The 144,179-nt window shown below is 40.3% G+C and overlaps 2 protein-coding genes across 3 annotated transcripts; one reads left to right on the top strand and one right to left on the bottom strand.

Annotated features, from left to right (window-relative positions):
- Positions 1 to 49,921: 49,921 nt before the first annotated feature.
- FAM234B (family with sequence similarity 234 member B) lies at positions 49,922 to 84,537 on the top strand. 2 transcript variants are annotated; one of them, XR_009631580.2, is made up of 14 exons: positions 49,922 to 50,211; positions 58,577 to 58,969; positions 61,938 to 62,036; positions 65,555 to 65,743; positions 67,048 to 67,178; positions 67,830 to 67,977; positions 70,754 to 70,895; positions 72,254 to 72,397; positions 75,346 to 75,430; positions 76,884 to 77,039; positions 77,590 to 77,692; positions 79,504 to 79,727; positions 81,044 to 84,070; positions 84,113 to 84,537. XR_009631580.2 is itself a non-coding variant. In XM_060777192.2 (13 exons), the coding sequence occupies exons 1-13, from the start codon at positions 50,175 to 50,177 to the stop codon at positions 81,047 to 81,049; spliced, it is 1,857 nt and encodes a 618-aa protein (XP_060633175.2). In that variant the 5' UTR covers positions 49,922 to 50,174; the 3' UTR covers positions 81,050 to 84,537. The 2 variants fall into 2 exon arrangements, 1 of the variants encoding a protein (XP_060633175.2); XM_060777192.2 differs by having other exon boundaries at positions 81,044 to 84,537.
- A 1,039-nt stretch (positions 84,538 to 85,576) lies between these two features.
- GSG1 (germ cell associated 1) lies at positions 85,577 to 103,125 on the bottom strand. Its single transcript, XM_060777193.2, has 6 exons — positions 102,856 to 103,125; positions 98,410 to 98,734; positions 94,606 to 94,653; positions 93,480 to 93,632; positions 92,398 to 92,509; positions 85,577 to 89,217 (listed from the first exon to the last, which is right to left on the bottom strand). Exons 2-6 carry the CDS (start codon positions 98,732 to 98,734, stop codon positions 88,878 to 88,880), a joined length of 978 nt encoding a protein of 325 aa, XP_060633176.2. The 5' UTR covers positions 102,856 to 103,125; the 3' UTR covers positions 85,577 to 88,877.
- Between the last annotated feature and the right edge of the window lie 41,054 nt (positions 103,126 to 144,179).

The raw sequence follows: 144,179 nt of genomic DNA on the forward strand, positions 1-144,179 counted from the left end.
AAAGAGTATAGAATCAGCATTCTTTTCTAAGGTATCTCTATTACATTTACTAAACCCTATAGTGCAAACAACACTTAGAAAAGAATGGTGATTCTATACTCTTTTCACAGTGGTCCTAATACTGGAAGACCTTCTTTGACATCAGAACAAAAGAACCAATGGCAACAATAAATACAATGACATCTTGGATTTAGATCAAGCCCTGTGATGTCACAAAAAATCAGGTAAAAGGTTAGGACATGAAAATAAAATCTGGGACATTCTTACAAGCAAAATTTTGAATCCATTAGTGCAGTGGTTCTCAACCTGGGGTCCCCAGATGTTTTGGCCTTCAACTCCCAGAAATCCTAACAGCTGGTAAACTAGCTGGGATTTCTGGGAATTGTAGGCCAAAACCCCTGGGGACCCATAGGTTGAGAACCACTCCATTAGAGGAATCAAGGCAATGACATCAAAAACGATAAGACAGACCAGAATGCCAGTCATCATAAGGAAAAGACTAACTCAATATATAAATGGGACTTCAACTTTTCTTTGTAATCAGAGTTCGGATGATGGCATATTTGCAGCCATAATAGTTTTGAGAATACAAGGTGCTGGTGAAGAAAGATGACTAGAACAGAGCTTGTCAACCATTTGACAAACTCTGTTCTGTCATCTTTGATAAAGGGCAAAGCATTTTGAAATTAGGAGCAGTAAGCTTTCTGTCAGCCCTCTCACAGAATGATAGAGTTGGAAGATATCCCATGGGCCATCCAGTCCAACTCCCTGCCAGGAAGCAGGAAAATCACATTCAAAGCACCCCCGACCAGGCCCGTAGCCAGGATTTCGTTTGGGGGGGGGGGTGAATTTTTTTCAGGGGGGGTTTCGGGGGGGGCTGAGTTTTGGGGGGGGGGCTGAGTCTGAGTGAAAGAGGGTCTAGCCTAGCAAACCTTTTGTATCATTACCCCAATACGCCCATGCATATGGGATATATTGAGTATGGTGATCAGATCATGATATGAATAAACATAACTGTTTAAATAATGCACCAGTAAGGCCTTTTTGTGAACCATCATGAGAATTTCGGGGGGGGGGGGGCTGAAGCCCCTCAAGCCCCCCCCGCTCCTGGCTACATGCCTGCCCCTGACAGATGGCCATCCAGCCTCTGTTTAAAAGCCTCAAAAGAAGGAGCCTCCACAACACTCTGGGGAGAGAGTCCCACTGCTCAACAGCTCTCACAGTTAGGAAATTCTTCCTAATGTTCAGGTGGAATCTCCTTTCCTGTAGTTTGAAGCCATTGTTCCACATCCTAGTCTCCAGGGCAGCAGAAAACAAGCTTGCTCTCTCCTCCCTATGACTTCCCCTCACATATTTATACATGGCCCTCATCATGTCTCCTCTCATCCTTTTCTTCTGCAGGCTAAACATGTCCAGCTCTTTAAACTGCTCCTCATAGGAAGTGTTCCCCAGACCCTTGATCATTTTAGTCACCCTCCTCTGGACACATCCCAGCTTGTCAACATCTCCTTCAATTGCGGGGCCCAGAATTGGACACAGGTGTGGTCTGACAAGGCAGAATAGAGGGGTAGCATGACTTCCCTGGATCTAGATACCATACTTCTACTTATGCAGGCCAAAATCCCATTGGCTTTTTAAGTTGCCGCATGACATTATTGGCTCATGTTTAGCTTGTTGTCCACAAGGACTCAAAGATCTCCATAACTGAACAACCAAAAATAATAGTCCTGTAATTATTTATTATTTATTTGTGTGGTGAGTGTTACTTGAATCACAGGGGAAGGAAACATGTTGCACACAAGTCATGTGCAGCGTCTTTTCTGTGATCTGCCAAGGCCCCATGCATTTTTGAAATGTAATTCTTTTCTCAGTTGAAACATTGCTTCAAAGGGCTCGTTGGAAACTCAAGAAGTGATATATTACTGATTTTTACTCTCCCAACACAGCCGCTCCCCCAGTCAGTGGTTTGAGTGTTGGACCAGGTTTCCAAGAGATTCAAATCCCTGTTCCACCATGGAAACTTATTGGGTGATCTTAGGGAAGTCATACTCTTAAGAGGAAAGCGGTGGCAAATTCCCTTTGCATAACTCTTGCTCAGAAAACTCTGAGAAAGAGGCAAGATACGAGGGTCATACAGTATATGTAGTCTTTTCTTTTTTCCACTTCTTTACCCCCAAATGTTTATTACTTTGACTAAGATTGTTAGTATTGAAACAAACAAACAATGTTTCCAATAAATAAATAATATATACATTTTCTTTTAGTCAGCCTTTTATTGTACTTCAAGAGCCTTGGCAATAGAAAAAAGCAGTATTTAATTCTTCTCAGAAAAGAAGCTAATTCATCTGCACTTGCCTCTGTGCATACACCCTATCCCACCTGACTGGTCGTCTCCTCCAACGGATGCTGCTGGGCCTCCGACTCCTTAAGGCTCTGTATCGGATGGGGAAAAGGATCCTACTTATGACATTCAGTCGTTCATTCAGTTCCACCAACCTCTTCTTTATTGAGTGTACTTGCTTCAGGAGATTGTCAACTGCCTTAGATACAGGCTGGAGGCTGTAAACAAAAAGGAGTCAGTACTGGGGAATGTATATTGTTGAGGAGAGATTTGTTATTTATGGGAATAAAACTACGTTTCACCTTCCTGATACCTAAACATCTCTCAGAATGACTTAGAGCACGTCAAGTTGATAATGAATATAATAATTTTAAAAATGGCAACCATATAATAAACACAAGTGCTGCCGATGAAACATGAGATAATACAACATGTGAGGCAAACACCTGCCAAAATAAAATCTTCCTCGTGTGGTGAAAAGTTGCCAAAGAGAGTACTAAGCTAGTCTCTTGGAGCAAGAATACAATGCTTTAAGTTTAGGTGTGGCTCCTGGGAAGGCAGTATTGCTTGTCCCAGAGATGGACATGTCACCTCCCAACTTGAGACAAATGACAAGGTGGTACCATCTGGGTAGGGATCTTTGCTGTGATTGTGAGGGGTGGCATTTGTTATTTTTGTTGATTTGCATCACCTTGCCTAAAGCCGTGGTTCTTAAACTGTGGACCACGAGGATGGAAATCTGGTCCATGAGCCACCTTTCTTTCTTTCTTTCTTTCTTTCTTTCTTTCTTATTTTATTTTCTCTTATCTTATCTTATTTTATTTTATTTTATTTTATTTTCACTCCTTTCTTGCTGCCTGCCACTCCTTCCTTGTCACTGGTTATAGCATATGTTCTGTATCAGAAACTAGATCTAATGTGGTCTATCCAATGCAATTTTCTGAATCAGCACCTCAAACCAAATCTAAAGTTGATCAAAAACTGATTTGTAAACCTTTTGGTACTAATGTTGGAGAGTGGTCCCTGGTTCAAAAAAGGTTGGGAACCGCTGACCTAAAGGCAGAGCTGGCCTTATCTTGAGAATCAGTCATGCCTTCATTAGATCTAAGACACAAGTGAAGCGTTCCTCATTCCCTTGTTAGGGCAGGGTCTAAAGCACATATGTCAAATTCAAAGCCCATGGGCTGAGTCTAATCCTCCATGTCATTTTATATGGCTTTCCAGATGCTAGACTCTGACTCCTGTATTCCTCTCCATTAGACATCATGACTAGAGCTGATGGGAGTTGCGATACAATAACATCTGGAATGCTGCTGTTTGTTCTGTTTAGTCAGGATAATGGGGTTTGTCAGGCATCATATCCAAGACTTGTGGATATGATGCCTGACTGTAAAATGCTCTTCAACCTTTCTTCAACCTCAGTGCCATTGGGTTGCAATTCCCATTATCCCCAGTCCACATGGTCAAAAGTGATGGAAGCTGTCATTCAGTAACATCTAGGGACCGAAACCGAATAAAAACTTGAGTACAAACAACTATGTAAATAAATTATAGTTGACTCCATGTATCCACAGATTCTCCATCCATGGATTCAATGGCTGTTTGAAGGCAACCATAAGGCTGATGTGGCCCTTGATGAAAATGAGCTTGACAACTCCATTCTAAAGCATAGTCTATTTACTTACTTGCTTACTTACTTACTTGCTTACAGCATTTGTATTCCGCCCTTTTCACCCTATAGGGAACTCAGGGTGGATTACAATGCACACATACATGGCAAACATTCAATGCCATTAGACATACAACATATATAGAGAGACACAGAGGCAATTTAACATTCCAGTTTTCCGTCTTAATGAGGGCATGCCCGATTCCGGCCACAGAAGGAGCTGCCACTTCACTATCCACTTGTAACACTGAGTCCTTGATGGAATACTTCATCATTCTTACGCATGATGCTGGAAGGTGTTATGGTGTCATCAATTAGTTAAATTAGCCTCCTTGCATAAAGCTGTACCTACATTTCCTACTTGACAGATGCAACTGTCTTTCAGGCTGCATAGGTCAACAGCAAGCTAGACTATTAATAGTCAGGAGCTCACTCTGATCCGGTCTGGCTTTGAACTCATGACCTCTTGGTCAGTAGTGATTTAATCCAGCTGGCTACTAACTAGCTGCACCACAGCCTGGTCCATAACCAATGTTCTTCTACCAATGTTTGAATTTGGATCCTGTGTGCCCCCTGCATGGTTTTTTGGAATCCTCAATTGTCAGGAGTAGAAGATGGTTCCTCTACCTGTCATCTTTAACAGTTTTTAAAAACTGAGATATACTTTTGATCACTTCTGCAATTTTTTTTAATTTGTAAGGCAATTCTGGACCTGATGTGCCCTGCAATTGGTCCTTGGAACAGTAAAAAATAAAAATAAAAATTTCCCCAGGATATTAGTAAGTGCCCATCCATCTTAGTGAGGGGTGTATGGTATGAGAGGAGGTTTTCCCCAGGTGTCTTGGATTTATGCAGTTGTGTGCTTTAAAGCTCACTACCAAGGTCATTTTGAATTGTTCCAAGAAGCAAATTGATAATCACTGCAGCTCTTACAGGATAGGGTATAAAATGATCATGGAGGTGAGTGCCCACCAGGATTCTCACTGGTTTGAAGATTTGAAGGATTACATTTTCAGGAAACCGTATTTTCAGGAAATTATTGGCTGACAGCAGATCTCAATCAGTGCCACAGTTTTGAGGAAGATAAAGCACCAGTGTGGTTCGAGGGTGCTAGTGGAAAGATGCTTCGGGCCATTTATGAGATTCTTGGTTAGCACTAATTTTTCCCCAGTGGTCCAACAAATCTCATTCCCACCTTATTCCTTTGATCTGTGTTACTTTAAAAATGAATACTGAGAAAAAACAGAATCACTTTCTCCCATGAAGGGTATACCACCTATAAAATGCCCTGAGCTGTAATATAGGCTTTGAAAATACAACATGCCAAAATATTTAATGCCAAAATGAAAGCCATATACTTGTATAGAAGAGTATCCAAAACTGAAATATGATTTACATTAACTGTTAGAAGGTTAAAATCCAAAGAGAATGGGAGTAAGGATTTATAGCGGTTTCGGTGTTCAGAATGCTTTATGGAGTACAAAGGGACCTGCCTTGATGAACTTATAATCCAGAACGCAGGACAGCAGAAACAGCGAAGGAAGGAGGAGGCAGTAAAGGGCAATGCAAGATAAAACAGAGAAAGGGCATGTTGTTAAAATTTAGGTGGACGGTAGAGGCTCAGTTAGAGGCAAGATTTGAAAAAAAAGTTTCTTTTTGCACAACCAGAATACCTCAACTGGTGCAAGAATTACCCCCCCCCCCCCTACTAGGCCTGGGTGATTTGTGAAACTCTAAATATTGTAGGATTGCAAGTCCCAATAGCCCTTATTAGTATAGCCAAATATGATGAGAGTTAGAAGTCAGCAATATTTGGAGGGCCTCAGGTTACATATGTGAATGCAGTGTTATGTCATGAGAATTATTGTTATATGGCTCATACAAATCATTTGTCACTGGGGGAGTCCCTGTGAGATAATTTCCATCCTACCTTTAGTTACAGACAGAAAAATTTAGGCCCATACAGAATAAGCAAGCATGTACTTTTGCTTTTGTCTATTACCTAGAGGCGTTTCAATCTTAAGTAGATTTCTGCCACTTCTTACCTCTGCTGACATTTTATGTATGCATTTTAACATGAAAGAGTGTGTTGGAGAGATAGGACCTTTCCACTGTAATCATCCTCTGTCTGAAATATCTGCCTGGTGTCTTGGAAGGATTGAACTTGAGTAAAAGGCCAATAATTATCTTGCTTTAAACCAGTGGTTCCCAACCTTTGGTCCTCCAGGTGTTTTTGACTTCAGGTCCCATGATTCCGAACAGCTGGTAAGCTGGCTGGGATTTCTGGGTGTTGAAGTCTAAAACACCTGGAAAACCAAAGGTTGGGAACCACAGCTTTAAACCATAGTTAAAAATGCTTTGGGGCATGAGAGCTCACAGGGACCGTGAAACACCTGAAATGATGGAAAGCATGACATCACACAAGGTTTTGTCATGCTTTGAATATAGTTGATAGGAAGCAACTGGTCACAAGTGTTAATGAAACAATTTTTTTTGAATGTTGGGAATTGCTCCCTTTTGCTATGATCTAAGAAGCATTTCAAGGGCATGCTTAGGTAGTAATTATAAGACAGGACTTTCTTGATGTTTCTGGGATTTCAAGTTTTCTACTGAAGGAGATGGGACCAAGTGGAAAGCATCAGGATGGCATTCCCTGTAATCAGTAATCTTTGCCATTTATTGCTGATGGTGTCTAACTTGTGTATTTTAGTTGTTTTCATGTCTTAACTGTACTCAATTTTATTTAAATGGTACTGTTATTAGCACTCTGAGTGCCATTTGTTTGACAGAATGGGGGAATGTGACTCTTGTAACAATAAACTAAACATAAACAATGGACAAAGGAGGCTCCTGAGCAGGCATTTTTTCCAAAAGGAAAAATAGAAATATTACAACAACATATTATAACATTATAATATTAAATTACATAAACTTCAATAAGAACCAATGTAAGATACTACACTTAGGCAGAAAAAAAATGAAAAGCAAAGATGGGTGGTGCTTGGCTCAACAAAAATCCATTTGAGAAAGATCTTGGAGTCTTCCTGGACAAGCTGAACATGAGCCAAGAGTGTGATGCAGCAGCTAAAAAAGCCAATGGGATTTTGGGCTGCATCCAAAGGAGTATAGTGTCTAGATCGAGGGAAATCGTGGTGCCTTTGTATTCTGTTTTGGTCAGACCTCCCCTGGAATACTGTGCCAAATTCTGGGCACCACAGTTTAAAAGAGATATTGACAAGCTGGAAGGTGTCCAGAGGAAGGCAACTAAAATGATCAAAGGTCTGGAGAACGTGCCCTATAAAGAACTGGGCATGTGAAACCTGCAGAAGAGAGGTTGAAAGGAGACATGATAGCCATGTATAAATATGTGAAAAGGTGTCATAAGGAAGAGGGAGCAGGTTTGTTTTCTGCTGCCCTTTAGACTAGGACTTGGAGCAATGGATGCAAATTACAGGAAAGGAGATTCCACCTGAACATTAGTAAAAACTTCCTGATCGTATGAGCTGTTCAACAGTGGAACTCTCTGCCTCGGAGTGCAGTGGAAACTCTTTCCTTGGAGGCTTTTAAACAGAGTCTGGATGACCTTGTGTCAGGAGTGCTTTGATTGTGCTTTTCCTGCATGGCAGGGGTCAGATTAGATGGCCCATGTGGTCTTTTCCAATTCTATGATTCTATGATTTATATTAATATAAATGTTATACACAAGCACACACGCACACACATGCTCTGACATGTTAAGAGTTCTCCCTCCTTCCCTTTCTTTCAAGTAGCCAATATATGACAAAGTTATAGTTTTAATAGCATAAGGCTACTATAGCATGGCCTTAGCCTCATGTTTACTCTGAAACATATTTCTTCTAGTTATGCACTGATATGGTGAAGTGTGATATTTACTACAGCTTTTAATACACTCATAAAGTAATTTTTTTTAAAAAAATCTACAATATTTTTTTAAAAAACTGCCTTGGCAAAACACAACTCTGACCATGGGGGTGTCTTGTGAAGTATTACGTCTGCAAGAAATGATGGATAGAAAATCCTCATTATCACAAGAGTATAGCAGCCAGATACTTAAGTGCAAATTACAATGAGTAAAAGTTCATTATGACAAATAATGCTCATTGAGCCAGCTCAGATGTTGATGAGATAATAAAGCATTCCAACACAGGAGTAGTAGTGATTCATGTAGCAATGCCAGAGTGCTAATGTGCTCAATTTATGTTATCTCAACAACTCTTACATCAAACATTGAGAACTTTATGTCCATGGCCAGATACAGTGGAAGAGGGCTGTTCAACTAGCCAAACAGTTTTTGCTCTAGATGTTTCACCTTAAGCCCTAATCTTGAACTTTCTCCACTCAAGATAGGAAAACACTCTTATCTCTGATTAGCAGCTGCAGAGATAAAAGACCTTTCCCCTGAAGAAAAGCTGAGCTATGTTTCCCTATGTATTCTCATATTTGTGTGAATGGGGTGGGAAAGAATACGGTGGCTGTGTGGTGGGTCCCAGGAAGTTTCCTGGATAGTAATCCAGCCCTTAGGATAGAAAAGCAGCCTTAGCCCTGCATCATAACAATCCTTTTGAGAGGTCTTTTCACATTACCCAGTTATGAATTGGCCATCTGCAGGGATGTTTGCCCAGGGGACACCCAGGAAGCTTCTCTCATGTCCCTGTATGGGAAGCTGGAGCTGACAGATGGGAGCTCACCTCATCTTGCAGTTTCAAACTACTGACCTTCAGGTCAGCAGTTCAGTGGGCACAAGGGTTTAACCCATTGCACCACCGCAGCTCCTTAGCACTATAATGTAATAATGTGAATGAACTCCACTATACGGTTCTGGAGAAATTCTCAGCCAGAGAGCTAAAGGGCTTCCTCAAACTGGACATCTCAAGATTTCATAGCAAACAGTTTTAGTGGCACCATAGCACTTTAACTATTTTGTGTTCAAGGGTACAGGGTGAATGGAAGGCTCAAAAGTGGGGATGGAAATGCAACCTAGATTTTAGACTTAACTTTAATGGATCTATCCAAGGTGCTGAATTCAATCCATCCAAGGTGCTGAATTATCTTCAAAATAGGTTTTGAAGATAGACCTTTTAAGATTTAATTCACTGCTCCATTGACTTCTAAGCCATCAGCTGTCCTTGGGGCAGCCTTGCCAGTCAACAATGCATGTTGGTTCTCATGAAGAGGAGCAAATTATTCAGTTAGATATTTAGGTTAATGTTATTATATTTTTAGTATTTTTAGTGTTGTGTTTTTAATGTTGAGGCACGAGGGAGAGGTGTTTGTGGGTCTGTCAGCTTCATAACATAGCTTTGAATCACCTTTGGGGAGATAAAGTGGAATAATAATAATAATAATAATCCAAAATAGTTTGGCTCACTTTTTGTGATGTGTAACTTTAATTGGGGGCTGCAGTTGGCACAATAGGCTAAACCCTTGTGCTGCTGAACTACTGACCTGAAGGTTGGCAATTTGAAGCCATCGGTCAGGGTTTGCTCCTGCTGTTCATCCTAGCTCCTGCCAACCTAGCAGTTCAAAAACATGCAAATGTGACTAGATCAATAGAAACTGCTTCAATGGGATGGTAATAAAGGCACCCATGCAGCAATGTGACCAGGAGGTGTCTACAGACAACAGGCTCCTCAGCTTGGAAATAGAAAATGAGCACCTCCCCTGGCCAGAGTTGCTCACTGCCTCCAGAAGCTGGAGATGAAAGGGGAAGCATTTACCTTTGTTCTGTGTATTTGTGTGTGATTGTTATTTCATTGTATTACAGGCATTGAATGTTTGCCTTTCTGAGTATGTTGTAATCCGCTCTGAGTCCCTTTGGGGAGATAGAGCAAAATATAAATAAAGTATTGTTTATTATTATTATTATTATTATTATTATTATTATTACTACTACTACTACTATTATTGATGTGTGTGCTCATGTGTACATTTGATGTTGTGATTCAGATGGCAAGATAGCTTGGGCCAGCTGGGAAATGATAGGATTATAAACCTCATTTTACTGAGATAGGCAGAGAGCATTAGCTTGCATAAAGTCACCAGTCTGCGGGGAAATTTGACCCAAATAATTTCTGGCACACAGCACTCTTTCAGTACCATCCTAGCTGTGTTTCCACAAAAGTAAACCTTGCTGATTTACTTCCATGTATAGTTCCCATGTGCTTTAAAACATATGCAAATATAATCAGCTCCTGACAACATTTTGAATGTGAAAGAAACAAACTTATGGTTTGTAATCTTCTGGAGACATATTAGTGCGGGCATTCATTATATATTTAGCACGACATTTCCTCCTATGTAAGCAACCCATTAGAAACTCCTCTACACTTAACCAGCACTTATGTTCAGCTTTGCACTCATTTAAGAGCATATTTTTTTCACATGGGAGTATTTCATGTTCACAGCCAATGCTATAAATGTTTTAGAATATAAACAAACAGGAAACATTTTGATAGTTTTCCATATTCAAATCTCTTTATTGTTTAGCAGAATATAGGCTAATTTTATGAAGTTCCTTTTTTGTAAGCAGGATAGATTTTTAAGGCCATTTTTGTCATTTCCCCTCATCACTCTTTGCCCTTGTACTCAAGCTAAGCAGCTCAATTTCTACTTTTCCCAGAATTTCTGGGCAGCTGCTTCTTTAGGGAAGATGAATTTGAATTATGAATGAGAATTTCATACTCTAAAACAGACATAAAGCCATCCTCCCAAATTGCCTAAGACAGCACAGCAAACAATAAGGACCTTTGGGAGATGCAGTCTATCCTTATTTGGAAGACTGCATCATTTCCTGTCTACTCTATAGAGATCTTTGTCTCCCAGAGTAGTACAACAACAGGGTCATACAGTTGAAGCTGGAAACAGCGGAAGGTTCAAGACAGAGGGAAGGAGGTAATTCTTCACCCTGTGCCTAATTAGGCTAGAGATTGCATAAATAGATGAGATACACAGACGGTGATCCATTTAAAAGTGATGCACCATGCAACTACTTCATTGTATCAGATGTACTGGTTTCCAGTTTGCAAGAGTGCAGTTAATGGCATTATGGCATATTATGACTTCTGAAGGCCTAACTGGCTTGAGAATAGGCTATGTGAAGAAATAAAAATGTCTTCTGTTGTTCCTTGCCATTGTATTGACTTCAACTTATAGTGACTGTGTGCATGAAAATTTCCAATGTCCCCTGTCATCAGCTCAAACCTTGCAACTCAGGGCCATGGCTTCCTTGACTCCACCAACCCATCTGTTGTGTGATATACTTCTTCTCCTACTGCCCCTGGGTTTACAATGCATTGTTATTTTCCCAATTAGTCACTTCATCCCATGCTAAAGCTAAAGTATGACAATCTCAGTTTAAATTTATTCATTTTTAATGTGAATATGGGCTACCTGTCATTCATTCAGCTATTGCACCTCATTCTTGACCAACACAACCTTTTGTGAGGCAGTTAGTGGCATTTCAGGAGAGCTACTTTTCTCTGGCCACACCTTGAAAATGGAGCAGAGCTTGAAAAAGGTTTTTTTTAAATACTGTGACCTAGCCAGCCTCTTTTTTAAATTTCTGATATGGAATATTCTCACCCAAATGTGATATCATACTTTCCTCATTCTCTATTCTGTTCGAAATCTTTCATTAAAGAAGTGCTCGATTGCATTGTCACTTAATTTAAATTTATTGGTAATTTCTTTTACTTCTTTGTGTTTTTGTCTTAATGCTGCTCTAGATTTGATAATTGATTATGGCTATCAACCATCATGATGACAGTGCAAATACAATGAAGATTATGGATCATCTTCTGATCTTGGAAGCTAAGCAGGGTCAGCTGTGGTTAGCTCTTGAATGAGGGACCACCAAGGAATGCCAGATACTATATTTCAGGGGAAGGCAACAATAAACTACCTTTGAATATTCCTTACCTAAGAACACTCTCTGAAATTCATGGGGTCACCATAAATCAGCAGATGATTTGAAGGCTTACATACACCTTTAATATCAGATGCAATATGCCTCTCAATACTATGGAAAATGAATTGAACATTATTTGCTCTTGCATTCACAGTCCGTTTATAGCTTTCCCACAGGCCTGGTTAGGCACTATGGTGATTGCTTCCTAACCTTGGTTTCTTGTGGTGTTAAAATACCAGAAGCAGATTGACTGACAGAAATTCTGAGAGCCAAAGTCCAAACTTATGGAGGAACAAAGTTGGTTTGGGTTTTTGTGTGTGTGTCAGGAGTGACTTGAGAAACTGCAAGTTGCTTCTGGTGTGAGAGAATTGACCATCTACAAGACATTGCCCAGGGAATGCCCAGATGTTTTTAACCATCCTGTGGGAGGCTCCTCTCATGTCTCCCTATGGGAAGCTGTCCCCGCATGAGGATTTGACAGACAGAAACTCATACTGCTCCCCAGATTCGAAACGCTAACCTTTTGGTCAGCAGTTCAGCCAGCATAAGGGTTTTACCCATTACAAACTTTGTGAGTCTGTGTACGATGGTAACAGAATGTAGGTCGAGGTAGGCCTTTGATCTGATCTGACGGGACTTTTCTTATCACTAAGAGTCTGAGATTTTGGCTCATGCAAATATCAAATTAAAGACATAATTTTTCTCCTTAAATTAAATATTAATCTTTCTAGTCACTCTGGAGGAGTTATCCTGCAATTATATTTTTTTTACATCATTGTGTATGAAATATTTCTGAGCTAGTCAAAACTGGTGTACTGTAGTTGAAATCAATATTTTGAAGTGAAAAACTACCAGTAAACTTAAATTGGAACTGAACTCCTATAAAAAGTGGTTTGACTCTTGATCAAATGGCATCATGATCAAATGGTCATTTTTTTTTTTTAAAAAGGGATTTCATGACAAATGTAATAGAATCCTGTGAGATAGATCTCTCTCTCTATATGTGTGTGTGTGTGTATACTCTATATGTATACTCTCTCTATATGTGTGTGTGAAGTTAGTAGATTCAACACAGACAACCGGTACATTTAACAAATGGTAAACATTATTGCCATTGATTTGTTGGAAATTAAAACACTGAAACTATACTTAGCAACCAGGACCAGTGTGTAGAGGTCACTGGCAGGGGCAAAGATTAGAAAAAAATAATTGTTCTTTGTATTTTGACATTTATCTTTTTTGATTCTATGTGCAGATTACGCCACTGGATCTGAAATAATGTCCCAATTTTACCTCCACTAGCTAGAATCAGCCAGCCAGCTGTAACTACAGCAGCTGTCTGAATAGACTTGCATACAGAAAAACCAGTTTAAGGGGCTTCTGTAACTAAGTTTAGAGGTTCTGTGTAATCTTTGAATTGATTTCCTAAAACAATAAACATAAGAGGTTTTCTTCCTTTATATAACTACTAGCTGTCCCCTGCCATGCGTTGCTGTGGCCATCTCTGTATATGTGTTTTGTGTTGTATATATGTGTATATTTATTTGTGTATATGTGTATTTATGTGGTTATGCACATGTGTTGTAATGTAATTTTTGTTTTTTTGGCTTTTAAAGTCTCTTCTGCTGTATTTTTTCAGTGTTTTTATGAGTGATGGTCACTCGTTGGCCTGATAGGTGTATTGTGTCCAAATTTGGTGTCAGTTTGACCAGTAGTTTTTGGGTTATGTTAATCACACAAGCTAATGGTTCTGGCCCAGCTTACTTGTCCAAATGCATCTGCCTCTACGTCCCATCTCGTAATCTAAGATCATCCGGGGAGGCCCTGCTCTCGTGCCCATCAACATCGCAAATGTGTCTGGCGGGGATGAGAGACAGGGCCTTCTCGACTGAGGCCCCCTTGCCTATGGAACGCACTTCCAAATGAGGTAAGGTTGGCTTCATCCCTCCTGGCTTTCAGGAAGAAATTAAAATTGTAGTTTTGGAACCAGGCTTTCGGACAGCAGACATAATTGGCACTTTGGTTGGACATTGACTGGAATAGTGACATGACTGATGATACTGTTTTTATTGTTTTATTAATGCTTTATGTACTGTTTTTAATTATTACTTTATGTATTTAATTTTGGTTGTATTATTGTAATTGTTATGTAGCCAAGTGTAAGCCGTCCTGAGTCCCCCTTCAGGGGTAGAGAAGAGATGGGGTAGAAATACTGGAAATAATAATAATATTACATTTTTATTTATATAGATAAATATTCAGAGTAGTTGCTTTTAGAGCACTGATACAGAACATTACCATTAATCCTAAATTCAGAGAATCTTAATACTAGAATCCTAACTACTCATTTCAGTTCCTCCTTGGAGCAGCAATGAGTCATCTGGAGCCAATGGGCTTTGCTGGCCATGAAACTAGAGAACATAACCAGTTTTTCCTTTCTGCCCAACTAATAAGTGAAGAACAACATATTACATGGAAAACAGCCAGGAAAGATAGGGAATATGCCTTTTACTCTTACCTGGAAAGTTCTGGTAGCAAGGCATTGGGGTGACTCAACAAAGAATACTTCAGTTGCCAGAAGATGCTGTTTCCCCAGGTCTCCAGCACACGGGTAATACTCTTTATGCCTTGAATATTGACCTTATCAGCTGTAATATCAGAAATAAAATGACCATAAGGGTTGCATTGAGACTTTCGGATGAACAAATTATTTATTAACTTGTTTTCTTTTCTGCTACCATAGCATCATAGAGTTGGAAAAGACCTCGTGAGCCATCCAGTTCAACCCACTGCCAAGAAGCAGGAAAATAGCATTCAAAGCACTCCCAAACACATGGCCATCCAACCTCTGTTTGACAGCCTCCAAAGAAGGAGCCTCTACCGCACTCTGGGGCAGAGAGTTCCACTGCTGAACAGCTCTCACAGTCAGAAGTTCTTCCTCATGTTCAGGTGGAATCTCCTTTCCTGCATTTGAAATCATTGTTCTGCATCCTAATACATTTTGTTTTTATGGATTAAAGCATTCTTTGTTTATAACCATGGTTGTGGGTAACTTGGAAAAAACACTTTTTGGATTACAGTTCTCAAAACCCCCCAGTCAATGTGCTAAGGTTGGCTGGGGGAGCCTGGGAGTGGTAGTCCAAAAATAATGTTTCTGTGTGGTGATTGTAGACATGTGGGTATTGAATAACATACAATTCAATAAGTTCAATGTCCTGAAAACAGTAGCTCTCTCCTCTTTTTCCTTTTTTTTAAAGGATCGGGTTTCCAGCACTCAGGGAAATGTAGAATATGCTGACCCTACACTCTTATAACACTTTGATACTACTGTAACTGCTTTAGTGCCTACAGGAAAACAGTGCTCAGCCTTTGGGAAATGGAGCAGATGGTGCAATAGAGGGTAAACAGTCCAGAATAGGTAGAGAGGTTGTATAGAATACAGTTCTCTGAGGCCAGATTATCTCTATCCAAAGGCGTTAAAAGAACAGGCAGAAGTAATCTCATAACTATTGACAATGATATGAGAATTGTTGGAGAGCAGAAAATGTCCCAGCAGATGAGAGGATGAGAAATGTTGTCCCCATCTTTAAAAAAATGAGGTGGGTGGGTGGGTAGGTGGGGGGGAAGAGAACACAAGCAATTATTGTCTAGTCAGCCTGACATCAATACCACAAAAGAGTTTAGAGCAGATCATGAAACGAATAGTGTAAGCACTTAGAAAGGAATGCCATGATCAATAAAAGTCAATATGGGTTCTCAAAAACAAGCAACGCTAGACTAATCTCTCTTTCTTTCTCGCATTCTCTCTTTTAGAGTAACAACCTTGGTATATGAAGGGAATGCTGTGGATGTATCACATTTAGATTTCAGTAAGGACATTGACAGGGTCTTGTGGAAGGCTTTCATGGCAGGAATCACTGGTTTGTTGTAGGTTTTTTGGGCTGTATGGCTACATTCTAGAAGCATTCTCTCCGTACGTTTTGCCTGTATCTATGGCGTATCCTCAGAGGTTATGAAGTTTTCAGGCAGTTCCACAACCTCTGATGATGCCTGCCATAGATGCAGTCAAAACATCAGGAGACAAGGCTCCTAGAACATGGTCATACAGCCTGAAAAACCTACAACAGCCCATTGACAAGGTCCTCCATTATATTCATCCAAACAAACTGCTAGTAAAATGACAGTGATACTTTTAGACAGGTTTGTAATTAGTTGATCGACCAATTCAAAGGGTGCTTACAAATGGCTTCCCATCATGGAGAGTACCACAGGATATTTCACCATACTACAAATCCCACAATTCCATAGGGTTGAGCTGTGTTTAAATTGGTATTAAACTGCTGTAATTATGCAGTGTGGCTATGTCTCTATGGAGGCTATGTTAGGAATCTCACTAATATTTTAGTTATACTGGGTGGAAAGAAGAACGACAGAATTTTCTTTTGTTAGCTGGACTTGGAAGAAAAAAAAATCCAGCCAAATAAATTAGCATACATATTTCATTACTGGTTTTTGCAGCTGCCTAAAAACCTTCTTGTAGCTACAAAAACCTTTGCAAAGAATTTTAAAATTGCTATTTTTCAGCTGCTATTTATATGGTACTAATGCTTATGTGGTTTGCTATCTTTCAAACCTGTTTCTGTTCATTGAGTCTTCCCCTGATATTTGATCCCCTCTCCAGCTGAGTTTTAACTATTTATTGGCATTTTTGTATCTACTGTTGTGATACTTTTGCATTGGCTGTTGTTTTTAGCTGCCTTGGGCATGTTTCATGGCATGGCGGAATATAAATATTTATAATAAATATAGCACAAATAGAGGGAGGTAAGCTGACATGAGGAGAACCAAGCATTTCTTAGGTTTTCTTAGGCAATTTTTCAAAGTCTAAGCAGAAGGATGTTATCTTTCGTCCTACAGTGCATTTTCCAACGCTAGGTCCTATCTCATCCTCACATAAGAGCCATGAAGTAGAGCTGCTTTGGTGAGATATGCTTGCTACAACGAATGACAGCTGTTTTGGGCTCAGTGCTTTTTAAAAAATGCAATAAAGTTCGAATGTGCTTATTTTCTGGAGATAAGAGTTCACATTCTTTAAAGAGTGCAAAGTGTACGTGTGTGTGTGTGTAGAATGACAGACTGAATATTGTTTGCCACTTCTTCAAAAATACTACATACGAATTCAAGACTTGAATGTCCCAAGATGGGAATGGGCAGCAACTGTTTAGCACCAGGGATGGGACCCTGGCAGATTTCCCAGACGTTGTTGAACAAAAAATTCCAGGAGCTTCAGTCCACAGGATAGGAATGCTGGGAGTTGGTATCTAACAACAATAACTCCAATTAAGTGATTCTTTTTATTCTCTGTTATGTATGAATAAAATTACATTCAGTGTCAGAAAGCTTGACTCCAAAATGCCAACAGAGATGCAAACATTATCAGGATAATGTAATAGAGAAGCTGAATGTCTGTTCCAGGGTCATAAGCCAAATACCAAAGTGTCCAAAGTACAAGGCTGAACTTAGTCCATAAGCCAAGGTCCAAAGGTAAGTACAGAGTCCAAAAAGCAAGAGTCTGAGGCTCCTTCCCCACAGCTGTATAAAATCCACATTGAATAGGATTATATGACAGTGTAGGCTCATAATTCAGTTCAAAGCAGATGTTATGGAGTATCTGCCTTGGTATTCTGAGTTATATGGCTGTTTGGAAGGGCCCCAAGTCTATCGTTACAACCAGAAACAAAGTGCCACCCTTGATCTTCCTTAAATCCTAAATTCACAAGTGTTACCTATTGCTGGGTCACTTCTCAGCTAATTTCAAGGTCTTGCACAGCTCAGAACTCTCTCTTTATAGGTCCATGAAAGCTGGAACAGTTAACTCTCTCTCAGCCTGCACAGAAGAACCAATTTGCACTTGTTTTGCAGGATGAGAAGTAGTAACTCCTTTCATGGGTGCTACTTCAAAGCTTTGCTGAGGGAGCTGCCAGGCACTGCTGGGCTCTAGCTCAACAGCTGAGTCTTCCAACAGCATCTCCTCATTCTTGCTTTCCAAGCTGTCCAACAACACCAATAAAATAAAGTACAAACCCTTGATTGGCACAATCATGCTCTACTAAGCAATGAGAAATGTATGCCTCAGTTCTGGAAAAAGAACTGTGATGTGCCTCAGCCACGCTCAAACACAGAGAGTTATTATCCAAGTCCAGAGGTCATACACAAAGAGTTCTTGAATTAATGCCTAAATCCACAATACGAGTGCTAGTAGTCAGTGCCAATGTTCTGAGGTCAAACAAGCTAGTAAGTACAAGACAAAATCCAAAATATTTAAGTCCAAATCCAGTCCAGGGTTCACAAAGGCAGTCGTAGAACAAATTCATGATAATACCATTAAACCGGATATTGCCTCCAGCAACAAAGACTATGAACTTGAGAGACTTTTATGCTAAGGCCACAGATGTCACTTGTGGATACTGTATTTCTCAGCTAACCAGGAAGACCTGTGTAATTGAGCTTGCTGTCTGTGAAATTGCACATGGGAAGCTTGTATGCCAGCTGTGCCCATACCTTGGGAAGTCTGACTTAATGGCCATGCTAGTCCACTCTCTGGTTACATTATTTATTTATTTATTTATTTATTTAAAACTTTTATATCCTGATCTTCTCTACCTCTGCAGAGGGACTCAGACCGGCTAACAGCAAAGCTTCAATGCTAGCACTGAAAATCTAAAACATAATACACAACATTAAGTTACCAATTACATTACATAAATTGCATAAAAGCTGTTCGCCAGGATAAAATCATGTCCAACATCCTGTATAGACTACTGCAACGTACTCTACATGAGGTTGCCTTTGAAGACTATTCGGAAGCTTCAAATGGTCCAGCTGGTGGCAACCAGGTAGTTAAGCAGAGCAACGCTCAGAGAGCATACAACTCCTCTGTTGTGCCAACTCCACTGGCTTCCAGTTTGCCACCGGGCACTATTCAAAGTGCTAGCTTTAGTCTATAAAGCCCTAAACAGTTCCGGCCCAGCTTACCTGTCTGAATGTATCTCTCCTTATGAACCAACTAGGAATTTAAGACCATCTGGGGAGGCCCTGCTCTTGATCCCATCTTCTTCACAGGCACGTCGGGTGGGAACGAGAGACACGGCCTTCTCAGTGGTGGCCCCTCGGCTGTGGAACTCCCTCCCTAGGGATATTAGATTAACCCCCTCCCTCCTGACCTTTCCATAAAAAGTAAAAACTTGGCTCTTTGAACAAGCCTTTGGAAATGCAGCGTAATAGATAAACATGGAACTATGAAAGAGTGAAACATGGAACGATGCTACTGGAAAATGAGATTAACAGGAAGACATTGGTGATTATATGTTTTAATGGTTTTTGTATAGATTTTATAATGTTGTTCTAAATGTTTTTAATTGTATACTGTGGACTCTTACGGCATCGAATTGCTGCTAATTTGTAAGCTGCCCTGAGTCACCTTCAGGCTGAGAAAGGCAGGATAGAAATGTAGCAAATAAATAAATAAATAAATGAGCAATTAACCCTTTAGCAGTCTGCCCTGAAGTGCTGGATTCTGTTGCTCTTCCTACTGGGACATGGTGGCTGCTACTGCTAAGGGTTCTTCTTCTGCAGCTACTACACTCTGCTATGCAGGCTACTGAAAGCTGTTAGTCTACAGCTCCAACCACTTGTCCTGCTGGGACATGGTGGCTGCTGCTAAAGGTTCTTCTTCTGCAGCTACTACACTCTGCTGTACAGGCTACTGAAAGCCGTTGGTCTATAAATCCAACTACTTGTCCTTGCTGTCACAGCTGACCAGGACAGATATCCCTGTTGGAAGAATTTCAACCTCGGGTATCAATCAAATGTGACCCATCATAGGAATAATGGAAGTTGCAATCTAGTACATCTGGAGAATGCGTAGTTGGGGGAAGTTGCCTTCAAGCAATTATTAACAATGTATTTATTGTGTCATATGAGACTTCTATCAGAAGAAGACTCATTCTTTGAAAGTCTGGATTCTAGAAGGAGAATAAATGCATAGAGTATCAAATATATTATTATGTATCATCATAGGAAAATAGACGTATACATGACAATACTCACCTCCTTCTCGGTAGTTCCATTCCTCAATCTGATTTAGAAACTCTTTCTGGCCACTGGCGACAGGCAGCAGGTAGCAAATGAGGAGAAATGGGAGAGCCCCTCTGATGGCTGTCATCAGAACGTTCATCTTCTTCTTGCTGCTGCAAGAAACACTTCTTGAAAATGTCTGAATTTTCATAATTTCAGAGCCAATTCAAGAGTGCCAAATTGCACTTACTATGACCTACACTAAGGTTATAACATTTTACAGAGCAGATGAGGAATCGCTTATCTAAATGCTTCTTATGGATATAATTCTTCACTAATTTGTTCTGAAAGGAAGCAAAGAGCAATTTCAGCAATTTCCTTATTTTGCAGTTTTCAAAGGCTATTTGTAATTCAAAACTTATTCATGCATAAAAAATTGCATGGGATTGGTTTGTATGGGAAACAGCATGTTCTGTGCAAAAACAGGTTGCATATTCTGCATCGAAAAAGCAGTTTTGTGCACACAGACTCATAGGATTCTAGAATTGGAAGAGATCACAAGGGCCATTCAGTCCAAACCCTTGCCATACAGGATAGCATAACCTTAGTAACATTTTTACATATTACTATGATTTTGCACATGGAAACATTATTTCCATGTGTGAATTTTACATAGAGTAAATCTGGAAACATAAAGTTTTTTCACAGTCCATGATTCTTCTCACCTTTTCAAACATTTTTGAACATTCTCCCAGTTCCTAATGCTTTCATTTTGCTGATAGAAAAATAAAAATCCAGCTTTGTTGTGCTAGTTTACCATGGACTGGGAAGTTAAAAAAAACAAAACCATTTGCTACGCTAGTTTACCATGGACTGGGAAGTTAAAAAAAATCTTAAAGAATCATTAAAAATTCTTTTTTTATATGGCGGCTACAACCATCCTCTCATGTCCTAGTTGGATTTGGAAGATTATGAACTGTGTAGCCTTAGGCCCACCACTTTCTCTCAGTCAAAATTATCTACATTGAACTGATCTAAAACAAATATGGATGAGAGGATATCATACAGTACTTGACGGGAAGAAATACAGGACAAATGTGGTAACTAATAATGAATACTGGAATCCACTTTTGAGTATAGTAAAATCAGCAAATATCTTAATGATAAATAAAGTTATGGCTCAATTCTGGGAGTTGCTGTTTTTACAAGGTCTTTATCTTTCTGCCAAAGTGTGCTAGTGCTTCACCAAAGTACAAATCCCAGGATTCCATAGCATGGAGCCATGACAGTTACAGTGATGTTGAATAGCATTCATTTGATAGTGTAGATCAGTGGTTCTCAACTTTCCCAATACTGCAACCCCTTAATACAGTTCCTCATGCTGTGGTGACCCCCAACCATAAAATTATTTTTGTTGCTACTTCATAACTGTAATTTTGCTACTGTCATGAATCGTAATATTAATCTGATGTATTTTCATTCACTGGACCCAATTTGGCATAAATAAACCCAAATGTGATTATTGGTGGGGTTGGGGAGATTGATTTTGTCATTTAGGAGTTGTAGTTGCTGGGATTTATAGTCCACCTACAAAGAACCCCTTGAATCCCACCAATGATAAAATTGGGCCAAACTTCCCACACAAACCCCCATGACCAACAATCAGTCTCACATTGTATGGGTGCTTTCCCCCCTGCCTTGAAAGGACTCACTGCCCCGAGCCTCCCTCCAGCCTTGCATACTCTCCCTTGCCCATGCATGTGCATCACACTGTCATGTGCTGAGCATGCCTGCTCTCCCCTCCTTGCTTGGAGTTTCAGAAACAGCCATCCTCTTGGCTGAGAGGCCAGTTGAGAGGCCGGCCAATCACAGAAGGAAAAGGGATTTTGGTGGGAGGATTCGCCATCTGTTTCCAAAAAGGAAGAGAAGGACAGGTGATCAGCCTTTTCTTCCAAAAGAATTCCCAACACCATCAGAAATATGTGTTTTCTGATGGTCTTTGGCGACCCCTCTGAAACCCCCCCATGACATCCCAGAGGTCCTGACCCACAGGTTGAGAAACACTGGTGTAGATGCACCCAGAGAGAGGGGCAGAGAGAGAAAGAGAGAGAGAGAGCTTTAAACAATTTCTCTCCCTTCCTGTGTACAACAAAAAGTGCCACTTGGAAGTTCTGTTTGCATTTCAAAGGAAACTTGTATTGGCATGCAGACAGTACCTTTAGGATCAGGACAGAAAGTGAAAGATTAACTTCCTGAATTCAGAATTTTTTCTTGGCTGCTGCATACACACACACACACACACACACAATGGGATGGCATTAACGTAAGTTAGTTTGACCCTATTTCAGCAGTTCTGATGAAATTAGATCTCACTGGATCAAGCTCATTAGAGAAGTAGATGTAATAATAGATGCTTGCTCCCTTAGTCTTCAACAATTCCATTCTGCAAAGGGCTACTTTGGCAGGAATAATGGCTGAAAATTGGAGGCAGATGGATTCTCCTTTAAATCAAATTTAACTTAATAAATACTTGTTTACAATATAAGTGCATTCACTGATTTTATTTTAAGAAATGTCGGAAGCAGAGAGAATGTTTATTGTTTAACCTTTTAAAACAGGAAGGTACAATTCATTTAATTCTGAAACAATTTAACTATAAAGTGGAAAGTGATGTTTTATTGATATAATATGCATTATTTATTAATATGTCATGGGGGAACTATTTATCTGTTCACTGGAATCTGATATATTGGATCAATCAATTTGTGAGTGTCTGTTGACTGAGAAAAAAACACACACACACCATACATTTGATTTACTGCTATGTGTGCGCGCGTATGTGTGTGTGAGAGAGCAAGCACGCTCATGCATGCTTTAAATGAAAAATAAAAAAAATCTGAGAAGTGCAACCATTTGAGGTAATTTTCCACTCAAAATCAATCCAGTGAAATTGTAGATGTGTTCAATAGCTATGGAATGTGGACGAATTTTAAGTACAGAACAAAAAAGTATTGGAGAGAAGTGTGAATGGAATAGAAATCTCAGTGGTAATTGCTTCACACTACAATGGCTTGTCCTTCTGCTCATCTTCGTAATGCCTTCCTCTTTTTTCTCTGGGCAGCCAAGCAGTATATGGCCCTTCCATTTCACCGTATTGCTGATTAAGAATAACTTTATGCCACAATAATGCTACTATACAATATTATGTTCACCGTTTGCCAACAAAAATACATAGACCCACATTTCAGGAAGCAGAAATTCCTTTTTTTTTGCCTTTTCAGTATGTACAGTAGTTGTTAGGAAATGTGACAGATCACAATAGATCTTTTGAGCAGAGTGATCAAATGCAAGGCAGAAGCTGAACAACAACCAACCGTTTGCTCCCCTTACAAACTCCTGTCTCTCATGCATAGGGTGTAGCAGAGAAACATGCTTAGTCTTTTTTGTAAAACGTATAAAAGTAGATTTTCTTACTCATGTAGGTGGGAGAAGGAAGAGGCGAGAAAAAGAAGAAGGGCTATGTATTGTCGAAGGCTTTCATGGCCGGAATCACTCAGTTCTTGTGGGTTTTTTCGGGCTATATGGCCATGTTCTAGAGGCATTTCTCCTGACGTTTCGCCTGCATCTATGGCAGGCTTCCTCAGAGGTCTGCTGGAGCTGGGAAAAAAGGGGTTTATATATCTGTGGACTGACCAGGGTGAGACAAAAGGCTTTTGTAAGTTGGGCTAGGTGTGAGTCTTTTCAACTGACCACCTTGATTAGCATACAATGGGCTGACTGTGCCTGGAGCAAACTCTTAATGAAAGGTGCTTAGAAGTCCCTGCCTGTTTTTCTCTCTGCTGTTTTAATTTTAGAATTTTTTAATACTGGTAGCCAGATTTTGTTCATTTTCATGGTTTCTTCCTTTCTGTTGAAATTGTCCACAGGGACTTCTAAGCACCTTTCATTAAGAGTTTGCTCCAGGCACAGTCCGCCCATTGTATGCTAATCAAGGTGGTCAGTTTGTGGACAATTTCAACAGAAAGGAAGAAACCATGAAAATGAACAAAATCTGGCTACCAGTATTAAAAAATTCTAAAATTAAAACAGCAGAGAGAAAAACAGGCAGGGACTTCTAAGCACCTTTCATTAAGAGTTTGCTCCAGGCACAGTCAGCCCATTGTATGCTAATCAAGGTGGTCAGTTGAAAAGACTCACACCTAGCCCAACTTACAAAAGCCTTTTGTCTCACCCTGGTCAGTCCACAGATATATAAACCCCTTTTTTCCCAGCTCCAGCAGACCTCTGAGGAAGCCTGCCATAGATGCAGGCGAAACGTCAGGAGAAATGCCTCTAGAACATGGCCATATAGCCCGAAAAAACCCACAAGAACTGAGAAGAAGGGCTGCAGGCAGGACCATAGCCAGGATTTTGATTCGGGGGGCGGGGCGGGGGGGGGGCGGGGGGGGGGGGCGGGGAGGGGCTGAGTTTGGTTCGGGGGGGAGGCTGAGTCTGAATGAAAGAGGGTCTACCCTAACAAACCTTTTGTATTGTTACCCCAATACCCCCATGCATATGGGATATATTGAGCATGGTGATCAGATCATGATATGAATAAACATAACAGTTTAAATAATGTACCAGTAAGGCTTTCTTGCGAACCACCCTGAGAATTTCGGGGGGGGGGGGGGCTGAAGCCCCCCAAGCCCCCGTCCCCCAAATTCTCAGGATGAAGAGGAGGAATCAAGGCAACTCAACTCCAAGATACCAAATTTTTCCTGGTCTCTTGAGGTGCATCTGCACTGAGGTGCATCCCCTGGCTACATGCCTGGCTGCAGGTTAGAATGATACAGACAGTGAGTGGTGTGGAAAACCAAACATAGAAAGTGACTCTTGATATGTGGGTGTCAGGGTTGCCAACACAAATAGTGTTTGGACAAGAAGGCAAAGCACCAACCACTTCCCCTTTTGTCAACGTGTCTAGTTATCTACTTTCCTTCAGTTCCACATTCTGCACCACCGCCCTAACTTTCTGTTATGCTGTAATAAGATTAAACGTGAATATACACTGTAGAACTGCACTTTAATTGTCCTGGCGCAATGCTGTGAAATTATGGGAGTTGAAGTTCTGTGAGACACCAGCACTATTTTGCAGCTAAATACCTTGTACAACTACAAATCCCATAATGCCATAGAACTGAGCCAGGACAATAAATGTAGTGTCAAACTGCATTTATATTACAGTGCAGATGCACCTCAAGAGACCAGGAAGAATTTGGTATTTTGGAGTTGAGTTGCCTTGATTCCTCTTCTTCATTCTGCTTGTTGAAATGGCTTCAAATTGGAGAGCTGGAGAACAGGGGATGTGGGACATTTCATTCCTTCCCTTCCCATGCTTTTCAAAGCCCACTTTTTGAATGTGGAATTAAATTATTCAGGTGCGGAACCATAATCAATTTGTTGGTTTTGATGATGCCACCAGACTCTGTTGTTTGGTGGAAATAGACTAACATGACTCCCCTTCTGGCAATTGCATCAGGCACAATTACTCTTCCTTTCTGTGGGATGTCAGTGGAGCCTGGAATCTCCTGTTTTTAGCAGTTTACAGAGGTTCCTTTGAATTATACATGTCCCCAAGGGATGCTAGGGCAAGCTGCAGGCTCACAGAGACTTCCTCCTTTCTACTCTCACCCCTATAACATTTCTTTTTTGTTTCAGGTAAAAGTCCTGTGAGGTATGATTGAAAGAGCTGGGCATGTTTAGCCTGGGGAAGAGAAGATGAAGGAGTGGGGCATGATAGCATCCGTCAAGTACTGGAAAGGCTGTCAAAAAGACAACAGAATTGATCCAGAGGGCAAGGCAAGAACCAATGGCAAGGGAGCTTGAAGAAATTTCCCAGCAATTTTGAGCTGTTTGAGAGCAGAGCAGACTTCTTCATGAGGTGGTAATTCTCATTCACTAGAGATATTTGAGCAGATGCTTGGCAGGCACCTGTCAGGGTGCTTGACACATTATCTCAGGGCTGCTCTGATGCACGTATACCGGATTGGCCCCAGAAGATTTTTATAACCTCCTCCTCTGTCTGCTGAGGAGGCAAGCGGGAGTCCAGACCACTCAGTAGTGCCTGGTTTGGTGCTATTGAAGGCCACTCTTAACAATCCCCTTTCCGTTCCTGATGTCATGGTGATCTTCAGGCATGACATGGGTCCTGTTGGTTGACTATCACCTTCAATGATGGCTGGGGCATCACTGCCGGTGATGGTCGATCGACAAGACCTGTATCACACCCAGAGGGGACAGTAAGTGCCATCCCATATCCCTGGATGCATGAGCCTAGGAAACGCAGGCTGGTGGTGTAAACAGTTGCAAATGATTCCTTCTCAGAAACAGACCAAGTGTTTACATAAGTAGAAGTCACAGGTTGCTCTGAATTCTGGGCCAGAATTCAGAGCATACCACAACTTTGGTTAATGCAGGTCAAGGTCAGTAAGGACTGCATCTTTAATCATAGAACCAGTGCTGAGCAGGGAAGTCCATTAAAAAATGTAATGCACCTAGGTTACTATGAATGTCAAGGCACTGTAATAAATAGTGTACAAACTACACATATCAGCTCTCTTTCATATTAACCTTGTAAAAGGGTGAAATTAATGAATATTATAGGACACAAGGCTGAACTGAGTCCTTAAAAACATGGCTGTTTCTTATTTTGGAGAGAACAGCCAGACCCCTTCTATACTGCCATATAATCCAGATTATCAAGGCAGATAATCCACATTATCTGCATTGAACTGGATTATATGAGTCTACACTGCCATAAAATCTAGTTCAAAGCAATTAATCTGGATTTTATATGACAATGTAGAAGGGGCCCTAGCTATTTGAAATAATCTCCACTTGAAGGGCTGTTCTGACAAAACCTCATTTAAAGATAGATAGATAGTAGGGCTGGGCGGTTTCGTTTCGTTAATTCGTAATTCGTTAAAAATTCATTATTTTTTTGTTAATGAAGCGATAACGAACCATTCTGGAGCAACTTAAAAATGAAAAAAAAATTTCAATTCATTTCGTAAATGCTTCGTATTTTGTTATGTATTCGTTTCGTTATTGGTTTGAGGTCGTTTCGTTATTATTTCTGCATATCTGGGGCAAGTTTTATAGTTGTTTTTTGTTTAATTAGTGAAAAAAAATTATAATATCACACCAACAGTCAACAACAGAGGGAGAGGGAAGCTTCAGAAGTTTTTTTAGCGTATTGCGCGATCGCTGCTGCCATTAACGAATCGATTCGTTATTGTTTCGTTATTGTTTTGTCATTTTTTTACCATTTACGAAATTTCGTAAATATCAAACTTTTTTTAAGGAAAATTTCGGAATTCTTTTAAATATCGAAACGCAAAAACCCCCAAAAAACAAATCGATTTTAGAAACAAATTTTTCCGTTGTTACCCAGGGCTAATAGATAGATATCAAGAGAAGGCGGTTCAGGAACCTTGAAATTGTCTGTCCACAGTTAATAACTAGACAGCTCAACTGGTCACGGTTTTCCCTTCACTCAGGTAAACAGAACTTTAATAAATATCTTCCTAAATGTGTGCATGCTCATTTATGTAAATCAGTGTCCACTTCTTGTTTTTTTTTTTGGGGGGGGGGGTATAGAAATTGGCACAAAAGGCTTGTTACCAAAGCTGGGAAACATTACACTTTTGGACTATAACTCCCTGACTCTTCTAGCCAGTGCCCATGTAAACTGGGATTCTGTGAGCTATGGTCCAAAAGACAAATTTCCTATTTTCATTTTGGGATTGGTTTACCCCAAGTTGCATTGCAGATAGTAATCTGATTAAATGAATACAAGAGGCTCTAAATTGTTCAGGAGCTGAATTAATTCTGCATTTTTCTAACCTGTGGGGTATCTTTTCTTGTTTTGACAAGGCCAACTACCAATGAACCAGGATTACTGGCAAGATAATTCATAAGATCTATAATGTTATTAGTTAAAATGGAAGGGTTTCTTGCTGCGACAATGAGAAAGTAAGAATTACAAATGGTTTGTGAAATAGAATTCCTGTGTCACCGCTTGGCCTTCTGGTAAACCCTGGAAAAACTAAATTACTTTTTTAATGAAGCATGGCATCCATCTCCTAAGAGTCTGGGAACAGTTCCAAGCCAGCCACTTTGCATTCTAAAGAATTTATAGGGAGTTGGCTCAAATATGAAGGTGAAAACATTTCAATATTTAATAAAACATAGTCCCCTTTCTTGTATTATATTTGTTCATATTGGCCAGGTTAATGCAACTATAATTAAAAGACGGGCACTTTGATTTGAGAATTGCAGCTGAGATCTATGCAACTTCTCAATCTGAATTGTTCACTTCCTTCACTTGCATGCCAGTGGTCTTTTTGGAAAGCCTTTTGAAAAATAACATTATCCCAGTACAACAGTGTGATTTAAAGTTGGTCTTGCACCATTGTAATGGGGAGCATTAAACATGTCTAACCCCAAACCAAATTCCCTCTGAATGACTGGTTCCAAGTGACTTTTTTATTGCTTACAACAGAAACATTGTGGAAGTGGTCAGGGAGATGAGAGATTTTCAGTGGGGAAAATCTCTTATCTCTAGTTGTGTGCTGTCTGAAGATAAAAGAGCATCCTCCCCTGGGAGAGAATGAGAAAGAGTTGGTGAGTCAGCTGGGGACAGCTTGTGAATTGTATCCCGGACACAGATTCCCCATCATACCTATAGGATATATATTGGGCAGTAATTCACAAAGATGCGAGGAGAGGAAAGGGAAGATTAAAATGAGACAATTCTCTCATTCATGAAGTCAATGGAAGTCAAATCACTGACCTGGGTTTAAGATTGATGCAAGCTTGAATCCATGCAAGAACCAAGTATGTAGCTAATACTAGTGCACACCATACACTACAGCCTGATAATTTTAATCTGTTTTGTCGGGCAAGAAATTTTAGATGAATTTCTCTATTCCCTCAAGGGACTTTGGCCTCTAAATTCTGGCTAGTACATCAAATCGGAAGCATGAAGAAATTCTCAATTTTTTCTTGAACATATCAAGGTACATCTAATTCTATTTGGCATTACTCCATTAACCACAGATAATATCTGGGGCAACAATATTGTACAAGATTTTTAAAAATCTGCTGTTATAAATGCTCACAATGTATGCTAGACCAAGGACCTTATCACATTAGGTGCCCTAACACGGGCAACAGTGGAGGGATTCACTGGGCACCCCAAGCCCCGCAACACCCACAATGCTGCCTGTTCCATCACATGGGGAAAATGTTGCTGACTGTCTTCACCCTGCGCTATCCCCGTTGCTGGAAATAAGAACATAGGTAACCTCCTGTGCTCACATTGCTCTTTTATAGGACACTTTCAGCAGAATTTGGGGATGGAGTCCTGCCACAGGTAGCTGTGCATCATTTGATGGGATCCAGCAGGGTCTGTCCACGAAATTCCTGTGTCACCGCTTGGCCTTGTGTGTGTCACTCATAACCACTTTTTGCCCAAGCAATTTTTACACAATCCTGGGTATGTATGTATATATGTGTGTGTGTGTGTGTGTGTGTATAGGTGTGTGTGTGTGTGTGTGTGTATAAAATCAAACATTTAGTGATAATAAAGGAGCATTTGCATGGCTTTAAAAAGTTTTGATTATTTCTTTTTATGAAGTACACATGAAGCATTTTCTGCAGAGTCCACTGTGAACACTGCATCTTGTTGATAACAGATTTACAACTGCCAATTTTTTCATGACCCCAACATTAAGCTAAGGAGACCACAGTTTAAGAAGCAGTTGCTAGACAAACAGGAAAAGATCAAAAGAAGCAACTTCTAAAAATAGAAATAAATACAAAGGCTGGATTTCTAAATATACTGATGAGGAAGCAAGTCCCAAAGTAAGATTTTTTTTCTTTACAAGCATGCATTGGATTCTGCTATTAATCTGCAAATGCACATTCGTGCAATCTATTTTCTAGCTCTCTTGTACTATTTTACTCATATGTGGCTCTCCCCCCCCTCCCCAACTTCACATTTTTGCTCTCTACAATCTGCTATTTTTTGAAGTATTAGTTGTAACATATTTCATGAGCAATAATATCTTCACTGACTTCTGCTATCAATTCTTATTAATAATTAATCATTTTCCTTTCCAAATAAACAGCTCTTCCTTTTAAAATTAATTCTGTCATGAAGACTTCAGATCGGCCATTCCCAGCAGAGAAGAGACCAAAGTCTGAAATATCAAAAGGCAGAAACTGCAGAGCAAATCTCTTCGGTCAAATATACCAAAGAGGCAAATGCCAGACAAATCCCCACTTCAGTGTAGTCCTAGTCCTATGAGGCTAGGTGGCTTTGATCTTTTTTCATTCGCAATATAAAAGACAGCAATAAATTCTCTCACATCTGGGGATCAAAAATGTGTCCTTCTTGATTGCAAGCTCTATAAAACATACACCTGTAAAACAAAACAAAAAAAATCAAACACAAATCCCAGATGTTGTATTTTCAAGGCCCTCTGAGACCAATCCCTCTACTCTCTTTTCTGTATATGATACTTTAAATTCCTGTTTTGTTTGATATGTAATCTCCTGATAGTGGTTTGGAAATAGTATTATTTATTAAAAATGCTATTCCACTGTGTCTAGCCACTCACAGTTTAATATTGGAAGAAACAATTGTTTTATTTGTGTTTGTCCTTCAGATACTGTGCTGATTTATGTATTTTATCTATCCATGAATATTTATAGACCACTTACAACCAAAGATTTCAAAGCAGTGTACAACTACCATAAAACATGCAATACAAAACAATATGTAAAAACAATATGCAATATTTACACTATTCATAAAATATATTCTGGACAACAGAGGAAAACTTCAGAAATTGGTCAGCCTTCATCAGGCTTCATCATGCACAATAGAGGGCCTCCTTGCAGCAACACCAGAGGCACTCCAAGTGGCCAGATACTGGTCAAAGGACATTTAATCAACTACCAAGCTTGCAAATTCTGTGTTTTGTCTGTCTGTTTGTTTGTTTTTGTTAAAAATGTAATACAAATGTCTGGTTGCTGATTACACGATAAATAAATAAATAAATAAATAAATAAATAAATATCAGGCTTCTATAAATAAGAATTGCTTGTACATCTATATAAATAAAAATGTAATGTTTGTTTGTGGGATTAACATAACTCAAAAACCACCAAATTTGGACACAATACACCTATCAGGCCAACGAGTGACCATCACTCATAAAAACACTGAAAAACATAGCGGAAGATGGCTAGTGTGTAATAAAGAGGGATAAGAGTTTCAAAGTGTTAAGTGGCATGAAGGGATGCAGCTATGGGAAAGGGGCAAAATTAGGGCACTGACACGCCCAAATAAGAATTCTGCACCACAAATTAAAGTTTTTTCAGTTCCCAAATTGATAGCATTGCATTAACTTAAAACTTCAGTAGGAAAATCTAGAAATAAAGTTTAGGCATCTGAAGCCAAATCCACAGGAAAAAACAGAATAAAATACTTATATGCAAGCACAATTCATAATATAGGCAATTGAGTGAAGCCAATGGATACCACCACTCCCCAATCCACTCAGTGTTCCCAATTGTTGATATCAATGTAATGTACATAGATTTTAGAAACATTGGCAGGTTCAAAGTGCTGCAGCGGGAATATTGATGGAGGCAGTTTATAGGAAGCATATACAGCAGTCTTGCTTATCAAATCTTCGCTCATCCAACGTTCTGTATTATCCAATGCAGTCTGCCTCCCGCCTGGATCCACAAATGTTTCAATACATTGCAATGTTTTGGTGCTAATTTTGTAAATACAGTAATTACTACCTAACTTTACCATGTATTGAACTGCTTTTTCTATCAATTTGTTGTAAAACATGATGTTTTGGTGTTTAATTTGTAAATTCATATCATAATTTGACATTTAATAGGCTTTCCCTTAATCCCTCCTGCTTATCCAACATTTTTGCTTATTCAATGTTCTGCTGACCTGTTTATGTTGGACAAGCGAGACTTTACTGTAACTCCCTTTCTGAAACTGCTTCATTGGTTACTGGTCCATTTCTGGACGCAATTCAAAGTGCTGGGTTGACCTATAAAGCCCTATATGGCACAGGTCCAGGCTTATTAAAAGCTTGTATCTCCCCATATGAGCCTGGTCCTTAGGAGAGGGCTTTCTCCCCACCCTACCACCCAGGCACAAAAAGTTGATTCATTTGTACTCTAGAGTACTCTACCCAAACAATTATCATCCGGTCAGCCTCATGTCGATACCAGGCAAGATTCTGGAAAAGATTGTTAAGGAAGTGGTCTGCAAACACTTGGAAACAAATGCAGTCATCACTAATAGTCAACATGGATTATTCAAAAACAAGTCATGCCAGACTAAACTGATCTCTTTTTTCGACAGAGTTACAAGCTGGGTAGATGCAGGGAATGCTATGGATGTAGCATATGTGGATTTCAGTAAGGCCTTCAACAAGATCCCCCATGATCTTCTGGCAAACAAACTAGCCAAATGTGAGCTAGGCAAAACTAAGGTTAGATGAATTTGTAATTGGTTATGTATTGAACCCAGAGGGTGCTCACCAATGCTTCCTCTTCATCCTGAAAAGAAGTGCCGCAGGGTTCCGTCCTGGGCCCGGTCCTATTCAACATCATTATTAACAACTTAGATGCAGGGTTAGAAGGCATGATCATCAAGTTTGCAGATGACACTAAATTGGGAGGGATAGCCAATACCCCAGAAGACAGGAGCAGAATTCAAAACGATCTGAACAGATTAGATAGATGGGCCAAAACTAACAAAATGAAGTTCAACAGTGACAAATGCAAGATACTCCACTTAGACAGAAAAAATGAAATGCAAAGATACAGGATGGGGGACCCCTGGCTCAGGAGCAGTACTTGTGAAAAAGAGCTTGGAGTCCTTGTGGACAACAAGTTAAATGTGAGCCAACAATGTGATGCGGCGGGAAAAAAAGTCAATGGGATTTTGGCCTGCATCTATAGGAGTATAGTGTCTAGATCCAGGGAAGTCATGCTACCCCTCTATTCTGCCTTGGCTAGACCACACCTGCAATACTGTGTCCTATTCTGGGAACCACAATTGATGGGAGATGTTGATAAGCTGGATGTGTCCAGAGGAGGATGTCTAAAATGATCAAGGGTCTGGAGAACAAGCCCTATGAGAAGCAGCTTAAAGACCTGGGCATGTTTACCCTGAAGAAGAGAAGGCTGAGAGGAGATGATAGCCATGTATAAATGTGAGAGGAAGCCACAGGGAGGAGGGAGGAAGCTTGTTTTCTGCTGCCCTGGAGACGAGGATGCGGAACAATGGCTTCAAACTACAAGAGAGGAGATTCCATCTGAACATTAGGAAGAACTTTCTGACTGTGAGAGCTGTTCAGCAGTGGAATTCTCAGTCCCGGAGTGTGGTGGAGACTCCTTCTTTGGAGCCTTCTAATCACAGGCTGGATGGCCATCTGTCGGGGTTGCTTTGAATGCAATATTCCTGCTTCTTGGCAGGGGGTTGGACTGGATGGCCCATGAGGTCTCTTCCAACTCTATGATTCTAGAGGGAAATAACAAATGGATTTAAGTGTTTGAGACCAGAATATTTTAAGGACTGCCTGCTTCCTACTGAAGTTTTCTTGTCTTGCTTGAAACATGAGGTATGGAAAACACAGGACAGAGCTTTCTCAACTGAAGTACAGAAAGATCTGAAAATATTCCCAACAGACTTTCATTAGTTTTTCTGTTTACGTTTTGTTAGGCAGCTGCAAAGAAGAAGAAAAAAGGATTTGGAGAAGGAGTAACCTTATGTAGCTGTTAAATTCTTGACTATTTTTCATTTTCTCTTGCTGGCTGTATCCTCCTTTGGATGGTAGTTATAATTAATTGTGTTAGGTGCTGTGGACCATCTGATACAGCCATGGCCAACTGGATAACCTCCAGATCTGATGTAGGACAACCCTCATCACTCCTGGTGCTGAGGGTGGATGTAGCCCAACCCTTCTGGAAGGAACTGTGAAAAGGCTGATAGGATAAGATACAAATGTTTTAAATACGTTTAAAAAGTGAGGTCTGTTCTCACACATAACTGCTAATCAGTGAGTAATCTGGATAATGTGATTTTATAGCTATAAGTGGTATTGTTTATGTTTTAATTGCTTTAAATCTCATTTAGATTTTTAATTAAATATTATTTAATTGTTGTTTTTTTAAAGGAATTGAAGTCTCCTTTGGGGTCAAGAAGGGTAAATATAGTAAATAAATTATAAATATAGTAAATAAATAAATAAACAAATAAATAAACAATGGTTGCAGCATCTGAAGTGCTACACTGGTTGTAGTATATGATGTACTAGGAGCCCCTGGTGGCGCAGTGGGTTAAACTCCTGTGCCGGCAAGACTGAAGACCGACAGTTCGCAGGTTTGAATCCGGGGAGAGCATGGATGAGCTTCCTCTATCAGCTCCAGCTCCTCATGCGGGGACATGAGAGAAGCCTCCCACAAGGATGGTAACACATCAAAAGCAACCGGGCATCCCCTAGGCAATGTCTTTGCAGATGGCCAATTCTCTCACACCAAAATTGACTTGAGTTTCTCAAGTCGCTCCTGACACAACAAGAAAACAAAACAAAAAACCCCCCAAAATCTGATGTACTACACCTTTGAAACTGAGAAATTCATTTCTCTTAGGCCCCATCTATGCTGTCATATAATACAGTTTGAAATAGCATTATATGGCCTGTGTAGACTCATACATTGTATTGTCAAAGGTTTTCATGGCCGGAATCACTGGGTTGTTGTAGGTTTTTCGGGGTATATGGCCATGTTCTATAAGCATTCTTTCCTGACCTCACAACCTCTGGGGATGCCTGCCATAGATGCAGGTGAAATGTCAGGAGAGAATGCTTCTAGAACATGGCCATACAGCCTGAAAAACCTATAACAACCCATAGACTCATACCACTGAGTTTATACCTAGCATACAATGCTGTTTCAAACTGTGTTACATGGCAATGCAGATGAGGCCTCAGTTTCAAAAGTCTGATAGCATACCTGAAACAGTCTAACATATATCTTTTGAATTCTGTGAGCAAGAAGTTTGATCTTCACCAACACCTCCCCCCCCCCCCCAATACAGTCAGATGTGAGCACCATGACTGACCCTTTACATTTTTTCAGCAAACCTGTGGTGAGTGTGAGTCCTAAAAGATCCCTGGGGAATTAGAGGTTATTCTGGTCCTACTAATTCGCTCCTAGCTCCTTTGCTCAAACACTTCAGTTCTTTTCTCTCTCACATGACAAAAGAAATCTGTGTTTAGACTTTCACACGTATATGCAATGCTGTTAGATCACCAGAATTCTATATTCTGTGGCAAATGAATATGCCAAGAGGTCAGTTTCCAGCCTCACATTCTTTCTCACTTTGTATTTTTTTTTTGTTTGATTTAATATTTTCTCCCCAAGGTACCCTTCATCTAATAAATTTTAGTCTGACATATGACAGATAAGCAAAGGCACAGCTAGAGATTTTGTATGCATCTGAATATAAAATGGGGAAATGCTCACCCCCTCAATTTTTGTACTTACTCTACAACAGGACACTTATATTTTCCTAATACATCGGCAAATATTCAAGGTTAATCTGTCCTGTTGCCAAATATGGCCTTCATTTCCATGAGGTTTTTACTTTCTGCCTCCTGATGAGAACATGGTGTACTTAAAACAAGAATATGAAGATGCAAGTTTGATTTTTATTTGCTTGTGAGGAAAGACAAAACACTGCTAGATCAGCATTGTGCATATCCATCTTTAGGTTGCCTGTTCATTTATGATGAATTCCATTGGGTTTCCTTTGGTAAGGAATACTCAAAGGTGGTTTGGTTTTGTCAGTTCCTTCCTCTGAAATAAAGGCTACAGAACCTGGTGTTCATTGATGGTCTCCTATACAAATACTAACCAACCCTGATCCAGGACTTCCAAGATGTGATGGAATCTGGTGTCTTCAGAGCTAGGAAATTATTTTTCAAAGTAGTTTACAGCAGTGAGAGTAACAAGACTTGAAGATATTTCATTGATGCTATAGTTACAATTTTTAAGAAACAACTCTTTACTTTCCATTGTACAAAGGAGTTTATCAAAGACTTTTCTGAAATCTAGATTAATAACATCCACAGCCATCATCTACTAAACTGGTGCCCTGATTAAAAAAAGAAAGAAAGATATAAGCTTAGTTTGGCAGGGTTTGTTCTTGGGAAATCCATGCTGACTCCTACTGATCACTGTGTTGTTCTCCTCAAAATACTTGGAAACAGACTTCTGTATAATCCATTTTAATATATTTTCCTGGTATCGAGGCCAGATTGACTAGTCTATAGTTCCCTGGATATTATGTTTTGCTTTTTCTGAAGAAAGAGACAATATCTGCTCATTTGTAATCCTCTGACACCTCATCCGCTCTCCAAGATTTCTCAGAAATGATGGCAAATGGCTCTGTATGTCAGCAAGTTCCTTCAGTACTCCGAGATGCAGTTCATCTGGTCCTGCAGTTTGAACGCATGCAGATTGACTGTGTGATTCCTGTCTAATTTCTTATTAGTCTTGATGTACAACCAGGGTACTTTTCCAAGGTCTCTGCTTATGCATGGGAGCATAGAGGGAGAAACTGAAGCAAAACAGATATTGAACAGCCCTGTCTTTCATTGCGATCTCTTTGCAATTTACTATCCTTGCTTAGCAATGGTCACACCATTTTCTTTGAATCTTGCTTGCCTAGGACATGACTTTGGAGGTGTCTATGGATAACACTGGCTCTTAGGCTTAGAAATGGAGATGAGCACCATCCCTCAGAGTCGGACACAACTAGACTTAATGCCAGGGGAAACCTTTACCTTTACTTGTGTAAGAGATGCTTACAACAAATCATGGGCTACACATCTATACTCTTTTTTGGTGATTTGTCCTCACATCATTCTTTTTATTTACTCTTTGAGAATACTGAACAACCACATTATCTTTTTAGATGTTTCTCAGTTTTTCTTCTTCCATGGAATTGTTTGTGGTTGTGAATTTAGTCGTTCTTTCTTCATGAAACCCCACCCATGCTGGATATCCTTTCTACGGACGATGGGATTCTTCCCAGTATTTCCTTGAGCTTGCTAAAATAAGCTTCCTTGAAATCTAAGATTTGCACGTTACTGTATTTGTCTTTGGCCTGCTTTTGGATAGATGCTTAAACTATCAGATTCAACCCTTGTCAAAAGCCTCAATCTCGAACTCCAACAGGAAAGTACTACAAATTTTGGTCAAGCCAATTAGTCCACCATAGAAACAGAACCCAAGGGAGAAAGTGGAAGGGGAAACCAATGTCCAGTCGAGAGTCAATTCCAAATACCAGAATTCTAAGCAATGAGACTGTGTTCACAAATCAAGAGCCGAAGTCCGGGAGCACTCCAAATTCCAAACCGTGCATAAGATTCAAGGGTCCAAGGTCCAGGAATTGATACAGAAGTTGGAAACAACTATCAGGCAACACACTGCAAACACTTAAATTCTGCTTTCACACCTGATTCCAATTGTTGGTCTTTTTCACAGCAAGCGGTGCTGATCTCTTCAGCTGAGTCCTTTCTCTCCTTAGTTCCACAAAGGAAGGCACACTTAACTCTTCCACAACCTACTCAACAGAAGCCTTTTGTGTTTGGCCAGAAGACTGAGTAGTTGTTACTTCTGTTCTGGCTGAAGGAGTTGCTGTTCCTGGCTAGGCTCTAGTTCAGGGGTCCTCAAACTAAGGTCCGGGGGTCTGGATATGGCCCTTCAAGGTCATTTACTTGATCCTCACTCCAGGTCAACCTAAGTCTGAACTGACTTGAACACGCACAACAACAACAATAACAACAATCCTATCTAATCAAACAAAAGCAGGACCACGTTTCCCATTGGCATGCTTTCACCAAAGACATTATTTCATGTCTTTGTGAGGCATAGGTCATCTGTAGGTAGTAGTCTTTCAGAAGCCAAATATCTCCCATTGACCGATTCTGTGTAGCCAGTTGTTTATCTATAGTATCTTTCTGTCCCTGTGTGCTGCTCTATCCTTCACTGGTAGAATTTGTGAGAACACCAGCTGTGCCTATAAATTCTTTACTTTCCTTACCAGAACATCATCCAAAGTGATCTGCTCAAAAGCGTTCTTTGCAGTGAATAAAAAGAAATGGGTGCTGTTCTGCATTCCTGATGTGCTTTAGCAACTTATCAGTAACATCCTGGATATGTGCACCATGAGAATAGCATGCTTCTTGATTCAAATTGTCAGACTGGCATACAGTTATATCAGTACTCTTGAGTAATGAATCCCTCCACACCAGCGTCTTTCTTTTCTTGCTGCTGCTGGCATTCTTGGGGCCCTTTCATGCTTCACAATAACAGGGCTATGACTCCATTTCAACTGCCATAGCCACATCTTATTGAGTCTTGGGACTTACAGTTTATGGATGAACATTTAGAATTCTCAGCTAGAGAGTTCTAGTGCCTTTCCATACTACAAGGAGTCTATAGGGTACAACCATCACAGACACAGTAAAATCATACTTCTATAACTGTGGTGTGATATGTCCTTTACAGGCCCGTAGCCAGGATTTCGATTCGGGGGGGGGGGGGAGGGGGGCTGAGTTTTTTTTTGGGGGGGGGGTGAGTCTGAGTGAGAGAGGGTCTACCCTAGCAAACCTTTTGTATCGTTACCCCAATACCCCCATGCATATGAGATATATTGAGTATGGTGATCAGATCATGATATGAATAAACATAACAGTTTAAATAATGCACCAGTAAGGCCTTTTCGCAAACCACCATGAGAAGTCCCTCAAGCCCCCCCCCCCCCCCCCCCCAGCTACATGCCTGGTCCTTTAAAATATTTGTTTGGTGTTTTAACCTTTTAGGTGTTATTATATTTTTATTCATCTCGTGAATAACTCACATAGCATAGGCTCCTGGGCAACGAAGACATGTAACAATTAAATGGCTAAAAATGGTTGAAGTTTGTTGGCTAACAGCCTCTACACAAGAACTTTACACACATATTTATTTAAAGAGTGAAAGAGAAAATGCATTCTTGTCATGCAGCTTGCTTTACGAAGGTAATTGAGATTTGATGGGAAATGCATTAGAATTAGCTCAGTTGCTAGATTTAATGAGGGCTTATGTGTTTGCACTCAAAATATGAAGTTAAGTGTGCACACAGTTTGCTTGGGAAATTGTAGCTTTTGGGCTTTCCAATAAAGCTAGAGGCAATTCTTTGTATCTTTCAACCTTTAAAAGATTTCCACAATTTAATCCATTGAATTTTGATGCAATAAAATTATATACTGAGTCCCCTGTTCCCTGATTATATAGCAATGCATGTAATTACTTTACATTCAATGATCATGGGATACAAAATGCATTTCAGGCTCCCTCCACGACTGAACTGCACGACTGAACTGCAGTTCCAACATACCCAAGAATGCCTCTGAATTCCATGAGGCATTCTTCTTCTGAGACATGCATAGGATTATGGAATTCTATGGGGCATGATTTTTTAAAAACATCATGAGTCTATTGAGCTCAAAGGGACTGATTTCTTAGAAGATACTCATAGGACTATCAATTGTCTTTAAAGATAAGAGGAAAATGGGTTACATGAAAGAACATATAGTTTCCTGATATATAGAAGAAGCAATAAGAGAGATTGGAGAGAGATTGACCTCTAAACTGAACTGCTGAAGCTTATTTTCTATAGAAAAACAGGCCCCATCTGGGGCAGCAAGTCGTCTTAGAACTAATTCAAGTGTTGCTACAGTGAGAAAAATATTCTGGCCTTTGTCCTGTAGACATGCTGCAGCAGAGGCTTATATTTACTTCATAATGTAGCAAGGCAGTCTATATCTTTCTGGGAATTGTACCTTCACAGTCAGAAAAAAACACAGAGGAAGCAAAAAAACAATCTAGCCACATTTGTGAAGAACTACACATATATTCAAGTTCAAAAACCTTTATCAGATATCTTCTCTGTCTTCTGCCCAGATTTTTCTTGCTGGTCTATTCATTTTCCATAATCTACGCAACAGATTTTTTTTGAAAAAGCTTAGATGCATCATGGAATGCCCATCACCTAAATATCCTTTGCCAAGGAAGGTGCAAATATTACCTGGACTCCACGGGTCAATCCTCCTGAAGTGAAATTCCCAGCAAATCTCTGTTGCTTCTCCTTCTCTGTCATGACCACCCTTCTGGACCTCAGCTTGTCATGAGTGACGTGTCTTACTCTTCTCTGTTGTGCCATATGTTTCCCCAAACTTTGCTTGCTCTTCCAGCTGCTCCTATCACCCTCCCACTCCATCCATTTAAGCCGAACATCTCCCCCCTCCATCGCCCTCAACAACACATGGGAGCCGTATGGAACTGCAAATGTCAGTCATTGACCCCAGAGTGCTGTTTAAAGCCGATTCTCCTGTTCAGCAGCACCTTCTGGTCCATGGCTCTTTGCCTGTCTAACCTCACAGTTCTTTGGCAGTTGCAACCATCATGCAATAGAGCCCCTCTCTTACTTTCCATCAATTTCCACTATACAGTTTTTCCTTTGGGGAAGACAGAATCACTAACTAGCTTGCTGTAGATTTGTTCCCCACATTGCTTCCACTGATTGCCAATTAATTCTCCACTGATTACTTCATCCCAGATACATCATGCCAGAACTATTTCTGTCGCAATAAACAAGGAGAATGAAGATTTTTGGCCCTCCTTCCTCCTTCTTTCAAAGTGCCTGGTCTGCCAACTTAAACACAAACAGACATAATCAATGGTTGCATAACACCCATAGTACTATGTATGCTTTCTCAGAAGCAAGTCCCACTGAGTTCCACAGGGTTTTCTCCCAAATCATGAGTATAGAGTTGCTGGCTAAAAGATTTCCAAAGAAATCCTAGATGTGACAGCCATTGTAGTGATCCAAATCTATGACATTCTTTCCCCGGTTTCAGTGGCAGCTGGATGATGGTGGTGAATCTGTACTAAAGTCTGTGGAAGCAACTTTAAAGCAACTATCTTTTTGTTTATCCAGACGTTTGACTGTTTGATAGCTATTTCAGAAGGTCTTTTAACAGGCTGTGCTATATGTTTACCATCATCAACAACATTTTTTAAATGTTGCCTTCTTCTGTGTTCTGTGTTTCTGTGAGAGAAAATGAGAGACAGCCAAATCTTGAGTTTCCATGGGTCATCTCTAGACAAGAGACAAGGGGACAAATTCTCCAGTTCTGGTGGGCTGAGCTCCAGGCAAGAAGAAAGGACTGTGTGCAAATCTCCAGCTCAGTCACAACATGAAAGACTTTATTTTGCCCCAACTTGTAATGACTCTATGTGTTTATATAGTTAGCTTCCTTCTTCTCTCCTAGTTGTTATGATGCCAGGGCTCATCTTCTGCTCTGAAGAAGCAGACAAACTAAATTAAAATTTCATTACCCCATGTCCTTACATATAGGAGAAAAGAATGTCATTTCTCTTCTTTCTCTCCAACCCTGCTGTTTTTGGCTAGATACTTCTCTTCTTCTTTGGCATCCTCTGGATACTTGCCATTATACTGAGATTTTCACTTGCAACTGTATTATAGAGAACTAATACATAGTGTATTGTGAAGTCATGGAACCTTTTCACGAGAGGCAAAATAGTCCTGTTTTGCTTCTTTTATTCGTGACTTGGACGGGGCCTGCCGAGTGCCATCACATGACACATGGCAGCCCTGCCCACATTCCTCCCAAAGTGGAGGGGAAGCACCGGGAGATGCTTCTTTCACCAACATGAGGAGGAAAATGTGTTTCTCTCCCCCTTTCTCCATATGATGGGGGGAAGGGTAGCGGAGAAACATGCATTGCCACCCTTTCTCCCATATAATTGAGATAGGGACAGGGTGCCATAAGTCACCCTGCATGCCTTCCCTTTTGCTGGTGACTGCTGATGAAATGGCACTGCCCGAAAGGGCCATATAAAGAGTACTTTAGTAGACCACAAATGGAGCATGAGCCAACAATGTAATGCAGCAGAGAAAAAGGTCAATTATTATTATTATTATTATTATTATTATTATTATTGCATCAGAAGGAGTATAGCATATAGATCAAGGGATCTTATGATACCCCTTTGTTTTGCTTTGGTCAGACCTCATCTGGAATTCCAATTCTGGGCACACAATTCAAGAGAAATATTGACTAACTGGAAGGTGTCCAGAAGAGGGTGACTAAAATGATCAAAGGTCTGGATACTATGCATCCCTATGGGGAGCGGCATAAAGTGGTATGTTTAGCCTGCAGAAGAGAAGGTTGAGAGGAGACATGTTCAAGTTTTTTGAAAGGCTGTCATAAGGAAGAGGGAGCACGTTTGTTTTCTGCTGCCCTGGAGATTAGACCTCAGAGAAATAGGTCCACCTGAACATTAGGAAGAACTTTCTGACTGTAAGAAGTGTTCAACAGTAGAACTCTCTGCCTTGGAGTGTGGTGGAAGGTCCTTCTTTGGAGGCTTTTAAATAGAGGCTTGATGGTCATCTGTCGGGAATGCTTTTAGTGCATGGCAGGGGGTTGGGCTGGATGGCCTGTGTGGTCTCTTCCAACTCTATGATTCTATGATAAAATCTATGCATATGTTGTCTGTAGCAAAATGCAGAATATTATGAACTAAAAAAAAAGTGAAGCATAGGATCAAAATCACATCAAAGTAGCTTCAAAAGCTATTATTAAGATGCAGTCTTACCATTCCTGAATTTGTTAGCAATTCAGGTTGTCAAGGCAAAGACTGAAGAGAAGCAAACAAATAATTTTAAAGAAAACCCAAATAACAATCTGGATCAAACGGATTTCTCACAGCTGTTTTCATTTCAAAGGGGCAAACACAGTGCAGTTGTCTTCATCATCATTCAGCGGAAAGAAAAGAACATAAATTCCTGGAAGCATCTTCAACTTTTGGAAACCGGATAAAGGCACTTAATGAAACAGCAGTGATGCAAAGCTTTGATCAACAAATCCTATCCTTTAAAGACTCATCTGTGTGGCACCAGAAAGTGTGAATTTTGAAGACATATCAGCTAAGAAGTATATTCTAAGAACTTGACCAAATAATCTTCTTGTAATATAGCAGTAGTGTTAAGGAGAATGTTCCATTATCCTGTGAGGAGTAGATATCTCAATGAACAGATGTGCTTGCATGTGTAGAGTCTGCAATATTAATGTGGTCGTTGTGATATTAGCTAATATGTCATGGCCAATGTGCTAAATGCACACAGCTCAACACAAATTAAACAACAAGAGGATGGACTCTCAGAAGATAATCTCTGTATCATTAATTTGCTGGCAAAAATGTCAATGATTTCAGCAGTGCAAAACATTTATACTGCCATTGCTCCAGATGGGCTAAAATGATCTGAAACATTCTTTATTGAATGTAGACAATGAGCCTTTGGGCTAAGGACTGATACTTTGTTTCATAATTATGGTTATTGTATTTAAAATGGCTGCTCTATGAAATACTTAGAATGTAATGTACTTAAGGAAATATGGTGTCTAAATGCATGAATTGTGACTATAACTCTAGGTACTTTGAGAGCCTACAATCTAGGGAGTTATGAGAATTACCAGTCAAGTAAATGGCATGCTGCAGCTATTCTGTGTCTCCTTGTCCACCTAGATTTATTCATTTTTTAAAAGTGGTATACCTTTAAAGCCAGCATAGACTAGGACTCTGGAAATTAGGGTTCAGAACTCTGTTCAGCCACAGAAGGCTGTGCAATGATGTTGGGCAAGCAGTGTTCTCTTAATCTCAGAGGACTGGTGGCACAGTGCATTAAACTCTTGTGCTGGCAGGACTGAAGACTGACACATTGAAGGTTTGAATCAGGAGAGTGCACAAATGAGCTCCCTCTGTCAGCTCCGGCTCCCCATGCGGGGACATGAGAGAAGCCTCCCACAAGGATGGTATAACATCAAAACATCTGGGTGTCCCTTGGGCAACGTCCTCAAAACATCTGGGTGTCCCGTGGGCAACGTCTTTTCAGGCAGCCAATTCTCTCACACTAGAAGTGACTTGCAGTTTCTCAAGTCACTCCTGAAATACACACACAAAAGAGGAAGGAAAACCTCCTTTGAATAAATTTTGCTGAGAAGGTCTTAGGTTGACCTTAGGGTTGACATAACTTGGAGAACAATTGAAGCTTAGATTAAAGTAAACAAAACCTAAAGGAAGGAATTCTGACTTCAGGCTTCTGCTTTCTCTGTGTTTGTACCACATTAACTATACTGTCTCCTGATCAGTATAGATTACTATGATTAGCACTAACTGTACAATTTTATTTGATACCAATGACACGTATAGTAACATATAACTAGGTCCAGTTCCCTGAGTTTACAACTCTGGTAGGGAGGACATTTGGGTGATGTTATTAGATCAGCATGATATTCATTTCTTGGTAAAAGTAAACAAAACCTACAGGAAGAAATTCTGACTTTAGGCTTCTTATTTCTTTGTGTTTGTACCATATTAACTACACTGTCTCCTGATCAGTAATCTCTTGATTACTATGATCAACACTAACTGTACAATTTTGTGTCTACTAAGAAGTCTCACTTAGTATAGTTAAATCAATGGTAGGAATCATGTGACCTTCCAGATGTTGTAGGTACTGACACTTCAAACAATCTCGCCAAAATTGCCAGTGGTGAGGAATTCTGGGAGCTGCAGTCCAATAAAATGTATAGAGCTTCATGATTCCCATTGTTGATATTGGCACTTAATTTCAATATTTTGTTGCTACTCAGCAACGTAATGTAATGTTTACAAGGAATATGAGCTTGCACATCAGCAATCCACATAGTATCTCTCAGAATTTAGCTTAATTGTAATTTTCCAAGGCCAGCAGATGTAGCATAGTGGTGGCTGGTGGCTCCTACAACATTTAGCCAATGAACTGACTCAGGGTATTAAGATAGCTTTAAGGAAGCCACTCAAGGTGCTGAATCTATTTTGGAGATATGGTTCAGTACCATGGATAGCCCTTTAAAAGTCTGGGCTCAACCTGGGGTTTCATCAACACTCCCCCTTTTCCTACCACCTTCCAAGAATTATTAGATTTTTCCCCCAAATAGGCACATTTGCCTCATGATATGTCCAAAGTATGACATCCTCAGTTTTGTTATCTTCACTTCTAGGAAGAATTCAGGCTTGATTTGCTCTAAGAACCTTTCAGATCCCCTCAAAACTCTTTCCCAGCCCCACATGTTAAATGAGTTGACCCCCCCCCCCAGCTTTTTTCACTGATTCCCAACCATACATAGAAGTCTACTGCCACATGTGATGAAATGGCCCCAACATTCAACTTTCATTTCCAACCTTTACTAGAACTGCATGCATATATCTTAGAAAATCTCTCCGATGTCAAATACAATCTGTACATCATCTTATAAACATTTCCTCCAAATCATTACTCAGAGTAATCTTCATCCACATCTCCCCATGTTCCAACTAAATTAGTGTACTTATATGTGTCCATTTAACCATATAGTCTTTCATTTCTTCTTCCTCCATTTCATATTTTAACAGAAAGTTATACATTTTAGCAATCATATGTCATCACTTAAGCACATTACATTTTCAAATACTGGTTTAAATGTTTCAAATCCAAATTTTAAAAAATCATTCTGTGATTTTAATCTTTGTTCTATATTTAATCTTTGTTCTGTTTTAATATATGTATTTTTATGGTTCTTTGTTTTACCAGTATGTATTTTATCTATGCTACACCTCACCTCAAGCCATGAAGAAAGGTGGGTGACTCTTCTTCTTCTTCTTCTTCTTCTTCTTCTTCTTCTTCTTATTATTATTATTATTATTATTATTTGAAATGCAATAGGATGAGTTCACAGCAGGCAAGAGCACTCTACTGGGTGTTGTATTGGATCACACGTCAGACACTTTCCAAGTGTCTAGGACTGTGTGATGTTTCGGTGAATAATGCGTGCAGATCCCAGTAAGGTGGCCTTCTGCAGCTGGTAAATAGTAATATTGTCAGCATCGACTATGTTTAAGTGCAGGCCAAGGTCTTTATGCACTGCACCCAGTGTGCCGATCACCACTGGGACCACCTTTACTAGCTTGTGCCAGAGTCCTTGCAGTTCGATCTTTAAATCCTCACATCGTGTCGGCTTTTCCAGTTGTTTCTCTTCAATCCTGCTGTCTCCTGGGATTGCAACATCAACAATCCATACTTTGTTTTTTAACACGATAGTGAGGTCAGGAGCATTGTGCTCCAAAATGATGTCATTCTGAATTCGGAAGTCCCAGAGTAGTTTGACGTGTTCATTTTCTGTAACTTTTTCAGGCTTGTGATCCCACCAGTTATTTGTCGCAGACAGATGGTATTTGTGGCACAAGTTCCAATGAATCATCCGAGCAACGATGTTATGCCTCTGCTTGTAGTCTGTCTACACGATCTTCTTGCAGCAGCTGAGGATGTGATCTATTGTTTCATCAGCTTCCTTGCAGAGTCTATATTTGGGATCTGTAGTCAACTTTTCAATTCTGGTTTTGATGGCATTTGTTCTAATGGCTTGTTCTTGGGCTGCCAGAATCAGATCCTCCATCTCCTTTTTCAAAATTCCATTTGTGAGCCACATCTATGTTCCCCCCCCCCCTTCCTCCAAACCACACAACAGAAGAGGGCAACTTGCTCCCTATGAGTGCATCTGTGGTTTTTTAAAGGTCTTTCCAATATTTAGGGTTACAGACATCCCATCACCTCATTTGGGCCTATGAAATAGTTCACTGTTCTTTCTTCTTCAGATGGATGAAAGATAAACCAAGGGTTTATCAAGGGCAGCCAGTAACTTCCAGTGAGCTCCAAACACAGAGGATTCAAACAATGCAACAAACACATTATCTTTCTTTTTGGCACAAGTGACACTATACCCCTTAAAAATCCAATTCTGGTCTGGGCCATAGTCTTGCCAACATTCACATGTTCACATAGGACAATTCAGGTAGGGTTAGCTTTGTTCTGCAGACTGCAAAACACTGCAGAACTGAAGCCAAGTCAACCTTTGGCTGCAAGTCAAAACTGCATCAAATAGTGAAGGATTAATGTTTACACGGTTGGGACAACAATACTAACGGTAATATTTGCAGCACATAAAAGGAAAAAAAGATGAGGATGACGAAGAAGGTGGTTAGTTGCCAAGAAGAGCAAACTCTTCCAAAAGGAAAGGGAGGAATGAACAGGAATGAACAGGCTCAGGAGGGACGGAAAAATACCCAGAGCCTATTGTAGATATCAAGGCAATATTTCTGTCACTGTGGGAAAATATTTTGGTTTTGGAGAGTTTGCTATTGTTTTCCTTTCCATGGATGTCAGTGGACTAGGACAATGAAATTGGAGAAGAAACGTGTAAATGGGGCAGACCTTGGAAAATTGCTTTTTAAAGTTTTAAACTACAACTCCATTGCTGTTATTTCATTATTGCAAGATGATTCTGGGAATTACAGTACAAAAGTAATGTTTACGAGGTCCAATTGAAAGACAATAACATCCATCCAATAATGCCTTTAATGTGGATCTGCAGTTTGTGTAATTACCATCTAGGCTTCAAAATGCCTATGTAGTCATCTTCACGGCAAAAACACTTTCTTTAAATCTGGCTTGAAACTGCCTTAAATGATCAGTGTAGATGGGCTCTAAGAAAACCTATGATGTTTAGGACCTATGAGCTCAACCAAGAGCCATTGACCAGAGCATATAAACTCATTCACATCTCAGCCTTTTACTAAATCTGTGTATGCTTTATTTTGATCTCAGAGATGTTTGAACAAATCAAACTAGTCAGAGTGGACATTTCCAAATCTGAATTCCATTTTGGCATCAAGATATAATGTTCCTTCTCCTGCCATCCAACGGAAAATCAATGCTGGTTTGAAACTTCATTAAATTGTCAATGTGGATGTGTCCACAGTTGCCATCTACTGTAAGTAGGTATGTTAATAGGTTTCAAATTATTTTAACTATTTATTTTAATAGTTTTATTGTTTAATTCTATTTTAGTGTTTGTATGTTTTTTAAGGTTTTAACTGTACTGTTTTTAGTGTTGTTAACTACTTTGACTCCCTTTGTAGAATGATAGAAAGCAGAACAGCAGACAACACACATTTTGGTGCCTAAAATATTAGCCTTACTTCTGGGTATATTTGACCTGTTGATTCCCAAAATGGCACTGGTTTTCCTCTATTACAGGTATAGGCAAACTCCGGCTGTTAGGAATTGTTGGAGTTGAAGTCCAAAACACCTGGAGGGCCAAAATTTGTCCATGCCTGCTCTATCAGCTCTAGTATGTGAACAGATGCTATACATCACCCATCACTCTGCTAGCCCATGAAGTATCTGGATATTTTAATGCAGTGCTTAAAGTAATCTTTTAAGCATATGAAACATTAAAAGTGTACTACACAAAAATCTAGTTATTTCTCAGATTTATGTTACAAACTTCCCATTATAAATTCATCCATATCTACAAAACTAGAGCTGATGCAGTCTATCCAATGCAATTTTCTGAATCATTGCCCCAAATAACCCCAGCAATAGGCCTAAAAACCAAAACACCTAGAAAAAATGTTTTTTGTTGTTGAGCTGTGTAGAAGTAATAATAATAATAATCATAGAATCATGGAGTTGGAAGAGACCTCCTGGGCCATCCAGTCCAACCCCCGCCAAGAAGCAGGAAAACTGCATTCAAAGCACCCCCAACAGATGGCCATCCAGCCTCTGCTTAAAAGCCTCCAAAAAAGCCTCACCACACTCTAGGGCAGAGAGTTCCACTTCTGAACAGTTCTCAAAAGGAAGTTCTTCCTCATGTTCAGATGGAATCTCCTTTCTTGTAGTTTGAAGCCATTGCTCTGTGTCCTAGTCTCCAGGACAGCAGAAAACAAGCTTGCTCCCTCCTCCCTATGACTTCCTCTCACATATTTATACATGGCTATTATGTCTCCAGGAGCCCCCGGTGGCGCAGTGGGTTAAAGCGCTGAGCTGCAGAGCTTGTTGACCAAAAGGTCGCAGGTTTGATTCCGGGGAGTGGCATGAGCTCCTGCTGTTAGCTCCAGCTTCTGCCAACCTAGCAGTTCGAAAACATGCAAATGTGAGTATTATTTATTATTTATTTATTTACTACATTTGTAAATAAATAAATAATAAATAATACTCACATTTGCATGTTTCGAACTGCTAGGTTGGCAGAAGCTGGAGCTAACAGCAGGAGCTCATGCCACTCCCCGGAATCAAACCTGAGTAGATCAATAGGTACCACTCCGGTGGGAAGGTAATGGCGCTCCATGCAGTCATGCAGGCCACATGACCTTGGAGGTGTCTATGGACAACGCTGGCTCTTCGGCTAAGAAATGGAGATGAGCACCACACCCTAGAGTCAGACATGACTGGACTTAATGTCAGGGGACAACCTTTACCTTATTATGTCTCGTCTCAGCCTTCTCTTGTTCCGGCTAAACCTGCCCAGCTCTTTGAACCACTCCTCATAGGGCTTGTTCTCCAGACCCTTAATAAATGCATTTATTATTGATTGATTTTTTTAATTTTAACAATACACAAAATAAATATTTTTATTATTTTATTTTATTTATTATTGATCAAAATATTTCGTTGGCCTCCTCTGGAGACATTCCAGCTTGTCATCAACACTTTGAGAATATATATAGAAAGAGCAACACTACTCAGCTCTCTCTCGGTTCATTCCCTCTCAAGAATCCTCTCCTGGCTTTATCCAGAGCTGTAAATTAATCCCACATTTCCCATTGTTTCCAGTAAGCATCCTTGCCTTTCTGTTTTGGAGGCAGGAATTTGGGAGAAGTGCCTTCGTTTCCAGGGGCGTCTTCCACTTGAGAGAAATGCAGAAAGGGAGGTGTGTCTCCCAGCGGGGGAGAATGGCCTAGACATCCTTCTCTCTCGGGCTGAGGAGGTACAAAGGCAGCTTCTTCTCCCAGTCTCCCCGCAGCACTACACTTCCCAGGAGGCAAAGGAGGCGGGCGCATGCGCGTTGAGCAGCTCCACTATGGCCACGGTGCTGTCCCGGGCGCTGAAGCTGCCAGGTAAGGAAGGGGCCTGGGACGCCGTGGGAGGCGGGCGAGGGGGGAGCCGAGCCGCGTGGTTGCCGCCGTGAGCTTTTGGGCTGGATGGGATTGGATGCGTACATGACAGATAGCGGGGTGTGTGGACTGACTCCCCTCTCTCTCCGCCAACATCCGGGTCCCGGCAGGTGCTCCTCATCCCTGGCCGCGAAGGCGCAGAGATGCTGCTGCTGTTTGTCAAAGCGGATGTCGAGGCGGAGAGGGATGGGAGGGGGGAGGGGTTGTCATGGCAACGGAGCCTTGCCCCCAGTGCTTCCTGGGAAGGGAAGGGGCCAAACATCTGTGAGGGGGAGGGAGAGAAAGTTGCCTCTTCAGGGTAGAAGGGAGGCAGTTTGTGGCACCACTTTACCAGCTGTGGAGTCCTGGGAGGAGTAGTTTTGTAAGGTCTTTAGCCATGTTGTACCCAGGATGCCATAGCAGTTGAAAGTGGTGTCAGACTTCATTCATTCCCCAGTGTAGATGCATCCAGGGAGGGCCTGTGCTTTGTTTTTTTGCTGTTCTGGAATCTCTTCCCTGAACTATGTTACTCTAAGTCAGGCATGGGCCAACTTGGGCCCTCCAGGTATTTTGGACTTCAACTAACACAATTCCTACCAGCCTCATGCCCTTTCCTTTTCCACCTCAGCCCTCTGGGTGTTTTGGACTTCAACTCCCACAATTCCTAACAGCTTTAGGCCCTTTCCTTTTCCCCTCAGTCCTCCGGGTGTTTTGGACTTCAACTCCCACAATTCCTAACAGCTTTAGGCCCTTTCCTTTTCCCCTCAGTCCTCCGGGTGTTTTGGACTTCAACTCCCACAATTCCTAACAGCTTTAGGCCCTTTCCTTTTCCCCTCAGTCCTCTGGGTGTTTTGGACTTCAACTCCCACAATTCCTAACAGCTTTAGGCCCTTTCCTTTTCCCCTCAGCCCTCTGGGTGTTTTGGACTTCAACTCCCACAATTCCTAACAGCTTTAGGCCCTTTCCTTTTCCCCTCAGCCCTCCGGGTGTTTTGGACTTCAACTCCCACAATTCCTAACAGCCTCAGGCCCCTTCCTTTTCTCCCTCAACCATTTGGGCTGAGGGATTGTGGGAGTCAAAGTCCAAAACACCTGGAGGGCCCAAGTTTGCTCATGCCTGCTTTAAGTGGATAAGAATATGATAGAGTATTCATGTATTTCAATATATGCATTTTATAGAAATAAGTTTTAATATATGCATTTTTTGAATGTATTGTATGGTTATGATGTATTTTAACTCTGTGGTGCCCTGCCTCTAGCCATAAGGAGAAGCGGGTAACAAATTATTATTATTATTATTATTATTATTATTAGTAGTAGTAGTAGTAGTAGTATACCTATCCAATGTATTCTATTTTTGAAGTTTTAACAAAGTGAAGTATTCCTTCATTGTTGAAATGCTTGGGACCAGAAGTTTTTTTGATCTCACCCTCACAGATTTTGGAATGCAGGCAATCCCTGAGTTACAAACATCTACCTTACAAATGACTCACAGTTAAGAACAGGGCTGAGACAACATGAAGTGAGAGAAATCTATCCCTCGGAAGGGAAAGTCATTCTCGAAAGATTTGTCATAGGGAAAAGGTGTTTCCACTGAAGCTTTATCACCAATCCTTGTTTTCACAACAAGCCATTTTTTTTTTCAAAATCCTGTTCTCAGAGAGACAGAAAGTAAAGTGAAAACTTCTGAACAAGAGCACAGACAGCAAAAGAAACATCACAGGGGTGTTAACTCTTCCCTATACTATTCAAAGTGTTCTCTCTCTCTCTCTCTCTGGCTGGAGTTATACTTCAAAAATGTACCTGTTCTAACTTACATACAAATTCAGCTTAGAAACACACATAACTTGGGGATTGCCTGTATTCTATCTCTGTAATTTTTTTTACAAACATGAGAAGTTAAGATGAATTATACCTCTCTTATCTGATCTGAGGTGCAAGTCAAGTATTCCTTCCTCTGAAATGTTCTTGGAATATTTGTATTTGCAAACATGTACAAGACACCTTTGAGGTGGGACTCCAGTTTAAACACAAAATTCATTTATGTTTCATATACTTCTACATGTAGCCTGAAGACTGTTTTATTCACAAGGTTTTAAAAATAATTTTGAACGTGAAACAAAGTTTGTGCACATTGAACCATCAGAAAGCAAAGGTGTTGCTATCTTAGCCAGTTTTGGAGTTTTTTCAGAATTTGGTATTTTATGAAAGATTCCCCAAAATAAATTGTGACAAGATTTCTTTTTGTTCTTAGGATTTGTAAAGTTATGACTCAAATACATATGTAATACATAGGGTTTGTTTCCATTCTCAGTATGTACTAAAATGGTACTATCCCTCTGTTCTGTTTAAATTTTTTTAAAAAGTTTTTGGAATTGATATTACCCCATTCTGTTTTATCTAGTTTAGTTTAGCTTTTCTATCATGTTTCGTACAATAAATATCTTGTGCTTAAATAGTTTGTGACGGTCTAATAAAGATTGATTGGTTGATTTATTTGATGGGAGAAACTTGAGGACAGGATTGCAACTGGAAAAGGGACATATGTCTTTGTGGTGCATTTACTCCATGAAATTAATGCAGTTTGATGCCAGTTTAACTGCTGTGGCTATGCAATCATAAGAGTTGTAGTTTTACAAGGCCTCTTGCCTTCTGTTCCAAAGAGTCCTGGTGTTTCACCAGACTAGAATTCTCAGGATTCTATAGTATTGAGCCATGGTAGTTAAAGTGTAAAACTGCATTCATTTTACAGTGTAGATCCACCCTGTGTGTGTGTGTGGTCTTCAATCGTCTGGTCCATATTTGAGGAAAAGTCAAAGACACACTATCCGACAATTGTCAACATTGAGGATATGAGAAGTTCACCTAAGGAATTACTTGCTGCCAAAGCATATACACATAATTCAGCCTCAACCCTGGTGTCAGCATAGTGTAGTGGTACCTTCTTCCTCTTCTAAACTCCTGGAGCTTTCTCTGTAATTAAGTAATTGTTATTTTAAGCCTTTCACAGTTGAGTCAAAGAGCTCATCAAGCTATGTAGCAAGGTTAATTAATAAGACATTCCTTCTCACATCTTGGCATATGTTGGCCTGTATTTTCTGGTGCTCTAGTCACTCCACTTAACCTGTTTGTCATCTTATGCATTTTAATTGGTGCAAAGGTTGAAACCCTGCATACAGAAGTAGAGACAATGGTTTGAAGTTAATCAAGTGGCAAGTTTGTTAATTCTTTTTCAAGTAAAGGGAGAGCAAAGGATTCTCACAGAAACACAGTATTATCTGTCATCTGAGCCAGAGTTTCTTAAAATCTTTTCCACTTTCCTTTCTTCTCAAGAAATTTTGACATGACCCCAGGTATATAGGTATATAAAATAGGTATAAAATCAAACATTTACTGATAGTAAATCAGTGTTTGCAATGCTTGCTACACGCTGGTTTTTCTTGTTATGAAGTACAGCTGAAGCATCTTACAGAGTCTATTGGAAACACTGGATATTGTTGCTGACAGATTTGTATAAATGGGCCCAAATTTTTATGACCCCAACATTGAACTAAGGGGAGACCATTTGGGGTCAGGACCCAACGTTGAAGAAGCAGTGATCTAAGCCTCCTGAAAATGATGGTTTTAGCAAAAAAGTTGCATGTGCCTCCAATTTCAGTGCATATATTGTACAAAAATCTAGATAAGAAATAGGTATTTTTAAGTGATTTTTTTTACTGTATTCCAAAATACAGTAATTTTTGATAAAGTATTACAGAGACATGATAACAGTTCATGGTGCAACTGATTTGGGGTTCTTTTCAAACTCAGAAGGAAAAAAATACAGTAAAACAGACAGATGGTCATTACCAGCTGGTAAGATAAAATTGCACTTAAGAATGTGACTTTATGGGATTTTTTTTAACATTTAGATCTTAAATTTGGTGATGGTTAGAAATAGGATTCTAGCTCTGGGAGGTGTCGTTTGTAAGGCAAGGATGAAAACTGAACTTAGAATTGAAACAAACAAACAAATGGTTTATAGAAATTATAAAAATCTACTTAAAGCAGCTGTTCTTCCATTTACCGTACAGGCTTATTCATTAATGAAAGAGTTATGTGTGTGTGTGTGTTTAAAATGTTTAAAACCCAAAGTGTTCTCTTCTTCTTATAACCTCAGGTAAGATAGCATGTACTGAAAAGAGAAAGACTTTTGTGAACACTTATTTTGCTTACTACAGCTTAAGTTGAAGGTTTGTGGAAGCTGTCATACAGAAATCAAGACCTTAATGCAGGATATAAAAGAAAGAATGCTTGCATTTCCTTTTAAACTCTATGTCTTTTAATCCTTTTTAAAGTAGTAAGCCTAAGGACAGAACATGTTTCTTGTTAGTAATTTTATAAGCTGCTGTAGAAGCCTTTTTTTGCTGGCTTCTATAATAATTTGTTATTGTTCCTATTAACAATAATTTGTTAATAGAACGATAACAGTATCAACTATTATTATTCATTTCATTTTATATTCAGGGGGCCCTACATCATACAGTTACAGGTGTGATAACACTTCCCTATGCAATCCAAAGCGTGTGTGTGTGTGTGTGTGTGTATGTATATATGGCTGGAGTTACACTTAAAATTGTATCTGTTCTGACTTACATACAAACTCAATTTAAGAACAAACCTACAGAACATGTCTTGCTTGTAACATGGGGACTGCCTGGATTTGGCTAACATGAAAGGGTTCTAAAGTGACTTGAACTGCCTGCTAAGGTGAGAAGCCTAGATCTTGTTCTCAGTATCGATTAGAGTAGACCAAGTGAATTATAATAAATACTGATTTACCAAATGTCCATTGATTTGGTGCACTTACTCTAGTTGAGACTAACAGATTTAATCTGGAATCTTGCATGCCTTTCAAACAAAAATAAAAAAGCAAGGAAAGGGTTCATTGTCGGAGATCAGGATGATGTAGAATGATGATCCATCAGGAGAAAGGGATCTATTGTTTCAACATTTTGCTTTTTCAGTTTTTTCTATCTTGTCCTTGACTTTGCTGCAGAGTAGCTACCAGGTCTTCACAAGGTTAAAAACTATAATAATTAACTGCTTGTCTGGTAGACAAGCACAGTACCCATTGCTTCAATTCATTTAATAACATCCACATACCTGATCATTATAGGAAATGGAGTACAAACATCAGCTTAGGCTATAACATAGGTGTTAGGTTTCAGGGTGTCCCAAGAAACCTATTTTTTTTCTACAGCAAAATAACAGCCCCGTTCTGGAAACTAGTTTATCCTGTAGCCTCTGTAATCAAGTGTTACTCCCAGTTGTCTTCTCCTTCCCTCTTTAAATAATTTCTATGTTCACATCTTTCTTTTTAAATTTCCAGCCAAATGGGTTCCCTTCCTTTGCCCATAGATTAAAAATACACACATGTGCTTGCATGCAAACTACCCTTTCCCCCTCCAGCGTAGACAAGAAATACCTTTAATCCCATCTGTCTTTCTCAAGGGAAAAATAGCATCCCCACTTTTATAGAAATTGGTCACTGATTAAGGTGTGGTCTATCCATGCAGAAGGATGAGATTGTAAAATATTGAACTGGAAGAATGGCATGTAGTACTTCAAACACATGATTACATTTTTAAAACAAAATAGTCTTGAAGGAAAACTTTTTTGTGGAGTTGCTTGGATTAGAACGTTTCCTTGATGTGATACGTTTGAAATTTCGCTACTTCCAAGAACAACTTTTTAACAAATGAAATTCCAGAAAACAGAACACTTTTCTCCTTTACCTATTGTTAGTGCTTAGAACTTGGCTACCTCACTTCTGTTATGGTGTATATAATGGCACACATAAGACTAACCCAGAGACCATTAAAGCAAGCACGGCTCTAATTTGGATGAAAAAGAGCTGCTGGAAGCATGAAGAGAATACCGTTAAGATTGGAGGTTAGGAAATTTACTTTTCTAGAAAACAGCTCTCAGAATCCCCCTGGGTTAGAAGTAATTTTCCAGGCACTGAATTAAAGCAACTGTACCAAAATGGTAAATCAGAAATTGGGAACCTGTGATGTACTCTTTCTGGCTTGCCCAGTCTGTTGGCTTTTTTGCTTGCTGACTTGTTTTTCAGATCAGCAGCAACTCTTTTCTCTGCTGCTTAACCAATTCACAAGAAACAGCTTAGAAGTGGGGAAACTGTGGAAGGGCACAATGCCAATGCAAGAAAAGATTACTATTTTCACATCATCAGCTAATGGCATTTCTTCAGGATAGTGGAAAAGAGGGCTTCCTTTTCTCTGGGCTGTGGAAGTAAAAATGCAGGAATGGAGAAAGCTGCATTGCCATATCAGTCTTATTTATTTATTTATTTACCTTACTTATATACCGCTGTTCTCAGCCCGAAGGCGACTCACAGCGGTTCACAACAAATACGAACAGCAAAAATTCAGTGCTACAGTATAAAAATAGTTAACAACCTAACACATTACACAATTAATAAACAGTTACTACAATACCCATTCACTTCTGAACCTTGTTCTCCTCATTTCTTAGCTCTGTTCCATGATAAGCTGAACAGCTGGGTTGAAGAGGAGGGCTTTAGAAAGACAGTAAATGGAAGGATGAGAAGTAGGACCGGACAATGAAGGTGACAAGGGACAGACAAAATGGGGTGATGGGTAGTGGGAATCATAGAGTTGGAAGAGACCACAAAGGGCATTCATCCAGTCCAACCTCCTGCCATCTACATAGGAGATTCCACCACACTCCAAGGTAGCCTATTCCAAGGTAGCCTATTCCACTGTCGAACAGAGGAAATTATTCTTAATGTTTAGGTGGAATCTCTTTTACTGCATTTGAACACATTCGTCATTGTCCTAGTCTCTAGAGCTGCAGAAAACAAGTTTGATCCCTCCTTAATGTGACATCCTTTCACATTTTTAAACATTGCTGTCATGTCCCCTCTCAGCTTTCTCTTCTCCAAACTAAGTATACCCAGTTCCCTAAACTGTTCCTTATAAGTCTTGGCTTCAAGACCTTTGGCTATTTTGGCCATCCTGGGCACGTTGTAGGTTGTCAATATTTTTCTTTAATTGTGTCCATTTTGAAAGACAATGACAAGTATGTCCAAATGAGGGTTGAATGCATAGTCATGCTATGTGACAAGGTAAATGTGTGGGCTTATCCTTAAAAACAACATCCCCATCCCCATTGTAACTGTTTGTTACTAGAGCACAGAAGAGTTACTTTCTTAGATTGCAAATCCCAGAATTCCCTAGCCAGCTAGGCCAGTGAGTCCTCTGGTTATTAATAATGGGGACTGGATCCTTTCTTCACTTTGAGAAAACATGTATAAAGGCAGATCTGAGTGTTTGATTGGTGCTAATATCTAGAATATTCTTAAATACGAGTAGCTATGTATTGGTAGGGATTGTTGACAGTTTTTAGTCAATGGCTAAGATGGACAGAAAGAATGCTGGTGTTACTCAGAACTACAAATCCTAAGATTCCATAACGTTGAGACCTGGCCGTTAAAGTGGCGTCAAACTATAGTAATTCCATAGTGTAGGGACACTTTTATGTTTCAGTATGAATTAGTTGTGCACCTACTTCATGGAAAGCCCTTTTAATTATACAGGCAGTCTCCGAGTTACAAACATCCGACTTACAAATGGCTTATAGTTACAAACGGGCAAGACAACAGGAAGTGAGATCAAATCAACCCCTCTGAAGGGAAATTCACTCCTATAAGAGTTATCACAGGAAAAAGGTGTCTCCACTAAAGCTTTGTCACCAGTCCTTGTTTCCACAAAATCCCCAAAATTTTAAAGTCCAATTGTAACAGGGACAGAAAGTGAGGTGAAATCTTCCGAACAGTGGCACAGACAGCAAAACACAAGTTGCAGGAGTGTCAACCCTTCCCTAAGATATCCGAATTTTTAAAAAAAATGTTTTAGTTAAACTTAAAAATATACCTGTTCCATCTTACATACACATTCAACTTAAGGAAAAAAAAACCTACAGACTGCCTGTACATTTTGAATGCTTTGGACTGTAATTACAAGAATGATTGAATGGGACTTGAGTGAGTTACACAATTTTTATTTTTCCTAAGGAAAATTAAAGTTCTTCCTGTTCCTCCTGCTGCACTGCATTTTTAGTGTCCCCCCTCCCCAATTTTGTTCTGATTTCTTATTGTTCTCCTCCCATGGGTATGTCAATCTCCAAAAAAGGGATTTCACTTTCATTCAGATTGTTTTTAAGGGCCCTGAGTCTGCAAATGGTTCTTTAGCACACCCTATCACATCAGTGAGCAACTGGTTATTTCTCCCCATCTCTCTTTCTAGGCAAGAAGAGCCCAGATCTTGGGGAATATGATCCTCTCACCCAGGCTGACAGTGATGAAAGCGAAGATGACCTGGTGCTCAACTTGCAGAAGAATGGTGGGGTCAAAAATGGGAAGAGTTCCCTGGGGGAAGTGCAGGATGTGGACTCAGATGTGGAAGTTGGGATGACAAAGCAGCACCTGTCGGAGGGTACGGCAGAGGAATACCCCAGTGAGGCCAGCAATAACCTGGAGCTGAAGACGGCGAACTCCTTGATGCCTTACTTCCGCACGGCCATCTTTTTGCTCACGGTGGTGATCTCTATGATACTCGTGTTGGTGTGTGCCTTCCTTATTCCTTGTCCTGCGAGAGACTTGCATAACACTTGGGTCCGTAACTTGGGTCAGGAGGCAGGTAAGGAAATACCCGAAAGGGCAACCACTGTCTTGGTCTGGAGAATGTACTTTTTTATAAAGAAATCTTTAAATATTATACATAACCATAATTACCATGCTTTTTTCCTTTTTCATTCCCTTCTCCCTCCCCACACCCACCCCTCCCCCCTGTTGACAACGTAATCTTTTTGTTTCCTGTTACATGGCCTTCTTTCCATTCTATCCTATTTTTTCTTCCACCTCCTACTATCCCATAGCAAGTTTGGTTGTTAACCATTCCGGCTGGTGAATGCTGTGTGTTGGCAGTTAAAATGGTGTCAACTGCATTAATTCTACAGTGTAGAGAAGTGGTTCTCAACCTTCTTAATGCTGCGACCCCTTAATACAATTCTTCATGTTGTGGTAACTTCTAACCATAAAATTATTTTTGTTACTACTTCATAACTGTAATTTTGCTACTGTTATGGATTGTAATGCAAATGTCTGATATGCAGGATGTACGAGGGTGGGTCAAAACGTTTTGCCTCCTGTGTCATAAAAACATTATGGATGAACATATAACAGCAGAAGTTGCTCTAGACCAGTGGTTCTCAACCTGGGGTCCCCAGATGTTTTTGGCCTTCAACTCCCAGAAATCCCAACAGCTGGTAAACTGGCTGGGATTTCTGAGAGTTGTAGGCCAAAAATATCTGGGGACCCCAGGTTGAGAACCACTGCTCTAGAACCGTCCTCTACACAGAACTACCTTTCAGCATAGTCACCATCAATTTGTACACATTTGCACCATCGCTTAACCCAGGCATCCAAACCATTTTGGAAAAATTCAGGATTTTGCTTCATGACCCATGATTGTAAATCTGTTTTAACATTATTCAGTGTCAGACTACACAGAGAAGCTAGAGGTCATCTGAAAGACAACCTACATGGTTTCAGATTCAATGACTTGAATGATGTTAAAGGAAGAGAAGAGATCTTTGGCCTTCTCTGCCAAAGGGGTTCCTAAGGCCATCAGAAATATGTGTTTTCGGATGGTCTCTGGTGACCCCTCACGACCCACCCAGGGGTCCTGACCACCAGGTTGAGAAACATTGGCGTAGAGCAAGCCCCAGATGTAGTTAAAGAAATAGCTACAACTATAGCAAGGTTTAAGATCTGAGACATAAGTATGGTTTTCATACTTTCCTCTTCCTTCTTTTTTTCACACGACTCTGTTCCTGAAGTTTATATTGCTTCTAATCTTAAAATGCATAAAATTACTTTGTTTGTGCGCTATCAACTGTATCTATTTAACAGCAACATTTCATTTCAATATAAGAAAACTGAAGCCACATCCAATTGTGCCAAACCAACAATAGATTCCTACAAACTTCTTACACAGAATTAACTTGAAGTTCAATAGAATTTGAAATGTATGCAAGTTGTGATCTGCACAGTTCCCCCCCCCCCCCCTTTCTGAATAATAAAAATGTGAGGTAAATCCAGGGTTAAAATTTCTATTCAGACGGAGATCAGCCTGTTTAAATAGTTAGATAACTAATGAGAATGTGCTTATCTTTTGGAAGTAATTGACCCACACGTGGGAAGGACCTGCACGTGGAAACTTGATTAAATCAAATGACTTGAATAGAAATACTCCAGTTGATGAGTTAAACTGCTGAATTAAGTTTCTTTAAGTCAATCCACTCTCCTAGGAGATTAAACGGTTATCCAATTTTGTATCTTATGTTCTTTCACTACCAAAAGAAAATTCGGATTTTACTTGTTCCTCTGTAGTTAGTAATATCATTTTTATATGCCATTTTCTCCCCTAACAATGATACCACGTTTCTTTCTGAATTCCCTCATCCCCCCACCCCTACTTTAGAACCATACCAAAATGGCAAAATTGATTTTTTAACAACATCTTCCTATTTCTTATTTCATGTTTAAGAGGATTTGGTTTTGCAGACAAAAGGTCTCTGGGTCAGGCCCCTTCCACACAGCTGGATAAAATCCCATTTTGGAATATATGGCCGTGTGGACTCAGATAACCCAGTTTAAAGCAGATATTGTGGGATTTTCTGCCTTGATATTCTGGGTTATAGGGCTGTGTGGAAGGGCCTTTGGTCCACAGCATCTCCAGGGGCCCTTCCACACAGCCCTATATCCCAGAATATCAAGGCAGAAATTTCCACAATATCTGCTTTGAACTGGGTTATCTGCTTTGAACTGGGTCTGCACTCAGATAATGTGGGATTTTCTGCCTTGATATTCTGGGATATAGGGCTGTGTGAAAGGGCCCCCAGTAGGGCTGGGAAGGAATCCTTCCTGAAATCTGAGAAAGCTGTTGACCAAGCATAAGATACATGGGGTACCGTAAAAACAGCAGCTCTGTAAAACAGTCTTGTTTTAGAATGGATAGTTAAGGAGTGAAATCAAGGATATCTTGGAAACATACAATCCTTGAAATGTCTTCTGTGGCCAAAATCCACATGCTTTTTTATAGGCTTCTAAATTAAGGTATTAAGGTTTCGGCGAGAATATCATGTTTTCCACCCTCATGTAGAAATTCGTTGGGTGTAATGGAAGTCTAAATACACTACACAGGTCAACAGTTTTCTTTCTTTTTAGGCCTGTTTCTGGGATTATTTTGGCAGTGATTCAGAACATTGCATTGGATATATCATATCAGCTCTAGTTTCTTACATATAGTTATGATTTTCTATGGATGAGTAGATGGCAACTGGTATATGGCATATATTATATCAATCAAAAACTAGAACTGATAGAGAAACCCAGTGCCATTTTTGGAATCAGCAAGTCAGATATCTCCAGAAACAGGGCTAACATTTGAGCCACCAAAATGTGTGTTGGCCAATGCTGTCTGAGGGATTCTGGGAGATGCAACTTAATGTTTCCATGATCAGATTTTTAGATAATTTGAGAAAGATTTTGGATAGCTGAGAAACAATTTCTAGGAGAATAACCAATCTTCTTTTATTTTTCAGGTGGGGTGCTGTTTCCACCTGAACTTTTTGATGTCAATGGTGATGGTCTTCCTGATATCCTGCTCTCTTTTACAGCTCTGAAAAATGCCAGTGTGCTGGGTAAGAATATAGATCCTTAGAGCTAACCCTCAAACTAATGATATGAGATTTCTTTGTATTGTTGGCATGTGCCTTCAAAATGACTCTGACTTATAGTGAACCAATCAGAAGGTTTTGTTAATAATATTTATTCAGAGGAGATTAGCTATTGGCTTCCTCTTACTGAGAGAGTATGAAACTGGGTTTCCCAGTTTCCATGACAGAAGAGGGTTTTGAACCCTGGTCTCCTGGAAAATTAGTTTAATACTCAAACCATTATGCTGGCGCTCTTTCTCTGTTTACTGTCAGACATTTCCTCTGAACACAGTTATATGCTTTTATTCTACAATACTGACTTCTTTCATTGGTCGATGCTGATCATAGATATATTTGTTAGCCTGAATATTTGTCGTTGTTCTTGGGTGCCTTCAAGTCATATAGTGACCCCCAAGTGAACTGATCATGGAGTTTCCTGGGCTGGATTTATTCAGAGGTGGTTTATCATATTCTTCCCCTGGATACTATTACAGCTGGCTCATGTCCATGGGATTCTGCGCTCTCAGTTTCAAAATGTATTTTTTAATTCAAAATGTGAAGCTTGAGTTTGCCATTTTATGTAAGAGACGTCATTTTATTATGCCATTTCATATAGTGGAACTTGAGCATCTCTGCTGTTGCATTTTTTTTACATTTTGTTACTTTTTTACATTCTGTTACATTTAAAAATTATATTGTGTGTGTATTACATTTTTTGAAACTACTTTACCTTCTCGCTCCTACAGTATCATTTGAGTCCAAGAATGTATGCCAAGACCATAGGACAAGGCACAAGGCACACATCCCATACCATTTATAATCCTTTATAAGGATTGTTTTAATGAACCATCATTAAGACAATCCTTATAAAGTTGACATCCTTCTCATTGTGCTTATTTTATGATAATTTAGAAACTTTTTAATTATAATTCAGCAGTTCTTTTTTGGAGCACTGTAATGAAAACAAAAGATTGTAACAAGTGTGATACAGGAAGTTTTGGACGGCCATAGAAATCCACTTCAGACATTTCCTTTACATAACGTATACTAAATTTCCCCATTGTGTTTTGCTTCGTCACTGATTTTACCTCACATTTAAAAAGGAAGCCAACATGCATACAGCTATGTATGCACACCCTCTCATTTCAGACCTTATTCCAAATGTGTGAAGGTCAAGAATAGAGGGCTGTATAGGAACAAAATGCCTTGAGGGTAGTACTTTCTGCCTCACTTCATGCCATCTCTAAACATGGAGAAGATGAATGAAAGAAGACAAATTAGATGCTTTTCAAGTGTAATCCCTACACAGCATAGCTATTGGTTGAGTTGTACCTCAATATACTTGGAGCCTGTCAGGATGGCAAACGTGGGTATAAAGCACCACCATATCCAAAGAGAAGATGTAGTTATTTGTGCATTTCTGATCAAATAAACCTTTACCTCTAGATTGAATGTGGGTAGACATGGCAAATTTGTCAGAAAATTGGTCAAAGAATATCCAGGTCACTAATTTAGGCCAAAGAATTGTTATACCCAAAGCATTTTGGGAGTCTGAAAAAGTAACTTTTCTTAGCTCTGGAGGAGACATTTGTGCTTCCGTTTAGAGTTTGTCATGCCCTCATTGGTAAGAAAACCTCAACCTCTGTCAGGGACTGTTAAGCTCTATTTTATTTATGTGATTAATCCATTTAATAAATATTTAAACATTCATAAACCATACTGTTCATCTCAGGAAAACTCAGCGAAGCAGCAGAGGGGAAAGAGTGGCAACAAATCTCTTCGATTGATGTGGTAAAAGATTTTGAGGAGGGCCTGTTCCCTTGGGCCTCTGCTGCCAGCCTGAGGATGAATAAGCTTGTTTTCTTAATTATCTGATCATTGGCACAGTAGTTACAAGCTGTGAAAAACATCACTAAAGCTTGTAACTTAGCTTTACATTTGGAGACCTGGAAATGTTTGAGTTCTGTTCAAATTGATGTCTTGTCTTGTTCTTTCTTTTTCTGTCCCCCCCCCCCCTTCTCTCTCTTTCTCTCTCTCTTTCTTTCTTTCCTTCCTTCTACTGCTGTCATTCCTCAGTCAGTGAGACCCTCACAAGGTTATATAAGATATCCATTTCTATTAAGTTTCATATTAGGCTTTCTTGGTTGCTACACTAAGCTTTGAAAATCCTTCCTGAGGGAGACTAGTAGGTTTTTATTGTCTTCCTGTTGAGAGTGAAAAACTTTTAAAAATTAGCATAAGATAAAAGCCTTGGGCAACTTACTTCACTTATTCCATAAGGAACTTTTATAAATAGTATGTGTGTGGTCTGTGTTCCCTTTTATTGTGTGTCTTTAAAGTGCGTGTATGTTATAAAGTGCGTGTATGTCATTTCTGTTTTAGTCATTATAGTTGTACTGTTTAATTCTAAGCTCCCTCAAGCCAATTTGTTGGGAAAGGCAGGATATAAGTACAATTATTTTATCTATTTAGTTTATTCCTCGCCTTTCTCCCTTTGGAGACGCAAGGTGGCTAACAACCACACAGTTTGGTCACAGTTTAAAACAAACCAAATACAATTCAAAAATTAATACTACTGTGTGGATTTAGGTTAAGATACAGTTAAAATATAATGAATATAATTCAAATTGCGTTTAAAACTCACAATATCCCCCAGAATCCCACATAGAGTGCATTGCAGTAGTCCAACCAGGATGTAACCAAGGCATGTACCACCATGGCTAGGTCCGACTTTTCCAAGAACAGGCGCAGTTGGTGCACTAGCTTTAATTGTGCAAAAAGAGCTCCTTCAAGTTAAATCCAGGAATACCCCCAAACTGAAATTTACATTTTCAAGAGAAGAGTAACCCCATCTAACAAAGGCTGAATCTCTATTCCCAGATCTGTCTTTCAAGTGACCAGGAGTACCTCTGTCTTGTCTGGATTAAGTTTCAGTTTGTTTTCCCACATCCAGTTCATTACAACTACCAGGCACTGGTTTAGCACAGGAAACACTTCCTAGGAATTAGGTAGAAAGGAGTAGTAAAGTTGGATGTGATCTGTATATAGCGCCACACTCCAAAACTCCAGATGACGCCTCCCAACAGATGACGCCTCCCAACAGTTTCATGTAGATGATAAATAGCATGGGAGATTAACAAATAAATGTCGTTGACGACCTAATAGATGTGTTTAATTTTGTAGTTTAGGGCTGTAATGCTCTGCACAAGGATAGTGAGTCTGACATGAAATGGGGACTATTTGGGGGGAAGCTTCCATAGACAGAGGCTTTATGGATGCCAGTGTGAACAAATGCATGCCACAATGTACATTTGAGATTCTTTGCATCTTGATTATCTCTTTTGTGTCTCAATTAAGGGATATAAAGTAATAGTAATAATAATGATGATGATAATAATTTGTTAACCTTGTCAAAAATATGGTGATTGCAAAATTCAGTGGTATGTTCCTGTCAGAATGCAAAACAGTTTGACAACCTTGTGCATGTATTTATGTGTCCTCAGGTGTATCTAAACCATGGGTAACCGTGATGGCCCTTTCGGGCATGAATGGCAGCACCCTGTGGTCCAGTCATGTGAAAGAGGAGATTCGAAGTGTGCAATGTAAGGGCTTGAACCTTATGTCCTCAACAGAGCCTGTCTGCCTCATTACTGGGACCTCTAAATTCCTCAGCCTTCTGAGTGCCTCCTCAGGTCTGTACACAACAAATGTGGGTGCATAATTAGCTGGGAAATAAGTAGACCAACCGAACTGTCAAAAGCATAACACTTGTGGTTGAATAATGTTCTCCTCTTGCCTTCAGATTCTTTAGGCCATATTCCTATACACTGAAGCGGTCAAAGTGCAGTCCACTGCTTTCCAGAGCTGTTTTTCAGCCCTCGACTTTTCCAGATTTACTGATTTCACCTTGGCCAAAAATAAACTACCTCTTCTGGGAGGTTCCACACATGGCAATTCACATTTTAACATTATTGCAGTCCCTTGCAAACAAAAAAAAAATCCACTTCTTCCAAAGCAGAAGTGGATTCCTGGTCACTTCCTTTGTTATTGTATTACCCTTCTTGCAAGTTCATGAAGCCCTCAGAAGTACCACAAGCAGAAATTGCCCCCTCAACCTATTATAGTTTTCTATATCTGCTATATATACACCCATGTCTTAGAAATTTTCATTTTTGGATTACACTTCTCAGAATATCTCTCTATAGCAAAGCTGGGCTTGGGAAGGTCTAGAACGTGCAATGTAAGAAAAAAAAACCCTTTACATATTTGTCTGGAAGGAGTCTCATTGAACTCAGAGGACTGTTACAATTACAATTCTATATAGATTCATAAAATCATAGAGTTGGAAGAGACCACATGGGCCACCCCATCCAACCTCCTGCTGTGTTGGAGGAGCACAATCAAAGCACCCCCAACAGATGACCATCCAGCTTCTATTTGAAAGCCTCCAAAGAAGAAGACTCCACCACACTCCAAGGCATATAATTCCACTGCTGAATATGGTCAGGAAGTTCTTTTTAATGTTCAGGTGGAATCTCCTTTCCTGTAATTTGAACCCAATTCTCTGAGTCCTAAGCTTTTATTGTGCTTTTTCTGCATGGCAGCGGATTGGACTTGATGACCCATGTGGTCTCTTCCAACTCTATGTTTCCCAGCTGGAAGAGGAAGAAGGATCAAAAAAATAGCAGCTGGTAAGGGGGTATGCATGGTAGGGGCATAGTAGTGTATGGTTGAATATGTTGGAGACTCATATTTATGTGAACCAAAAATACCCCCAGTCATTTACAGAGTGATGTGCATCCTTTCTGCATTGTGTCTTATTCCAGTCTGAGTATGGTAAGCTTGACCTGTTCCTCACTAAGGATCTTAGAAACCAGTGAATTACTTCTCTGCTCCTACTTCCATTTACCTTCATAAGGTTCTCATTAACCTCCTTTGTATACTCTCTGGTTCTGCCTTCTGCTTGCATTGAGGTCATTTGATTTCTTCCTTGCAGGAAAACCAATTTGGACCCTTGACTCATCCCACCTGCCCAGTGGAACCTTGGCAGCTCCAGCTGTTTCTGTACCTGACATAGATGGAGACAGGGTCAATGATTTGGTGGTCCTGGCTATTGGAGAAACTCAGGTATGACCCCTAGTCCCATATGTGAAGTAGCAAGAAGGATAGTCTGATGTGAACAAATCAGCCTTCCTTAACCTGGTGCTTTTTAAATGTGTTGGACTCCAGTGTCTATCCCTCTGGGGCACTATGTTAGGGAAGGGTGGTGAAGTGTGTGATGTGTGCATAATCAACTGCCTGCTACATGTGTGCCTTCCCTGCCAACCTTATTTCTCAGACTTTGGAAATTTTTGAATCAGGAACTCATCAACCATTTGCTGTAGAGGTGGAATGTCCTGGTTCTGAAATGTCTGGTGTTTGATTCTAAAATGTCCCCCAAAGAAGGCCTTAAGAGTATTCACAGATAATGTAATTTTCTACTAATAAACCAACCCTTAAAAAAAAGGACATACATGTATTTATTGGTTCATTGAATTTATATCCCGCTGGTCTGCCAATAATGGATTCCAAGCAGCTTTCTCTTAAGATGATATGGCACATCTTAAGGCAACGCATTTTTTGTTTCTTTTGTAGATTTTATTTGGTTTTCCCTGGTTTCTGCTTTGTTTGTCTAATGAGAGCAGTTCCTGGTGTTAGAATTATGGAACAAAAATTCTTCTTGAATATACAGACTCATCCATGCAATGCTATATATTTTATGTCTCCTTTTTTCTGTAGCCAGACTTATGTTTCATCTTGGTGTCTGGTAAAACCGGAAACCCTGTGGGAGGGCCAGTGAAATACAGCATTAATGGAAATGGAAAGTTGATTGGCCCTCAGGCTCACGTTACTGGCCATGGAGCGATCTACATCTTGTTTGGTTTCGGTAAGATTCTCTGTTATTTCTAATGAATCTCTTGGAGTCACCTTGACATTAGAAAAAGAGCTGGGATTCATCACATTGTACACTTCTGTGATGGGGTTTGGGAATCCAGCACCACTAGTTTGGGGGTGGTGAAAATGAAATACTGTGTGGGTAGCTAATGAACCATTTGGAAAGGAAATAATAGCTAAGGTGAAACTGAATCAATAAGAAGACAGAAGAACATAAGCCTAAGTATAGAAAGAAGATGAGACAAAGAGCACCGGAGACAGCGAGCACTGGACAAGTTGTTGTTGTTGTTGCTGTTGTTGCTGTAGCTCTTGCTGTTGTTGTTGTTATGTTTATTTATATCCCACTTTCTTTCTCTATATAGAGACTCCATATAGAGAGTATTATAATATAAATTCAAATACACAAATATTAAAACAGTATTAAGCATCCTCAGTATTAAAAATAGTTCAGGTCAAAACCATAAAAGCACACAAAACCACAGCACTCCCCAACTAGATCTCAAACACTTTCATCTTTAAAAGCCTATCTGAATAGAAAGGTTTTAGCCTGCCCCTGGAAGGATAGCAGGAAGGGGGGCCATTCTGACTCCTTGGGCAGGGAGTTCCAGAGTCGAGGGGTAGACACCGAGATGGCCCACTCTCTCTGAGCTTGAGATGGAGATGAAGGGCCTCTCCTGCAAATTTCAGGGTTCTGGGCAGGTTTGTACAAGGGGATGCGGTTGGCTAAATAGCCTGGACCTGAACCTGAAACGTCAAAGGCTTTAAAAGTCATAACTTGCACTTTGTATTGTGCCCAGAAACAGAACGGCAGCCAGTGGAGCTGCTTCAACAGGGGGTCGTCTGCTTCCTGCAGCCAGCCCAAGTTAGCAACCTGGCTGGAGCTCTTGGGACCAGCTGAAGTTTCCGAGCACTCTTCAGAGGCAGCCCCACATAGAGTGTGCTACAATAATCCAGATGGGATAAAACTAAGGCATGTACCACCATGTCCAGATCTGGATTCCCAAGGAATGGGCAAAGTTGGTGCACAAGTTTTAATTGTGCAAAGGCCCTCCTGGTTACTTCTGACACCTGGGCCTCCAGGTTCAGAGAAAAGTCCAAGAGGACCCCCTAACTGTGACTTCAGGGGGAGTGTGACCCCATCCAGCATAGGCTGGATCCCTATTCTCTGATCTGTCTTCCGACTGACCAGGAGTACCTTTGCCTTGTCTGGATTAAGTTTCAGTTTGTTTGCCCTCATATAGTCCATTACAGATGACAGATACTGGTTTAGGATTAGGACAGCTTTCTTGGCTTTAGGTGGAAAGGAGTAGTAGAGTTGGGTGTCATCTGCATATAGGTGGCACTTAACTCCAAAACTCTGGATGACTTCTCCTAGCGGTTTTATGTATATGTTGAACAGCTTGGGGGACAAAATAGAACCCTGAGGAATCACACAGGACAATGGCCAAGGGTTCAAAGAGGAGGCCCTTAGCACTACCTTTTGGGTACAGCCCCCCTGCAAGGGCCAGAGCCACTGTAAGACAGAGCCTCCCAGTCCTATCCCAGCGAGATGACCCAGAAGGATACCATGATCAATGGTATCAAAAGCCTCTGAGAGATCCAGGAGAACCAACAGGGACAGCCCTCCCCCGTCTAGCTCTTTGTGGAGGTCATCCACCAAGACAGCCAAAGCTGTCTCTGTTCCATAGCGAGGCCTGAAACCAGATTGAAATGGATCTAGATAATCTGTATCATCCAGAAATCTTGAGTGACCACCAGTTGTAAACTGGGAGTTGTTGATGAGGGAATTGAGTTGATCGGTAACATTTGTTGCAAACATTGGAATGCAGAGAATCAAAATTTAAATTACGTTGGAAGGCTATTGTAAATCTCACATACAAGACACTTGAAAAGATGCTCAGCACAGTTTTCTATATGGTGTCTGATCTTTCTCCACAATCTATTTTTGTGCAGAATGCATGACCCTCCCCCGATTGCTCAGAAAGGCAATAGTTCATGTTTCCCACTCATTACTCTTGTGCTTAGGGTGTGTTTACAGTATAAGGTTTGTCACATTTACTGAATTTTTGTGTAATGTGATCAGTGGCATTCATCTCTGCAGCACTTTATGATCCTGTTTGAAGCTGAGTTTTATTCTCCCTCTGTTCTCCTGTCTCCTGTTCTTAAAAGTGGTATTTATTCAATGCTGTATAGTGTACTTTTCCAGTAAGATTTCTTCATTCTTTTCCATTGTCCAGTTCTGGGCAGCTCTCCCTTCTTCTTCTATACCCATAGCACTAAATAAATAAATAAAAATATTTAGCTTATTTTTGTTGTCCTTTTTAGGCCTTTTGTGTATAGGATATAATTCCATATAATTGAGCTTTTAAAGGAGAAAGCAGCAACACAGATAATCCCATTTTGAAAGTGCTAGAATGCATTTGGGTCATGCTATGACTTCAAGTGTAGAAATAGTACATATGTTGCTAAGTATATGTTCAGATTTTGCAATTTACTTTGAGAAGAGCTTGAAGAGTGACCACTTGAACAGGTTCTTTATGATCATGGAAGCTGTGGAATCCACTGGGAAAAAAGCAAGCAGGATTATCACAGATTAGTGAGAAAAGTGTGGCTATAAACCTTCACTTATTTATGCAGAAGAAGCAGAGTAGCTGGAATGAACCTATAGCAATGTTTATGGTTCTTTTGTTTGTCACTCTCTTCCTATATCACATCTGTTTTGTAGATATGTACAATATTGTTAGTCTTTGTTTCTTTATGTCACCTAGGTAATGTTCAAGCAGTTGCCTTGCGTGATATTTTTGCTCAAGCTAGAAACCGCGACAGCTTCCCACTAGTGCTGCAACGAGAAGAGTCTGAATGGGAAAAGCGCCGCTCTGTCAATTTGTCAGAACTTATTGACATTTACAGGTGGGATACTGTTTCCCTTCTATAGTGAAATATATTGACTCTGGGGCCAATGAAATACATTGAGTATGGAGATTATGACAGGTTCTTTATGTAGTTATATACCTGTCAAGAGTGTTTACTTTTCAGGGAAAATATATAGTATCTTCCCTGAAAATTAAGAGATTGAGTGTGATGGCTTATGACTATATCTTTTCTAATGGTTGTAATTCTAATGGTCACAATTCAAAGTTAAGGAGTATTTCTTGTGTTACCTCACAACCCCTTGAACTTGTCTATTTCTGTAATTCAGCGCAGAACATTTGATTGTAGAATTCTTCAGACCTCTTTTCTATGTCACTCTCTGGGAAATCTTTTCTAAAATGAGACTGGCGCTCCTTTGTTAGTTTTTTTTTGTGTGTTCTATTATTGTTTAGTTGTACTGTGGGCAAACTAACTGAGGTCTGCATTGTTTGGGTTAGATACTTGACAAAGCTTCAAATTGTTTGTGTACTACATAAATAATAGTTACTATCAGGTTTTTTTTTTCTTTCACAATGAATTGATTTTCCCCCTAAACACAAAAGCTCCTGCGTATTGAGTTGTGCACACTGTCTAAGAAATACTGTGTGATGCTCTGACAGTGTGAATATAACAGCCCTATATAAGAACTACTGTTTGAACTGCAACTATTAGAAAAGAATATTTGAATATGGAATTCAGGACAATTATGTGAAGCATAAATTAAAAATCTAAGAAATATAACAAGATAATAAAATCATCAGAAATTTAGCAGGAAGACAGATTTTTCTAGAGCTCTCTGGCAGTGTAATATGAGGACAGACTTCAAGAAGAGCTGTTTCTCAAGAAGGATATTTGAAATACATTCTGAGAAACAGTGCCAATCTCATTGCAATTACTTTAGTTTTTTCAAATGTTCTGAATGAGGACTCCCACTGCCATATTTGCTTTGAATGTTGCTCAGGGCACACTTTGATTATTAGTCCAAGAGCTCATTTATCCAAACAAAATATTCAGTGTGTCATTTCCTATTTATCTTTAGCTGTGGCTAAAGTGAATTTTACTTAGTCAGCTGTCCAGAGATCTTCAAATAAAGGGCAAAGATATAAATATTAATATGTTAACAAATCAAATTAAATAACATTTCATTTAAGAATGTGCATGGAGACAGTTAGATGTGGCATTTGTTGCAACTGGTTTTATCTTAGCTGGGAAGTGCCCTAAAATGAGGTTATTGCAGAACCTGGAAAAGCTGTTGGTTTGGGGTTTGGTAGTTTTATTCAGAAAAACAACTTTTCCAAACTGAGTAATTGATGATAGCACTACAACATTGTCTTCCATTTACTCTCTGCCTCCTCCAGTGGTGGTGTTGAGTTTCTGCAGGCTGTAAAGTCTCCAGAGGGCAACTGCAGTGACCTCCTTATCACTACTGATCGTGGTTTGACCTTACTGAGGGGACAGGACTTGGAGCCTCGTTGGACGCTGAAACAGCAAGACATTGACAGGTGAAAAGCTTTTGCTTTTGTTTCTGATTCTATCTGCTTCTTCTGTATGCTCACATTTACCAGAGAATTACAATCAAGGATGTTCTCTTTCCCACTCCTTGACAGTTCAACTGTTCTGCTGCTGTGGAACAATATCCCCTTAAATTTGGGTTAGTCCCCGATGTTGGGTGGGAATAGAGCTTTGAAGTTACATATTACTTTTGAGGTAATGGAAGCTCAATACCATTTTATTACATGAGTAGCCATGCAGTCCTCCAGGTATTGTTGGACTGGAATTCCCAGCATTTCTCAGCTTTGGCTGTGATGGCAAGGACTGCAAGAACTTGTAGTTGTAGTACATCTGGAGGGCCACGGTAGCATAGTGGTTTAAACCGCTAGCTGCAGGAAATCTGCTGATGGGAAGCTTGGCAGTTCGAAGCTGCAAGTCAGGGTGAGCTCCTGACTTTCAGCTCTAGCTTCTGTCAACCTAGCTGTTTGGAAGCATGCAATGCGAGTAGATCAATAGGTACTGCCTATTGGGCACCCCATGCAGATATGCAGACATGCCGGCAATACAGTCAGAAATGTCTATGGACAACAGGTTCATCAGCATGGAAAAATGGAACAAGAGCACCGGAGTTAAGCATTGCCTCCAGACACGGGAGATGGGAAAAAGGGGATGGCCTTTACCTTTGTCTGTGTTGTATGTCGTTGTTCACTGTGTATAAAAGGCATTGAATGTTTGCCTCATGTGTATATTGTAATCCATTCTGAGTCCCTCTGGGGAGATAAAATGAAATATAAATTAAGTGGGTTGTTGTAGGTTTTTTCGGGCTATATGGCCATGTTCTAGAGGCATTCTCTCCTGATGTTTCACTTGCATCTATGGCAAGCTTCCTCAGAGGTAGTGAGGACCTCACTACCTCTGAGGATGCTTGCCATAGATCAGTGGTTCTTAACCTGGGGTCCCCAGATGTTTTTGGCCTACAACTCCCAGAAATCCCAGCCAGTTTACCAGCTGTTGGATTTCTGGGAGTTGAAGGCCAAAAACATCTGGGGACCCCAGGTTGAGAACCACTGCCATAGATGCAAGCGAAACGTCAGGAGAGAATGCCTCTAGAACATGGCCATATAGCCCAAAAAAAACCTACGACAACCCAGTGATTCCGGCCATGAAAGCCTTCGACAATACAAAAATTAAGTGTATTATTATTATTATTATTATTATTATTATTATTATTACTATGTGATTCTCACCTGAAGTAGTGTAGTACCCTATAACTTCATTACCTTTTTTTCTTTTGGTTTAACAAAAACATCATTTGGGATAGAGATCATTTGTTACTGAAAGATAGATATTGCAAATACAGAAAGAGCCATTATATGTTAATGGGATGGGCCATGAAATCTAGGTATTAGAATTCATTGTTCTGGCAGTGTTTGGAAATGTCACTCAAATTTCACAAGGTCAAACTGCCAGTGCTTATGCTTCTTCAGTCTGCCTTCAGAGCAGATTTTAGAAGAATGGTGGCTTGCAGGAGGGAGGTCAAACCAGTCCCACTAGCGGAAGCTTATCTATTCCAGGGAAGAGCGCTATTGGATTCAGTGAAAGCTTGGTTAAGTTTTTATGGGGATTTAAAACTCCTAAAATCCACCAGCCAGCATAGGAGATCCAGAACATTTTTCAGTCATGGTTTCATGCACACAGAACAAGGGAAGGTTTAAAAGATGGGGATTCTGAGATAGCCCCACCTCTGCTTTTAATATTTGCAGGGGTCGTGCCCCAGCAATCCATGATTTCAGCTTCTGTGTGAAGGATCTCTCTGAACTTAGCCACAGATAGAATTTTTCCACTTGTGTTAAAGGTGATGAATGAATATTTTATTTCAGTCAATGACCAGCCTTACTGAACGTGAAGTGAAAGTTCTGTTTCATGTTCGGTCTGTTTCAACTGTATTGAATCACCAGGCTGTAAATATTTGCCCAATTAAACACAGTTGCTCTTTACCTGGATTAGACCACTGCACGTATGCATCTCAAATCTGCTGCGGAGGAGCTCCTCAACAACAACAAACAACTATAACATGTCAGTGTTGCCTCAAAACCACACAGATCAGCCCTGCTCTTTACTGCCGATAGATACCCCGTGAATGAATATATATTTCAAATGTTTCAAGGAATCCTACTGACATACTGATGGGCATGTAAAGCACTTGTCCACAAAAGGGGAAACTCTGGTGGGGCCAGCAGAAAAGCCTTTTCAGTGGAAAGCAACTTAACTGAAGTACATGTATGATGAACCAGCCTAACGTCTCATTATGAACAGTGTCAGGCTTACAGTGGTTTGCCGGTCCAGGACTAGGGATCAAAGTCTCATTCAGCCAAGGAGCTCATTGAGTGTTCTTGGGCCTCTCATTTCTATCATCGGACCTGCTTCATGAGCCTGTTTTGAGGATAAAGCCAAGGGGAAGGTCAAAAGTACCAGTTTAACAGCTAGCAATATGTCTGTGCACAAATCACATGCTTATGTGAGATTTACCAGTATATTGTCAGGGATACTGGTGCATTTTTAAAGATGTAAAGAATGTCATGATTGCTAATAAAACAGAGGCACACTAAAAATGACAGCAGTAAAACGTCGTGCTTTGTGGTGAGGAACCAATTGTATCCACATAATTTTCTCTCATTGTACGGATTGTAGAATCTTTGTTTTGGAGCGCTGTGCTCCATTTTCTCTTTCCCTTCCCTGGATGCATCCACAAATGATCTTTGCTTGTGCCAGGATAGTAGACTTGATGGATGAGCCGCCTGATCTCTTTTGGCAAAGCCTGGCCTTGCAGGAATGCAGATAAATTCTAGTGAAAGGAAGGTTACAGCTGAGGCTGTGGACATGTTTATTTAAGATGCCTTCCTTGTCTCGCCTTCATTCTCATAGTTGCTTAATTCATTTTTCCTCCTTTTTTTTGCAGCCAGCCTTCTCCAGGCTACTTCAGCAATGATCAAACCCTGGACTTTATGGTTCAGGCACAGAGTGCAGGCAACATCACCAAAAAGGTACATTTATTATCTTGTGAGCAGAACAATCGACTGTGTATTGATTTTAAAGCAATTCTAACTAGAGAGAGTGTATCTTGTTGCCAAGTTAATGTGTATCATAGCTTCCATTCAGCATGGCCAGTATATAATGATAGTAGAAGTTGTAATTCAAAAATTTTAGAGGACCATTATGCTCCACCCTGCAGCATAATGGTAATCACATTTTATCAGCAGCTGCAACTGCTTATATTTCTTCTCAAACCTTGTCTAGAGTTAACAAGGATGATATTGAATTTATCTACATTTAATGTGCACATTTCAAAAACGCAATTAAGCAATTGGTGTTGGAGGGGCAGGGGCTGATAATTATTAAGATCCCACCACAAATAAGAAGGGAGATTTATCCTTTTCATCTCTGATTGATTATACTCGATTCTTTGTAGCTGCTGCTGGCATTGAGAGGAAAGCTCATTTTGGCACCACAGAGAGATTTCTGCCCATCCCAGAGATCACGCCTAGAGAAGAGATTTTCTTTGGTCACTCCTCATCCCTGCCCTGTAGTTGCTATTTCCATTTTAATGTGCATGTTTAAAGGCATATTTGCATATTACATGATGGCCAGTTTGGTATTCAGTTGTTACTCAAGTTGCTGAATTTTTGACTGTGCTACTTTATAGGTACAGGCAAGCACTCCCTGTATTTTTGGATGCATCTCTCAGCACATAATAAATAAGTACATCAAAGAGACATTGAGAGGAACTTGATACAGCCGACACCAAGCTGGTTTATTTGATACATGCATAGAAGTATTTAACTTATGTCCTTCCTGAATTCTGAAGCACTTCAGCACTCAGTCACCTTACACAGTGGAGCCCCTGGTGGTGCAATGGGTTAAACCCTTGTGCTGGCAAGACTGCTGATCGAAAGGTCAGTGGTTCAAATCTGGGGAATGGGGTGAGCTCCCATCTGTCAGCCCCAGCTTTCCATGTGGTGACATGAGAGAAGCCGCCCACAGCATAGTAAAACATCCAAGCGTCCTCTGGGCAATGTCCTTCCAGATGGCCAATTCTCTCACACCAGAAGCAACTGCGCTCCTGACACACACAAAAAACAATACAAAACAAAAAAAACCCCCAACCTTACATTGTGTACTATATAAAATGAATCACAATGTGAAAAGAAGTGAATTTCTCTGGGAAAAATCATAATTAAGGAGTGAAAAGGGTAGCTATCTCCTGAAGTTTGCCGTACAACCAGCAGCTGCTAATCAAACCTAAGATGCCCCCTGTCCTTGGAGAAGTTGCTTTCTGGGGTTATAGTGTCCAGAACTCACCATTGGCCATACTGGATTCTGGGAGCTTTAATCCAAAACAGCAGCTTTTCAAGTTCCAACACCTTTGGAATGCCCCCTGCCCCATCTTTTTTCATAGCACCTAATTGTTATTCTCACTCTGGACTTATCTGCTTTTAGCTGCTGGTAGTGGATGGTAAATCAGGCCTCCCAGTCTGGAACTATGAGCTGCCCTGTCACATGAAAAAATCAGATACCCTCTCAGTGATGACTTTGGACAAGAAATCTGTCTTTCTCTTCTGGGCCAATGAGAAGCAGTCCATCCTGAAAAGCTTGGTAAGTGAGAGTCCATGTCTTTGGTTGACAAGGAAGTTTTTTTCTGGCATTACACTTCAAGACAACAAAGGAGTGGTTCAAGCTTCACTGGATGCTTTGTTCTGGGTTTGGTGGTGTGTTTGTTTTGGGTTCCTTTTTTTTTTTTTTGCTACAACAGACTAACACAGTTGCCTCACTGAGAGATAAAAATTGTTTGATCACATAACATAAATGTTAGTGGTTAAGAACAGATTTAATTCAGTTTATTAAAATTCAGTTTTTACCATTAGGAGATTCCTTCTCATTGTGTTATAGGTTGTATTCAAACAAAGTTGGTCACATTTTTCATGTTAAACATGTACTTGGAAGTTAAAGTAGTCATGATGTCTGGGAGACTTTATGAATAATCAAAAAATAACATTTTTTCCAAGCTCTTAAATGACTTAATAACTTAATTTCAATAATTTCAGTGAGATTATAAATCCAATGTAGATTGGGTCCAAATATTTTGTAAATACTAAAAAAAATGTGAAGGAAATGGATAAGTCATTCATTGTTGTTATTGTTGTAGGAACCTAGCCCAAGAGTACACCATCTTTATCTTCTCCATCCCACTTTTCCTTCACTCCTCTTGGACCTGAGTAATACAACAGGCACAGTGACAGCTTCTTCCAGTAAGTATGAGGTGGTGTGGAGGGGAGAACCCTCCCCCCCCCCCCCAAATTCAAATATATATGTGAAGGTTCCCTGATCTATTCTGGGCAGTGGTTGGTTGGTTCTGGACTGCTTTCTAAGTTGTTTGGTGCTTAGGCTGCTGGATTGTTAATTGTTTATCTTTCATCTTCTAGATAAAGCCTGGCCAAAGGTCAAATAAACTCTGGTTCTCAATCTTTTGCCCTCCATATGTTTTGGACCAATTCCCAGTATCTTCAGTTAGCATAGCTAGATTCTGGGAGCTGAAGCCAAAACGTCTGGAGGATGATGGATATAAGAGAGTGCACACACACACAAAAATAGCTTACAGAATGTTTCACTTTCTTAAAAGGAAGATAGAGGATTATGCAGTGAGCATGTTAAAGAATGGATAGCAACCTATCATGCTGGTGTGGTCCAATAGTTTATGTTGTTGTCTTAAAACTGAGAATACATCTGGTGTGAGCTGTTGCTATCTGCTCATGCTGTGACTACTTTGCAGTGCAAAAGCAATGGAAGAGAAACAGGGATGGGTTGTACTAAATTGTGGGAAAAGTCACCTGACACTAAGCAGCTTGCATTGTATGAAGGAGAGGGGAACACAATAATACAATGTAGATTCCTCAGTGTGAGTTGGAAAAGGCCACCCTTAACCCTCAGTTGAGGAGGTGGCTTTTAGGAGGTGAAAACTTGGCAGGAAGGCAGAAGAACTACTGGGAGGATCTGAAATTGCCTACTAGCTTTCCCCAGCAGAATGTTTTCAGGCAAAGGGAGTGAGGCAAATCTTGGAGCTATATGACTGCCAGTGGCTCAGATCTAGTCTTTTGTGACTATCTGTCTTTGAAGTAGAAATGTTTTTGTCCATGGCCCCCTTGAGCTGTCTACACTCCTATTTCTTGCATACAGAGCTGCAGTGGCATGGAGAATTAAGATAATTATGCCTGACACACAATTATGCTGGCATGAACCCAGCACAAAAGATCTTTTGACCTTACAGGAAATGGGCCTTGTCAGGTCCCTGACATTTTCAAGACAGCTTAGAAAATCTGCTTTTTCTTGGTCTGATTAGAGTTGACCCATTGAGTCAGTTGCTGAATGACGTCATCACTTTTGGAAATCCATTGCTTTAGTAGCTTTAATCTAATGGACTACAGCTTTCCGAATCCCCCTGGCCACTAGCCATGTTGGATGGTGGATTCTGGTAGTTGCTCAAAAATAACTTTTCCCGACTTCAGCTTTCAATGACAAGGGCTAGTGAAAGTGGAATGAACCTGCAAGAAATAAAATTAAGCCGTTGGGAGTGCTGTTTTGCTTTCCCTTTGCACGTTTTCAGTCACACTGCACAACCCAGGGTTCAAGGCTGTGAAAAGTCTCAAGGTGTTCAAGTTATGCTTTTTGAGGCAGCTTGAATGATTCTTAAGAAATCTTTTTTTGTTGGTGCACATATGTTTTATATGTAAATCTTATTTGCAACTCGTTGGTTTATTGTTGTTGCAAACTATGCCAAGGTTTTCAAATTCAAAGTTATTTGTTGTAGTATTGTTTTGTTCTTGTGTGTAGCAGTATTTGCCAAAGTTAGAAATGCTGCTGCGACTGCAGTTCTGCAGAGCATTTGTATTCATTGCAGAGTTCCAGGCCGCTGAGCACTGTGCCTCGATTTTATCTGTAACTTGAAAGCCAAGCCCTTGCACAGTTAGAAACAGCCAATGGGAGTTAGCTTGACTGCCAGATCTGAATGCGGCAAATTATTTACTGCTCACCCATATTTTCTTTCCTTCTTTGTGCCTGCTAGTTGGAATCAATGATCTTCAAAAAGATGCATTTTATATCACGGTGACAACAAGCATCACCTCCGAACACCAACCGGGCTTTCTGTCAGTCAGCAAACTGCGCCTGAGGTGGGCTTTGATGACTCAGAGTCGAGAGGTACCGCTCAAGGACACAGATCCCAAAATCAGTCGTGGGGAATTGAGGCGGTTTCTTTCTAGGATCAAATTCACTGATTTTGCTCACAAGGTGAGATAGCTAAAACAGTCTTTGGGATAATGACTAATGTGCATCCAAGGCAAAGGGTCGCTGATAGGGCAACCCCTTTCTGCAGAGAATGCCAATAGACATTTTATTTGCCTGACCTTTTTGAAGGTCAAGTAAATTACAAAAGCAAAGAGAAATGGCAAAAGTACATGGAAGCAGGCAGGTGGGTAGGTAGTCTTGCTCTTTCTTTGTTTACACTGGTTCATTTGCACTCTGGGGAGACGTTTAAGACACATCCTTATTCAAGTCACTTCAGCATAGAGCTAGATGGCATGTTCCTTTCTACCAAATATGAGACAGTGTCCTCAACCGATTCCTTTTCTGTGGGGTTGTGTGAACATGTTCATTCCATGAACTACAGATTCAATTCCAAAGAGATCCAATTTACTGGCCTGGCGAGTACACACATGGTGATTCACTCTTTTGCAATGGACCATCTATTGAGATCATTTTTTTAAAATGAAGGCATTGTACAAATCAGCAGTGCCAAATGGAGATACTTTTCTACTTTTTAAAAATTCATTTGACTTACAGGTAGACTGAAGGTTCAAATTGTGACTATTGCTGTTGATTGACATGGTGAAGCTAGTGCTAGAAAGAATATGAAATGGGTTACCTAACATCAGGAAATCACACCAGGAAGAATAAAAGTGCAATCTTCTCCTGGTACTTGAATGTCCCAAACTGATGAAAAGGAACTTGCAGAGAAAAAACATCCACAAACCCCTGTTTTCTGTACAGAAAATGTTTTTACTGTGCAGAAAATAAGGGTGTGTAGAGGAGGAGGTATTAAAAAATCTGGGCATTTTCCCCCCCACAAAGTAATTCCTCTGCAACATTTCAGGATATGGGCATACAAGGAGAATACTGTGGATAAAGACTCATTTTCTCCTGCAACAAGGTGAAAGCCACTCTAATTATTTGTCCCTACTTGCAAAGATGAAATAGTCAAGGATTTACATATCTAGCACCTTCTGGCTTACATCTGGGTTTAGGGACCCAATGAATTCTTGATACAGTGAGATTTTGGAATTCCCTATGGTTTAACAAGGGCCCACCCAGGTTCAGAGTCTATATGCATTATTTCCATTTAACCATACCTGACTGTCATTGCATGTATTTTTTAAAATGTGAGTTGGATCTGCCACAAAAATTAGAGCATGATCAGCCCATCATCCTTCCTGACATACTATTGATGTTGTGGCTTGAGCCCTGCCTATGATAGAGTCTCTTGTCTGAGGCCTGCAAAAGCCCCTTGTACCTGACTTTCTTTTCCCCCTGCTTTTCTTTTCCACAAGTTCTAGCCATGGAACTCCTCAGGTTTTTGGAGCAATGGGACAAAAATGTGGTTCGCAATATCAGCAAGCCATGCTGCTCGGCAGACTTCCTGATGCATTCAGCCAATCAATAATGGAGACTGGAAGCCCAGCTGCCAATAGCTGCACAATGCTGGAAAGGCTGTACTAGCGATCCTCAGGCATACCGATCTGGAAGGAATGCTGCTCGATCCCTTTGTTGCTATTCCCTGTCTGTGTAATTCCTTTCAGGTATGAAGATGTAAATTTATGCAAAGATGATGGCATATCTGTATGTATATTGTATTTTTAAGTTATAAAATAATTCAGGAAGCTCAAATTTGTATTTTAGGGAAAAATCTGCATTTTGCTTTTCTTCCTATTGTATTCTTAGCTTTTGCGTTCCTTCGTCTCTTTGATCTTCTTTGTGTTAGGGTCACTATTGTGCCCCATTCTGTTCTTCTCCCCACCCTCACCTTTTCTCACTCAAGGTCAAATAGTATTATATGTTCAGTACCGAATGCATTGTATATGCTCCCCCATAAATTCAGATCTAGATGGATTTGATGCTGTGTTGTCTCAAATCTGCCCCTCTTCCAATCATGTTGGAACCAGCTGCCCTGTGGGTTGCTATAATTTTGGTTATTCAGCATATTTCGAAGCATTCATTGCAATGTTTTTTTGTATTGGCAGGGAGCGTCTGAAAATGCCTTGCTACATTTTGGTGCAATACAACTGTAGGTGGTGTTGCCACTTTGCAGACTTCTATGGTGACCATAATGATTCATAACTCATACCTAACTCTGCCTCTGACAAAAGCAAGAAATAGATGGAAACCAGGGCACTGGCCCATTTCCTTAGGTGATGATTCCTAGTTACAGGGTAGCCTATGTAAAGCGGTTTTCTCCAAACAGGTGGTCCCCAGATATGTTGATTAAGGCTCCCATCATTCCTGTCCAGAGGGTATCTACAACGAAATTTTTGTAGTGTTTGCATTTTAAGCCTGTTAAACAACTTTATTTTTCATTACTGGGTCAACTAAATTGTGTTGACTCCTTCCCTGTGTTTGTGGAGCACACCCCATGTCCTGATTTCAAGTATGATCTGAAATGGCATTAGATTCAGCACCATGAGAGAGAGGCAGCCAGTCAGAAAGGAAAGTGTTGCCCTTCTCCCTCTATTGCAGATCCTTGTGGCTCTCACCTCCTTGCCATTTCCCTTCTCTGTTGATAACATTTTATTTTCACCCCAATGCCTTCTTCTGAGAGATGTTTCTCCAGAAAAGGGTTTGTGAGAGGAGTGGCTTTTGTGCAACAGACATGGTCCATTATCGTCTGCCCAGTGCTGTGCTCCAAGGAAGACATTTGAGCCTTTGTGTAAAACTGCACTAGTCTTTTTCCTGTTGTGGTATTTGCAGCATCAGGGAGGTAGCCAGCCCCTTTCTCCAAATTGAGGTACTTGGGATTATCTAGAAGGATTACCCAGCCATAGCAGCTGTTCCAGAGGCTGTGCTGGCTATATCTCAGCTGCAGCATCTGCTATTAATGGAAAGTAGTTCTTGAGGCTTTCCAGCAAAATAGTGGGTATTGAGGGGTGATCTTTTTGGGGGTTGGGAGATTTTCCTCCTCTTTCACTCTGCTTTAAGTGTAAGATTCACCTCATGGGAGAACCAACCCTATTTCTTTGATGTGAAAAAAGACTGGCAATGGCATTTGGGGAATGCATAAAGATTCAGCTCCTTCATGAATCCACGCTCCATTGTACAGTTTCCATTTTTCCCCAGTAGTTCCTGCCAACTGGTACTTAAGATACCTATATTGGAGGCCATTAACAAATCTTGAGGTTTTAAATTTCAGAATATCATTATGTGCTTAGTGGAACGTCTTCCTTTTGTCTTTGTTCAGTTTCCCATGACAGTATGTATGACAGAAGGAGAAAAACTTCTATCCGTGGCTAGGCTTATATACTTCAGGTTGTTGTAGGTTTTTCAGGCTATATGGCCATGTTCTAGAAGCATTCTCTCCTGACCTTTCACCTGCATCTATGGCAGGCATCCTCAGAGGTTGTGAGGTCAGACCTCACAACCTCGAGGATGCCTGCCATAGATGCAGGCGAAATATCAGAGAATGCTTCTAGAACATGGCCATATAGCCCAAAAAACCTACAACAACCTAGTGATTCCGGTCATGAAAGCCTTCGACAATACATTTATATACTCCCCCCCCCCTAAAGTCCTAAATGTAATCTTTCATTATAGGACAGTTGCTCCAGCTTTTTCATCAGTTGTTTTCGTTCATGTATTTTTTGTAGGTTTTCTGTATGATACGCTTTTTGAGATGTGTTTACCCATACAATGGTTGCTCTGTAGATTTATATAAAAACATTCCAGTCTTGGAAATGCATTTATGATTCCTTTCCCAGTCAACCCTATTGTGTACTTTTCACGCCTATTATACCTTGGATCAAATTCTTCATTGGAAGACAACCCTAAGATCTCATTTTGTACAGGGTTAGTCAAAATGCATAGGCCAATAAGCCATTCAATTGAATGGCTTATTGGCCTATGCGTTTTGACTAACCCTGTATTTCAGATTGCATCTATACAAGGCCCAGTTAGAACTTTTTGCCTCCATGTGTATCTTTGCACTTCCTCACGTTATAATGTGTACATAATTTATACTTTATATTGTAAAGTTTACATTGAGGTACAGATTCTGATTCACCCATTTGTATGAAATTCTGTTGGAATTAATTGTAAAACCCTGCTTTTTAAAACCCTTCTGAATATTTTGTTGTTACCTGAAACTTGGTTATCATGCTGCTCATTCCTAATTAGTAATTACAGATAATTTATTAACTAATCTAATTCCAATCCCTGATTCTTGGCTGGTGGTATTTCACTTTTCATAACTCCATGTGAAGATTGTCCATTGATTCCTTTCCATATACTGGTGTTAGATCAAGGCCACAATAAGAGGGATATTTGTCCATTGAAATAATCATTTGTATATACATTGGTTTCTTGTAAATGTCTGTTCATCACAATAATTCTTTAACCAGTCCTTGATGTAGGACCTGGTCATTTTTATTCTTGAACCCTTGGAGAGTTTGTATATATGAGAGGAAAGTTTAGGTAAGCAGTTCTGTAAATACTAGCAAAACAAACAGCACTTGTCTTCCCCCAAAATGCCCTAGACCTGGCCTGCATTCATAAAGATATTAGGTAAAGGCATATTAATTTGTTTAAGGTTTCCTCAGGAGGAAGGGACTCCGAGGTTACACAACCATGGCTGGCAGTTCTGTCACTTACCTGAAATGTCAGGATGTGCCCAGAGGGTCTCTTCCTGCAATTGATATATTTGATTTATATTGTTTGGTGACAGTGAACCCTCCACAATGTGAATCTTTTCCACATTCTGTGTGCACTTTAAGAGCTTGTCTGTATTTTGTTTGAATGTGAACCCTACAGGTGCAAATAAATACCATGCATATTAGCACTCTTTGGTGTGTGACTCATTTTTTTCTAGCTCATCCAAGCAAATTGTGAGAGATATTTTGGACAAGAAGAGAGGAAAATTGATATCCCATGCAGTCTTGAAGTTGTAAAGCAAGAGTAGAAATGATGCAGTTCTGCATGATCTGGAATTTCCATTGTGAGGGGTTTGGCCTCCAATTCAGTGGAAAGTGGCTGGGGACAGGGCTGGCAATGGGGGAGCCAATTTTCTGGCAGTGGCATACAACACCTTCACATGGACACCACCAGAACAGAATTATATCAGAATATCTTTAAGGGGGGAAACTGAGATATGATCTAGTGAATGAATGGGAATCACACAGAGTAGACCTCCCCTACACCCTTTGGTTTAGTGGGGAACTGCTCTGTGTATTTATTCTAAGTTTAAATGGATGGAGGCCCCAGTGGTGCAGCGGGTTAAACTGCTGAACTTGCTGACCGAAAGGCCAGTGGTTCAAATCCAGGGAGCAGAGTGAGCTCTCGCTGTTAGCTCTAGCTTCTGCCAATCTAGCAGTTGAAAAACATGCACTTGTGAGTAGATCAATAGGTACCACTCTGACAGGAAGGTAATAGTGCTCCATACAGTCATACTGGCCACATGATGTTGGCGGTGTCTATGGACAATGTCGGCTCTTCAGCTTAGAAATGGAGTTGATCACCCCCCAGAGTCGGACATGACTAGACTTAATGTCATGGGGAAACCTTTTCTTAACTGGACATTTTAGATTAATGCATACTATTAAATCCCAGTATTTGGAGAGGCACTACACCATCCAGGCTGAAATTCAAATGCCCTGTTCCTAAACTGCAAATACTAGGATTCCATAGGGTATTGCCATGCCAGTTAAAAGTGGAATCATGGTGCTATAATTGCACAGTGTGAAAGGGCCCTGCAATAAGTATACGATTGCTTTACATTTTCTTCTCAGTGTCAAACTCTAGATCTCAGAAAACCTATGAAACTATAAGATAAATCAAGATCCATTCAGCAGAGCATACAAACTCATTCACAAGCCTCAGTCTTTTATTAAATGTGTGTATGCTTTATTCAGGTCCCATTGATGTTTGAACAAATCAAAGTAGTCAAAGTGAACATTTCCGAATCGGAAGCAGGAATGCCTATTTAATTCCATTTTGGCATCTTTCTTCCCTCCCATCTAATATATTTCTCTGATGAAGAAAACCCAATAGCAACTCTGATCAATTCACCTCCTATGCACATTATAATCTTTGCATCATGTGAAGTGACTTCACTCTGTTCTATGCTTTTTAATATCTACCATTTCTGCGATGCAGTGGGGATTTGTTAGAGCTGTTTAGCGGGTCAAACCAAATACTTTTAGCCCTTGTTGTCTGATATAGTATATATAAGTTTAAATTAAATAGCTAGCTCTGGATAAGGTTGGGACCATGGCATATGATGGGGAGATGGAAGGTTAAACCTATCAAATTGAATAATTATGGGCTACCCCGCCTCTATTTATAATAGGAGGAAAGCTTTTGAGATGCTATCAGTCTGTATATACAATATTGAATTAAATAGCACAGTGATCTGATTCAGTGGCTGTATTTGCAGAAAACCAGAGTGCTTGGCTTCTCTTGGTTTACTGGCACACACAGCATTTTCACTCCTACTTCACACAAAATGTCTAAATAAATATCACAGAAAATGATTTGTGTGATAGTTGAACCTGAACTCCTGGTTTGTTGTTTCCAACATACCAGGGTCATAAAACGAGAATAAATCAGAGCATCTTGCTGGGCTAGAAATTCTGGATTCTGCATAGTCTTTAACTCACATAAATCAGATGCAGTGTGGCTCACACAAATGCATGTTGGCAGTAGCTCTGTTCATTTCCCTAGGCCTTGGTAATGGTCACTTCTGTTGCATTCTCCAAAGCATGGGGACTCATTCCGCAGGTCTCGTGGTTAGGAGTTATTGGTCACAAGATGAAAGAGCCCTCTGCATCAATGTCCTCAAGCTCTTGGATGTTCTAAAAATCTTTCAATCTTTTAAGCAATTTCTATGACAAAGTTTTTCAAATAGTTTCAGACAACACCACTGTGATCCTCTACCTGAACACACACGGAGGTGTCTGATTAGATTCCCCCACCTTGCAATAAAGTTGTGGGATTGGTGCATCCTATGTGACCTTCATCCACTTTTCAGGAGAGCAGATGCTCTAACAGATGCTTTGAGCTGAGCACTTGTGTGCTGTCATGACTGAAATTGGGCTGTTTCAGAATTGGGCTGCACTGACCATCAACCTGTTTGTGTAACTTCAGAACAAGCAATGCGAAATCTTCTGTTCATGAACCCACAGAGATGGGCTCTCATGGCAATAATAACAAAGATTCAACAGGACAAGTCCAGATATATCCTGTGTGGTTGCCCAGGCAGTTTCGTTTCAGCATCTTTCCAGAAGTCAGTATCATAAGCTTCCACTGCATCCAGATCTATTAACTATCCACAACAGCAGTGGGCATCCAGATCTTCAACAATTAAGCCCAAGACTTGGAAGATCTTTCTCTGATTCCTTTGTCTAAGGCCCCATCTACACTGCCTTGTATTCGAGGATCTGATCCCAGATTAACTAATTTAAACTGGATTATATGAATCTCCCAGATAATCTGGAATAAGAAGTTAATCTAGAATCAGAACCTGGGATATAGGGGCAGTTTGGAAGGGGCCTGAATCAGTTATTGCTGCAGCTCAGAAGACATCAACTCAGTGCTCATACATTACAAATGGCAAAAGTGTCCCGAATTCCTTGTTCTTAAAGAGGTCTCTCCAAATGAAGTGGCTATTGCCCATGCTTTGGACTTTTTGGTCTTCTTGTTCAGAGGTTTGTCCTTTTCCTTTATCATGGGAGCTATGTTTTCAATCCCTTGACAAATCCTCCCACTTCTTGAATCCACTGGTCAAGACATTCTTGAAAGGTTATAAAAATTTGTCCTTTTGAGCTAGGCCCAGGCACCCACTGGAGCTTAGAACTGGTTTTTTTCTTGACAGTCCAGGAAATTCCTGGAATCCATGGCCTAAGATTGCTTACCTGGAAAACAGTCTTTCTAGTGGCAGTTATCTCTACCAAATGAGCCATTCTCAGAGGATGAACCAACCTTATATTTGCTTCCATAAGATAATGTAATCATGAGACCAGATACTTCAATTTTGCGAAAAGCTGTATCTGCCTACTATCCAAGTCAGGGCATTATTCTTTCAGAATCCTACTGCTGGCTTGGTGAGTTCTGTACATTGCCTAGATGGAAGCAGAACATTGGTTTTTTACACTGATTGTACTTCTTCAATTTGTCAGTCCCAAAGAGTCTTCCTATGTTACTCATCTACAAAGAAGGGGTTGCCTGTTTCTACACAACTCCTTTGCAGTTGAGTTGCTGGAAGTATTCATCTGGCTTATGATCTAGCAAACAAATAGCCACCTGCCCAAGGAAGAAGCTGCTCAACCCAAGCTGTTACTGCATATACTGCATTTCTGGAAGGGGTTCCTCCATGTGACATCTATAGAGCTGCTATCTGGTCTAGATTCACTATATCTCATTATAAACTGGGCTTAAGGTCCCAGATATTGATTGTATATGGGAGGCAGGTCTCTTTTTCTGTGTGACATGATATTCCTACCTCTATAGTGAGTAGCTGTGTGTTTCGTGGAAAAGAAGGACAAGTTGATTTCCTGTGACTAATTCTTCAAGTGATCATCTATTAAGTCACACAGTATCACCTCCATCCTCTCAACCTGTCCTGTCTTCTCCTTATATCTTTGGCTTTTGCTTTTGTGGCTATGGAACTGAAGGTTTTAGACAGGAAGTGCACTAGTATGACATGCAGGTGAGGGGACAGAAACCACCAAAAGCACTTGTGTAATATCTCTAGAAAGATCTGAATGATGCACTTCTCTGGTGAACCAAATGTGTGAGTTCACAGACAAGCACTAAAAAAAACAAAACAATTACAGGTAAGAAACCTGTCCTCCCTTGGCAACAACAAACCAGGAGCACACACGTTGATGTCACCTAGAGCTTTCAATTTTCATGTGCTTTGCCCACTTGAATGAAGTATAGGGTGAAGTTAGATGAATTCTCAGTAAATGTCACGAATCCTGGGCATTTTGTTATTTACAAAGAATAAAGCAATTTCCTGTGTTCTTATGACCATATATAACAATGGAAGTGACTGGATGACTTCTGCCAACTCCAATTCTCTGGCTGAGTAAACAGAAAAAGCCAGGACTTCATGGGTCGCAATTTTTTTGATTTAGAAATCTGTTTCTTTTCCACTGTCCTGGTGGGCTTTTCCTGTCAGTCCTAACATGGATCTTCTTGAACTGACTTTGCAAGGACCTCATTCAGCTCCAAGTCAGGTTCCCTCTGTAGCACCTTCTGCTGCAGTTCGGAGTAAAAATCAACACCCTCAGAAATAGAGTGGAGAGATTTTTCTCGCTGCTGGTAGAAGCTACTACTTTGTTCTCTGTGGTGTTGGTATTGAGGTGGCATGAAGCACTGGCGGGGTTGAGACTGGTCTGTTGGGAAGGTCCCTTCACAGGCTTTCTCAAGGTTGCGCTTGAACGCCAGCACTGTCTTGGTATATGAGTTCAGGGTTGTAACTGCAGAAGCCATGCAACAAGTAAAGGAAGCCCAGGCCATGCTGAAAAAGAAAGGCATGGAGAATAAGAGTGAGAGAAGTGTCTCCTCACTTCTAGCAATGGAGATGGAATTTCTCACTGTCTGTCCAAATATGAAATGTTTCCCACCTTTACAGCACATTTTGGGAGGATGAAAGAGGCAGTGTGACATGAGGGGTGGAATAGAGGAGGCAAAGTGCAGCCCTAGGACTGTGTGCAGCCCTTTTCCCAACTCATGTTGTGCCCCCACTCCATTTCTTTTGCTAGACTGCCATTTTAATGGCCAAAAATAAAGACGAATTACCTCTCCCAGAAACTTGCAAGCAGGGGAATTCGTATTTTAGATCCACACTCTTTAGCATAAATAATACCTTTTTTTCACACTTTGCAAAATAAGTAATACTTTTTTTTCACAAACAACCACTTCTGGGTTAGTGTGCAAGTGTGTTGTATGTGTGTTTTCCTCTCTTAGCAGCCAATGCAATCTGGAGAGAGATCCGGTGTAGAAACTGGTCCATGAACCCATCTTCTGTTTATTTGGGACTACATTCAAATCCCTTCTTAACTGTGAAATTCACTGGGTGATTTAGGGCCAGTCATTATTATTTAACTCAGTGTAACAGACACAATTGTTAGGAGAGGGGTAAAGGGTGTGTACAGCTCTCAGTCACTTGATTGGAAATGTTTATGTAACTGTACTGACATCAATAAATATATAGAGCAGGGGTCCCCAAACTAAGGCCCAAGGGCCGGATGCAGCCCTCCAAGGTCATTTACACACCCTCACCATAAACTTTAGACTTAGGGTCACCCTAAGTCAAAAACAGGGGTCCTCAAACATTTTAAACAGAGGGCCAGGTCACAGTCCCTCAAACTGTTGGAGGGCTGGATTATAATTTGAAGAAAACATGAATGAATTCCTATGGACACTGCACATATCTTATTTGTAGTGCAAAAAACAATAATTAAAATATGTTGTTCAGGCTTGGCCCCATGTAACCGGCTCCTAGTCCCCATCAGGGAGATGGTGGCGGGGTATAAATAAAGTTTATTATTATTATTATTATTAAAATGAATAACAATTTTAACAAATATAAACTTATTAGTATTTCAATGGGATGTGTGGGGCTGCTTTTGGCTGATGAAATAGGGTTGTTGTTGTCGTTGTGTGCTTTTAAGGCATTTCAGACTTACGTTGACCCTGAGCAAGGGCTGGGTAAATGACCTTTGAGGGCCATATCCGGCCCCCAAGCCTTAGTTTGAGGAACCCTGGTCTAAAAGGACTTGAAGGCACACAAGAAAAACCATCCTAATTAACTTGACTATCTCATCAGCCAAATGCACTTCTTCTTTTGGCTCTTGCCTTAGCTGTTATCATTAGCATCATTCGAACATGCTAAAGCACTCCCTCCCCAGGAAGATTAGGCTAGCACCCTCACTGTCTACTTTCTGTAAAGAGTTAAAGACATGGATGTTCCACTGTGCTGTTGAGTAGTCAATTGCTTAGATAGCTGGCTCCAGCTAGGACCCTAAGTCTGGTCCTCGCACTTTACTATTCCGCCTATCTTTACTGCTGCCATATGATCCATGCACTTTACTATTTAGCCCTATTCTTTAAGTTATTATTGCACCAGTCCACCCACCCATGATAAACTGACTTTTGTTATTGGTTTTGGATTTTAATGCCTCTTTTATATTGTTACAATGTTGTAGTTTTACTTTGTTTTACACTGTTGTTACATATTTTAATGTGTTACATTTTAACTGTCTTGATCGGGCTTGACCCCATGTAAGCCACCCTGAGTCCCTTTGGGGAGATGGAGGCGGGGTACAAAAATAAAGTTATTATTATTATTATTATTATTATTATTATTATTATTAGGGTGCAGAAATATTATACTAGTTCTGCTATAAAAAATATCACATATTCTCCTTCACCATCCCTTTCTGTTTTCATGCCATGTGTTTCAAGTCTCCAAGTTGGCAGGCTGGGTCCATATTTCAAAACTATATGAATTCCATTCCTGGAGTCTTTGTGGACAAGAAATAGGACAAAAAAAAAACTTTACTTATATGTATGTATAAGAAGCCTGGGGGTTGAATCCCATTAAGTGCTGGGAGAAAGGTAGCATGTGGTACAAATGAAACCAATACAAACCCAGAGCATAAGAAAAATTTCCCATGGAAATATAAAATGCTACCATTGTAGCAAATTCTACCTCGGTGTACGAGTTTTGTGTATCCCTAATTTTCAGCTGCTATTTAACCATCTTCCAGCTTTGAGAAAATAATGCAAAACAAACCATGCAAGTAAATCCACAAATTAACCATGACCCCAAGGCATTAAGCAAATTGCCAGTCCTGGCTGCTAGCCCTGAAGTGCATAGATACAGAATCAAATGGAAAGCCTCAGGGTTTTTGTCCCTAACAGGATCATAAAGGACAAGGATGAGTCACCAGGAGAATGACAGTAAACACAGGAGCACTGTAGGCCAGCATCTTTAAATTGAAGACTTGTAAGCAAAGAAGGGTATTCTAGAGGGGCATGAAGTCATACAACAAGACTTGTAAATGAGGTTTCTTGAATTCAGGTGACCAAGGGGAGATTTACAAATATAAGCATTGTCTCTAGATGTGAAGCAAGTTCAGTATGCAAGGATTTATAGGATTCTAAAATCCCTATCCATCACTGTATTGGGGATTTTGTGAAATGCAGTTTTAAAAAGGTACACCCACACAGATACACTCGAATATATTGACCTGAGAATATATATACGGGGATGTTGTGAATGTAAAATGCTCTGTCACTGTGATCTCACTTTGAGAAAGAAAATTGTAATTATGGGTGGTAGATTATATATTCAAAGTCCCATGTTTGATTTCTGTTAAGGCTGGCCTTAACACTGGGCACAGTAAGGCTTTAGGCAGTAGATGCTCTTGGAGGAGAAGAGGGCTGTGTGTCAGTGCTGAAGTAAAACTCAACTGTCAGTCCAATTGGCACATGGAAAGGGAGGAGGCATAATCCTCATAAAACCAAGTGACTTGAATCTGTGATGAACCCTACCACCTCTAGCTAATGGATCACTTAGGTACAGGGCCTGGGTTGGGGAGTTGTACTCCAAAAACAACATTTCCTAAGCCCAAGGTCAGCATTTTAAGAGCAATACTATAAACATATTTTCATAAAGAAATATAGCGCATACTAGAAAGCCCATCCATAGTCCCACGAATGTGGTCTCCAGTCTTCCGGTCCCAGGTTAACAGTTGCCTGGAAAACTTGACTGTACATCATGTGAGCCACCATCCCAAGGAGGCCTACAATGAGAGCAAAGGGGGGAAATGTCATCTACTCCAAGCCACAGGTTAGAAGGGAGAGACATTGCATATTTCTCCTTCCCTGCTCCCTCTTCTTGTGGAAGTCTTTTCCAGCTTTGAAGATTTGTGAAATGCTTTTGTGACTTGAAGCTCACTGGGTCATTCTAGTTTCCCCTTGGTTCTCTTGTCATATTTCCTATTTCCTCTCTTTTGTTTTCTTTGCATTGTTTTGCTTTTTTCTATCATGGTTGCCTTAAAAATCATATGCTAATTGTATGTATTATTGCAAACTTAGGAATTAATTGTGAGTGTATTTGTCTTAAATAATAATAATAATAATAATAATAATAATAACTTTATTTTTAAACCCCACCAACCATCTCCCCCAAGGGGACTTAGGGCAGCTTACAAAGGGACAAGCCCAAAAATTACAGATAAAAACAGAGACACAATTAAAATCAATGAATAAAATAATAAAACAAACACAGTCATAACAACATCATAAAAACAATATGGCTGAGATAAAGGAAACATAGCTGAATTCAGTCACCTGTTGACTTATGGCAACTCCATGGATTTCATAAGGTTTTGCTTAATCAAATTACTCAGAGATAGTTTTGCCGGTTGATTCTTCTTAAATATAACCTAAAGCTCTTGGCATTCATTGTTGATCTCTCATTCTCAAGTATTAATCAGAGCTGAACTGGCTTAGTTTCCAAGGCCAGACATGATCTGGTGTCTTTAGGTATTTAGGCTCCAGAAATTAATTACCAAACTTGAAATGCGTCTCAGTACTTAAGAAAACTGTAACAAGGTGACCTATGGACATAGGTCAGCTTCTTATAGTTCTTTCCTTACTTGAAGGGCCTGGAAAGCCCTTCAGGTAAGGAAACCCCTGGGCATCCCTTGAAGTTAATGTCTGTTAAGTGGCATAGGACCCATGGTCATTCAATGCATCCAAAGCTCTTACCTGACAATACAGAGGAGACGGCAGCAAAGGCGTTGAGTTTCATTCCACAAACTGGGTTTCCAGTGTATAACATGTCCAGAAGCAGAAGGATGAAGCTAATCACCAGTAAGCATATGTACACTATCTCTGATCCAAGAGACAGCCAAAGGATGCCTGTTGCACAAATCAGTCAAAGTTACAACACAGAACAGAAATCTCTTATCTTCTTCCTATTCTCACTAAACAAGAGGTGAGAAATTAAATTACTGTAGACTTGCTGAAATGGCATACATGTGTCTGACAGATGCCCAGCAGTATCCTCAGATTTGGCAGCCCTGAGGGCAGCAAAACCAGGATGCTTAATAGTGAGGCCCCAAGTTGTCTGCCAAATGTGAGTGCTATGCTGTTTTTCCCTTCATGAAACACACAATGCACACCATACAACTGTCCCAATCTGGCAGGAAATGTTCCAAGTAATCCTCTGTTGTCCCACTTGGCCACGTGTATCTCACTTTTCAGCTGTGGAATGTTGTGTTTATATGAAAGAAAGCAGGCCTGTTCTAGTTCATAGTGAACATTCCCATATCCCCCCCCCCCCCCCCCCGAGCAATGTTAAGTGACTGTTAAGGAGAAGCTTTTAAATTCAGGTTAACCATCATTTTGGTATCCCAAAAGGTTTTTATCAGTCTCCCATAAGATATGCTGTGTCCTGCTAATAGAAATTGCTCAGTATTTACCTGGCCTTGGAAACTGGTCTGGGAATTTTAATAACCCCAATTACAAAATATACTTCCATCAGCATGATTTGTGTGGGGAAGGAAATTGGAATTCTTTTTCCCAGATGAAATCAACCAATCAACTATAATACAAACATGTACCATGAAAGAGAACAGTACAGCACAGAGCCAGCTCACCATCATTAGGCAAAGGAAGGAGGTTGCCTCTGGGGACAAACATACAACACCCACAATCCCAAACCTCCTTCACATATGTTTTCAGCTCCTGGACATAGAGTGAGAGGGGTGCCATTTTGTTCTTCATTTCCATGCCCTTCTACAGCAGCCCACAGTACTTTATACATGGTGTGGTTTTGCTGGAAAATTGTGCTCATTCCTAAAGCAAGTCAAACACAAGCTCTAACTTTTACCTCTTTCTGCTGGAGGGGAAAGTTCAATGAAACTGCGACACTTGTCATCTGAAAGAAATAAAGAAAGAAAGAATATGCAAGACAGACACATAAATTACCTCCCAACAAAAGATTCCCCCAGGCAGTAAGAAGCCAGACCTTGAAATTGCTAGGCTATTCATTGCTAATCAAGGTGGCCAATTACACCTACCTCAAACAGACAAAAGCTCTTTCTCCCACCCTGGACATTCCACAGTTATATAAACCCAATTTTCCTAGTTTCCAACAGATCCCTCAACCACTGAGGATGCCTGCCATAGATTCAGGCAAAATGCTTCTGGAACATGGCCATACAGCCCAAAAAACCTACAACAACCCAGGCACATACATGTTTGAATGTATTATTGTTGAAATTCTAATTAATCTGCCTCATTTGTCAGAAACAGCACCAATAAATCCCCTACCATCTCACTTTTCATTTGATTCTAAAATGTCCCTGTTCATCTCTCCTCCTGTTGTCTTCATGGCTAGAAACAGACCTTGAAGTGCAAACTCCGTATGCATTCAGTTGATTCAGCAGGGGGCAGAGGAGATGGTAACCTCTTGCCCTTTTCTGTACACTCAGTCAAAAGCAAGCAGCTACATCTACTCATAACTTGGTTTTACTTCATTAATAAAGTTTCCCGTATTAGTCATATGCTGATGTTGTTCAGTCACATGCATCTGTTTTGAATTTATGAAGTATGGGAGGGTATGCCATACAGCATATGCAGTGTTGATGACTGCCAAGCTTATTTATGATTTTCTATTCACTGATAAACAAGTACCCACTCTGTTCCAAAGACTTCCTTAATTATGTTGTCTTTTAGGCTTCTGGTTTTGCAGATTATATTCTCAAGACACAGGTTTGTTTGCTAAAGTTAGTGTGTCCTCTCTACTTGAATATCAGGGTTTTTCTCTCTCTCTCTGCCTGCAACACTAATCTCTCTGAATCCCTATGCATCATTCCATTTAGTTCTTTGGCACTCAGAATTCCTACCAATTCAGCAACAACTGCACAGCCCTATGCACTACTTCATGGGTGATTGGATAAAGCTGACCCTGCTGACTAATATCTTGATCTTATGCCTATTAGGGGAATATACATTGTGTCGATTGCAATGGAACTGCTTTCAGATTACTGCTATATCATAGTAGGATTGTATAAGCCAATCTCTTCTTGATATATTATAGACATTTCATTATGGGTGCCAGAGGCTAAGGAATGCTTCATAGCCTTTGGTTCCATCCTATACTGACAAACAAAACAAAACAAAACAAAACAAAACAAAACATCATCACATGAAATCATTCCATGGTGATCCATGTTTTGGTCACACCCCAAATAGATTACTGCAATGCCCTCTATGTGGGGTTACCTTTGAAGACTGTTTGGAAGCTTCAAATGGTCCAATGGACAGCAGCCACATTGATCACCGGAGCAGCATACAGGGAGCATACAATCCTCCTGTTACGTCAGCTCCACTGGCTGCCAGTCTGCTACCGAGCACAATTCAAAGTCCTGGCTTTAGCCTATAAAGCCCTAACTGGTTCTGGCCCAACTTACCTGTCCAAACGTATCTCCTCCTATGAACCACCTCAGAGATTAAGATCATCTGGAGAGGCCCTGCTCTCGGTCCCACCCTCTTTTCAGGCATGACTGGTGGGGTTGAGAGACAGGACCTCTTCAGTGGTGGCTCGGCTGTGGAACTCCCTTCCCAGTGATATTAGAGCAGCTCTCTCCCTTCTGGTCTTCATAAAAAAGTGAAAACCTGGCTCTGGAATCAAGCCTTTGGAGATTAACTAAAGGGCAATAATAGCTATGGAATTATGTGCAATTACTTTTGGAACGGCCCTGGATTATGATTGTGAATGGCATGATTTTTAATAGTGATTGTAATTTTTATATGTTTTTAATGTGCATTTATTTTAAATGTTAAATCTTTAACTTAATGTATTTTAACTGTTTGTTGTTCAAAGGCATTGAATAGTTGCCATATGTAAAGCCACTTTGAGTCCCCTTCGGGGTAGAGAAAGGTGGGATATAGAGTAAATAAAATAAAATTCATTAGAAAAAAGCTGAGTTTGAAAAAAGTTCTTCTTTGGATCATGGCCTCTAAAATCTTCCATTTTAGCCTTTCTGAGTTCACATTTGGCAGAGTTTGCCAAATACAGATAGAACGCAAATAGCTAATCCAGTGACTTCTAAAAGGCAGTCCTAACAGTACCTTTATGAGACTGAATTCCAACATATACTTTAATTCTTATTGTTAGCTAAGCCCATGCTAGTTATCATCTGGAGTGGCCAGAAAATATCAGGACTAGCTAGGAATGCAGTTCTTTGGTAATCTCATTCTTAATGAATGCACTGTGTAAATCCAATAATTTTCTTCTTTTTTATGAGAAAGTCTTTGAAAATCGTGCAAGGCATATTCTGTCCCAAATTTGCACATTTGTTTTGTGCAGAAAGCAGTATTTTTCTGCAGGGGAACAGCAACATTTATAGCATAGAAAATATTTCTGTACCAGAATATTATCTGTATGAAATAGCATTTTGTATGCAGAAAGCATCCCTTTCCCCCCACAGAGGATCATATTGTTAAGGAGAAGCACTCTATGATTCTATGTTTTTATGTTGTATATTCCTGCAGGGCAAGAGGTTGTACCAAATGCCCTTCCAAATTTGTGATTTTACTATTGATTCATGTTTACCTTGTAGGTTACTAAGATTTAGTAAGTTACTTGTGTCCCCTGAAAGCATTCTGTTGACCTTGGCTGAAACCTTCAGATTATCTCAGTTGGAAAGTTGAAACAACAAGGGGCACATCTACACTGACCATTTCATATAGTTAAACATACAAGGCACATTGAATGCATGCTACAGTGTGCTTCAAGCCCTTTAAATCAAGATAAGCAAAGTCAGGGGATACTCCTAAATAAAGCTCTTAATGCACATCTGTGCACTTCAAAATGAACCACATTGCATGGTGAAAGTGACTCTGGAAAATATGAATTGCTAAGCACCTGCTGATCTGCACAGGCACATTCTGCTGGGGAAATTGTAAAAAGCCCCACACTTTCTGCAGCTCTCAAGCCACAGACACTGTCAGCCTAGAACCAGTTTGAGGCCAGCCTCTGCAGTGTTGCAGGTACCATCTAGCATCCAAACCAGTTCTAGGACTTGCAATGAAATCATCTGCACAGTGAAACCTCTATGCTGGTTTTACCACAGATTAAATGGCTAGTGTAGATGTGCCCAAGGTGTCCTCTCTGTTTATCTGAGATTAATTGCAATTATCTCCCATACTACTTTGACTAGAATTGCCTTTCTCAGAAGCCATTCCACTTGGTCACTATGCACCTCATGTTGTCATTACCTTTTATATAGTGTTTCTCTTAGATGATAAAACATTGGTTACAACAAATTGTCAGAGTGCTCAAATAGAGAGGCTGTACATAAAAATGGGTTGTCTGGCTAAAATGGGAAACTTTAAAGTCTCAATCCTCTGCCATTTTAAGGCCTATCTGCATGAAACCTACCTCAGTTGTAGACCCCATTTACAACTGCAAGCCTGCCAAGTTTCAAAACAATTTACCAATCTAATGATGTTTAAGAATTATTTTAAGTTTTAAACATAATATTTTTTAAAATAAGAAAAACTGCAAAAGAAGATTCTGGGAATTGTACTTGCAGGTTGTGTCCATTCTCAGCCAATCATAGCATGGACACCATCAGACATTTTATCGGCTGAGATACACACAGAGAGTATTGTCTGGAGATCTTACCTGAGCCTTCTATGTTCTCTTCACATGAAAGCCATAATCCTGTGTGAAAGTAACGGAAGGCAAACCGATCATCACCTGTCTCCCAGCTATAGTGCACCACATCCTGAGGCAGAAATGATACGTTGCCAGCCAAGACTTCAGGAGGCATGGGGACACCAATGCACTTGGTGGTCTTTGTCTTCCCACATAAAGGTTTGGGAACCTTCTGGGTTCCAACGCACCAATAGCTACCCAGTAAGGCTGTAGTAGACAGGCTAAGGGCGAGCAAGTTCAGTAGCACAGCCAAGAAAGCACGGCGCCAAGGGAGGATTTTCTGAAGCTCCATCTGCAAGATAGAAATAGGCAGGTATCAGAAATATGCTCCCATGTTGCCCTTCACTACTGATGGTAATTGGGAGAGATTCCCTCAGAACCAGGGCAAGTTAAGGAGGAAACGTATATGTGAAACAGAGCTGGGGAAAGCTTTTGACCTACAGGTTTGGAGGACTTTAGTTTTTTAGAAGAAGAGTATTAAAGAAAGTTCAATGTTTCACTCATTTGAAACTATAGTTAGCAAAAATAATATAGAGAGTACAGTATAACAATTATACTGTATACTACAATGTATATAATACAATGTATTCTATATAATATGTGAGAGGAAGCCACAGGGAGGAGGGAGCAAGCTGTTTTCTACTTCCTTGGAGACTAGGACGCGGAACTTCAAACTACAGGAAAGGAGATTCCATCTGAACATGAGGAAAAACTTCCTGACTGTGAGATCCCTTCAGCAGTGGAACTCTCTGCCCCGGAGTGTGGTGGAGGCTCCTTCTTTGGAAGCTTTTAAACAGAGGCTGGATGGCCATCTGTCAGTGGTGATTTGAATGCAATATTCCTGTTTCTTGGCAGGGGGTTGGACTGGATGGCCCATGAGGTCTCTTCCAACTCTTTGATTCTATGATTCTAATAAGAGGTAATCCAGAAAGAGAGACTTTGGCATTTGGAAGGCAAGAGACTTGGAAGGTCTCTTGCCTTCTAAGTCTTGGAATGTCTTGCTTCAGTTTTGAGGTGAAATGAAATTTATATTTAAAATACAAACAAGTCTTTTAGAGCAACATATATACTATCCCCTTGACCAAACACAAGCTGGCACATGTGATGTTTCAAAGATGGAAGAAGGGGTATATACAAGCCTTGCCGTTGAATGCCCCTGCTCATACTGGTTTCAGCCTCCCTGTTTCTGAGCTTGTCTTGTGGAGCAGCAAATTCTGCAAGGAGTTTCTACTTCTATTTTCTTGAATGCAAGAATTCCTGCTTTGTTTCGGAACTCAAATAAAGCAAGTTTATAGATTGCATGAAGCAGCATTGCTCAAATTCAGATAAATGTGAGTAGCACATCTAAAGGGATTTCGAGATAAAAGGGGACTGTTGGGAGTTGAATCAACCCTGTGGAGTAGGCAAAGTTACTCCACAGGTAGTAACTCCAAAGGTAGTAACTCCAAAGTTTACCTAGTGGGCTTTCTATCATTATCATTATCTCAAAGGCTGGATGTGCATATGTTGGAGGTAGTTTGACTGTGCCTTTCCTGCCTGGCAGAAGAGGGTTGGACTAGATGGGCCCTGGGGTCTTCCAGTGAAATAGTACTGGTAAGATTATGTTGATTAAAATTTCTTATAAATGAATAAATGTGCAAATCTTTCTGAAACTTGTAGCAATGATGCCCTGGTTATATTGTATCACTGAAAATCAAAATTCAAGGAGATAGCTTTAGCAGTTTTTTTAAAAAAATGTTGCTCATAAAAACTTTTTTTAAAATTCCAAAAATCAGGGAATGTTTGAAATGTTCTGATATTTTTTTGGGGGGGGGGGGCAGTGGTAAATGTGTTCTACAATTGTAGAACACACCCCATGGCTCTAAAAATGAGGGGGGAAAGGAGCTCCAGAAACTTCCCCACTTGCACAATTACATAATAATAAAAAATAACATTTTCGTTACATCATTATAGTTACAATATGGAGCCCTTATAATATTTTAGAAACATTTTAGAAATGATTTGCTGTATCCTAATTTAGTAATAAACATTGAAACTTTTTTTCATTGACTGCACAGGCCTAGCATGTACACACTCATATACATGTGTATACACATACACACAGAGAAAGCTCCCCCCCCCTCCAAAACATCTTGGCTGGGAGAATAAACAAAGAGAGCAATATTCATGGATGATGGTGGAAACAATGAAGCAGTTGTGTAGCCCTAAGTCAGAAGATGCAATCATGGAATGTTTCAAAATACCACAGGAACCACCTATGGTGGTTAGGCCCTAAAAGACTATGTTCCATGACAAAGAAAGAGATTTCACAAGATGGAAGGCTTGTACTTGTTTCAGGCATAACCCCCGCTCCCGCTCCCCCCCCCCCGCCCTGTTCCCTGCAATCTAATTCTCTTCTTCTTAAGAGATTGACAGTTTCTGTCCTGTATTATCTGTTTGACTCTTCCTGTTAGTAATGTTGGTGCTGAATAGGCACAAACAGCACAATGCTCCCATTATGTGATCTCAGCCTAATTCTAGTCTGTCTCCTTCACAATTCCTCTGTCATCTTAAGTAAGACTGGGAACTCCTTGAAGCCAAAGTTTTGTCAAACACCATATGCATTGATTTTACTGAACACATTTGACTCACTAAGAATTTTTAAAGAAGTATTTTTCCTTCCAAGCAAAAGATGAGATTGCTATTTGAATGCACAGCTAATGATTTTCAACTTTTACAGGTCTACAAACAGAGTTTGCAGATCTACATAGAAAAAAGAACAGTGACTCCAGCCCAACTTTTTCTTCATGTGCAACTTGATATTACTTTAATATTAATTCTTGGTCACTCATAGAAAAAGTTGTCACTGCAGATGAGAATGCACAGATATGCCAAATTCTTTAACCATTCAATTCAATGGAGCTCATTACTGGGCTTCTGTTTTCCAAAACTGGAACAAGACCCCTGATTTTTAATTTTTGCTTGCTTGCTTGCTTCCTCCCTCCCTTCCTTGACAGTCTCTGTATACCCAGAATATCTTCAAAGGAAAAGGAATGGCCTCTGCACCTGCAGCAATTGCCCACTATGGCATCACAGGTTGGAAAAGCATGATTCAAATAGGATTGTTTTGGATCGCATCATAAGATGCCACTGCTCTCTTTTAGTTTATTCCCCAGCTTCTCACACTCAGTTGTGCCTCCTTTTTCTCTCTTCAGTGTTTTCTTCCTTTAGGCTCCTTTCTTTTTAAAAGAGCCCTTTTTCACTTCTGCAAAAATTATGCCTAGGGTATGAAATATTTAAACAAATAATGCCCTCAGATACAGAGAAACATATCTCCAGAAAATGTGCTCAAGATTTAATTCATTATAAATAAAGGGGGAGAGAGCCTACCTTCTATCCCAAAAGGGGAGAGGCTGCTTTTAGTATATAGATATACTTTTTTTAAAGCCATAAGCATATGCACACTTTGATTTTGTCATTTGGGAGTTGTAGTTGCTGAGATTTAGAGTTCATCTACAATCAAAGAGCATTCTGAATTTCAGCAACGATGGAAATGAACCAAACTTGGTACACAGAACTTTCACGACCAACAGAAAATACTGGAAGGGTTTGGTGGGCACTGACCTTGAATTTTGGAGTTGTAATTCACTTACACCCAGAGAGCACTTTGAGCTGAAACAATGATGGATCTGGATCAAACTTGGCACAAATACTCAATATGTTCAAATGTGAACATTGGTGGAGTTTGGGGAAAATAGACTTTGAATTTGGGAGTTGTGGTTGCTGGGGTTTAGAGTTCATCTACAATCAAAGAGCATTCATTGGGCCAAACTTTCCACACAGAACCCCCATGACCAACAGAAAATACTATGTTTTCTAATGGTCTTTGGTGACTCCTCTGACACTCCTTGCGACCCCCCTCCAGGGGTCTTGACCCCCAGATTGAGAAACACTGCCTTAGTGGTCTCTTCCAATTCTATAATTTTATCATTCTAATTCATTTCTGGATGAAGGCAGAGATTTTACAAGAGAACCAAACATGACACTATGTCCTATTTGTTGATGTTTCTTGCAAGAGCAATAAAGCATTCCACCCAAGTGTTATCTGCAAATTACTCTTTCATCCTTTTGTACAAGAACATTATTCCAGAATCAGTACAATTTACTGGGTTGCATAATAAAAGACAGAATGAACGTATAGGAAGACAAGAAGGAGACCCCTCACTTCCTTCAGCCAAGAGTATAGTTATGGAGTGGTGGTGTTAAAATTAAGGCATTGCTCCCAAATAAGAATTTTGAACTATGCAAATGAAATTTCCAGCATTGCAATGGTTGAAATCTGTGTTTGAAATCATTCAAACATAGAATTCTTCCATTTTCTGCAATTACAGAATTATAATCATTTTCCGAAATAACACCAAGAGTACCAATTACCTTTTTGGAGGTTTCTACAGTTGCTTCTGTTTAATCTGCATGCTGCATTGAATGTGGGACTCTTCACTTTTCCCCATCTTCCAGCTCTGGTGCCTGATAAGTAAACACATCGCCTATCTCCCTTCCTTCTCCCAGTTCCCCCCTGCCTCAACTTCCCCACCCCAGGCCTTTCAAGCTCCTCTGTGATTATTATTAAATGCTGTCCATCTAGCCAGCAGCTGTTTTTTGTGGGAAATGGGCATTTTATAATCCACAATGCAATCACAGCACAGCTGTTCCAGCAGATTAAAGAGGGAAAGATTGGTGTTGCAGGCTCGGATTAAGGATAAGAAGTGACCTCCATTCATGTGGGGAAGGGCAGGGAAGGATATTTCAGGGAAAACAGAGAAGGAGTCTGCAGTCATTCATATACAGTGGCAATTCAGCTGGTGACAGCTTCAGTATCAGCTGGTAGGTCCTAGTCCTTAAGCAAAGGGTTCACAGTGTAAAAGCAATGGCAGCTACGTTTTGTATATGTGAGCTGATTTTCTATATGTGAGCTGATAGTGCCCACAAGGCAATATGCAATAAAATAATAATTTATAAACCGAATAAAAAAATCATTCTTTAACAATCGGTTCTAAAAGCAAAAGGCTTGACAGTTTTGACTGCTCAATTGAAGGGAGTTCTGCAATCAAGGTTATTGTTGTTGTTATTGTGGTGTGCCTTCAAGTCATGCCTGACTTCTTCAGGATTCCTTCAGGATAGGAGGTTGTCTTTGCATCCCTCTGAGGCTGAGAGCGAATGATGCCTAACATTACACAGTGGGTTTCCATGACCCAACCCCGTTTGAGGCTACTATGTCAGATTTACCCATCTGGGGGTTCTCTTGGATTCAGCACTGTCACTTAATGCTCAGGTGACAGTGGTGGCCAGGAGGGCCTTTGCACAGTTAAAACTAGTGCGCCAGTTGCAACCAAGTTGTTAAGTCTGACTTGGCCATGGTGATCCACGCCTTGGTTACATCCAGATTGGACTACTGCAATGCACTATACATGGGACTGTCTTTGAAGATGGCCCAGCATTTCCAACTAGTACAACGGGCAGCAGCCAGGCTCCTAACTGGAGCTAATTATAGGGCACGCACAACACCCCTATTAAAACAGCTTCACTGGCTGCCGATTAGTTGCTGGGCCCAATTCAAGGTGCAGGTTATGAACTATAAAGCCCTATATGGTTCAGGCCCCGCCTATCTCCGCGATCTCATCTCTCCCTATGAACCAGCATGAAATCTAAGATAATAATAATATTAAAATAATAATAAAACTTTATTTATATACTGCTCCATCTCCCCGAGGGGACTCAAGAGCGGTTCCCAAGTAACATCACAAAACATACAGAGTAAAAATAACATAACCATAAGATTAACAAACAAAATATAAGCTCTACTGGGGATGCCCTCCTCTCACTCCCACCACCGTCTCAAGCATGGTTGGTGGGGATGAGGGAGAGGGCTTTCTTGGTGGTGGCCCCTCGCCTCTGGAATGCCCTCCCTAGGGAACTAAGACTGGTCCCATCTCTTTTCAGAAGGACTTGAAGACCTGATGGTTTTATCAGTCCTTTGATAAGGACTAGTCTCAGGCCCGATGCCCCTGGCCTCTAGCTAAGGCCCAACCAGCACCTTGTCCATTCCCACTCGTTCCTCCTCCACACCTTCCTCTTCAAAATTGCCAGAAGGCCCTGTAAAAAGTAACCCCAGGCTCTAACCTGGCTAGAAATCAGGTCCACTCCTGGCACTTTACTCATTCCTTTGACCTTCATTACTTCCATAGGAACCCTGATCAGCCCTTTCAACCTGTCCTGGCCCACATATAAGTGGGGTGTTTGCACAATGGTTTATGAAATTGGTTTGTTTTTAATGCATAGGATTTTGTTAACAGGTTATGTTTATATCTTAATGACCACTCTGTATGTTTCATGTTTGTCTGTGGAAACCGCCCTGAGTCCCCTAGGGGAGATAGAATATAAATAAAGTATTATTATTATTATTATTATTATTATTATTATTATTATCTTAACTTTTCAGCAACTTCTATTCTACAATTCTCTTGCCTCAAACACTGAATTTGAGCCAGTGGAATGGGTACTATTATCTGTCTAACTTCCAATGTCCCCTTCTCAAAATCTTCCTTTTTATTTCTTTCCAGAAAACAAATTTAACGAAACAGACAGAACTACTACACAGTGCATTTAGAGTGGCACTGCGAGTTCTCCCCTGGGAAGGATCCAACGTTTCCTTCTGAGCAAAGGCAAGCTACATCCCGTGACTGTGCAAACAAATCAATTGACTGTAGGGATTTGGGATTTCTGGATGTCATTGTTCTAAAATTATTATTATTTTTTTAAATCCCTGATATGAGGATTGCGGAAAGTTCATGAATTATGGATCAGAAAACACAGAAACTGTGCCCAATTGTTGGTTGCAGAGCTTGTTTCGTGTTAGATTACCTAGGATCAAAATGTCCTTTAGGTGCACTTCATAAGTTGCATAACAGCCTAACTGGAACAGGCAGCATTTTTTTTATAATTTGCTCACTCGAGGGTAGATTAATTCACTGGGCTCCTGAGGGATGAGAGCAGCTTATTGGTTTCCCTAAAATGTTGCCACCCCATCTCTAGCTTTATCTTTATCCCTGTCTATCACTGTATGTTCAGTATGGTCAGGAATCCTGCTTTATTAAGAGGGCTTGCCCTGCCATTAGGCAAAATGAAGTGATCACTTAAGACTTCAGATGATGGATGTGAGCAATAGAATATTTCCAGATTTCCCCCTCAACTGCTCTCTTTGTCAAAAGATAAACTTGCTCAGGTCTCACAACCTTTCCTGGATAGTCTACGTAGCCTGCTGCCTTATGTACAGTGATCTACACTGACCCACTGTCAGTAGTGAAGAAGTAGTCCACTTGGCATATATATATATGTAGGTGGAGAGATTAAAACCAGGGACCCAACTTGTCCTTTGCTTCAGTTAATAAAATGTTATGGACTTAGGGCCTTATCACATGCCCTGAGCCATTTTGCTAGCAAGCATGGGGGAAGTGTCACCCAACTGGGGCAGAAGTGTGCTGCCTCAATTGGAGTCAGCACAAAACGGGAACATTTCTTTCTTTTTAAATATATATATAACCATAATTATCATTTTTTCTTTTTCATTCCCTTCTCCCTACCCACTCCCACCTCCCCTTCCCAGTTCACAAGTTAATCCTTTAGTTTCCCATTACCTGAGCCAGGCCCATAGCCAGGATTTTGTTTCGGGGAGGGGGGTTGAGTTTGTTTCGGGGGGGGGGGGGTGAGTCTGAGTGAAAGAGGGTCTACCCTAGCAAACCTTTTGTATCGTTACCCCAATACCCCCATGCATATGGGATATATTGAGCATGGTGATCAGATCATGATATGAATAAACATAACAGTTTAAATAATGTATCAGTAAGGCCTTCTCGCGGATCACCATGAGAATTTCGGGGGGGGGGGTGAAGCCCCCCCCCCCCCCCCCCCGGCTACATGCCTGACCTGAACCTTCTTTCCATTCTATCCAATTTTTCTTCCAGCTTTCATCATCTGGTTTAACAATCCAAAACACAGGAGCATTTCTGTGTTGGACGCATCCACGCTGGTTGGGGGTGGTGTTGGGGGCAGGGCCTCCACCAGAAGTTGAAGGACATCATGCTATGGACTGCATTTCCCTCTGTCCCTCAACTGGCTGGCAAGCATCCTAGGATGCTTAAACTGGTAAGTGTGATGAGGTCCTATGAATTGCCACATCAGGAGTATTTCAAGCCTTTGGTTTTCCAGTCAAAAATTGATGTCTAGGGACACCCCCTTGTTGATATCAGGTGAACCTGGTGATAAACTATGACACATTAAGCACCAGGAACAGTGGTTCAGAATATGTAATTTAAATAATTAAAATAAATAAAAATATAAGAAAATATTTCTTGGGTTGGAAATAAAAATGTCCAAATTCTGCACTGAATAGAAAACACACACACACACACACCTTTTAACATCTTCGCATGCAATGCTTTTAAAAACACATCGGACTTACAGTTCCACCAAATGATATTTTCAAGATTTACTTCAGAAGAAAAACATCTGCTTGAAAGCAGCTTGTAGCAACTTTGGATGTCTATTAGAGACAGAAGATAACAACGAGAGCAATTTTGTTCCTTGGAAATCATCCTATGTTTCCTGGAGGTGGAATTCTGTTTAAAATGGCATTTTTACTATGAATTCATGAAAACTCCAAAAGCAGCCTTGTGGGCTGGCATCTAAATTCAGAGTGGGAACAGTAGTGTTTCACCTGGCTGTTATCTAATTGTGCTCCAATGTATGTAAGCAGAAGTCATTTTTCCATCCTTCATTTCTCTCCCTGTTTGGATAAACCAACAGCAAATGTCCCATCCCGTAGTATATTTACATGCTAGTGTATCACATGCCAGTGTATCTGAGAGAGAGAGGGGAGCAATGGAGGACCTCCTTTGAATACATCTTGCCAAGAAACCCCTTTGAGACGGTCACCCTAAACCAGACAGCTCTAAGGCTCAACACAACAATAAAAACAACTTCATGCTCAAATATTTTTCTATTTATATGTATTTTTTTGCTGTTTCCTATCCCAAACAGCTTGTGGCTCTGACTGTAATAGGAGCAAAAATCAACCCCTGGACATCAAAGCTGGCAGAGCTCTTCAGAGCTCCTCAAGCAGTTCTCCTTTTCAGCTGTATTCAGTGCTTTCTGCAGTGGTTTGATAGGGTTTCTTCGGTATCCCTAGGAAAAGGGGAAACAAATACTTCATAACCGTGGAAGTCGTAAGAGCAAATAGAAAAAGGTACATAGTGGCTGAAAAACTCTAAACAGATGTGCAGCCCTATCCAGGCACTGTTTTCTCTATGCATCTGATGAAATACCTGTTGCCTCCAACTTATGGCTTTTCCTTTTTTTGCCCGATTGAGTGAAAATATGCCTCCCGAATGGTTCTTTGACTCATTGGCTTCTGCAAGAAGCATCTCTTCCAGGGCAATGAAGATCAAGAGCGCCCGACCTCTCAAAGCCAGCGACAGACTGCAAATGACAGATTTTGTTTTGTTTTCCGTTTGCTTGAGCCCTAAGTAATTCCACTCAGATTGTAACCTTTATTTAGCTCTTTAACTCTTCCTGGGCAGCAACCTTGTGATGTGCATTACTAGCTTGTAACTACATTTTATTAGGAAATGCTCTAGGGTTTTAAAGATTTGATAGGATGAAAGATATCAAATCGCTTCAGAGATTTTGAGATAGGAAATGACTTTAATGGGTAGTAGAAAAGCCTAGAGCTTATTAGCCAAAGGCACATTTTATCACAAGAACTTTATGTGACTGCTACATACATTGCTGGTCCAATTCCAAGCACAATTCAAAGTGCTGGTTTTGACTCATAAAGCCCTATACATTTCCGGCCCAGCGTACCTGTCCAAACATATCTCCCTCTACGTCCCACCGCGGGGTTTAAGCTCTTCTGGGGAGGCCCTGCTCTCGGCCCCGCCTCTGGAGGGGATGAGGGACAGGGCCTTCTCGGTGATGGCCCTTCACCTGTGGAACTCTCTCCCCAGCAAAATCAGGTCAACTACATCCCTCCTCTACTTCAGGAGGAAATTGAAAATGTGGTTGTGGGACCAGGCTTTCGAGTAGCACACAGATAATGACAATAATGATAATGCTATGGAAAATGCACTATGGATAGGCTTCCAGTTGTGTTGTGTTTGCAGAATTCAATTTTAGATAAAGCTAGATAGCCAGTATTATTGTAAATGGCTTTTTAATTTTAAACTAATTTTAATCTAATTTAATGTAGCATTCATATGTAATTACTATATGTATTATCTTGTTTGTTGGGGCATTGAATTGTGCCAGCTGTAAGCCACCCTTTGGGGGTTGAGAAGGGCGGGGTACAAATGTTTGAAATAAATAAAATAATACATTGCAGTAGACTCAATACTAGAGACAGTTATGTTGGATTGCGCCATAAGAAACCTAGAGTACATTCCTTAGCAGATGGATTTATGCTCCTTGACATGCATACCACAAATTTCAAAGGTAGGCAAACTGACTTTGAAACCCTAAATGCTGCACATTTTGAGAAAGGCACTCCAACATTAAAAGAAATAGTGATTATGGTGTATAAATATTCAGATTAGATGGAATGCTGAAACCAGATTTTGGGCCCGTATCCTTTTAAGTGCTGTGTGAAAGTGAAAGTTTGAAAGAGAAAGTCACCCACTCCTTACTTTCCCTTTGTTAGGAAGCATTTCACAGAAGCAAAACCTGAACACTTCTATAGCAGTGTTTCTCAACCTGGGGGTTGGGGGTCTGTTTTGTTCAAAAATTGATAATTTAGTCACCCTCATCAGATGTGATCGATTCCTTCAATTTCTACAGCAATCACCCACTTCATTTGCCGTCACAAATGAAGTGGGGAAGTGTAGCCTTCACCCATATTGTTTATTTTTTAAAAAAGAGCACTTTGCAATTGTGACACACACACAACTTTAATTTTAAAATTCCAAGTCTGCAAAAAAGAAAAATATTTATATGGAAAACTGGAAGAAATTCGAAATTGTGCAGTTCTGAGAAAGAATAATTTAAAAATTCCTATCAAGGTCCAAGAGAGAGAACAAGAGGAAAATCAGGCATAATTAAAGACTGCCAACATAAATGGCCACACTTTCACATCAGAATACGGATCAAACACAGTGATAGTTCCCATCCCACCATTACATAGCCGTTTTCACCATTTCTATGCAAATGGAGAGCACTAAAGTTACTTGCTCCCCAACTCCAACCTCCCCTCTCATTTCTAAACACAACAAAGTCCCACAGGCAACCAACAGAAATACTCCTGCATCATTTGATGGCTTCTGTGAGAGTCCGTCTTTAAAATGCCTCTTAGTTGTTTAGAAATTCGGGAAAGTCAGATGATGATGATGATACTTTATTTATATTCCGTCCTTCTCCCTGAGGGGACGCGGAGCATAATACAGTATATAAACAGCATATAAACAAACACAGACTAAAATTTAATACCTTGTTACAGTGAAATAAAATGAGACACTTATACACAGACAAAGACCAAGGTTTCTCCTTTCATTTCTGGCTCTGGAGGCGGTGCTTGTCTCCTGCTCTGTGGAGAGGTGCTTTTCTCCTTTTCTAAGCCAAGACACCATTGTCCATAGACACTTCCTGGTCGTCTGGCCTGCATGACAGCTTGGAGCATATTTTTGCCTTTTCCCGCCAAAGCAATACCTATTGATCTCCTCACATTTGCATGTTTTCGAACTTCTAGGTTGGCAGGAACTAGGACTAATAGTGGGAGCTCACCTCATCCTGTGGATTCAAACTGCCAACCTTCAGCAGTTCACCAGTACAAGGGTTTAACCCATTGCACCAATGCAGCCCCATTGATATTCCTGGTCCCATAAATGCAAAGAAAATGAAGTATACGTATTTTGCACTTACTATTAAAAATAACCGCAAAGAATGATTGTGCCAGTTTACTTTTTTCATATTCTCACATGATGCATCTTCATTCTGGGGGCTTTTTATGCAATAACAAAGGATTCTCTATCATTACTTTGTGTAAGCTGCTCAGTGAGCCAATTTCTTTTGCTAAAATGCAGGATTAAATGCAATAGATAAATAACTGGGGGAGGAGGCAGTCAACTGCTGCAGAATTAATTGCCTTGTGACATCTTAAATACAAACAAATTTTATTTTAGATAAAATTTCTTGGACTGCAGCCCTCTTGCTCAGATGTAGCCAATCTAAGTGGGCTGCAGTAGAAGTAACTGCATGCCAAAATATAAAAAGTCATCTTTAAGTTCTATGAGATTCTTTGTTGTGTAAATAATAATAATAATAATAATAATAATAATAATAATAATAATGGCGACAGCAGGATTGAAGAGAAACAACTGGAAAAGCTGACACAATATGAGGATTTAAAGGTCGAACTGCAAAGACTCTGGCACAAACCAGTCAAGGTGGTCCCAGTGGTGATCGGCACAATGGGTGCAGTGCCTAAAGATCTTGGCCTGCACTTAATCACAATCAGCACTGACAAAATTACCATTTGTCATCTGCAAAAGGCCACCTTACTGGGATTTGCACGCATTATTCGCTGATACATCACACAGTCCTAGACACTTGGGAAGTGTCCAACATGTGATCCAATACAACAGCCAGCAGAGTGATCTTGTTTGCTGTGGACTCATCTTGTGTTTCAAATAATAATAATAGCAATAATAATTTATTATATTTACTGACACAAGCCAGTAAAGGTGGTCCCAGTGGTGATCAGCACACTGTGTGAAGTGCCTAAAGACCTTAGCCTGCACTTAAAAACAATTGGCGCTGACAAAATTACCATCTGTCAGCTCCAAAAGGCCACCCTACTTGGACCTGCATGCATTATTTGCTGATACGTCACACAATCCTAGACACTTGAGAAGTGTTCTACGTGTGATCAGTACAAAAGCCAACATAATGATCTTGTTTGCTGTGTACCAATCTTATTATGTATCAAATAACAACAACAACAACAAGAACTTTATTTATATCCCACTACCATCTCCCAAATAGACATGGGCGGCTTACAAAACAGCACATATTGGTGCAATAAAACACATAAAATATAAGTAAAATATATCAACAGTAGTAACAGCACAATATCAAAGCATAAACAACGCTTACAAAATATAAAATCCAACTCAAATTAGATAAAATGTTCAACAAAAACAGCATGATAGTAATTACTCTGCTTGCACAAACCATGGTTTTTATTCCTTTCATATACTAATTCCATGAACACATGCCCATCTGAGTTTGAAAAACATGGATGATCTATGCCATGATGGTATGAGATAGATAGCTAGAATAACCTTCATAGGAATGTCAATTCCACCAATTTTGAGATCCTCCTTGAAAGCTCTAAAATACATTGTTGGCATTGTTATGTTTATTTGTTGGCCTCACATTTATTTATATCTTTATTTGTACTCATTCTCACTATATTTTCTCACTTGACCCCCCCCCCCCCCCCCATTTATGAGATAGATGGCTGGTGAGTGGTATACTTTTCTCTTGTGTAGAAAACAAAAGAATAGGAAACTAATTTTCTGTAGAGAAAACATTTTTGGATGCAAAAAAGCTCCCCCTGAGTCCACAAAATAATTCATCTGCAACACTTCAGGACATCTAATATAAGAAGACAAGTGTACAAAACCCTTTCCTCAACCTATGCCAAAGTAACTTCTTATACTACCAGGGGAAATAGTTATTTCTAAGCACAGCAGTTTAGAATTTCTCTGTGTTGCCTTAATGTCACAGTCCGTGAGTTTTGATATTGCTACTCTCATCCAAACAATTTCTGTAGCCCTAAGGAGAATCCAAAAACTGTTGAGGCTATATTGTCTTAGAACAGTTTTAGCAGTTTTAGTCTCCTATGGGAATGGGTTTTTTGTAAAGTGGATGGGTCTTGCCAGTTCTTGGTGAAACCAACCCCAAATGTCTGAATTACGACACAGATTTTTTTTTCATGTCAAGAGCAACTTGAGAAACTGCAAGTCGCTTCTAGTGTGAGAGAATTGGTTCTCTGCAAGGATGTTGCCCAGAGGGCACCCAGATGGGGTTTTTTTTATGTTTTACCATCCTTGCGGGAGGCTTCTCTCATGGAGAACTGGAGCTGACAGAGGGAGCTCATTCACACTCTCCCCGTATTTGAACCTCTGACCTGTCAGTCTTCAGTCCTGACAACTCAAGGGTTTAACCCATTGCACCACCAGGAGCTCCTACAACACAGATAGTTCATAGCAACATGTTGTTTCTGGAGAGGAAAGCACTCATATTCCTTCCTGCTGCTTTATGAATTGCAACTCATAGAGGAGTCCAAATGGGTGTATATGGAGAAGGTTTGATATAATTTCTGCTAAAAAAAAAGATTCTGGGGATTTGACTTTGCAAATTATTGTTTTACTATGCCACTAATCACATAACCTGAATGCCTCGGTATAATAAGATATGATCAATTTCCATATCTTCTGGGATAGCTCAGTTGGTTTCAGTCTCATATACAGACAGATTTCAAGGGATACCACAGGCTAACATTGCTTTAATAGTCATTCCTTCCCCAATGGAAACCTTAGGAACCTCAGCATTTTGAGAGGATCAGTGTTTTGATCTGTCAGTCCTTTTATTATGAAATGACTTCTGGTGTGGTGTGTCATGAAAGGACAGACCATTGATGTTTGGTAGGTATTTGTTTCACCTTTACTTCCAGGGCTAGAAAAAAATGCTTATGGATGATGGTGCTAGTAGTGGTAATGATTACCCTCACATGTCAAAGCAGCTTGCCTGGCTTATTTGGATGGATAGGAGATACTATTTACTGCTTTGCCTTAGGCAGCAAATTGTATTTGTCCCATTCCTGAAACTTTGACAAAAATATTTACCCCCAAATAAACTACCATCTCAGGTTGTTTTGTGTAATGAAGACACAGTCATCATTAATTAGTATACAATAACACAAAAGTAAGATGTGCTGAGAACGTTCTCTTGTTGATCTTCTCATGCTCAAGGCCCTATTCCCTCCCATCTTCCTCTAAGAGTGTTGGCAATGAAGACAAGATAAGTAGGAGGCACTCAACAGTGGATCCTGGTTGGCATGAGAACAGTGGTGTAGCTAGTATGCAAGAATACCTCTATTTTTAACTGCAAAATATTAGAAAGTCTATAGCTTTTGCATTTTCCTTTCTAGTGTTGTAAGCATGTCTGTTGATGGGTCTATTGGATATCCCTTGTTCTGGTGGGACAGAGATTCTCCTTTCCATTACTTCCCTTTTCATTCAAACACATATGTTTGATAACAGGACATGCTATGTGAGAACGTCAGTAGGAAGTTTCCAGTTTTCCTGTATCGGGGGGAAAGTCTCAAAGTAGATTTGAGCCTGTGTGTCCATGTGTGTGCAAAGTAAGTTGTTGCTGCCCATTACAAATTGTGCCAGGGAAACTGCAGGGGAATGTGTAGTTCTTGTTTATTCATTCAGTCCCTTCCGACTCTTTGTGACCTCATGAACCAGCCCACGCCAGAGCTCCCTGTCGGCCGTCACCACTCCCAGCTCCTTCAGAGTCAAGCCAATCACTTCAAGGATACTATCCATCCATCTTGCCCTTGGTCGGCCCCTCTTCCTTTTTCCTTCCATTTTCCCCAGCATCATTGTCTTCTCTAAGCTTTCCTGTCTTCTCATGATGTGGCCAAAGTACTTCATCTTTGCCTCTACTATCCTTCCTTACAACGAGCAGTCAGGCTTTATTTCCTGAATTATGGACTGGATGAATCTTCTCTCAGTCCATGGCACTCTCAGAACTTTCCTCCAGCACCACAGTTCAAAAGCATCTATCTTGCTTTACTCAGCCTTCCCTATGGTCCAGCTCTCACATCTGTAGGTTACTATGGGGAATACCATTGCTTTAACTATGCGGATCTTTGTTGCCAGTGTGATGTCTCTACTCTTCACTATTTTATCGAGATTGGTCATTGCTCTCCTCCCAATAAGTAAACGTCTCCTGATTTCCTGGCTACAGTCTGCATCTGCAGTAATCTTTGCACCTAGAAATACAAAGTCTGTCACTGCCTCCTCATTTGCCAGTTATCACTCAGTCTTGTTGCCACAATCTTGGTTTTTTTTAATGTTTAACTGCAACCCAGCTTTGCACTTTCTTCTTTCACCTTGGTTGGAAGGCTTCTCAGCTCCTCCTCGCTTTTGGCCATCAAAATGGTTGTTAATGTTTCTTCCAGCAATTGTAACTTCAGCCTTGGATTTGTCAAGCCTCACACATCACATGATGTGTTCTGCATACAAGTTGAATAGGTTGGGTGAGAGTATACAACCCTGCCATACGCCTTTCTCAATCTTGATCCAGTTTGTTGTTCCATGGTCAGTTCTTACTGTTGCTACTTGGTCCTTATACAGATTCCTCAGGAGAGAGACAAGGTGATTTGATATCCCCATACCTCCAAGAACTTGCCACAATTTATTATGGTCCACACAATAAAAGGCTTTAGAATAGTCCATAAAACAGAAATAGATGTTTTTCTGAAACTCCTTGCCTTTCTCCATTATCCAGCAGATATTGGCAATTGGTCTCTTGTTCCTTTGCCTTTTCTAAACCCAGCTTGTTTAGAGTATGCACAGGGGAAAGGAAAATGATGGCATTGAACCCCTCATAAGAATTTCCCTTTCATGAGAGTTTTCTTCTCTATCCAAATTCCTATCATTGCAGAGTGTAAGACACTGAAAGTTGTTCACAGCCAGAACTCTTATATAATAATAGTAATACATTTCATTTATATTCCACTTTATCTCCCCGAAGGGACTCAGAGCGGATTACAATACACATATGAGTCAAACATTCAATACCTTTTTCACACAATGAACAAAGGTAAAAGCCATCCCCCTTTTTTCCATCTCCAGTGTCTGGTCAGCAGATTTTCTGAAATTAGCGGTTTAATCCGCTGTGCCACTGTGGCCCCTTTAGGCTGTGTTTCTTAGGTCACTTTGCCTGTCTCTTTTCTTTGGGTGCATAATCAATATTTCTGAATATTCAACTGAAGTTGTAAATTAACTGAAATACTAGAAATTTGGGGGTGAAATGAACATTTAGTGGGGGACTGAATTCTTATTTGAGGGATAAAACCTCATCCCCCACGAATAGTAATGCTGGTTGTTTGTGACAGCAATCAAATCAAGAACAGAATGTGAAACACTTTTCTTTTTGGATGGAGATGGGATATGTTTGAAATGCTGGAACGTTGTTTAAGGCTGGATTACAGTTTGCAGATTTCCCCAGAACATTGATTAGGGAATTTGGGGAACTGTATGTGCATATTCTGCGCTTGTTCCTGCATCACAGTCACGGCTTCCTTGTCTGGAGCATCATCAGTGTGACACCTGCTACAGCTTCCCATGCATTTTCTACAGAAATAGTAATAGCTGGGAACCTATGTTTGCACACCTTGTCCTGACATATGGAATGAACACGTGAAGAGAAGACAGCCAGACTTAGGACATTCTAGAGATCCCACAGGAAGGGAGGGTCTGATCACACTAAATGTGGCAAGAATGACGAGAGTTTATCTCGCCCACTCCCTTTCCATTTCCACTTACCCAGAACATGCTTCTCCACAGCCTGCACTTCTGTTGCTGGGGCAACACTATTGCCACACAGCTCTTGTTTTGGAAACTTTGCTGAAGGCAAGACTGAATGGGCCTGGAACATCATGCCTCCAATCCTTTATCCGGTTACAAAATACCAAATATTAAGAGAGCACATTCCCCCTGGCCATACCCTGCAGATAGTCAGATCATTGTGTCATCACCCATGTATAGTGTACCTGAAGAATGAAAAACATGTAGCTGTTATTATTATTATTTTTTTGCATGAGATGTACTAGCGTTTAAACTGATAGGCGTGGCTACTTATAAATGTCCTTACATCTCAGGACCTGTCTCAGCCCTTTGGCCCTCCTCAGGGTGGAGCAGAAGAATCTCAGGATGAATTGTTGTCTTGAAAAAAATCCTCATTTTTTTACTGTGTCTTTTTAATTTGAATGACAAACTCTATGGAGTCCCTAGTGGTGCAACGGGTTAAATAGCTGAGCTGCTGAACTTGCTGATGGAAAGGTTGGTGGTTCAAATCCAGGGAGCAGGGTGAGCTCCTGCTATTAGCCCCAGCTTCTGCCAACCTAGCAGTTTGAAAACATTCAAATGTGAGTAGATCAATAGGTATCACTCAGGTGGAAAGGTAGCAGTGCTCCATGCAGTCATGCCAACCTCATGACCTTGGAAGTGTTTACAGACAACGCCAGCTCTTCGGCTTAGAAATAGAGATGTGCACCAACCCTCAAAGTCGGATGTAACTACACTTAATGTCAGGGGAAAACCTTTGCCTTTACCTACTCTGTGCAACTCTGAAGTTGATGCTTCATGTATTATGTTCAATTGCATTATTACAGGTTTCCCCATGTACCACCAAACTTTTAAGATCACCAGGACATACCCCCTTTGACTTCAAAGGAGGTCATCTCTGCTCAAGGGCTAACTTTGGATGAATGAGCCTTAGCACAAATAAATCCTCAGTGGAAATACTTCTCATACCACATGCTATTAGAACAGAAAGATATGAACTGGAAGAATATTAACAGGGAAAGTGTGGAGGTGTTGTGTCAGAAATGTCTAAGGTGAGATGAACAATTCTGATGGAGACTGAGTTATTGATATTGCTGTTTTCATATATGTGTCCAAGAGTACCACATACTGTCTATCACATTGTACTATGGGTGGAGTGGAGGTTATCACAGTAATTCTTTGCATTATTGATGAAATGATGGATCTTGTGTTTGCCTCAAAGATTGTTGTGAGGGTTGCTTTTAAAAATATTGTTCTAATTAATATTAATAATAATATTAATAATCTTTAATTTTCCCTAAGGGACTCGGGGCGGAGCACAGAAGCACTCCACGTGCCACATGAAGAGAACAATACATAGGTATAAATACAATGATATAAGTATAATAACAGTACATAAAAAGCTCATTAATAAAATTAATAAAAATTGAAAATTATAAAATTTCTAAAATGCAGTGGGATCTGCCAGCTGGCTATCTGTCGTAACATAAAAACTCAACCTTTTTCCTATGTAGAGACAAATTCTTGAAGTGAAAAATTGAGGTATTTTGCCACCATTTTCTGACCTGAGTGTTTGTATCAAAATAAAATGCTTGTGCCAATGCCTTATTTATTTATGTATTTATTTATTTGCCTTATTTATACCCTGCCTGTCTCTACCCCAAAGGGGACTCAAAGCGGCTTCCATATGGCAATTATTCAATGCCTTAAACACATACAAACATTAAGCTTAAAATCAATTGAATTAAAATTACTACATATTAAACAATTAAAAATTACATTAAATATTAAAATCACGCCATCCCAAAATCTTAGTCTAAGGTCATTCTGTAGTCATTGCACATATTCCAATTATATTATTGCACTGCGCTATTCTCCGAAAGCCTGATCCCAGAGCCTTCCTATAGAATAAAGGTGAAGTGAAGGGCGATACAGTCCAAATGTGTGAGTCATGTACAAAGTCTTGCTGACATTAGATATTCTATCTTAGAAGGATACATAATTTTCTGATTAATGTAGTCTGTTCAACAAAGGTAAGATAACAGCTGACTGCAAATACACCCAGAAAAAGCCTCCTCTAATTGTTCTTCATTGAAATATTAATAGTAATAATACCACTAGCTATTCAAACACTTAAAATGACATTCATCTTAAGAAACAAGATGCTCTGTCTCTTTTAATATCAGTGATGACAAGTATATCATCCATTTTCCATAAAGTAGGACCGGGTGGATGGAACAATGGTTTAATTTTTTATGTCTAAGTCAATTGTTCTTGTTTTATTTTATTTCAATTCTCAGTTCTTTAGTTGTGTGTTTGTTGTTTTTACTCAGGCCTGTAGCCAGGGGGGGGGGGGGGTGTTAGGGGTTCAACCCCCCCCCCCCCCCCCCGAATTTTTTCAGGTTAAAAAAAAACCTGCTTTACTCATGAATTTTAACTGGTTAACCACTGGTTATTCACACTGTCATTACTTGCAGCAATAGCCGATGTAGCAAAGCAACCAAGTTGGGGGAGAGGGTGTTGAATGCTCTCATTAAGGAGGCCAGACTTGGTGGAGGTAGTTGACAGGGGCTATTGAAGGCTGCTCTGCCCCCTGCTGTGCTCTTTGCTTTAGCGTGACCCTAACCCCCCTCTGAAATTTTCAAACCCCCCCCCCCCGAAATTTTCAACCCTCCCCAATTTTTTTCCTGGCTACGGCCCTGTTGTTACAATCCATTATCCTGTATTATTTTGATATGTTTGTACCCATTTTGAGGAATTAAACGTTTGCTTTTTGTGTGTGTAAACTGCCCTAGTCTAGAAATAAATTATTATTTGAAACACAACATGATTGGTACACAGCAAACAAGGTAACTATGCTGGCTGTTGTATAGGATCACACATCGAACACTTCCCAAGTGTTTAGGACTGTGTGATGTATCGGTGAATGATGCGTGCAGATCCCAGTAGGGTGGCCTTTTGCAGCTGACATATGGTTATTATTATTATTATTATTATTATTATTATTATTATTTTACTGACACAAAAACACAGTATGTCACAGAAACGAGATATATATGCTGGATTTCGTATCACAAAATCACAAGCCGAACACTTCCCAAGCGTCTAGGACTGTGTGATGTATTTTCGAATGATGCATGCAGATCCAAGTAAGGTGGCCTTTTGAGGTGACAGATCGTGATTTTGTTAATGTTTATGATTTCCAGATGCCAGCTGAGATCTTTGGGCGTAGCATCCAGTGTGCCGATGACCACTGGGACCGCCTGTACTGGTTTATGGCAGAGCCTTTGCAGTTCGCTTTTGAGGTCTTGATAACGGCTGAGTTTTTCCTATTGTTTTTCCTCAATGCAACTGTATGGCGACATCAATAATCCAAACTTTTTTTTCTTTTTACAATCGTGATGTCTGGAGTATTATGTTCCAAAACTTTGTCAGTCTGGATTCAAAAGTCCCACAGTATTCTTGCATGTTCATTTTCTACTACTTTACAGGTTTATGATCCCACCAGTTCTTTACTACTGGCAGGTGGTACTTGTGACATAAGTTCCAATGAATCATTTGGGCCATAGAGTTGTGCCTCTGTTTGTAGTCTGTCTGTGCAATTTTCTTGCAGCAGTTGAGGATATGATCAATGGTTTCATCAGCTTCCTCGCACAGTCTGCATTTTGGGACATCAATTGATTTTTCAATTCTGGCCTTAATTGCATTTGTTCTGGTGGCTTGATGCTGGGCTGCAAGAATCAGGCCTTCTGTCTCCTTCTTCGGTGTTCCATTTGTGAGCCATAACCATAAATAATAATAGTAATAATAATAATAATATAATAATAATAATAATAATAATAATATAACAAGTAAAGCCTAAAAGCCAGAATTAAATGGATATTCTGGCTGAGACTGTGAATTGACAAATAAAAAAGGTCAGCCAATAGGTGTATATTTAGAAAAAGTTTTGGCCAAGACCATATCTCAGCTATTTAGTTAGGAATACCTGTGTCTTTCCTGACTATCCTGATTTACCCTGCATCAGCTGCTGTGAGTGAGGGATGTCTGTTCTCCCATTGACTGGGGGATACCATACTGATTTTTCCATCTCCCTCCTTCAGCAATTTCTGCTGCAACGATCAGAAGCAGGACCATGTCATTATTCCCCTTTGCACCTGAGATTGCTAGTGGTAGGGGTACATCAGTAAGCTGCATCCTGATCGATAGGAGAACACACCTTCATCACCTGTGGCAACTACTGCCCAGTAAAGCAACATTTGTGGGAGTTTTAAGATTGTGGCAATAGTCCTGTGAATGTGAATATATAAGGACCACGAATATAAAGCAGTTACAGATGGATAACTCTAGGTTGCCCATTAATCACTGCAATAGTGAATTCCAGCTACTGATTTTATGCAAATGTTTATTAGCTTCCTTTCTTTTCTTTTTTTTAAAAAGCATTGGATATGGTGACAGTATTGGCACACTTAAAATGGGTGGATATTGCCTTGCCAGAGTGATTTCTGGTTGCATAGAAAGACTATTACAAGCAGATTCTCCCAGTTCAGCCATTAGGTGGGAGTCAGACTCTAAAGAAGCTGTTGAAAGCAGTGGAGAAACCCTCCGTTTACTGCTTCAGGCAGTCCAATGAATAATTATTTGGGAGCAGAGATTGTTTATTTGTTTGTTTATGTATTAACTGAGATATCTTTAAAAAAAGATGTTCCGGGTCTTTTTAAAACAGAATTATTCAATGAGACTGTTAACACATGCCATCAAGCAGAAAAAGCAGAATCAGATCCTTTTTCTTTTACAAATTATACAGAAGTAAATGCATTAATGTACACAAAGACTCTTTAGTCAATGGCAGGGGGAAGCATACATTAAGAAAAATGTGTTAACACTGCATGTATTAGGACAAGTAATAGGACAGAATGTATGTGATATCCATTAGAGAAAAAAACAAAAACAGGAGACTCTTGCAATGCAGTAGAGAATGGTGGGATTCTGGGACTTGCAAGGAAAATAAAATTGAGGGTCTTACTTCTTACTCCGCATTTATGATTCAGCAATGTCTGTTTAGTCAATCATTAGTGAATTTGATATGAACCACAAATGCAAGTCCTAAATGTCCGAAGTCATTTCAGAAAGTTAGAGAGGAGAAGAAAATCTCCTGACTTGATTAGTTCAAATATTTCATAGCAACATGATTAGTACTAGATCATCTATTAAATGCAACCTCAAATGAATAAAGCATTCATTTCTTTGGGTTGTTGTGATTTTTTTTAATTGTATGGCCATATTCCAGAAGCATTCTCTCCTGACGTTTTGCCTACATCTATGGCAGGCATCCTCCAGGGATTATGAGGTCTATTGGAAACTAGGCAAATTGGGTTTATATATCTGTGGACTATCCAGGGTGAGAGAAAGAACGCTTGTCTGTTTGAGATAGGCATGAATGTTTCAGTTGGCTACCTTGATTAGCATTTGATGGCCTAGCAGTTTTAAGGTCTGGGTTCTTACTGCCTGGGGGAATGTTGGGAGGTGATTAGCTGGCCCTGATTGTTTCTTGTCTGGAATTAGTTTCATTCTCCCTGAAAGAGAGCCAGTGTGGTATAGTGGCTTCAGCATTATACAATGACACTGGAGATCAGGATTGAGATCCCCATTTAGCCATGGAAACCCACTGGGTGACCTTAGGCAAAACACTCTCTCACCTTCAGGACAAGGGGAAAACATCTCTCAACAAAACCTCCTGATGTATTTTCCTTATAATTCACCATAAAAAGGTAAAGGTAGTCCCCTGACATTAAGTCCAGTCATGTCTGACTCTGGGGTGTGGTGCTCATCTCCATTTCTAAGCCGAAGAGCCAGCGTTGTCCGTAGACACCTCCAAGGTCATGTGGCTGGCATGACTGCATGGAACGCCGTTACCGTCCCGCTAGAGCGGTACCTATTGATTTACTCACATTTGCATGTTTTCGAACTGCTAGGTTGGCAGAAGCTAGGGCTGACAGCGGAAGCTCATGCCGCTCGCCGGAATCGAACCTGCGACCTTTCGATTAACAAGCGCAGCAGCTCAGTGCTTTAACCCACTGCGCCACCGGGGGCTCACCATAAGTCACCATAAGTCAGTAAATAAGTTGAAAACACGCAATGACAACGACAACTCTAAAATTTGCTGAGTTTTAAACAGGAACATGGCCACTGTATTTTTTCACAAGCTAGACTCCTATGTCTTCAGTTCTACACAGAACATTCAACAAGCGACGTTTTCCGAGTCTGAGATGTGATGTGTTTACGAAGAGCAGAGGAACCCTCACAGCCTTACCATTAGCATATGCAATATAGGTGATACAATCAGCTTGATTATTCCCAAGGTGTCAGATTTCATGAGAAGCTATGCTGTGCGTGAGAGCGCATGTGAAAGTGTAGGTGATCACTGCAGTGAGCATTATAGCAATTGCTTGGATAAACAAAAGTGAAGAGTTATTACGTGTTTCATATGGTAGGAAAGAGGAGTGCCTAATACACCCACTGGGGCCCTGCCTAAGTGAATAAATCTGGGACCTGGGAGGACTATCTTTAGGTGAACATCTTGTTATTCTGTTCCTTGTGCCAACAATTCTACATCAAGAGAGAGCAACATCTGATTTCATCCAGGTGTGGTTTACATTGCAAGTGTTGCACAGGTTTTCTGGAAATACTAAGCCAAGAAAGAAGTTAGAATGGAATGCAACAAAAGAAGTCAGCAGAAAGGGAGAAAGCTGCAACTTACAACCCGTGTATGTTTTTATTTTATTTTATTTGTTTTTCTATTCATTTGGCATCTCTCCTGCTTTGTATATATGCGGGATGGGGTTGCAGATTTGCCGCTGATAGAAAGGGGGACACATTTGGAAATGTTTTTTCTTTAAAAAATAAAAATGATACTTTTAGTTGCTTTTTAATATATATTTTATTTACTTGAGTGATCCCTCGTAGCTTGAGGATAATTGTCTTCCAGATGTGGTGTCTTGGTGGTGGGTCCGTAGGTGGCTGTGGAGTCCTATTCTTGATCCACATATTCTCCCGCAGTGAGGACATTGGTTTCCAGGTGGAAGGCGGTCCGGGTCAGGGTTGGCTTGACATGCCTTCCTCTTGGCATGTTTCTCTCTTTCACTCTTTATTCATGCCTCTTCAAATTCTGCAGCACTGCAGGTCACAGCTGACATCCAGTTAGAGCACTCAAGGACCAGGGCTTTCCAGTTCTCGGTGTCAGTTTTTGAGGTTGGCTTTAAGCTCATCTTTAAATCTCTTTTCCTGTCCACTAACATTCTGTTTCCCATTCTTGAGTTCAGAGTAGAGTAACTGCTTTGGGATGAGGTGATTGGGTTAGGGTTAGGGTGATCAGCCATTTGGGCATTCAGACGTGGCCAGTCCAGCGGATTTGATGACGGAGGACCATCGCTTCAATGCTGGAGATCTTTGCATCTTCCAGCACATTGACATTTGTCCACCTGTCTTCCCAATCACCTTTTTAGCAGTTAGTGAGCCAACCAAGTTAGTGAGACAACCAAGTCCTAGGGTGCATCTTAACATGACAGTTACCCTGATGCTCACCTGGAATGGGCTATTCCAGATGGGCCTCGGAAGTAACGATACTGCCAGTTCCTGAACCTGTGTGGGAAGTGCATGGCAGGTAGCAGCCACCAAACCAGCCTGGTGGCTGCATGGGTGAGCAGTAGCAATTTGCTCAACACTCAAAATATGCCACTGTCTAACTTACTTTAGCAGTGCTCATGGATCACCAAAGTGGAGGCAGATGCTCCTAGGCACCTGGACTGATGATATTGAGTGCATCGGAGAAATGGACAAGAACAGGACAGGGGAGAGGAGAGCAGTCGAAACCATGTTGTGAAATCAACTAATGCTAAGATGTACTAACAATTAACTAATTCAATACATTTAAGAAAGCACACTGAGGTCAGGTCTGATGCAATGCACTTTGGTGCCAGAGATGAAGAAAAACTCACCTCCCCATTCCATGCACAAAAAATCTGTTTGTCTCTGGATTAGTTATTGAAGGTGTCATCAATATTGGGAGTGGAGCAATACTCTTTATCAGTTCATCAAAAGACAACAGGCTTGCAAGATGGTGTCTTTTCTTCAGTATCTTTCTGCTACCTCCCAGCAACTAATTTCCATTGGAGACAACAACTTCACTGAGTCCAATAGTAGGGGTGGTTTTAATTAAATGCATGATAAAGACATACAGGGAGAAGGCAGCAATTGAGTATGCATAGCAAATTTGAAGCCAGCATCACCGGCTTGCCTCAAATTGCACTGAGAAAATTGAGCCCTTAGACTTACATCAAAAGGCTGTCTTTTTGAGATCCTATGAAAAGTCTCTTGTTGGTCAATGAGAAGGACCGGGAACTATGCAAGTGCCCATCTCACTGGCTACGATGACTTCAAGTGCTCATCTCAGCACCAATGTTTACCTGAAAGAAGATGAGAATTGGGCAAGGAAAAAGTTAATCTTCTCCTTCTAGATTGCTCTCTGTTTATCTTGGACTTAATCGTACAAGGCAATTAAAGCAGCACTGTCACCATCCCACTACTAGTTTTCCTTCCCTCCACGATTCCCCCATACCTAATTATTAATGGACAAAACTTGTCAATAACTCCAGATCCTGCAATGTTCCTATGACCTACCTTGAAGCAGTAGGCCCCTTCTACCTCTATGCTGGCATATCGGCAGTAAAGTGACATCAGGAGATGGGATTCTCCTCCTTAAACCAAGTTGACTGCTTTATTTATTTTATACATATTTTGCCCTTATTTTGTTTATAATACTGAAAGTGCACAATTGCATCAAAATTCAAAATAATTTAAAAATAAGGAACCACAGTAGTGCAGGAAGGTGTGGTTATGAGAGTGTGCGAAACTAGGATCATAGGACCACAGAATGGTGAATTGGCACAATTGCGCTACTGAAGAGAGGCACAGTATCAAGGTATTCAACATGGTATGTATGAACTATCAATGATAATGTGAGTGGAATAACAAGTTAATGTGATAAAGTCCTAACATCATGGTCCTACTGCCAGGAATGCTGAGGCTTGTAGGTTTGCAGGGCACTAGAGCTTTCTGGCTGAAAATTGTAAACACACCTTCATAAATTACAATTACCAGGGCTCCATAGGAGACTGCCATGAAGGTCTATTCACCTGGAACCATAGAGCTATAACTGTGAAGAAAACATCTTTGATTAACAGTGTTTGGGTGTCTTTGTTATTCTCTGCAGGGCTGGTTTACAAATCCATTGCAATAAAACTGTTTCTCTGAACCAACTTGGCCTCATGATTTGTTCTCGAGGCGTGTGTTCATGAACTAGCAATGTATAAAGAAAGGGAGGAGAGCAGGGCCTCAGCAGACACAGGCAGAAATCAGAGAATTGGGAGGGTGTGGTAGGCAGAAGAAAACATTATACAGAACTATAATGTTGTGCAGTCAAGTTATTGTGTTGAAACAAACTGGAAAGTTGAGTTGAAATGCTACAGATATTTACATGGAGGGTTTACTTGCAAGTGGCCATTTTAATTTGATTTGGTAATCAATCAACAGGACAAATGGAATGTGTTAAAGAATGTTATAGCTGTGGTAAGAAATAAAGACATCACCCAATCATAACACACTCTGACATGCTGAGATGCAATGTAAATATGAAGGACAGGCTGGCGGCTTTCTGAGTTTCAGAAAAGAGCTTTCATTTTAATTGCGCAAATATTTGAAATATTTTCTTGTTCAAAGCCACAAATCTTTTTTTTAAAAAAGGAAGTGCTTATAAATCTGACACATGGTTTCACTCAAAGACATGTTAATTCCAGAAGAATATTAGAGATCTATATTAGAGACTTGAGGGAAGAACCAGTAGTATATTCAGTCACGTATGCGATTTGTGCTATTTAAGTTTCGTGAGGCTTTTTGGCCAAGCAAAGGGAGGTGTTTGTTTGAACACAAGTATTGCTTGTAATGTAATATGTCCTTTGAACTTTAATACAAATATGACTAAAACTTTTAACTTCTGCATTTTAATTCTGCAGGTGCATACGATCCATTTTGAGCAGTGCATACAATTGTTTACAGCATTAAAGCAGAACAATAAACCTGGACAGCGTTCCATGTTTCACATTCAAAAACTGGTTTGATCACCTGTTCATATCTCAGAGTGGCAGATTGTCTGAGATGGTGAGCCAGCTGAAGGCATTCTGTTACTTGAAGGAGAATAGCAAATCACACTGAGGGGGAGATGCATAGAAGTCAAGGTCAGATACGTTATTTCTACATCTCAAACAGAAATCCCACAAAGGTCAAGCCCATCTTTGGCAATAAATTATAAATAAACATTATTGTATCCTTCATTATTGGTTGCCTGAACGATGGAGTTACCCTGCTTGATGGTAGGGCTGGCCCTATGACATTCAAAAGTATACTTCTATAAAGTCTTTGATTTCCTCAAAGAGAATTTGAATTCAAATGCAGTGGCTTTGTGACTCCGATTGCGCTGGCTGTTTCAACATGTCAAAAGCCCAGAACATGGAAATAATAATAATAATAACTCTGAGACTTCCGAATTCAGACTGACAGAATTTTGGAGCACAATACTCCTGATCTCACGATCGTGTTAAAAAGCCAAGTATGGATCAATGATGTTGCAATACCAGGTGACAGTAGGATTGAAGAGAAACAACTGGAAAAGCTGACATGCTATGGGGATTTAAAGATTGAATTGCAAAGCCTGTTGCACAAGCCAGTAAAGGTGGTCCCAGTGGTGATTGGCACACTGGGTTCAGTGCCTAAAGACATTGGCCTGCACTTAAACACAATCAGCGCTGACAAAATGACTATCTTGTCAGCTGCAAAAGGCCACCTTACTGGGATCTGCATGCATTATTCGCCAATACATTACACAGTCCTAGACAGTTGGGAAGTGTCCGACGGATGTTCCAATACAACAGCCAGTGACCCTGTTTGTTGTGTATTAATCTTATTGTGTTTCTAATAATAATAATAATAGTAATAATAATAATAATCATCATCATCATCATCAGCTTTATTTAAACCCTGCCACGATCTACCATAGGTACTTGGGCAGCTTACAAAATAGCACACAATAGTGCCATACAACACATAAAATGCAATATGTCAACATATAACATCAATAACACATTTACATAAAACCAAACATATAAAATTAACAAAAGCAACCTCTATTAAACAGAATCGGCAGAATCAGAAATGTTCTGATATTGGGTTACAATTTCCAAAATTCTCCAGTCAGCATGGTCAATTGCTATTCTGAGAGTTGTACTAGTTTGAAAAAGTCACATTTCTAAGTTCTGAAAAAATCAGAATGTCATAATAAAAACAGAACAGGATACCCAGATAATGAATTAGGGGTATATGTAGAGTGGATTTTGCTTCCTACCAAATCAAGATAATATTTCATTTTCTGACTGACTGACTGACTGACTAATAATAATAATAATAATAATAATAACTTTATTTTTATACCCCGCCTCTATCTCCCCAAAGTTACTTGGGTGGCTTACATGAGGCCAAGCTCAAATAACAAAGTTAAAACATAGCACATCAAAGTGCATCAACAGCAATTTAAAACAACATAAACAGCATTAAACAAATTATAAAACAGGTGTCAAAACCAAAAGCAATAACATGATCCAGTCTCAACATGGGTGGGTGGCCTGGTGTCCAACAGATCCAAGGATAAGGTAATGAATAAAGTGCATAAGGCATGTAGCTGTGTTAAGGATAGAGCAATAAATAAAGTCAAAGTCAAATTATAGATAAAATAGTAGTAAAGTGCATAGTCAAATTTTGGGTTGAAAGGGAAAGAAAAAAGAAAAGATCTACTGGGCTCCGTGAAGCTTCACAGACAGTAGCTTCTAATCATAACAAGGCAATGTTACGAAATCCTCAATATGTCCCAATTTGGCAAAGACAAACCCAGTTAAGCCTCTGCCAATCCAATGTTGAACTGCTTTTAAAAGGTCCCAGTTTCTCTCCTCATTTTCCTTCCCCCCTTATTTCTGTTACTGCAAAATGAATTCAAAGTTCAAAGCCATTCAGGGCCCTTCCACACAGCCATATAGCCCAGAATATCAAGGCAGAGAATCCCATAATACCTGCTTTGAACTGAGACATCTGAGTCCACACTGGCATATATTCCAGTTCAAATCAGATAATGTGGGATTTTATTCAGCTGTGTGGAAGGGTCCTTTGTTAACTCAACAAGGGGAGAGGATGAGAGTGACAGTCTCTTGCCCTACACATTCACATTGCTTGGCCACATGAATCCTGTTCTTCATGTGTGAAATATATGTGTAACACAAAATCTTAGATGCAGATCTACAAATTCTGCTTTTAGTCGAAAAAAGTGATCTTTCTCAGGCAGCAGCATCCTGAGGCTGCTTTTAACTAAAAATATCAATTCAGGGAGAAAGTATTTAACACAAAATACAAATCCCAAAAATATATACAATGCTGATCTTTTTGCAGTTTTCTTTCAACCTACTCAGTGCTATGGTTATTGCATGAAAGAGAGGGCAGGGCTCGTATGTCTTTAATATGAATAGAAAAGATATAAATGATAAATTACAGATCTCACCAAGAAGAATGGGTGAGGAGCATAAAGGACTGTGGAAAGGCAAGGCAGAAGAGGTAGGCTGGAAATAAAAAGGGGTCAGATAGGGAGACTGCAAAGAAAATATTCCAGGGCTGAAAAGAAGAAGTGCTGTCAGTGACAAAGAAGTAGAAATGGGGCAAGTATTCAGTGTGTTTGCACATGTGTCTGCTCACAGCCCAACTAAAATGATGTACAGCAGAATCAAAGCAGGCATAGCTTTAATGTTTTTGTTCGTATTCGTGCCACTGGTCTGTTTTCCCAGTCCCACCTCCTTCCCCAATCCTTCCCCCAAAGAAACAGAAAACCTAAGCTCAGGAAAGGGGGTTGGAAGAGGATGGGGCTTTGAGGTTCCTCCAGCACCACAAAAAAGCAGGTGGGAGGAAGGAAGAATGCATTGGACAAGCAGCCACTATACTCTTGCTCCATTTTATTTTATTTTCCGTTTTATTCTGAAGCAGGGTTTCATCTTATGTTTACACACAGTCAGTACCATGCATAGAAAAGCCATCAATGTCTGACTTCTGTTCCAGGCATGGACGCTCTTTTGATCAAGGTCAAGGAATGTGCATTATTTGAAATTTCTGTTAAAGAGAGAGCAAGAAGCAAACAGAGATGGAGTCACACTGTGGATGGGAGGGATATTCAAATATAAAATGGTTGAAAATTTGGGGGATCTCCCCTCCTGCTTGGTGCTCTGTTCTGATGTCAGCCGAACACCTGTGATACCCAGGTATTTGATGAAGCTCTATGGCTGACTAGAAGTGGCAACCGTGGCGGCACAGAGGACGTGAGGTTTAGGGGCTATCCTAGCAGAGCGGATGTGCTCTGGGGCCATTTGAACAATGTCCTTGGATTCAGAATTATGTTTTTTTTTCCTGTGTAAGGAGCGACTTGAGAAACTGCAAACTGTTGTGAGAGAATTTGCGATGTGCAAAGGTGTTGCCCAGGGGATGCCTGTATTTTTTATGTTTTACCATCCTTGTGGGAGGGTTCTCTCATGTCCCTGCATGGGGAGCTGGAGCTGACAGAGGGAGCTCCACCTGCTCTCCCTGGATTTGAATGGCTGCCCTATTTGGTCATCAGTCCTACGGGCACAAGGGTTTAATTTATTTTATTTATTTATTTATTACTTGCACTTATTTACCGCCACTCTCAGCCCAGGGGGCGACTCGTGGCGGTGAACAACAACATAGAAAAGACAATTTACAGTAATCAGAACAATACATAACATGCTACTACTACTTGACATATACTTATACTAAAAATCCGCTTCGTCATATCATGGGTCATAGTCAGTCTCATAGTCGTGGTCCATTCCGGTCATCATTGCCAAGATATAGCACTCAGTTAAAGGCCAACTCGAAGAGCCATGTTTTCAGGCTCTTACGAAAGGCCATAAGGCCATAAGTTTAACCCTTTGCGCCACCATCAGAATGATGTGGATGAGTGCTAAGTCTACAAATAGCTTCTGAAAGTTGCACAGTTTCCGAGTTCTGTTCAAAATGATTTGCACTTAAACAATTTGTAGAACCTATACATAAATGCTAGGGGAAATTAACTATTTCATTTCAACCTAGTTCCGTGCTAGCGTTGTCACATGAAATAAAACACAGGACTCATGTAGCCTGTGAACTCAACTACCAAAGGCACGAGAGCCCTATTTCTTCCCTCTTTTTTTTTAACCCTATTCACTGCAGACAGGGCATTCAAAGACATTCACTTGGCTTGGATAGTCTCTCAGCTTGGCTTTGAAACATGAGTATTCAGCTTGTTCACTTCCAATCATATTCCTGGGTAAGTAGACTTAGTTCTTTCCACCAAAATAAATATAAATACAATAAAAAGATTTGGAGTTGGGATTTTCTTCAGAATCACTTCAACAGAGAAAAATCAGGAGTTAAAATACATGTACAGCCCAACCCGCATATCCACAGGAGATACCTTTTTATTTTCTATGTCAAGAGAGACTTGAGAAACTGCAAGTCACTTCTGGTGTGAGAGAATTGGCCGTCTGCAAGGATGTTGCCCAGGGGACACCAGGAATTGTTTTATGTTCTATGATCCTTGTGGGAGGCTTCCCTCATGTCTCTGCATGAGGAGGTGGAGCTCATCCATGCTCTTGTCAGATTTGAACTTCCGACCTGTGGGTCTTCAGTCCTTCCGGCACAAGGATTTAACCCAGTGGTTCTCAACTTGTGGGTCCCCAGATGTTCTGGCCTTCCACTCCCAGAAATCCTAACAGCTGATAAACTGGCTGGGATTTCTGGGAGTTGTAGGCCAAAACACCTGGGGATCCACAGGTTGAGAACCACTGGTTCAACCCATTACGCCACCGGGGGCTCCGGGGAATGCCTGAAACAACAGATAATAGCAAACCTTATTTTATCTATACTTGGGCCAAAAGTATACTACATAATTGTACTGGAGAACTTGCTACCTCATCACACAAGGGGTTTTTGGCTCCTTGCTTCTCTTCCGCCATGGATCCTGCTAAGTGTCATCATACATGCAGACCGTGGCCCCACCCCACTGATGGCCGAAGTGGCAGGGAATCATCACAAGACATTTCCTCACCAACCCTGGCAAGTGAATTGAGTTTTGGGTAGCTCCAACTGAGCTACCAGCTGTTTTTTGCCTTTCCCCCATCTGATGGGGGAAATGGCAATGCAACAATGTGGTGACACGGTGACTTGGTGACACGCATGTCATTAAAACTGTGAAAAAATATTGGCAACTGATAAGGGAGATACCTGGGTGCGAGAGACCTCCTGTGATTGCTCACAAGAGAACACAGAACATCAAGGATATGCTGGTACATTCTGATATAGATCATTGTTTTCAAACCTCTAAGGTTAAACACAATTTGGTAGGGAATTTTGCTTGCCATCACTGTTCGATATGTGCACAATTTATTCAGGCAAAGACATTTCAGAATCCTGACACTAAGGCTTCCTACCCAATAAAACATTTTGCTACTTGCACCACCAAGGGAGTGGTCTACATTGTTTTTTGCCCATGCTCGCTTATGTACATAGGCCAAACAAGTAGACAGATCAAACAAAGGATCATAGAACATAAGAGCAAAATTAGAAATCGCTCCGTGGATTCCACTTTCTATAAACATTTTGTGGATTTAAATCATGATGCAGATTCACTCCGGGTGCTTGTTTTGGAGGTTGTCACACCCCCCTCCAATTTGGATTTTGGCATTAAATTACTACAGCGTGAAGCCTTTTGGATCTTCACCCTGAAGACTACACATCCCAAGGGTCTGAATGATACCATCTCATATCAGTGTTTCTTATAAATCAGAGTACATAGCCCTTTAACACATTCTTGGCTTGATCTACCTGGTTGGAGCCCCTTTAACTGGGTTACTTTATAAACTAGTTTCTACCTGATGACCTTTGTGCTTGCTAGAGAATCAAACTGCTGCAGAACACGGCGTTTGAGTTCCTGTAAGTAACCTATGCCTGTTTATTTGTCCTCTGTTGTTATGGGAGTAATACATACAAATGTTTATCCCCCTTTGAGACATACTCTAGCCACCTGTGTATTTTCCCTATAGATCCACTGTTCCATTGTATTAAACACCCGAGGAGGGATTACTATTGTGAAGAACTTGATGTCTCATATATCCACCTGAGGAAGACTCCAGTCGAAACCGGTCGTGGATGTGGATATCCAAAAATTTTCTAAAGCAAGGGATCCTATGCCCTGAAGAGAAGTTGGTTTTACACCAAGAAAGACTCTTTACAGTACGCTTACTCTTAAGCAAGGGATCTTATGCCCTGAAGACAAGTTGTCTTTACAACAAAAGACTCTTTATGTTATATATGTGTATTCTTTGCAAACAACTGGTTGTTGTTCATTATATACTGGGTTATGCCTATACCATTTAATTTTGCCGTTTGTTGAATATTGTAATATACAAACTGTTAGGCAATATCGACCATTGTGATTTATGTACCACAACTTTTAGTGGATTTGTGTTTTTTGTATTGGTGACACGCATTGCCACAGTTTCTCATGTCTGATGGGGGAAAGGACAGGGTAGTAACGCACCTTGTCCCAATGCCCCCATGTGATGGGGCAAAGAGGGAGGGTGCGAGGGTAGCCATGAGGCACCATGTGTGCCTTCTGGTGATTGCTGACAACACAGAACAAAATGAGGGGAGGGGGAGGGGGTGAATATAATGAGGTCCCTAGATAGACCCATAAACATTTCCGGGGATAATATTTTCTGAAGTGAAGATGAAACTGTGGCTATAGAATACATGGATAAGCGAAGTCATACTAGATTACAGGTCAAATGTAGCCTTGAGTTACTACAGGCACCTGTATCCTCATTTCTTTGTAGACATTAAAGACTGCCCTGAGTGCCACAGCTCTAAAGTTGGGGAAACAGTGGCCTAAAAACCATGAAACTTTTAAGATGTATTTTAGAAATTATTCTTATTACCATTAACAGCAGTACGGGTGTGTTATTTAGACAGTCAGGCTTCATACACTGTATAAGTCCACTTGGGAACGATTAGAGCATGCTATTTCCTCTTAGGCAGTTGGTCAAATGCTTTGCCACTGGTGAATGATTTAAATTTCTATCTAGAGAAAATGATTTCATCTCTTTCCTGAATCTAGCCAGCTCTTTTGTCATGTTTGGAAGCTTCAGATGGTTTTAAAACAGCAGCTTCACATCAGAGAATCATTTTTGTGACTTCCGTAATAGATTCTGTAACTCTTATTAGGGCGTGGGCTGTCATGCTTTGGAGATGATGGGTCTCCCAGGGCTTCTGTTTTTAGATGTAGAGAGTGTATTGGATCCTTGGAGACAATTTTTGGAAATTGCAGAGCTTTGCTTCTTGCACTACAATTCCTAGCATATCCCAGGCTGTCCTGGCTAATGGTTGAGGGATTCTGGGAGCTGGAGCCCCCAAAGTAACATTTCAAGCTCTGGTTGAGAGCCATTTTCTACATAAAGCCCATGACTCCTGGTAACAGCCCTCAGAGAGGGTGAAAATTTGTATCAATCACTGATTTCATGAGTCCAGTGCTCGAGTTTTGATTTGCAAACTCATGAAGTGCAACCAGTGATTTCAGCTGTAATCTGGATGAGACGCTCTCCGATGTCTCTTTGCCACACCATGTGATAATTGCCCACTTCAGATCAAGGGCTCTCTTTGTCTCTTGCCTTGAACTAATGCGTTCATTTGAAGAGACCTCATGTGCACACCAGTAAAGCCTCTCCCTCCCTTGTGTCTCTTTCTGAATCAGACTTTGCCATAAAACATAGCAGTCCTGATGTAATCTTTTTTTTCAATTTCCCTAAGCAATTTCTTTCCAAAAGGAAATTCCTCCTTCCCATACCATTTCAGTCCCAGGTCTCATCCAAATTCCCTGAGTTTTAAGAGCATGTGGAAAAATAAATGAAGAGTTCTAGGAATGCTTGTTTATTGCTACCAATTGCTCAGCAAGGAATTGTCATTGCACCCCACTGCTTTCTACTATATTCACTTCAGCACTGAGATTATGGACTCACATCTGGAGTAGCCATTCTCGTACCTCGAAACACTGGCTTTGATTTTTTCCCATGCAAACAGAATAGACTAGAGAGCTAAATGTTCTCCTCGTCTACAGTATTATTTATTTATTTAAGACATTTATATCCCGCCCTTCTCACCCTGAAGGGGACTTAGAGCAGCTTGCAAGTACATACAATATGTTATATTATTAGCATAGCACAATATTAATATTATGTGTTCCTATATTGTACTATACCATTATACTGCAATATTATATAATAATATTACATGTAATATAAGATCTATAATTATTATATTATTATATTGTAGTATTATTAGTATTATATTGTATTACAATATTATGATCAACATTATATGGACATACAATATATTATAATTATTAGCATAGTACAATAGTAGTATTATATAGTTCTATATTGTACTATATCACTGTACTGTAATATTATTAGTAATATTACATGTAATGTATAATATACAATTATTATATCGTATTAGTAGTAGTATTATATTGTATTACATTACATTATTATTATATTACATAATAATATTATTATTACATTATAATATAATTATTACAAAATTAGTATTATATATTGCTATATTGTTGCTGGGGGGGGGGGGGGGGGCTTCCAACTGATGACCCAGTAACACACGAGCCTCAGAGTAGAAACAGCCAGCACGGTGTATGGTGTAAGTGTTGAACTTGACTTTGGGAAATCTGGATTGGAATACCTTTTGGATGATTTGGGTTACATTCTCTCAGCCTCAGAGGAATACAATGGCAAACTCTCTCTGAAGTAATCTTGGCAAGAAAACATGAAGATAGGGTTGTCTCAAGTTGGAGTCAACTTGGAAGCACGTAACAACAATCCAGAGTTGTATGCATGAATGAATGAATGAATGAATGTGTGCCTGAGTTAATGTATATATACAATTTAAATTCAGCTTTATATCTGAACAGCAGAGGAGAACAAAAATCAGAGCAAAGGCAATTACATTACAAATTAGGAGCACCGAAGCTGACAGAAAAGTGATTAAAAGAACGATGGCAAGGAATTATTTTTATTTTTGTTTGTTTTTGCATATTATCATTCAGCTCTTGTGAGTTGAGTGAATTCTTGCCAGTTTTGCCCCAACAAAGCTGACAATCCTGCTGGAAGTGGTCCAGAAAAGTAAATCTTCACAGTTCTGCTTTCTCTAGATACCCTACTTAGCATCTCTTTCTCCCTTTTCTACATCCTGCCTTTTCTTCTTTATACACAAAGCTCGGTGAAATTGTCCCTGGTTAAGGGATATGGAATTAGGGAGAAGAAAAAACATTCTTTTCTTTAGAAGTACATCTATCTGTGTGCACTTATGCAAGGATGGTGTCTACTGGAGTAAGGTAAAGGTTTTCCCCTGACATAAAGTCCAGTCATGTCTCACTCTGGGTGTAGTGCTTATCTCCATTTCTAAGCTGAAGAGCCAGCATTGTCCATAGACACTTCCAAGGTCATGTGGCTGGCATGACTACATGGTGCGCCGTTACTGTCCCACCAGAGCAGTACATATTGATCTACTCATATTTACATGTTTTCAAACTACTGGGTGGCAGAAGCTGGGGCTAACAGCAGGGGCTCACACCGCTCCTTGGATTCAAACTTGCGACCTTTCCATCAGCAAGTTCAGCAGCTCAGCAGTTTAACCCACTGCACCACCAGGGGCTTCTGGTCTACTGGAGACCTCCTTCTTTATGAAGGAAAAAAATCTCACGGGTTCTGGGATCCTGATACACAACATTCTTCATTATTCTCTTGCAATGAAATTCTTTGAGCTTTATTCCAGTTCAAAAATCCTTGACTTTTGCCCCTCAATTTTTAAGAAAACTGAGGGGTTTTTTTGGTGTGTAGTTGGCCCTCCAGGTGCTATTTCAATGTTGTGGGGGTGTCTCTGTGTGTGGAGGGTTGGGGGGTGGGGGTGGGATTTGGAGTAGTGGAATTTTGGTGGGTGGAACAGGTTGGTGTGATGTGGGTATTCGGGCCAGGAAATGGTTCTTCCCCAGATAGAATTTTAAATGTTAGGTCAACAAGTTATTTTTAAAAATATGTGTCAATAATAATAATAATAATAAACTTTATTTATATTCCACCCTCTCTCCTCATAGGGGACTCAAGTCTATGTGCAAGTCTATGTGGATACTTGCATATCAGTATAAGCACAATTCTGCTTAACAGAAACAATATATTTTTGCATATGGAGTGCCCATGACTCTATGGCAGAAAATAATGCAAAAGATTCAAAATGTGACCTGCATGCAAAGAGCAAGTTAAATTCACCATGGGGCAATGTGTGGCCACTTAGATCAATCATACTACAATGTGTGTGGAATTAACTAGGTCAATGCAGACTGAGAAAAAGTGGTGCCAAACATTTTTGATGGTGTAGATCTCAATTCTTAAACTGTGGGTCCTGACCCCAAATTGAGTCATCCCCCCCTTAGCTCAATGTTGAGATCACAAAAGATTTGGCAACAATAAAAGTTTTCTGAATGTCACCCATTTAGATAAATCTGTTTGCAACAACATGCATTGTTTACAATGGAAGATTCAGAAGATGTTTCAGCTGTATGCCACAGAAAGGAAAATCAGCCTGTTTAGCAAGCCTTGCGAATGCTGATTTATTATCAGCATATGTTTGATTTTTATATCTATTTTATAGACTTATATATCTGAATTGAGGTAAAGATTTCTCAAGAGGAAAGGGAAATGAAAAAAAAATCAAGAACCTTTGGTGTAGATAAGGTCTATGGCCCCAGCTTCCAGTTAAGGTAATAGAGGTGATGGGAAGATTTGGGAGAGGGACTTCTTTGTTGTGACACCTCTGGAGATATCGCCCTCTCTTGGACGTCTGATTAGAAGCAATACTAAAGCAATTCCAGTACTCAGTAAAAAACAAAAACAAAAAAAACCACATATTTTTGCATCAAAGTTTTTTGGGCCAAATGATTTCACCCAAATCTGTGCATGGACATAGTTCTAAATTACGTTAAGCTGTTTTAGTTTGCCAATTGTTTTAAATGCTACTGCTTAATTTTAGCATGCCATTTAAAATATACTTTTAATCTCTTGACATTATTTATTGTTTTAATCCATTTAAAATTGGTTAAATTGTCTTTATTCCAGGCCATTCCAATATCTCATGATGTAATAAAAATATAAATATGTTTACATATGTACATAAATACAATGGCTCACTCTTCCAATATCTAGCTGTGGTGTCCTGGCACACTATATATATTATAAAACTAGTTAACACCCCAACTCCATTAGGGCTTTCTTGGCCAGTTTATCACATCTGTTTTCTGGCATAGCACTACAGTCCAATAACACCATTCACCATTCATATCTTATCTCCCCATCTTGGCTTTAGGCAATGTCTTCCCTTCTGTCCTTATCCTACTCACAACCCCCATCATCATTCCCATAAGTTTTGCATTTCTATAGCTATTTATGTACACAATCTGTCTATAAATATTTGTTCCTAGGCATTTCATTCCATGCAACCGAGAAGGATTTAGGGAGCATCTACATCAAGCAGGTTAGTCTCATGTAAATCTGCCCCAGAGCAGTGAATCCAGAGTCATTTGTCCTCGAAAGACATCTGCCCACATCCCATTTCCTTCATATCACTGTCACTGCCACTCAAAGGGTGATGGCACTACGATCCATTTTGGACAGTGAATTGGTTGAAATCAGTCACAATTCTAATGTTTCCAGCAAACTCTGGAATATCCTCCAGTGTTGCTAAAATGAGGCAAAGTTGGTTTAAACTAAAATAATGCCACAGCAATTGCTGTATGTTGTGAAAAGAGCTAGCAGTCCGTTCAGGGAGAGTCTGGGTTTTGAGCTCATGTAGACAAAATCCCAACCTGCCACTTCATCACACTAGAGAAAAAAATCCACTTAAAATCCACTTTCTTCCTCCTGCAGAATTCTGGGGTTTGTAGTTTAGTGAGGTTGTTAAAGACTCCCCCCTAAACTACAAACCCCAGAATTCTGCAGGAGGCAGAAAACAGATTTTAAGTGGATTTTTTCTCTAGTGTGATGATCTAAGTAAAGCTTTTGCTTCCAACATCTTTCCCTCAGTTATGACCTCATCAGACAGGGGTACTTTTTGGTGGCATATGCCGGTTCATCTTCTCTGTTGTGATGGAGCCCACCGACCCCCATCCCACAACGTAGAGCTACTTCTGATGGGGCTCCATCACAAAAGGGAAGGTGAACCTTCATTTGCCATGGAGGTGGCAACATGGGAGGCTTTCTGTGTTAGATAGGGGTCAACAAGGAGAAGCTGGGCAGCAGACGCTTCCCCCTGTGGGATGAGGTAGGGAGAAGCTGGGCGATACAGGGCATGGGGTGAAAGGTTCACCGTGCCCTCCGCTGGGTAATGCCGGATTCACCATGATGTGTGGCAATTTCGTGGGCCTGTATGATGAGGTCCTTAGTCTCTAATACAATAAAATATAACTTTGCTTAATTCTCCTGGGCTTATTGTAATCCCTGGAGTCCTCACAATCTCTAGTTTGCAATTTCCATAACAAAAAGGGCCTAACTGATAGGACTAACTGCTGGTTTGGCCAGTTTAGTTGACCCTGGAGTTTATGATAATTTAATCTGAACGGCCCTTTAGGATAAGATTATGGGATCTTCTAATACTAACAATTGTTTTAGCCTATAACAATAAGTTTGACATTGAGATTTCCTGTTTATTCAAGCAGAAATGAGTTCCAGGACAGTGTGACAGTGTTTCATTTTTTCAAGAACATGAGAGCATTGGAGTTGGAAGTTATTTCCTCCTGTCATATTTAAAACTATAAATACAAAGCATGGAAGAGCAAACAACAAAAACACAATGTTTCATTAGATATTTATCTGTCTTAAACAGATTTATTAAAAGCATTGATTAATTGGCACTCTTTCATTTTTTTCCCTCATGATTCGGATTCTGGCAGTTGTAATCCAAAAAATGACTTTTCCAAAAGTACAAAAGCAAATGTTTGTATATGTATATGCCTAGAAGGATGCAGTGAGACAGACAATTTTAGATGCTGATCTTAATTATCTTAACCTCCTGCCTCCACTCTCCCAAACAATCCCTCTTCCATATGATTTCCTGCCTGGTCCAGCAATCAGGGTTACTCAGCAGATGATGGGAGATACCATCTAGTAGTGTTTACTAACATATGACTGAAAACACTGAACTTAGACCACCTCTTCCTCAACATCTTAGCAACACATTTTTTGTTTATCAGTCAAGGTTACATGGACATATCCTTGAACTCTTGAAAGGTTGAAAGTGGAAGGAGGTCTTTTGTAACATTTCAAATAGTTTCCAAAGGGAGACTTTTCAGAACTAAATTAAAAAAAGAGTAAGAAGGCAAGGATGGGATTCACTTGCTCTTTTTGTCCCAGGTCCATTGCCCCCTTTCAGCCTTCCACGTTGCTTTACAGTGTGATACAAAAACAGTGGAAGAACACCTGGAAAAAGATTTATCTGTGGAGCTGTACCTTTTATTCCAGTCATTCACAATGCAATTGCACATCCCAAGGTGTTCTCCTAGTAATAGTTGTGCACACAGCTACATGGGGAAAGCCCCTGATGGTGCAAAGGGTTAAACCCTTGTGTTGGCAGGACTGTTGACTGACAGGTCAGCAGTTCGAAGCCGGGGAGAGCCCAGATGAGCTCCCTCTGTCAGCTCCAGCTCACCATGTAGGTATATTAGAGAAGCCTCCCACAAAGAGGGTAAAACATCAAACATCCAGGCATCCCCTGGGCAATGTCCTTGCAGATGGCCAATTCTCTCACACCAGAAGTGACTTGCAGTTTCTCAAGTCACTGCTGACATGAAAAAAAATTGACAAAGGACCAAGAAGATAAGCTAAAAGTGATACTACTCAAAGAAGTGGGCTAAAGATGCTCAACTGTTGATCCGCAGTGAGTTTCCAGGAAACTAACAAAATGTTAGTAATGTGGCAGAAATAGGGTACTAATCCCTGGCACATAAAAGGAAAAAAGTGGTAGCTTGAGAAAGACTAAGCTACAACATCATATTCCATATAATCAGAGCTGACTTTGTTGAAGGATCCTTGCTTTAGTGCCATGTGTGAAAACGTGAAAGAGAATGTGAATGAATGTGCACACAAAACCTAAATAGAAGATTAAAAATGTTCAAAGCCAGCCCAAGCTATTTTGCTCAAGAAGACCCAATAAGCATTTCTTCAGAGCATTGGCTATAAAAGCATCATGCAAACAACATTAAATTATTTCCTGTCCTTCCCTGATAGACAAGAAGACAAGAACATCTGTCTAAGGCAGCTTCCTCATCCTGCCTTATGATGGGGTTGGCAAAGGTTTCCAAAGAATACCAGTTTTGGTTTGAGAGGACATCTTTGCACACGTGAAGTGAAATGCAAAAAAGCCTCGTCCCTTACTTTAATACAGATTGTGATCTCTCTTTCTCATGTGTGCAGAATAACAGAAGAATGTTGCAGTCCTTCTGAAATCTGTTACCTAAAATGGCAGATTCACACTGGCACATGCTGAGCTATCTCTCAATTTGTAGCCTAATATTCTGTTGGTTTTCTTCCAGTTCCAGTGCTCTTTTCCTTGAAATCCTGGCTGTACCTGCTCATTGAAGGATTTCTTTCCATTGGCAAGCACCAAGCTCAAACTGTGCCAGCGATGAGTCTTGGAAGTTCAAATCAAGCATGGAAAGCCTGGGGATTTATTGTACCAGCTCTTATCTGTGGGAGGACCTTTGACTGTTTGTTCTGTCAGTGTGATTATTACCTAGGCAGGGAGATCCGGAGAGGGTTACTGTTGCTGAAATACATTCTTCTGTTGTGCAAGCAGCCCAGGTATTTGCCTGTGCCACGCCTTCCCTTCTCTCTTCACCAGTCCCAGCAGAACACACCCTGGTGACCCCTGGAGCAAGTGCGGAATACCAGAGTGGATTAACAGTTACAGTGGCAAATGATGCATTTAATCCCCCAAGGAACACACAGGCTTTTCTTTACTATAGGCGATCTGAAAGTCTGCGAAAAAACAAATTTTGAAATGCCTCTTGCCTCCTTTGCTCACTGGCTGTTTCAAAAGTTGTTGAAAGCAGGAGTGGAGGAGGGACTTACCATAAGTAGGGCTGGGCAGGCTGCATAAGAACAGAAATGTTTAAAAGACCAAAAGTTGCACATTTCCCAAGCACTATTCATTGTGGTTCCTCTGCAGCACCACAGGAATCAATATCTCTGCCATGTGTGCTGGGTTTGCAAGCCAGCAGAAATGCTTCAGGCACATGAGACTGACAAGGTTGGAAAAGCGAGAAAGGACAGAGAGAGAAAAGACAGCTCTATTTCTAACGGGTTTGGATGAAACCTTGCTGTCAATTAAGGCCCTTTCATAAGGCCCTGGCCCAGACCTTTTTATAGCCCCAGGCCCCACTATGGTCATTGTTGGGTCCGATCCTTGCACTTTACCCATTTCCCCGGCCCTATGTTTTTCTCTGCACTAGTCTCAGCCCAGCCCATTCAAACCGCTCTAGGGCCACTTTAAAATTCTGGCTCCTGGTAGCTTATTTTGCACAATAGAATAGAGTTGGAACTAGTTTTGATGTATATGTTTGTGTTAATATATTTACATTTCTATTTTGGTTACCCTATGTTGTCTGTGTTTATTTTGCATACGTGGAAACTGCCCTGAGTCCCCTAGGTGAGCTAGAGCAGTATATAAATAAAGTATTATTTTACTGACACAAAAACACAGTATGTCACAGCAAATGAGATATATATGCTGGATTTCATATCACAAAATCACAAGTCGAACACTACCCAAGCATCTAGGACTGTGTGATGTATTTTTGAATGATGCACACAGATCCAAGTAAGGTGGCCTTTTGCAGTTGACAGATTGCGATTTTGTCAATGTTTATTGTTTCCAAATGCTGGCTGAGATCTTTTGTTACAGCACCCAGTGTGCCGATTACCACTGGACCACCTGTACTGGTTTATGCCAGAGTCTTTGCAGTTCAATTTTGAGATCCTGATAATGGCTGAGTTTTTCTTGTTGTTTTTCCTCAATGTGACTGTCACCTGGTATGGCAATATCAATAATCCAAACTTTTTTATTTTCCACAATCGTGATGTCTGGTGTATTGTGTTCCAAAACTTTGCCAGTCTGGATTTGAAAGGCCCACAGTATTTTTGCATGTTCATTTTCCACTACCTTATTATTATAATAATAATAATAATAATAATAATAATTATTATTATTATAATAATAATAATTATTTTACCAACACAAAAATACAGTATGTCACAGCAAACGAGATCTATGTGCTGAATTTCGTATCACAAAATCACAAGTCAAACACTTCCCAAGCGTCTAAGACTGTGTGATGTATTTTCGAATGATGCGCACAGATCCAAGTAAGGTGGCCTTTTGCAATTGACAGATTGTGATCTTGTCAATGTTTATTGTTTCCAAAAGGCAGCTGAGATTACTACTACTACTACTACTACTACTATTATTATCAATCCACTTTAGCTGAATCCTGCAAGTGGAATTTGTAGTTTAATGAGAGGCATTTAGAATTCTCAGACCAATCCCAGAAATTGGTGTCCTCACTGCAAAAGAACATGTGGATCCAGAAGAGGTCTCTACAGTGACCTATGGGCCCACCTCCAAAACTCTACACTTGGAAGGCAATCATACTCCGCCGTGAGTGATAGCCTTGCTAGTTGTGGAGCACATAGACAAGGACACAGTACAGGAAATATCATGTGCAGCCTTTTGTCCTCACTTTGTATCCACAAACATTCAAGCAAATATCAGAAGAACATCATACTTATTGCACAGTAGACTTGGATTAAAGTTTTCTTTTCTTTTATCCAAACAAAATGAGACACCAATCATGCAACTAGCTTCCACATCAAGCACTTTAAGAAGCAAATGGTAGGCTTTAGGACTTGACCCAGAGCAAGATCCTGATATAGCAATGGCTGCACTAATTACTTGTATCAGATGGAAACATGCCAGTGCATTTTCAGTAGTTATTGATAGATCACATAGCAATTGGGTGGTTAATCTGCTCTGACTTTTAGTTTGAATGGAATGAAGCTATCCAAGGTGTTGAACCTTCTTTAGCATTTGAAATCCATAGCAAAGCCAAGGGCAGATTCACTACTTGTCTGACCAGGAAACTGCCCCCCCCCCCCCCCGCTTTCCAATACCAGGTGCTTGATCCCAATCTGGATGGAGACCATTGCAGGAGCAAAAAGTCGTTTATTTTTCAAGGAAAAAATGTTGTAAGTTGTATGCAACATCCTTCCACAAGGTATCATTCTCCTGAGCTTACTCATCTTTACAAAAATGTCCATACACATGAAAAAATGAGTTGCAATCCTGGAATGCAGGCCAGTTTTACAGTGGAAAAATGTTTCTTACATTGTTTCATGAGAAAACAAAACATAAAACATGAGTAAGAGTAACCATAGATGGTTCTTTCCTTCCTTGTCTTCACTATGTTGCCTTTTCTCCAATGAACTCAAGGTGGCATATATGGCTCTCAAAGTACCCTGAAATCATCTGATTTAGGAGGTTAAGCGGAGTGAGACCTCGTTGGTACTTGAATAAGGCTCCACCAAGGAATACCAGTTGCTATGGGCTATATTTCAGAGGAAAGCATTAACAAATCACCTCTACATATTCTTTAGCAAAGAAAAGGAATATACCATAAGGTGATGGGTGGCATGAAAGTACAATAACTACCAAGTTCTCACAACAACCCTGGAAGGTCTGGCTGGGAGAGAGTGACTAGTA

This window comes from Anolis sagrei, chromosome 5, assembly GCF_037176765.1.
Source record: "Anolis sagrei isolate rAnoSag1 chromosome 5, rAnoSag1.mat, whole genome shotgun sequence".
Classification (NCBI taxonomy): Eukaryota; Metazoa; Chordata; class Lepidosauria; order Squamata; family Dactyloidae; genus Anolis; species Anolis sagrei.

Excerpts from the sequence above, each read along its gene's own strand:
- FAM234B (XM_060777192.2), top strand. The coding sequence starts at position 50,175 with ATGGCCACGGTGCTGTCCCGGGCGCTGAAGCTGCCAG. Across the intron at positions 65,744-67,047 it reads CCTTCTGAGTGCCTCCTCAG|GAAAACCAATTTGGACCCTT; the intron begins GTCTGTACACAA and ends TCTTCCTTGCAG. Across the intron at positions 70,896-72,253 it reads GAACTTATTGACATTTACAG|TGGTGGTGTTGAGTTTCTGC; the intron begins GTGGGATACTGT and ends TGCCTCCTCCAG.
- GSG1 (XM_060777193.2), bottom strand. The coding sequence starts at position 98,734 with ATGGAGCTTCAGAAAATCCTCCCTTGGCGCCGTGCTTTCTTGGCTGTG. Across the intron at positions 93,633-94,605 it reads TTCCCCTCCAGCAGAAAGAG|GCATCCTTTGGCTGTCTCTT; the intron begins GTAAAAGTTAGA and ends TTTGTGCAACAG. Across the intron at positions 92,510-93,479 it reads CGTCTCCTCTGTATTGTCAG|GCCTCCTTGGGATGGTGGCT; the intron begins GTAAGAGCTTTG and ends CTCTCATTGTAG.